The sequence below is a fragment of the Bubalus kerabau genome, chromosome 23, assembly GCF_029407905.1.
Source record: "Bubalus kerabau isolate K-KA32 ecotype Philippines breed swamp buffalo chromosome 23, PCC_UOA_SB_1v2, whole genome shotgun sequence".
NCBI classification, from domain to species: Eukaryota; Metazoa; Chordata; class Mammalia; order Artiodactyla; family Bovidae; genus Bubalus; species Bubalus kerabau.
The window spans coordinates 21,139,170-21,270,948 of NC_073646.1; the positions used below are offsets into that span (position 1 = coordinate 21,139,170).

Consider the following 131,779-nt stretch of genomic DNA (forward strand, 5'->3'; position numbering starts at 1 on the left):
ATGGAGGAGCCTGGTGGGCTGCAGTCCATGGGGTCGCAAAGAGTCGGATATGACTGAGCAACTTCACTTTCACTTTTCACTTTCATGCATTGGAGAAGGAAATGGCAACCCACTCCAGTGTTCTTGCCTGGAGAATCCCAGAGACGGGGGAGCCTGGTGGGCTGCCATCTGTGGGGTCACACAGAGTCGGACACGACGGAAGCTACTTAGCAGTAGCAGCAGGAGCCCTGTATCAGGGATGGATCAAAAACCAAGTATTAGAACAAAAGATGCTCCTTGTCCTCTTATCATTTTGGAAATTACAAGGGATTTAGCGGCCCTGTTCCATGAACTAGGGGCAGAAACCAATAAATATTTTCTATTTTCTCACAGTTTCCCTTCTCTCAGGGGTCTCAGTCTTGTTCTACCTGTTGTCCGATGATGTCTGAAAACCTTTGTTTCGTTTGTTTTCTAGTTGTTTAAGGCAAGGAAATTTGTCTACTGCCATTTACTCCATCATAGCTGGAAGCAAAAGTCCAACTCATTCCTTATTTATTGATGAGTCGTGTTCCATTGAGTGGATATACCATATTTGTTTAACCTTTCATCTATTATTGAACATTTGAGTTGTTTCTAATTTTTGGAATAGAACTCTACAAATCTTTGTATGGACGTATGTTTCAATTTCTCTTGGGTAAATACCTAGGGGTATAATTCCTAGATTGTAGAGTACTGTATATTTAACTTTATAAGACACTGCCAAACAGTTCTCCAAAGTGGCTGTATCAGCAATGTATGAATTCACACTGCTCCACATTATTGTCAACACTTAGTATTGTTAATCTTTTCAACTTTTAGCCATTCTAGTGCATATGTAATGAAATTGTTACCACACCAAATTTGGGTCCACTGGAGAAGGCAATGGCAACCCACTCCAGTACTCTTGCCTGGAAAATCCCATGGACAGAGGAGCCTGGTAGGCTGCAGTCCATGGGGTTGCGTCGAACACAACTGAGCGACTTCACTTTCACTTTTCACTTGCATGCATTGGAGAAGGCAATGGCAACCCACTCCAGTGTTCTTGCTTGGAGAATCCCAGAGACAGGGGAGCCTGGTGGGCTGCCATCTATGGGGTCGCACAGAGTCGGCCACGACTGATGCAACTTAGCAGCAGCAGCAGCAGCAGCCTGCACACGGTACAGCCAATCTACAGACACCGGGTTGTGGTGAAGGAAAGTGTTGTGTTTATTGCAGGGCACAAACCAAAGAGTCCAGGGAAACTGGTGCTTAAAAGGCTCCCCCAACTCCTCAAAGTCTTTCAGGGAAAGATTTTTAAAGACAGGGTGAAGGAAGGGGAGGGACTTGGGGTGATCAGCTCATGGACATTCTTCTGATTGGTTACTGGTGAGGTAATCAGGAGTGACCATCTGGTTCCAACTGGTCTGGGGTTTATGTGCTTGTGGGCAGCATACTGGCTTCCCCGGGGGGCTCAGCAGTAAACAAACTGCCTGTGATGCAGAAGACGCAGGAGACCTGGGTTCAGTCCCTGGGTCGGGAAGATTCCCTGGAGGAAGGCATGGCAATCCTCTCCAATATTCTTGCCTGGGAAATCCCATGGACAAAGGAGCCTGGCCGACTACAATCCATGGGGTCACAAAGAGTCGGACACGACTGAAGTGACTGAGGTGCACACACGCAGGGGAGAACACAGTTAACTTCTTCCACCTGTTGGGGGCTTTAGTGTCTACAAAACAGCTCAAAGGACGTGGCTCAGAATATTATCTTCAGTCCTTGAGGAGAAACTAAAAGGAAACTAAAGGTCCTTGACACTTTTTAATGGCTTAATGGCTGAAGTATTATTATTTTGTCCTGCTTGTCTGTTTCCCTTCCTTTCTGCATTTTCTCACCTCTCTGAATTTACTCTTTGGAACCTGGGGATGGCCTAGGAAGCTAAAGTCTTTCTTTACACAAGAGGCAGGCAGAGGACATGGTGAGGGTGGGGGGGGGGGTCCATTCTAGGAAGGCTCCACAGGGTCTGGCTCACTTACAGTATCTCATTAGTTATCGACAGCATGTTCTTGAAAACTAATATTTGCCTGGTGTGCTGCAGTCCATGGGGTTGCAAAGAGCTGGACACGACTGAGCAACTGAAATGAACTGAATGACACCGATAGTCCTTTACATGCTTATTGGCCATTTGTATTTTTTAAAAATGAAGTTCAGGTTCATATTTTTTTCCTGTTGGCTTGTTCGTCTTCTACTTACTGAATTGTAAGAGTTCTTTTTATTTTCTAGATATAAGTCCCTTGTCAGCTATAGCAGAGTCCATGCTTTTACCCAGTCCTCTTTGTTCAATTGAGGGGTATGAGAGGTGGTTGTAAGAATATAAATAGGCCATTATAACTGAGGAGAGAGATGATTGTGTTTTACACCAGTAAAGAAGTTTCGATGGAGCAAGGTGGATGGAATTAAAAAAAAATCTTTAAGGGATTCTGGGTCTATCTGTTTTTCCCGTGTCTTCTGATTATTCTTAAATATGTCTAAAATATACAACCCTGAATTATGTCTGCTTGAATTAACTGCAGGAGAATGTCTCAGGAACCTTGGAGATGCTCTCTTTGGCTGTTCCTTTTCCTGAGCCATGGAGTGGCAAGTTATAGCGTTCCAGACACCCGGCAGGGTAAGTCCTGAGGGAGGAGTCATCTGGGCAGGGTAAGTCCCGAGGGAGGAGTCATCTGTCACGGTTTCCACACATCTCAGGGGATGGAGTGGGGTTAGGTCAGTTCAGGTATATGGTGCTATAGAGTGTTCTGGGATGTGTGCGTGCCTGTTGCCCTGTATGTGTAGAATTTTCAGGGTTATTCTAAAAGGGTTTCTTAAACCAAGATTTCCTCACACTGGCACAAGTATAATAAAAATTCACTAAAAATTTCCTTCATAAGTAACCTTTTTTGGGGGCTCTTTTCTTAACACATCTGTGTTTTTGAAGGTCATCCCATTCAATTCTGTTTTTACATTCAATGGCTTTGTTGTAGATTTGCACCCGTTGTTGCAAAAGATGGCGGTGAGTATTCCATTTTCTTCTAAACAACATCCCCTCTCCTGAAACCGCCAACTCGTGGATATTATACTTGATGTTATCTCTTTGCCTTTTAGGAAGAAATAATAGATGGAAGCTACCTGAATGGTAACGTTCCCACTGTCCCTGCTTGTTGTGTCTAAGAATTTCAAACAGGAGGTGCCTGTGATCTCTCTGGAATGATTCCTTTTTAAGTTGTCTTTTCATTTTATTTCCATTGTAGCATTGCTGGATCTCATACAGTTTCAAAGGTAACTCATCCTAAAGGGGAGGGGGAGGGATGGAATAGATTTTCTTAATGGAAGTCCCTTAACTATAAAAAGTACTATATACTCGTTTATCCAGTTTATCCAAAATTTATCCAATGCACAAGTGTTTTAGAATAGATACATTTGTTTCATATAGTTTTGGCCCCCTCTGCTAGGGATGGGGGAGCCTGTTGGGCTGCCGTCTATGGGGTTGCACAGAGTCGGACACGACTGACGCGACTTAGCAGCAGCGGCTGTAACACAAGAGCTAACATTTACTGAGCGCTTACTATGTAGCAGGTACTATTCTAAGTGCTTTATGCATAGAATACACATATAATCCTCACAAACCTCAGCCTCCTCCCACCCAGGTAGGTCCTTTTGTTATCTCATTGGATAGAATAATGAAACTGAGGCCCAAGGAGGTGATTTAAGGTCACTCAGCTGGGAAGTGGTGAAGCTGGGGTGTGCATCCAGCAGCCTGGCCCCAGGGCTCACTGTCGCTTTATTTTTTTTAGAATGCTCTATCATTTTATTTTATTTGGCCACACCATGCGGCATGTGGGATCTTAGTTCCCTGACCAGGAATCGAACTGGTGCCACCTGCGATGGGAGTCTTAACCACTGGACCACCAGGAAAGTCCCTCACTGTCCCTTTATGTACTGTTAGATGCCACCCTGTGGAGCAGGGCACTACATAGTGTTGTGGCAAGATAAATATTAATAGATAATTCTAATATAACAAGTACTATGAAGGACAGATGGGAGACTTGGGGCCTCATGACAGGAGCACTCAATCATATTAAAGTGAAAGATCCCCATAAACATTCTTCTCCCTAAGGTAACTCCAGTTGACAGTATTGAATATATTCTTGCAGGCTAAAATTTTTTATCTGTCTCTAACTATCCATCTATCTAGCAGCACCTATATATCTATCTATAACAAGAATGTGGTTATAAAAAGCCTTCTAATTGTTTAAGGCAGGAGAATTTGCTGCCAGCTACTCCATAACAGCTGGAAGCAAAAGTCCCACTCATTCCCCTTTTCTGAGTGAGTGGCATTCCATTGAATGGGTATTACCACCTGTTGTTGGACACCTGCGTTGTTTTCAATTTTTGGCTGTTATGAATGAAGGTGTGCATTTTCTGTGTGTTTGGCAATGTTTTAGCACTTTCCATGTGTGGACAAATTTAATTCTCACAGTTAGCTATATTACATCAGAGTAGGCAATGGCACCCCACTCCAGTACTCTTGCCTGGAAAATCCCATGGGCAGCGGAGCCTGGTAGGCTGCAGTCCATGAGGTCGCTAGGAGTCGGACATGGCTGAGTGACTTCACTTTCACGTTTCACTTTCATGCATTGGAGAAGGAAATGGCAACCCACTCCAGTACTCTTGCCTAGAGAATCCCAGGGATGGGGGAGCCTGGTTGGCTTCCATCTATGGGATCGCATGGAGTTGGACATGACTGAAGTGACTTAGCAGCAGCTATATTACATAGAAAGGGAAACTGGGGCACAGGAAAACTCAGTAAATTGCCTGAGTCCACACAGTTGAGTGGTAGAGCCAGGATTCAATTCCACGTTTTGAGCCAACAGTCTTAACTATGCTATTCCAGCCTCCCATGGTATACACAGCATTTGTTTTGTAAATTTAATATAGTCGGGGGGCTTCCCTGTTGGCTCAGCTGGTAAAGAATCCACCTGAAGTGAGGGAGACCTGGGTTTGATCCCTGGGTTGGGAAGATCCCCTGGAGGAGGGACACCTGTCCAAATCCATCTGTTTGGATTGTTAATCTGAGTGGATTGTTCCAGGATTTAGAATATAGCACACAGCTCTGAAACTGATTATTGTCTTTGAGAGACTGGTGTTTGGGTGGGTTCCTAATACCGGAAACTCCCCCACACTGTGCCAGGGCAACACATCTCCTTCCTCCAAGCACAGAGTTCCTAGCATCCTGGCCCATTCCCACTGTCCTCTCTGAACTTCGGTGCCCTGAGCTCTCAGCTAGCAGGGGGACTACCCATCCTAGCGGAACCTGTCATCATGACCTTCTCTGTCTGTCTTTGACTGAAGCTCCCACGTGTGGACGGCAGACCTGTCCCACAGAGTCCTGGCTTATTTGAACTCACGGAATGTTGCCTTCACCATCCCCAGCCTGAAGGTGTGTATCTGAGACCCACCCCTGTGTTCCCCCCTCAGTGCACAGGGATTGAAAACTCAGGAGCCAGGTGAGTTGGAGAACTGGTGGAGAGCTAGTCTTCACTTCCACAAAGAAATGTGTTCTGTCCAGTTTTTTTTTGAAATGTGCTATAAGCTCTCTGTCTTTCGTTTTTCTACTTTTGTTGGAGACGTGGTGTCTGTATAGGGTATAGGCTGAGCTGCTGTCTCTCAGCAAAGCCCCCTCAAATTACAGCAGCTCAGCCATGAAAGTAAAAGATGCTTACTCCTTGGAAGGAAAGTTATGGCCAACCTAGACAGCATATTCAAAAGCAGAGACATTACTTTGCCAACAAAGGTCCGTCTAGTCAAGGCTATGGTTTTTCCAGTGGTCATGTATGGATGTGAGAGTTGGACTGTGAAGAAAGCTGAGTGCCGAAGAATTGATGCTTTTGAACTGTGGTGTTGGAGAAGACTCTTGAGAGTCCCTTGGACTGCAAGGAGATCCAACCAGTCCATCCTAAAGGAGATCAGTCCTGGGTGTTCATTGGAAGGAGTCATGCTGAAGCTGAAACTCCAATACTTTGGCCACCTCATGCGAAGAGTTGACTCATTGGAAAAGACCCTGATGCTGGGAGGGATTGGGGGCAGGAGGAGAAGGGGACGACAGAGGATGAGATGGCTGGATGGCATCACCGACTTGATGGACATGAGTTTGGGTGAACTTCGGGAATTGTTGATGGACAGGGAGGCCTGGCGTGCTGCAGTTCATTGGATCGCAAAGAGTCAGACACAACTGAGTGACTGAGCTGAACTGAACTGAAACAATTTAGCTTATTTCTATTATATGTGATAGTCCAGGGCCAGATAGGAAGTCCAGAGAGGAGAGGCAACTCTACCGCAAAAGGCCACCGGGGGACCCAGGTTCCTTCTGTCTTGTTGCTTTGTCATCATCTAGGGAGTTGTTGCTTGTGTGGTTGAAATAACATATCCATTCTCCAACCCAGAGAGGGCGCCGTGGGAAAGAGGAAGTGAAGGGTCAACAGCCTCTCTTTCAAGATGTGAGCTGCAGGTTGCATACTTCCTCCTGCTCACATTTCATTGGCTCACAGTCCACAGTCACATTTTACTGCAGAGGAGTAAGATGAGAGGCCATGTACCCGGATAAAACCTGTGGGCTTCTGTTGCTAAAAGGAATTACAAGAGAGTGGATCTTTGGGTATAATTATCAGTCTCTCAATCGCAGGTCCAGGAAATATTTTTCTTCCCTTTAAATTCGACCATAAGAAAAACAGTAGCGCAAGTGTGTAAATAGATGGCAATGGATATTTACATTAGGGAACAATAGGGCATGGTAGGAACTGCAGTGAGCTGGCCAGCCTGTACCTCATTAGCGTAATTAGTAGATGGGGTGCAATATTGTGCCTTTACCAATACACTGTGAAGAGCACAGAAAACCTAAAGAACATTCTTTCCGAATTCAAAGACTGTTACCTGATTCGGCAAAGAGGTCATATCACTTATGAATGAAGTTCTGACATACGTCTTTGTTGTTTCAACTTTTACTGACTTTATGGTGAAGATGAAAATTCATGTGAGAGCTACGCTGAGATTGCTGGTTGTTAACCACTTACAGCCACTAGATGGAGGTGGCTGGTGGCCTCACGGCATCTGCTTTCTTCGTCTTGTTCATCAGTCTGTGTAATCTATAAAGAAGTGGTGCTTGCCCTTTTCTCTCTACCAGTAGGGCTCCTCATGAAATGTGTATATTTTAACCTGATTTGAGCTATACTCCCTCTCTTCCTCTTTGTATATTCATTTATTCGTTCAGTACCTACTCATCCAGCCTCTAGTCTCTGCCAGGCACAGTTGTAGACTCTGGAGACTCAGAACAGGCAGTCACCTTACCACCCATGTGGGTCTTTCATTCTAGAGGGAGAGACATTGAGTAAACAGTTCTTCAACTCATTCAAGACAGAGGATAATGGCTGGCACTGATTGAGAACACTTTACGTACTCATTTACTCTTTGTGATATAGGATTAATCCTTACTTACATAGTAAGTTTGACTCTTGTCCCTACTTTTCAGCTGAGAAAACTAAGACCTGGAGATACTGTTGCCCATTTGTCAAAACCCAGGAATCTCAGTTAAATTTGACTTGCAGATTAATAACAAATACATTTTAGTATAAGTACATCCCATGCAATATTTGGGATATACTTATGCTCAAAATTATTAGTTGTTTATCTTTAATTCAAATGTAGCCGGGCATCCTGTATTTTATCTAGCAATCCTAGTTAAGGAACTTGCGTGAGGTTGCACAACTGGTAAGTGTCAAGGTGGGGATTTGCACATGGATTGTCTGGTTCTGCCATAAAGGTTTTGTCATCTGCGTATCTGAAGTTATTGATATTTCTCTCGGCAATCTTGATTCCAGCTTGTGCTTCATCCGGCCCAGTGTTTCTCATGATGTACTCTGAATATAAGTTAAATAAGCAGGGTGACAATATACAGCCTTGACGTACTCCTTTTCCTATTTGGAACCAGCCTGTTGTTCCATGTCCTGAACTGTCTGGTTCTAGAGCTTACCTTTTGTCCATGATGCTTTGCTGCCTTTCCAGAGCATTTTTATTTAAGGAAGATTTAGAAAATAGCTCCCCAGATAGCAGAGGAAATCTCCTCTAGGAGAAACTGCTGGCCTCTGCTCCTTACCCTGGAGGGGATACATAGCCAGTTCATGCTGCCTGAATGTTGCTCCTGTGCAGAGGGTTTGGAGCATGGCAGAAGGTTTGAGCAGTGACCATCTGGGCATAGTAGAATATCTGGGTAGAGGTCAGCTGCTCTGGACTTGAAACGTTTCAATTGCCTGCAGGGACCAGGCAGCTATGGGATAATCAGCTACCTGGAGGGTGGTGATCAGGAAGAGTAATTACAGTGAGCGACTGCCCCTTGGCCTGTTGATTATTACACAGAAGGGGATATGTGTCCAGAATTGCCACATCTTTGTGGATTTTTGTGAGGAATTTCCTGAATTTTTAATGTTGGCAGCTCATTAAAAATTTTGGAGCCAACTCCGCCAAACGCGTGCAGGCTGCCAGCCTGTGGTCCCTGAAGGGAATTAGGTGGCTTGGCTGGGTGGTAGCCGTGTGCTCCTGTCCTGTCCTCACTGACTCGCCCAGCATTCCATGTCCAGGCAGCCATGGAAAACCTCCTGGAGCAGCGTTTGTACCAGCCCCAGAAGCTGCTGGAGGACCTGAGGGGGACAGACGCTCAGCAGTTCCACACCGCCATGAAATGCCTCTTAGAAGACAAGAAGGACCGCCTGGTGAGGCTCTCTTGGCATCCTGGGAGTGGGGGAAGTCCAGGGCATTCAACTTGGTGCTTGTCAAGTTGAATGGAATTGAGCCTCATTCTGGCCTTTCTTCATTTCCCCCCTGAAAACTTGGGACCTAGATTTTCTGTCTTACTTCCTCCAGAGTTCAAATGAAGTGCCTTATAATTCATATCCTTATGGTAACTCAGATGGTAAAGAATCTACCTGCTATGCAGGAGACCTGGGTTCGATCCCTGGGTTGGGCAGATCCCTTGGAGAAGGAAAAGGCAACCCAATCCAGTATTCTTGTCTGGAGAAGCCTGTGGACAGAGGAGCCTGGTGGGCTACAGTCCATGGGATCATAAAGAGTTGGACATGACTGAGCAACTAACACTCTATAAGTACTAAGAAATGAAGGATGCCCAGACCACCCAGTGCAGAAACTGGAAAGACAGTTCAGTGGGTTGTGCAGCTGGAGCTCTCCCAGCTCACTGCAGCTCTGAACCCTCAGGAATGCCACCTGCACACACTCACACTCTGTCCAGGGTCCTGGCTAAGCCTTACCAAGATACTGTTCCTGGTTTGGGGGGATTCTGAAACCTCAAATGAACAGAACTTTCTTCTCTTCTAGTAGGTATAGTCCTTCCTCAATTTCAACTCTGTAAAAAAATGCTTTGTAGTTAAAACCAGTCTGAGGAAGGCTGGTATAAAAATATCAAAAAAGAAAAAAAAAAAAAAAAAAGGTATTGTAAAGGCGCAGTTGTGGCAGTCAGTTTTTTGAAAGTAACTTGTGAAGCATTTACCATATCCTAAATTTGCACTCTTTGCAGACTTGCGCACATATGCTCTGCTTTCAGAATAAATTTGCAAATTATACACAAATAGGAGGAAGCTTTTTAATATAGATATTGCATTTATAAATGATCTATATTAGAATATAAAAGTCTCCAGTTATATTCAATTACTACCCATGTTGTACAACAGGTACCTTCTATTTTAGGTGCTAACAAAAGGCTACACAACACACACACGCATGAAGAAATGAGGGGTACTGTGGAGTCCCAATAATTTGGCTTCATAAATACCCATGAATGATTACTGTGTACCAGGAGACACTGGGTTCTGAGATGAAAGACTGTCTCTGCCCTCAAGGAGCTTATGGTCCAGAGGAGACAAAAACAGAAACAGGTAATTTTCACAACATAAGGTTGGCTATGTAAGAGCAAAGCAAGGCCTCTGAGACACAGAGAATCACTGGGAATCAGAAAGGTGAGGTTTAGAGTTTTTCAGAGACAGTTGAAAGTGGAGCAGCATTTTCCTAAGGGAATTGAAGCATTTAAACATTTTAATAATCATAAATTAATTTCAATGTCTGTTATTAAAATACACATCAAAACTGTGAGTTTGATGGAGATGTAATTTTTCCTTTTGAAATGAATTTAAGTTTTAAGAAGAGTCAGTTTAAAGTAAAAAATAAACTAAATAATTGTAAAGGTGATGAAAGATACAGCAAAAATGAGGATGGTGGCCTATGAAAATGGTCTGGATTAATGTTTATTGAGGGTTTACCATGTGTCAGCTATTATCCTGAGGGAATGATCAGTGAGCTGTTTTCTGTAGAGGGCCTGATAAGAAATATTCCAGGCTTTGTAGGCCGTACAGTCTCTGTCACAACTACTAAACTCTGTGGTTGTAGTGTCAAAGTAGATGACAGGTAAATGAATGGATCTGGATGTGTGTCTATAAAACTTTATTTACCACTCCAGTATTCTTGCCTGGAGAATCCCATGGACAGAGGAACCTTGTGGGCTACAGTCCATGGAGTCACAAGAGTCGGACATGACTGAGTGACTTTGACTACTTCACTAAGCTGATCGCCTTGGCTTCAGACTGGTTTTCTGAGGCCAAGAGGATTATTCTTGCAGTCTGATCCTGGTCAGAACTTAACAGTGCATCCTGCCTTCTGTGTCAGCCTTGGTTGCTTCTGAGAAGGGGTGACTTTCTCACCCCTGCCCTCCTCCCCCTCCGCCCCATGGAGGTGGTATACCAGGGCGGATAGCCCTATACCCTCTTCTAAAGTCACTTGCAAGACTAAAAACTTTGGGTACATACGATTGATGACCCCTGTGTCAGTCCTGAGAAAGGAACTAGCCTTTTGAGAGTCAGGGAGAGAAAGCTCAGTAATGCCAGGAAGAAGGCCTGATCAGGGAGTGCCTGGAAACGTTGAAGAGAATCGGCACATTCCTGACTCTTGTCTGTTTTGGATGTTGCTTGTTTCAGAAACAGAAGTAGGTAAGCAAAACTGCCAGATATAACTGCGATGCAGCAGAATGAAGCCATATCCGCGCCTCCAACCTGTTTAAAGAACTGTTTTGTAGCAGTTTGACTGGTGTGGATTTTTTTTTTAATTTGTTTTGATGTTTGAAGTGGAGCTAATATAAGAGTATTCAGAATTGAAAAAAAAACCCCAAACTTTATTTACAGGAACAGGCGGTAGGCTGCATTGGGCCTGTGGGCCATATTTGCCAACACTCTTCTAAAGGTTTAACAAGCCAGGACCTTCTGAAATAAGGATAACTAGAATCTTACCATTTCAATATTCAGATGAGGAAACAGGCTTGGAGAGGTTGAGTAAATAACTTCAGGTCACACAGCTTGAAAGTGGCAAATCTGAGGTAAGAACCTGGGTTCCTGACTCTTAGCTGTGAGCCCATGGCAAGGCCCACAGGCTTCTTCTCAGAATAAGGTGTTAACATCTATACCATGAAATACAAAGGATGATAAAGGAAGTTGATTCTATTGAAAGACATTTATCAAAATACATAAGACTAAGTTGGGGGTCAGTAATTCTTGAATACTTTCAATAGTAAGGTTTAGTGGTTGGTCTAATAGCTTCTGTAATTTTGAGGAAATGTTGCGTGTAAGCGAGATTTCCAGTCATTTGCAACAACGGTAGTGAGTTATGAAAGTGTTTGTGATTTTTAGTAATGACACATCAAAGCTTCTTGCTGGTTCAAAGCCACCTTGCTGGCTCGCTGCCTATATTCATCCTTGAAGGAGACAGTGGGGGTCAGCTCCACAGCCATGAAAGGGAGGATGCAATTCCCTCCACTCCCCACCCCTAATACTATCCACAGACCCCTAATACTATCCACAGACCCCTGCCTCAGAACCCCCAAGTTACACTCTTCACCGTTGCACTGTTTGGCCCCACTTGGCAATGACGGAAGTTAGGAAACTTGTAGATGTGGTTAGATGAGTGGGCTTGGATTCAGTACCCTTGTTTCAGATCCCAGCTTTGTGCGCCTTTGGGCAGGTTGTCTAATCTCGCTTCTTGTCACCTGTGATAGTGAGTTAATCATAGCATGTAATGTTTGCTGAGCATTCACTAGGTACCAAGCACTCTCCATTCGTTAAATCTCATTTGGATTTTGTAAATCTAGGAGATAGGCACTGATTTTTATCTTCATTTTAGAGGAAGACACCGAGACTTAAAAAGGATAAGTGACTTACACAGGGACACACACATATAAGTCAAGGGCCTGGGTTTTGAACCTAGGAATATCTGACCCTCAGACCTGTGAGTCTCAACCTATAAGACTGTTATGAGAATAACAGGAGACTATACATGGCTGCTTCATGCTTGGCACAGTGCCTGGCGTGTAGTCCATACTCAGTAAATTGTTGTTGTTATTTTTGGAAGGTATGTTGGGTGAAGGACAGAGTTGTGAACAGTCAAATATTGCCTAAACTCTGTCAGCGTTCCTGGGGTCTGCGGTCCAAAGGATTCATTCATTCATCCTAACAGGCTATTTCTCAACATCTGCGTACCAGGAATCCCACTGGGCACATGGCATGGGCCTCAGCACTTGCCTGGCTCAGCGTCTATACGCTGAAATCAGATGCCAGGGCTCCGCCAGAGCCTGGTGAAAGCAGTCTCTATGGCGGTGCTGGGAATCACCTTCCTAGTCGTTCTTATGTACAGCCAGGGTTGAGGTCCACTGGCTTGGAGGAAAGATAGGTTTGTAAGCATTTCTAATCACAGAGTTTGGTTCAGGATGCTCTTGGAAGCCCAGAGTGGAGGGAGGTTTGATTTGACCAAAGTAGGACATCAGATAAGACTTCACTGATTCAGTGGTGACTGACCTTGACCTGAAAGAATCAGCTGGAATTCGCTGAGACAAGGAGGTGGGGATTCCAGCGAGAGCAAGGGCCTGAGGTGTGACAGTCATGATGTATCTGGAGAAGGAAAAGGTATTCTGTAGGTGACAGAAAAGTCTAGCATATTTGACATAGCAGCATAGTGCTTAATAGTGGTCCTGAATTTCACCTCTGCTGCTAAGCGTGGTCCCTCCCAGTGTTTCGAGATTGAGAGGCAACGCTGACTTCTGTCACTGCTTTAGGAGCTGGACGACATCATTATTGACCTGGGAGAGGTTCGGAAACAAGCCTTGCAGAGCCCGGGTGTGAACCGCAGCCTGTTTCTCATCACGCTGGAGAGGTGTTTCCAGGTGCTGAACCCCCTGGACTGTGTGGAGATCCTGGGCAGGGTGCTGAGGGGGTCCTCAGGCCGCTTTCTCCAGCCGGACATCACAGAGATGCTCCCGCGCGACCTGCGTGAAGACGCCTTCAAGAACCTGTGAGTGTCCTCCCCGCAACCCGCTGATTCCACTCGCTGCCCCTCAGAGTCTATCCTGAGGTCAAGGAGATAACACATGAGGGAGGGGAGAAGGCAGGTGAGGACAGGTTAATATGTGAAGTCAGTTTAGACGTGGCTTGATTAAAACAGTCTCCCACGTTTTAGTTATTCTGGTATCATCCTCATAATTTTTGCCATATTTGTATTCTGCCTGTATTATTATTCATTTCGTGTATTTAAAAAATAGTGATTCATTCTATTTGCTTAAAATATCTATATTAAAAGTAAAAAATGATACATGCTGCTGTATATAAAAGAGATAACAAACAAGGACTTATTGTATAGCACAGAGAACTAGATTCAAATTTGGTAACAATCTATAACGGGAATGAATCTGAAAAAAATAGATATATATGTATGTATAACTGAATCACTTTGCTGTACACTTGAAACTAAGGTAACATTTTAAATCAACTATACTTGAATAAAATTAAATAAATTTAAAAAAGTAAATATGGTATAGTTACTGTAAATGGGAAACCAGTATCATTTGTCTTTGTTGTTATTTAGTTGCTGTCATGTAAAGAATCATAAAAATAAATACAACAGCAATTTAAAAAGTGTCATTAAATCCTAGCTAGATGTATTGCTCTGAGCTTGGGACCTGTTCTCGGGTTAAAAAGGAGCTGAGTGTATGTTGAAGACTCCCTAGCACTGAATTGAGACTTTCTCCTTGAAAGGCAGCCGACTGACCGAACACGGTTGGATCCAGGAGCTCAAATTACACCATCAGCAACGTCTGGGTTTTATAATCTCTCAGCTCTGCCCTCCTCTGCGTTGGCCTTGCTCCCAGGCAAGCTTTCTCCACAACGGAATGTGGGCAGTTCCAGGCCCCTCCTCCGAGTGCCTGGTCCAGAGGACTTTCCCAGCAGTTCCAAGCAGAGTCCTAGACCTGATTCTCATTGGTCCAGACTAGGTCATGTGCCCATTCTTGAGCTGATGACTGTGGCCAATGGGATCTGGTGAGATGAATGGCTTGCATGTGGCTCACAGTTCCACCCAAACCACATGGATGTGAGAGAAACATCATTTTCCCAAGAAAAACTGAGGTGCTGTTATGACAAGAGAGGGGGTGGATGCTTGACAGTCAAAACTCAGATGTCCAGCACAGAAACAGAAAGCCTGAATAAGAGCCCGGGGAAAGATTTCGGGCCCTACAGACAGAAAGACAACAGAATAATACAGGTATAACACTGCATGACAGCAGGTTCTCATCATCACTGGGGAGTCCAGAATATGCCATTTCCTGTTTCCCAATGAGCATCATTTAATCCAACCTCTTCTTTCCCAGATGAAGCAACTGAGGCCCAACAAGGGGACGGTATACCTGAAGTGACCCCATAGGGCTTGACTTAATCTGAACTCAAGCCAGTTCTCCTGAACCTCAGTTTTGCCTTCTTCTTACTCTACCTTTCTGCTTGTGAGGATGATGTCATTAACCCCATTCCCATTTTTCAAATGGGAAAACTGAGGCACAGTGAGATTGAATAACTTGACCTAGGTCACGATAGAGCATTGTTACAAATGGGCAAGCTTTCCCTTAAATGACGGTTGCCATTTTTTCAGAATTACTGAATATAGCTATCTCCTGTCCCTTTCACCCCCTCTGCTGTTATGAAAATCAAAACAACAGCTGAAAGAGAAAGAGAGAAAGAAGAGGAAGAGGAAGAACCAGAATAAGAGGAGAAAGAGGAAGAAAAACAAGAAGGAGGAGGAGGAGGAAGGGTGAGGAGAAAAAGAAGAAAAGAAAGATACAGAGAGAAGACCCTATGATGGATTGAAAGTTTGCCTCTTCACATATGAAGTGACTGAGAGAGTGGCAGGGACCAACCTTAAGCTTAGGAAAGGTCGGCGAATTGCTCATTTGGTGAATTGATTTTCAGTGGTGGGTGGAATTGAGCAAAGTTTTCCAAGATGAAGAGACTCAACTGTTTTGCCAGGATGAACCAGAGGGGTGATCAGTGCCACATGCTGAAAGGTCAACTCAGATTGGACCAAATGGAACTGCTGGGTGTGGTGACAGGGAGGTCATTTGGGATTTGGGCCACAAGAAGTAGCGTGGCAGTGGGGAAACCAGATGACCATGACTTAAAAAGTGACCAAGACACTTTATACCCACAGGATGTCTGTACTTGAAATGTCAGATACTAACAAGTGTTAACAAGGAGGTGGAGAAATCAGAACCTTCAAACACTGTTGGTGAGAAAGTAAAACGGTGTAGCTACTTTGGAAAGCAGTCTGGCAGTTCCTCAAAAGACTAAGTATAAAGTTGTCATTTGACCCAGAAATTCCACTTCTAGGTCTACATCCAAGGAAGATGAAGCATGTTACACAGACACTTGTACGTGAATAATTATAGCAGCATTATTCATAATAGGCAAAAGGTGGAAATAGCCCAACTGATGAGCAGATAAAGGAAATTTGGTATATTTGTACAACAGAATACAATTTGACCATCAAACAAAGTACTGATACATGTCCCAACATGCATGAACCTTGAAAACATCATGCCATGTGAAAGAGGCCAGATACAAGTGTGACATATTGTATGACTGCATTTATCTGAAGTATCCGGAAGAGGAAAATATATAGAGACAGAAAGTAGATTAGTGGTTTCTAAGAGATGGGGTCACTGGAGGTTCAGGGGTGATAGATAAGAGTACAGGGTTCCTTTTTGAGGCACTAAGTGGGTTCTAAATTGGATTGTAGTGATGGTTGTACAAGTCCATGAATATATTGAAAATCACGGAGTTGTGTACTTTAAATGGACAAATTGTATGGTACACAAATTACAGCTTAATGAAACTGTTATTAAAAAAAAAATGACCAGGTGGTTGGGAAATGGAGATCAGTCTTTGGCAGATATTTAAATGTGATGGAAAGAGGAAAAATGGGAAAATAGCTACAGATAGCAAGGGGAGTGGGAAAGGCTTTTAACCGATGATGCTTTGTGTGCATTTGCTGTTTGGACCCTGCCTGCAGGCCTGCATCTGTTTGTTCCTTAACTGATACCCACATTTGCATCGTTTAGGTCTGCGTTGTTCAAAGATCTCTATGATCAGACCTCGGCCCACGCCCAGAAGGCTGTCTACTGCTGGATGACTGGGGTTCTGAGGACATCCTCCAATGTGACTGGTGAGCCCAGGCCTTGAGGTGGGAACACTTTTTAGGCGAAGTCCATCCTTAAACATGGTGGCGCTTCATCTCTATAAATAGGGATTTGATTTTCTTGTCACTTAAGACGTTTACCTCTCTCGGCTTCCGAAAAGGACGTGATGTGGCTTGTGGGAAAACACACATACCCCATCTCATCAAGGCGTTTTTCACATGTTGAAGTCTCTGAAGTAACAATCATCTGTATCTTAGAATCAAAGGTGTGTCCTAGGTTCTTAGGAAATAATAACAAGTTTACAAGTTCAAAATCTGTGTTAAAAATCTGTATCAACATGGGACACTATAGTTCTTTTAAAGAAAATCTAGACAGTAAAGCCCAGAAATTCAGCACTAAGCTTCCTGGCAACCAAAGCAGAAATAGGCCAGGATTTATTTGACAGATGTTTATTTTTTTTGTAAATTAATTAATTATTTTTAATTGGAGGCTAATTACTTTACAATATTGTAGTGGTTTTTGCCATACACGGACATGAATCAGCCATGGGTGTACTGACAGATGTTTATTAAAAACCTACTATTTCCTAGAATAGTCAAATTCATAGAGATGGAAAGTAGAGTGGTGGTTGCCAGGGGTTGGGAGAGGAAGGAATGGAGAGAATGGAGAGTTACTATTTATTTTATTTCATTTTGTTTATTGGCTATGTCGAGTGGCTTGTGGGATCTTAGTTCCCTGACCAGGGATTGAACCCCAGGCCCATGGCAGTGACAGGGCTGAGTCCTAGCCACTGGACCACCAGGGAATTCCCAGAGTTGCTGTTTAATGGGTACAGAGTTTCAGTTTTGCAAGATGAAAAAGTTCTGGAAATGGATGGTGGTGCTGGTTGCCCAGCAAAGTGAATGTACTTAATGCCACTCAACTGTGTACTTAAAAATGATTCAGATGGTAAATTTTATGTTATGTGTATTTTACTACAATTGAAAAAAAAAAAAAGAAGAAAAGAATAGCGATGCAGATTAGTAATGCAAACAGTTTCACAGGTAACGTCAACTTGTTGAATCTTTAATGTTAGTAATGTTAACAGAATAAACTCAACACCTAAAAAGAGCCCATTGGACTTACCTGGTGGTCCGGTGGTTGGGACTCCACCTTCCAGTGCAGGAGGCACAGGTTCATTTCTTGGTCGGGGAACGAAGATTGCACATGCCATAGGGTGTGGCCAATGGGTGCGATAGGGTGTGATTTTTTTAAAAATCACATTCATTTAAAAAATGCCTACTATGTGTCAGCCACTGGAGATACAGAGGAACAGAAGACAAATCTTTGCTTTATGGAGCTATAGTTTTATTGTGGGTGAGAAGGTGGAGAAAACTTTTAGGCAAGTAAATAAAAAAAAAGAATAGAGGGAGACAGAGAGAATATAGATACGAGTAACAGCTCTGCAGAAAATAAAATTGGTCAATGCCATGGAGAGGGTTACTGCTTTAGACTAGAACAGGACTTGGCCACGGTTTTCTGTAAAGGGCCAGAGTAAATGTTTTAGGCTTTGTGGGTGTAATAGAAAAGCAGCCTTAGACAGCAAATAAGTAGGTGTAGCTGTAACTGAAGAAAGCCTTATTTACAGATACTGATGTGTGAATTTCATGTAATTTTCAAGTGTCACAAAACTTTTGATTTTCCCAGATGGGGGAGCCTGGTGGGCTGCCGTCTATGGGGTTGCACAGAGTCGGACATGATTGAAGCAACTTAGCAGCAGCAGTAGCAGCAACAACCATTAAAAAATGTAAAAGCCAAGCTGAAGTCTGTGCAAAAAGAGATGCTGGGTGGGTTTGGCTCACAGGCTGTAGTTTCTGACCCCCAGATTAAGGAGTCAGAGGAGAGCTCTCTGGGCTGGCGGCATTTGGTTTGAAAGCAAAATGAGAAATGGAATCAGACGTGTGAGGCTCTGGAGGAAAAGTATTCCGGGCAGGGGAAGCGGCAGATAAAAGGCCCTGGGGTGGAAGTGAGCCTATGTGTGTGGGGGAGACAGAGAGAGTCAGTGGGTGGAAGTGGAGGGAATGCCAGCCAGTCCTTTTCCTGGAATTCAGCTCTGAGATTTGTGTATAAAAAAGCATTAAATAGTGGAATAATAAATGTCTTCTATGCTCAGCAGAATTCCCTCTGCCTGGTGCATAATTGTGACCTCTGGGAAACTGAGTCTCACACTACGTAACCTGGGAAATTCACTCAACTCACCCACTAGATTCTTGTTCGGTTGCTAGGTTGTGTTCAACTCTTTGCAACCCCATGGTCTGCAGCATGCCAGGCTTCCCTGTCCTTCACTATCTCCTGGAGTTTGCTCAAATTCATGTCCATCGAGTTGGTAATGCCATCCAATGGCCTTATCCTTTGTTGACTCCTTCTCCTCCTGCCCTCTATCTTTCCCAGCATCAGGGTCTTTTCCAGTGCGTCAGCTCTTCACATCAGGTGGCCATAGTATTGGAGTTTCAGCTTCAGTATCAGTCCTTCCAATGAATATTCAGGGTTGATTTCCTTTAGGATTGACTGGTTTGATCTCCTTGTTGTCCATGGGACTCTCAAGAGTCTTCTCCAGCACCACAGTTCTAGACTCTAGACTTCCCTTAAGTCCTTGTTGCCAGAATGTAATTAGGGACAGTTCAGTTAAGTTCAGTTCAGTCGCTCAGTTGTGTCCGACTCTTTGCGACCCCATGAATCGCAGCACACCAGGCCTCCCTGTCCATCACCAACTCCCAGAGTTCACTCAGACTCACGTCCATTGAGTCAGTGATGCCATCCAGCCATCTCATCCTCTGTCGTCCCCTTCTCCTCCTGTACCCAATCCCTCCCAGCATCAGAGTCTTTTCCAATGAGTCAACCCTTTGCATGAAGTGGCCAAAGTACTGGAGTTTCAGCTTCAGCATCATTCCCTCCAAAGAAATCCCAGGGCTGATCTCCTTCAGAATGGACTGGTTGGATCTCCTTACAGTCCAAGGGACTCTCAAGAGTCTTCTCCAACACCACAGTTCAAAAGCATCAATTCTTCGGTGCTCAGCTTTCTTCACAGTCCAACTCTCACATCCATACATGACCATGGGAAAAACCATAGCCTTGACTAGACAGACCTTTGTTGGCAAAGTAATATCTCTGCTTTTGAATATGCTATCTAGGTTGGTCATAACTTTTCTTCCAAGGAGTAAGCGTCTTTTAATTTCATGGCTGCAGTCACCATCTGTAGTGATTTTGGAGCCCCCCAAAATAAAGTCTGACACTGTTTCCACTGTTTCCCCATCTATTTCCCATGAAGTGATGGGACCGGATGCTATGATCTTAGTTTTCTGAATGTTGAACTTTAAGCCAACTTTTTCACTCTCCTCTTTCACTTTCATCAAGAGGCTTTTGAGTTCCTCTTCACTTTCTGCCAGAAGGGTGGTGTCATCTGCATATCTGAGGTTATTGATATTTCTCCCAGCAATCTTGATTCCAGCTTGTGCTTCTTCCAGCCCAGCATTTCTCATGATGTACTCTGCATATAAGTTAAATAAGCAGGGTGACAATATACAGCCTTGACGTACTCCTTTTCCTATTTGGAACCAGTCTGTTGTTCCATGTCCAGTTTTAACTGGGGACAGACTAATTAGGGACAGACTCTCCTAAAATTCTAATTAGGGACAGACTCCCCTAAAATCCCTATGTGGTATATTTCATTATTAAACTAAAGTGAATTAAAATGAATTCTATTTGGACTTTAAACATTTTTTTCATGAAGTTCCTTGAGGTAACTGGAAATGCTTTGGGTGTCAAAAATATCCCAAGTTTGGGGATCATTGATATGCAGAAATATAGTTCATGCTTAATAATTAATTAAAAATGGACATCTCAGCTTAGTTCTTGGTGAATTTAGTGGTTTCCCCCCAGAATTATCTAGCCTTCGGGGCCACCCTTTCTTCTAATAACCAAGTCAGGGTTCAGAGTTCCCATCTAGAGGAGGTTTACCCGTGCTCACAGCAACCCGTGTGATTCCTGGGCTGGGGAGGCACCCTCTGGATCTTGTGATGTGGTCCACAGATCAGCTGACCTCTCCATCTCCTCTGGGCATCAGCCGTTGCCCATGGCCTCTTGCAATAGCTTTTGGTGACTGATTCACAGCACCCTAAAAATGCTCCCTGCTTTTTTCATTTCCCTCAAATGCTGCCAACGCAATGTTGTACTTTGTAAATCTTTTACTGGAGGTGGAGGATTAGGCAATGGCAGCCAATTCTAGTTCACTGAAACTTAAAAAAAAATTTTTTTTGGCCACACCCCACAGTTGGGAAGATCTCTTGGAGAAGGGAATGGCTACCTACTCCAGTATTCTTGCCTGGAGAATTCCAGGGACAGAGGAGCCTGGTGGGCTACAGTCCATGGGGTCACAAAGAGTCAGACAAGACTAAATGACTTAACACTTTCACTTTTACCTTTTCACAGCCTGTGGGGGCCTTAGTTCCCCAACCAGCAATTGAACCCTTGCCCTTTGCATTGAAAAGTGAATTCTTAACCACTGGACCACCAGAGAAGTCCCAGTTCACTGAAATTTGAATATGGATCCTGGCCATGATTGTTCCTAAAATCCCACTGACATTTTGCTGATGGGGAATTTAAAATGTCTGAACAGAGTGATAAAGTTCTCTGGGAATTCAGAGAAGAGAGAAATTATACCGCTGGCAGAGGAGATGAGAGAGGGCTTCAGGGAAGAGGAAATATTTGAGCTCAGTTTTTAAGGTTGGGTTTGGAAGCAGAAGGGTTAGGGGAAAGGCAGTCTGGCTGTTGGGAAAGTCCCAAGAGAGGAAAGATTTGGAGACCATTAGGGGTGCATTCAAGAAAGGGCAAATGGTTTGGGTTGGCTCATGTACTCAGTGATAATCAATAAGGAAGATAAGATTTGTTACTGGCAGTAGTAAAATAATCAAATATATTTCAAGTTAGTAACTAAAAATGAAACTATATTTTGTGGTCTTAGTATTAAAAAATAATCTGCATTTCTAACTAGTTCGCAAGTGGTGCTGAGGCTGCTGGTCTAAGAAGCGGCACTATGAATAATGAAGTGGTGGACATCCGTCCTTGCCTATGTATAGTGTAGCATCTCGTAAGCACAAGGCTCTCAAAAATTGGCTGTTGAATGAATTAATGCATGCAAAAAGAGGTCCTGATATCAAAGATATTTTTGACAATCATTTACCAGTGCATAGGCTTTTATTTATTTACTTTTGAATCTGTGTTTTGTCTTTTTTGCAGATGACTCTGTTTCATGGGTCAGTGCAGAAAACTTATGGATTTTGGGCAGATACATGGTTCACCTATCCTTTGAAGAAATTATGAGAATTAGTCCCATGGAAGTAAGTTTGAAAAATACATTTACATGTCTCCATCACCAATACATCTGAAGTAAGGTGTGTTCTGGACTTCCCAGGTGGCGCTAGTGGTAAAGAACCTGCCTGCCAATGCAGGAGACCTAAGAGACGTGAGTTCGATCCCTGGGTTGGGACGATCCCCTGGAGGGGAGAGCAGTGAAACCCACTCCAGTATTCTTGCCTGGAGAATCCCATGGACAGATGAGCCTGGAGGGCTACAGTCCATTAAATCACAAAGAGTCGGACACGACTGAATGGACTTAGCATGTACACAAGGTGTGTTCTAAACCTCTCATGTTCAGCCAGCCAGTCGAGGTGCCCTGGAAATTGACCACTCACCTTAGCTCAATATAACCTGAGCATCTAAAGAAAACTCCTTGAATAAAGCCTCAAGCAGTCGGTTGCTGGATTGTGTTCTAGTGTAGAAGAGCTAAGAAAACAAAAAGAATTGTGGACAACTAAGACAGTTTTGATGTCAACAACATGATCTAAAGAGAAGGTTGGCTATGAACCAGAGGTCATTTAAGGATATTTTTGAACTCAAGAAATGCCAAGGATCGTAGCTATAGAATTTATTGGAAGCACAAACCCAAGTCAAAAGCAACATGGATCAATTGCTGCTTCTATTTATGGCCACTTCTATTGATAGCTACTTCAGCATGAGCGATGATTGGACTTTAAAGTTTACAGTGGAGAAACGTACATATTCATGGTGCTTAACTCACTGCTCAGGGATTACTCTCCTTTTCCTGATGTTGGTCTGATGATACTAAAATCCCTTGGGAGGCATGATTCTAGAACTCAGCCTCCAAGGAATGCTGCTGACAGGGAGGCTTTCATAAAGAGTGTGGGGGTTTTGCCACCAGTTTTTACCCTGTGTGCCCTAACTTTCTCCTGGCCAGGGAAAGAAGTGTTTGCAGCAAATGACTGGCCTGTTCAAGGACTGACTCATCCAACTGTGTCTGGTTATTATGAAACCAGAGGCAGAACTAGGTTCCTCTTTCTTTAAAAAAAATATTTCCTTATTTGGCTGTGCCAGGTCTTGGTTGCAGTATGGAGGATCCTCAGTTGTGGCACGTGGATCTAGTTCCCTGACCAGGTTTTGAACCTGAGCGCCCTGGATTGGGCTCATGGAGTCTTAGCCACTGAACCACGAGGGAAGTCCCTAGATTCCTCTTTTTACCTGACAGGCTGGGAATATTTCAGATGTCTCTCAGTCTCATAACCCTCAGTTATAAAATGGATTAGACCTCCATTTTACTTTTTCAAAGTAGAGTGAATTCCAGAAAGTCGATAGAGGTTAAATTCTCAGGAAACTGGGCCCCCTCAGGGACTTCTTGAGATCCAACATTTCTTCATCTTCTAAACATGTGGAGAAGGGAGGTGAAGCCACAGGGTACCAACACTCAGAGGGAATTTCTTATGGATGAAGAGCACAAGCCATGAGGGAGAGACAGCTTTATGAAATCTTTAAGCGAAGAGTAACAGTGCCTCAAAATATAGGAGAACTCAGTGCGACACTGTTGGAACACACAGGCAAAAAGTGAACAATAATAGAAAGAACCTGAAGAGTATATTTAATAAAGTTGAATGCATTATGTATATATTTACATAATAAATGTGTGTTAAATATTATGTAAACATGTATTTACATACATATTGTATACATATATCCAACTTTATATCTTACAGAGAGAACACACATTCTTTTTTTAAATCACCTGTGGGTCATTTACAAACTGATTTATCTATTAAAAAAATTCTGATTCCCCAAAGCAAACAATCTGTGGACCACATTCTCTGACCTCAATATAACAAATCTAGAAATAAATGTGCAAATATTAGCTTGAAAAAAGTTCAACTGCTCATATATTAAAAAAGGAAAACTTTGCTAAATAACAGTTGGATTGTAGAAGAAACTGAAGCAGCAGTTACAGACCATTAGGAAATCAATGTCGCTTACAGTTACCAAAGAGGAAATGGGATGAGGGATCGATCGATTAGGAGTTTGGGATTAGCAGATCCATGCCTCTATATATCGGAGAAGGCAATGGCACCCCACTCCAGTACTCTTGCCTGGAAAATCCCATGGATGGAGGAGCCTGGAAGGCTGCAGTCCATGGGGTCACTGAGGGTCGGACATGACTGAACGACTTCACTTTCACTTTTCACTTTCATGCATTGGAGAAGGAAATGGCAACCCACTCCAGCGTTCTTGCCTGGAGTATCCCAGGGACGGGGGAGCCTAGTGGGCTGCCATCTATGGGGTCGCACAGAGTCGGACATGACTGAAGTGACTTAGCAGCAGCCTCATATATAAAAAAGATAAACCACAAGGTCCTACTGTATAGCACAGGGAACTATATTCAATATCTTGTAATAAACTATTAGAGAAAAAAAGAAATCAATGAAAATGAGGAATGGTCATCTCCAGGTGTCTGGGGGTGGGGCGCAGCACAGGCCACCGGGGCGGGGCTTCACAGGGCTCCTGCAGCCCCTCACTGATCTTCCTGGCCTCCTCCACCAGATTGGGCTGTTTATCAGCTATGACAACGCCACCAAGCAGCTGGACACGGTTTATGACGTCACACCCGAACTGGCCCAGGTGTTTCTGGAGAGGATCAGCTCCTCCAACTTTGACATGAGGAATACCTCTACCATCCACAGGCAAGGGGTGTGGGTGCCGGGCCCCTGGAGCTGTTTCCCATCTAAGCATCAGCTTCCTCTGAGCAGCAAAAGAGCCGGGGAGGGGGAGGGAGGTGGCTGATCCATCTCTTTGAATCGTCCCACGTCTCTGTGCATATGAGGGAGGTGTTTCCCCAAAGAGATCCCTTTAAAGAGGTTATGAAGTGGAGAAGAAAACAAAATGCTTTTAAAGCATCTCCTATGTACATTTTATACAGCCTTATCTATCAAGTGCTAAGATTCCAGCTCAAGCACAGAAATGGAACTTTTTACATTCTTGGTATTCCCTCCATTCCAAGTTGTAAATGTGTCATTTATAGTTGGTTAGGTCGAGTATTGGAAATAGCTAGCTCACGGGCCTCATATTTGTGAACCTGTTGTATCCTAGACCCTCAGGCAGGGAGCCCTGGCATGAGGTCAGCTCTAGAATTTAGTGATTGTAACCTGATCCCCAGGAACTGGAACCATTTCCAGTAGGGAAGGGCCAGGAGCTGTGTACCTGGTGACCCCAGAAAGGGTTTGAATTTTGGGGGTAATTGTGCAGTGAGGAGGGGTGGTGGGCACCGTTCACCATCCTTTCTCCATCTCCCAGGGTCTTCCTGTCACAGACCTTCCTCTGACAGCATCACATGACCTTACATTTTCCAAAGTCACCTGCAGAGAATATTCTCATTTAAAACTCTTACACCCTCTTCCCCTGCCCTTAGTATTTTCACTCAATAGCATGGGCCCTATATTTTCTAATCAGTTCAGTCAGTTGCTCAGTCATGTCTGACTCTTTGTAACCCCATGGACAGCAGCATGCCAGGCCTCTTGGAGTTTACTCAAACTCACGTCCATCGAGTCGGTGATGCCATCCAACCATCTCATCCTCTTGTCCCATTCTCCTCCCGCCTTTAATCTTACACAAAAAATAGTTTAGTGATTAAGAACATGGGGCCTGGAGCCAGAAGTCCTGGGTTTGATCCTGGCTCTGCCACTTACAAGTTGTGTGATCTGAACCTCCCTGTGTCTCTCCTTCCCCATCTATGAAATGGGAGCTAATAAGCTGCCTATTTCATTAACACACTTGTAAGGATTAAGCACATTTGCACATAGAAAGTGCTCAATAAAGATTAGTTATTCTTAACATGGTTATTAATATTGGGTCTTCACTTCCACTGAGCATTTTTTTGTTTTCTCCTTAGACACACTTTAAAATCCTTTCCCTGAGCTGGTTGCTTTCCTGGGGACATGTCTGAGAGTGTCAGTGTTTGATCATGGTCAACTAGGTGCTCCAACCATGCTAAGTCAAGTAGATTCCATACTAATGCTGCTGCTGCTGCTGCTAAGTCACTTCAGTCGTGTCTGACTCTGTGCGACCCCATAGACGGCAGCCCACCAGGCTCCCCTGTCCCTGGGATTCTCCAGGCAAGAACACTGGAGTGGGTTGCCATTTCCTTCTCCAGTGCATGAAAGTGAAAAGTGAAAGTGAAGTCGCTCAGTTGTCTCTGACTCTTAGCGACCCCATGGACTGCGGCCCACCAGGCTCCTCCCTCCATGGGATTTTCCAGGCAAGAGTACTGGAGTGGGGTGCCATTGCCTTCTCCGATACTAATGCTAAGAGCATCCATTTCAGAATAAGTGCTTAGCATCTACCAGGAAGTATGCTAATCAGTTGGTATGCATCTTCTCATTTAACTCCCACAGTACTCCTCATTCCTTCATTCATCATATTTATTATGACGTGCTATGATGAGCAAAGGAAACCTCCCCATTAAATGCTTAGAGAGGCAGGGTTATAGTAGAGAGTGGGCTGCACACTGTGTGTAGAGAAGTAACTTGCTGGAGGTCAGATGTCTCGCAGAGCTGAGCTTCAAATTCCAGTTGGGGGTGAAGTTACGTTCTTAACCAATAGATGCAGTGCTTCCAGCTAGACCAGGATTCAGATCTCATCTCTGCTCCTACAGTGTTCTGACTCTTGTCTTTTTATTTTCTTTTGAAGCCTCATCATCTAGGGGTGTTGGTTGTAAAGCATCCTGGAAATAAACTGCCTCAGAGAATCCCTCAGGGTGGGCAAATCTCTTATCTCTGTGTGGATAAGGAATGCTTTCCTTGTATCCCTTAATGCCCCAGGAGGAGAGACAGCGTATTTGGATGGATCTAGATTTAAGGCCCGGCACCACTTGCCTTAATCTGTCTGAGTCTCAGTTTACCCTTCTGTGAAATGGGGCTAATGAGAGCACTCACCTTGCAGGGCTGTGATGAGATAATCCAGGTTAAAGGGCTCAACACGGTTCCTGGTGCTCAGCAGCTGCTATAATTGTGACCTCTTGGTTCTAACTGGAGTGGAGTCTTGGTTGTGGCCCCCCTCCTCTCCGCCCTCCACCAGCATCCCTTATCTTTTCACGCAGGCTGGGGCTGCTGGTTTGTTTCTACGATGACCTGGAGCTGCTGGACGCTGCTGTGGCCCAAGTCCTCCTTCACCAGATGATCAAATGCAGCCACCTGAGGGGCTTCCAGGCTGGTGTTCAGAAGGTGCAGAAGTGCTGTGAGGCCCCGCATCCTTGGCCTCAGTTTCACTAGCCAGAGAAATGGGAAGAATAGTCTTGTCTGCCTTTTGCAAGAAAGTGTGAATCAGATCTAAGTCCAGCCACAGCAGAAACACCGGGATGAGCTTAAAGTAGGGAGAAACAATAAAAAACTGTAGGACAAGCTTGAATAGATCAAAGTTCAATCAGAGTGGCCACCTCAGACTTGAATGTGCGTGAGGTTATTTGGGGATCTTAAATGCAGATTTAAGATCTGGGTGGGGCCTGAGACTCTGCATTTCTAACAAGCTTGCAGGCGATATTGAAGCTGGTGACTGTGCTTGGAATAGAGAGGAAATAAAAGAACTCACATCTGGTTCTACTAGTGTCACGTCCCTTCCCCAGGCTCTACCCTCAGAGATTCTCACTTATTGGTCTGGGGTTTGGCCTGAGTATGGTAGGTCTTCAAAGCTACTCAGATGATTCCGATGTAGCCAGGGGGGTTACTGAATTCCTAGACCAAGGTTTTGGGCAAATTGGCACATGGGGACTATCTCATTTCCCTCCTGACTCCATCTCTTTCTCTCCTTTCTTCCCTTGAAGTCTTAATTCTGCCTGGCTCCTCTCACTTCTTCCTTTTTTAAAAAAGATTTTATTTATTTGTTTATGGCCATGCTGGGTCTTTATTGCTGAATGGGCTTTCTCTCTAGTTGTGATGTACAGGCTTCTCATAGCTATGGCTCTCTTGTTGTGGAAGACGGGTTCTAGGCCTGTGGGCTCAGAAGTTGCGGCTGCCAGGCTCTAGAGCTCAGTGTTGTAGCACATGGGCTTAGTTGCTCTGCAGCATGTGGGATCTGCCTGGACTAGGGATGGAACCCTGGTCTCCTGCATTGGTAGGAGGATTCTTTACCACTGAGCCACCAGGGAAGCGCCTCTCTCACTTCTTTTTGTTTTTCTCATTTTTCAAATGGGAAAGATAACATGAGAGCAATATTCAAGAAAATCTTGGTCACATCATCAGTTATTCTACAGCAGTGTTTCACACATCACCAAATCCTCAGGAAAAGAATCCTTTCCAAGCAAGCTCAAGCAAAAATAAAATAAGTGTAGTTTAGGGCCACAGGGACAGTTGTGACCAAGAAGAAAGTTGGGTGTGATTAGATACGAGAGAACCCTTTGGCTCATTTGGGTCAGTAGTTCTTACCCGGAGGGTGCATCAGAATCAGCGGGAGGGCTTGTTGGAAACAGCCTAATAAATACCTGACTCAGGAGCCCTGGGGTGGAACCTGAGATGTTGCATTTCTAACAACTCTCCAGGTGATGCTGAAAGTACTGGTTAAGCCCCACACGTTGGGAGCCCCTGCTGTAGGCCTTTTGCAGATGTGGAAGCTGACCTCTAGGGAAGGGGAGCTGCTGAGTTTGGAGAAAACGAGCTGTGAAAGCTGTCTGTTTCACTTTACTCTGCTGCCCCCCAGTGGCCATCTGGAATACTTGCGTACACGCCTCTGACATGACTATATGGTTCATGCAAATTCAGGTGTCAAAACACAAACCGTTCTGTTGTTTGGTTTTTTTTGTATAGAGGTCACGTTACAACAGATAAATTGATCACCTTCTTTACTGAAAGCAGTTGGGAAACAACTTGACTATAACTGGACAGGCATGTTATAAAAAATAAGGGAATCACAAAAACGTGAAAACTTGTAAGACATAATTTTAAATGAAAAATTTAAAATAGAGCAGAAAGTTGCATTTCTGTTCATGTTACACCTATGTAAAGACTAGATACCATAGTTTATTTGTATAGGCATAATAAATTTTGTAAACATAAACACCCAATTACTAACCATAGTACTTTTTTTGAGGTAGAGTTTTCAGGAGATTTTACTGTTGAGAATTATTTTTACACATTTATATATTATCATAAAGCTTCCCTGGATATTTCATAAAAGAAAAGCGGCCATATAGACAGGATGTAGAGTTCAAGGTCACAAAAAAAATATAGATGCTACAGGAATGTGGTGGAGTTATGAGTGAACAAAATTTCCTTCTGCCATGCTTTAAGGTTGATTTAATAACAAGTTAATATTTAAATGAAGCATAGAATGAATTTGCAGCATAGGAAGGTCGAGGCCAGAGGAGGTGGCATTTTCAGCGGGGAGCCTCATGGTCTGGTCTCAGCAGGAGCCCCCTTCCTTTTGATGAGCAGGGAGGGGGAGGGTGCATGCTGGGGTGTAGTCTGAAGGAGCCGCCGTCCTGCTTGCTGTCGACTCTCACCCTGGCTTGCTCCCTTTCTAGCTCAAAGCTGAGCTCCTGGAAATTGCCACGGAGAATCAGACCCTCAATGAGACTCTGGGCTCTTTGTCGGATGCGGTCGTGGGCTTGACCCACAGTCAGCTGGAATCCCTCTCCCCCGAGGCTGTGCACGGCGCCATCTCGACCCTCAGCCAGGTCTCTGGCTGGGCCAGGAGCCAGGTCATCATCTTGTCTGCCAAATACCTGACCCACCAGAAGGTCAGTTGGAGTTTTGGACTCTGTTTTAATGGCCCAAGACCGAAGGGCTGGTTATAGACCTTCAGCAGGGGCAGCCAATCGGTAAGAAGACGGTGCCGAGGAAGGCTACCTGGGTGCAAATCCTTGGTCTCCCATGTGTGACAGTGTCTGCTGCGTGACAGTGGGGGAACCGACAACTTCTCCTTGACTCAGTTTCCCTCTTTGTAAGATGGGGATAACAATAGCTCCTATTCCATAGGTTTATGGGAGTCAGTACACAGGAAGAGGTTGGACAACACATGACCTAGAGTCCAGGCTCAGTGAGTGTTAGCTATCACTGAGTTAATCATTTAACCGTCCCAACAACCCTATTAGGTCAGTAATGTTATAAACTCCATTTTCTAGGCCATTCATATGAGGCACAGAGCGTATAAGGGAATTGCCAAGGCCACATGAGAGGGACAGGGCTGGGATTGAACCCAGGGCATCTGGCTTCAGAGCCCACTTGCTTCATTGCCATACTGACTGCCTCTATCATGGCGCCATGACCGCTGCCCACTCATTCTCCTTTCTGACTCAAGGTGAAGGGTAGACCATCCATCTTGTCCCTTCAAGACTTCTGGTGACTTTAGTTTGAAGGCTTTGCAGACTTTCTGTTTTGACTGGGGCCACCTAAGTCCACTCTGTGAATGTGATTTTAGAGCTGAGGGAGACAGTCTTGTTCCTCCCATCCCTGGACCGAGTGGCTTTTCTCTTTCCTGGCATCCAACTCTTCTTACAGAGGAATGAGGTGACTTTTGCTAAGAAGCCAAGTGCTCAAAAGTCTTTGCTCTCCTTAAGGACAGTAAGAGACTGTTCATTCTACATAGAATAGCTCAAGGAAACCACTCAACTGGTTTTTTTTTAAAAACCAATAAATTTTTCTGATTATATTACATTTAGCCTCTTTACTCCAAAGGAGGGGTTGGGAAACAGGCATGATTTCTGTTAAGGTGTCCAGCTACAGTCATATTTTTTTTTTTATATATAAAATATCAGATTCACATCCTAAAATGCTTCTTTAATTCACCTCAAAGCTGCCACGTGAAGATAGACGAGTGCGGGGCTTTGCTGTGTCAGTTGCCCGACGGGTGACATACGGAGGGCAGCAGGCTTCTCCTGGTCCCATGAGAGGGGTGGGCAGGGCAGACAGAGACGCCACGACCCACCCCAAGGTTCTTGCCCATTGCTGCCACTGTGGGGACTGCCTGATGTTCAGGTTTTTTTTTTTTTTTTTTTTTTAAATAAAGCAGAAACACTAATTTGGATTTTTATAGGATCCCCCCAATTTTTAAATCTCGTCTGCTAGGTCAGATTACACACAGAAGAGCCCGTTGCCTGGTCAGCGGTGGCATATGGGTCACTGTGCTGTGATTAGTCGCTCAGTCATGTCCAACTCTTTGTGACCCCATGGACTGCAGCCCACCAGGCTCCTCTGTCCATGGGGTTTCTCCAGGCAACAATACTGGAGTGGGCTGCCTTGCCCTCCTCCACTGCTTTTTATTAATTCTGCTGTAGCCTCGGATGGCATAGTGATTACCCCAGCGGCACGGTTACCTGTGGTTGTGTCTCTTTCCAGATGGAAGGAGGAGGGTCTGGGAGGGCAGCTTGTTCTTGCTCACAGTGGGGCCCCAGCGCCCCTCCCTACGCCCAGCCTGCAGTGGGGCCTGGTACACGCCCTTGAGGTACAGCCCCGAGGCTGGTCCTCACCCTCCCTTAACGGCGCCCCCAGGTGCTGTCCTTCTACAACGTCAGTCAGATGGGCGTGCTGCTGGCTGGGGTCAGCACGCAGGCCTTCCACGCCATGGACCGCAGGGACCTCATGCAGCTCCTAAGAAGCGCCACCTCCCTGCACGTGTCCGACTTGTCACCTGCCCAGCAGCACGGTGTCCTGAGCAAGGTGAGAGGAAGATGTCTGGTCCGCAGCCCCTGGGCTCTCAGGCGTGTGGTTTTGGGACTTTGTGAGGGGGCTCTGTCTTTGGGTGGGGTTGTTCTAAGCCTGGAGAATGCCTTCTTCTGATGCCCACCTCCCCTCCTTTCCAGAAAGTGCCTCTGGGGTCGAACTTGATTCTCCCCAGACCCTGGTGCTGTCCCCAGCCAGCTGAATCCGAAACACTTTTCTTCAGTTGGATTTCTTGCTGTCATAATGTTTTAGGGGTTTGGTTTTCAAATGTGGAAATGAATCCTGAATTCCCCTAGTGCTTCAGAAAGGCTCTCCTTTCCTGTTCCAAAGCCATGTCCACATTTCTTTTTCTCACTTGCAGTGGGTCTTCTGGGCATCATATCCCGTTGGACCTGCCATGTCTAATAGCACAGTCTGCTAAGAAAGCAACTCAAAGGGTTGGGCCTGAAATACCAATACCTTGCAGATAGCTGTAGCTCTTATGGTTAAAGGGTGTGGGTTTTGGAATACGACAGAGTTGGGCTTGAATCTCACGTTATCAACTTCAAGCCAATTACTCGTTAAGCTTTGGTTTTCTTACCTGTAAAATGGGGGTAAGGACTGTCCCCACCTCATTGGGTTGCTGAGCAGATCTGGTAGGACTTATTACCCGTGAAGCACCCGATTGATGCAGTGCCTGGCCCTCACCCAACACTCAGTCCATTCTCTGCAAAGTTGTTATTATGTTTCTTCTCACTTTTGACAGGTGATGGAAGCAGGAGATACTGCCTCTGGCATTGTCGAAATACAGGGCGCTTTCTTTAAGGAAGTGTCTCTCTTTGATTTATGGAGGGAACCCGGATTCAACTCCACAGTCCTGAAGGAAAAGGAGATCCGGAGGAGTCAGGTACGACTGCAATGCCCAGAGGTGGTGCCTGGACTTCTGATTGTCTTGTGGGAAAGGTCTGTTCTAAGGTTAACTTGGTACTTGGTAAAACAAACTTATTTCTGTGTTATTAAACTCATGAACTTGAGCATACTCCGGGAGATGGTGGTAAGGGACAGGGAAGCCCAGTGTGCTGTAGTCATGGGCTTGGGAAGAGTCAGACATGACTTGGTGACTGAACAATAGCAACAAACTCAGGAGGCAGAATAGTGTTCAGTTCAGTTGCTCAGTCGTGTCCGACTCTTTGCAACCCCATGAATCGCAGCACTCCAGGCCTCCCTGTCCATCACCAACCCCCGGAGTTCACCCAGACTCACATCCATCGAGTCAGTGATGCCATCCAGCCATCTCATCCTCTGTCGTCCCCTTCTCCTCCTGCCCTCAATCCCTCCCAGCATCAGAGTCTTTTCCAATGAGTCAACTCTTCGCATCAGGTGGCCAAAGTATTGGAGTTTCAGCTTTAGCATCATTCCTTCCAAAGAAATCCCAGGGCTGATCTCCTTCAGAATGGACTGGTTGGATCTCCTTGCAGTCCAAGGGACTCTCAAGAGTCTTCTCCAACACCACAGTTCAAAAGCATCAATTCTTTGGCGCTCAGCCTTCTTCACAGTCCAACTCTCACATCCATACATGACCACAGGAAAAACCATAGCCTTGACTAGACGGACTTTTGTTGGCAAAGTAATGTCTCGGCTTTTGAATATGCTATCTAGGTTGGTCATAACTTTCCTTCCAAGGAGTAAGCATCTTTTAATTTCATGGCTGCAGTCACCATCTGCAGTGATTTTGGACCCCCAAAAAATAAAGTCTGACACTGTTTCCACTGTTTACCCATCTATTTCCCATGAAATGATGGGACTGGATGCCATGATCTTCGTTTTCTGAATGTTGAGCTTTAAGCCAACTTCTTCACTCTCCACTTTCACTTTCATCAAGAGGCTTTTGAGTTCCTCTTCACTTTCTGCCAGAAGGGTGGTGTCATCTGCATATCTGAGGTTATTGATATTTCTCCCGGCAATCTTGATTCCAGCTTGTGTTTCTTCCAGTCCAGCGTTTCTCATGATGTACTCTGCATAGAAGTTAAATAAGCAGGGTGACAATATACAGCCTTGACGTACTCCTTTTCCTATTTGGAACCAGTCTGTTGTTCCATGTCCAGTTCTAACTGTTGCTTCCTGACCTGCATACAGATTTCTCAGGAGGCAGATCAGGTGGTCTGATATTCCCATCTCTTTCAGAATTTTCCAGTTTATTGTGATCCACACAGTCAAAGGCTTTGGCATAGTCAATAAAGCAGAAATAGATGTTTTTATGGAACTCTCTTGCTTTTTCCATGATCCAGCGGATGTTGGCAATTTGATCTCTGGTTCCTTTGCCTTTTCTAAAACCAGCTTGAACATCAGGAAGTTCACGGTTCACATATTGCTGAAGCCTGGCTTGGAGAATTTTAAGCATTACTTTACTAGCGTGTGAGATGAGTTCAACTGTGCGGTAGTTTGAGCATTCTTTGGCATTGCCTTTCTTTGGGATTGGAATGAAAACTGACCTTTTCCAGTCCTGTGGCCACTGCTGAGTTTTCCAAATTTGCTGGCATATTGAGTGCAGCACTTTCACAGCATCATCTTTCAGGATTTGAAATAGCTCAACTGGAATTCCATCACCTCCACTAGCTTTGTTCGTAGTGATGCTTTCTAAGGCCCACTTGACTTCACATTCCAGGATGTCTGGCTCTAGGTGAGTGATCACACCATCGTGATTATCTGGGTCGTGAAGATCTTTTGTGTGTTAAGTTAGATGAAACCCAAGTGTGAATTCCAGGGCTACTGTTGATTAACTTTGGGGTCACTTCTTCTCCTCCCAGTTTTCTCATCTGCAAAATGGGGCTCATTTCTCATGCGACTCTGCTGGGCATGCACTGCACATGAGAGCGGTTACTACTGGGGCCGCCTGGGGAGAGTTGTGCTGTGGAGGCCCTTGAACGTCCTCTCACTTGCATTCATTCATTCGTTCATAGTGTTTATGGAGCCCCTGGCCACTTCTCTCCCCTCTCAGGTGCCAGGTGCTGTTCATGGTCCTGGGGACACGGAAGTGAAGGGAGCTTCCTTCCTAATAAGGGAGACAGTACGGAAGATCGGTAGTTAAATGTATGCACTGCTACATGTTGCCTCTTCTTCTTCTTCTTCTTTTTTTTTGTCCCTCTGCAGGGCTTGTGGGATGTAAGTTCCCCAACCAGGGATTGAACCTGGGTCTTTGGCAATGACAGTGTGGCATCCTAACCACTGGTACTCCAGGGAATAAATGTGTTCCCTGCTAGATGATAGATGCTGATGAGTACTAAGGAGACAGTAAGCCAGGGGAGGAGGCAGGGGTTCTAGGGGGTGGGAAGTGAGCTGTTTAGACAGGCGACTTGCTGAGCACAGAGAGGTTGAAGGGGCCACGAACTCTTAGCTGCAGCTTGTGGGATCTAGTTCCCTGATCAGGGATCGAACCCAGGCACCCTGCACTGGGAGCGTGGAGTCTTGACCACTGGACCACCAGGGAAGACCCAGAAGATTCTTTATCTATGGAACTTTCTAGCCCATCCTGGTCTAGTCATCGTCAGTTTTATTTCCTGGAATGCTGTGTGTTTGGTAACCAGCAGGTGGGCATGAAATAGGGGCTGCAGGGGGTCCTCAACTGGGCAACGGCTTCTCTGAGCACAGGAAATAAACCTCCCGCCTCACGCTGCCTTGGCTTTGCTCCTGTTCACCTCCTGGACCACCTGGGGTGTGATAGCGTGGGGTCTGCAATCACGGGACACCAGCTCAAATCCCAGCTCAGCCGCTTATCGACTGTGTGAAAGTGAAAGTGACGCTTAGTTGTGTCTGACTCTTTGAATGTAGCCCTCCAGGCTCCTCCATTCATGGGATTTTCCAGGCGAGAATACTGGAGTGGGTTGCCATTTCCTTCTCCAGGGGGTCTTCCTGACCCAGGAATGGAACTCGGGCCTCCCGCATTGCAGGCAGACTCTGAGCCACCAGGGAATTCCCGCAATTGTGTGGTTCTAGGTAAATAACAAAGCTTTCATTTTCCCATCTGTGAAATGGGAGCATAGGACTCAGGACAATGGCCCATGAGTGCTCCATCAATGTGGCAATCATTCTTTTCCCTCAGGCCTTGTTCCTGTTTGAGCTTCTGTCAAAGACGACCAGGAGACCTGAGGAGCTCCTGAGGTGAGCCTGGGGCTGACGAGCCCTCTGCAGTCTCCCTCTCCAGGAGCCTAATTCCCCTGGAGGGAGAGTCGGACGTCCTGCCTGCAGTGGGTGTCGGATCAGATCTGCCTGCTCTTGCTCCTTCTTTCCTCTCCCTGCTGCCCCTTTCTCCTGGGTCCCTTGTCTCATTTTCTAGTGCAGGGCAGCTGCTCAAAGGTGTGACGTGCCCCCACATTGACGCTATGAGCGCCGACTCCTTTCTGGCTCATTTCCAGTATTTCGAGAACAACTTCTCTCTGCTTTCACCGTATCAGGTACCATCAAAGCCCTTCCCTGCTTCTCATTCTCTTTCCCTACCCCGGTCACCGGGTGGATTAACTGTGGTGTCTTAAGATACTCGTGCCAGGATTACTGATGCAGGTGATGATATGGGGCCAAGTATTGAGCCAGCTTTTCTCTAATTTCTGTTTTAAAAGCTCCACATACCCATGCCTCTGCAGCCAGAGTCTCAGCAGATGGGCTATTCTATACCCAGATGTGAACCTCAGATTTCAGTTGGCAAGTAGACCATTTTTGCACATTCACAATTATGCTCTCCTGGGACCCTCATCTACCTTCCTATTCTTGCCAGGGGTAGCCTGGCATGGGAACAGTCCTCCAGGAGAATTTAATTTTTCATTTAGAACTTCACTTTCCAAACAGTTAAGGAGACTCCTTAACTCTTTGGGGAGACCAGAAGCAGTGCCTGATTTTCACTGTATCTAAGTAAGTGAAAACAGGCCTGGGGAGCACCGTTTGGACTTGGAGTGTAAGCAGTGAGCTGTATAGCGTCTGAGAGGGTGAGCACATGGCCTGTGCATTTCAGATCTGAATGAAATGTTTCAAGCAATAACATTTTCTTTTTTTTCCCCCCGCTTCCATATATTTTTATTTTTTATTATTTAAAAAAATCTTTTATTTTTTCTTTTTCTTTTTTAAATAATGGAAGTATGATAACACATTTCCAAGGAGACTTGAAAAATACTGAACAAAGTCACACACAGTTCCACTATATATTACAATTATTTTTTTAAGTAGATAATTTCAGATTGGAGTTTCTATATCAAACTCTTAAATATTAATAGAATGAATAGGCAGGAAGTTTATAGTAGACCTGAAAAGCATTATGAACCAATTCAACATAATTAAGATTTATACAATTTTCACACAACAGCAGGATATAGATTCTATTCAAGTTCTTGTAGACTATAAACCAGGAGACATTGGAACATATCCAGGGCCATAAAACAAGGTGCAAACTTTTCCTGGTCTAAAGGCATTGAAGCCATACAGGGTCTGTTCTCTTATTACTGTGGAATTGTGTTAGAGATCAATATTAGAAGATATTTGAAAATAATCCACATATTTTCACGTGCAATGTAACATTTACTGAGAAAGCTCTTTGACTTAGCCATTGAAAACCTCAATAAAGTTAAAAGACTGAAAAAACAAAGAGGGTGATTGCAGAGAAGAAAGCATTTAAATGAGAAAATTAATATCAAGGATACTTAAAAACACCCATGTATCTGAAAGTTAAATGTTCCACTTTTAAATGATGGGTGTATCTAAGCGGCCATAACAAGGAAAATTTGAAAATATTTGCAACAGAACAAAAATGAAAAGAGAATTTTCTCTCCAAGAGCCAGGAAGGGTAAAGCCAACTATATAATCCTTTGAAATCATTAGAATAATGTGCAAATTTTTAATGAAGCCTGTCATTCCCTCGGATTGTTTATTCTATCAGTGGTTCTCAAAGCCGAGCTTGCATGAGCACTGCCTGGAAGGCTTGTTTGCTGTGCAGCATGTTTCAGTTTTGTTGGATGAGCGAGTTGTGATGTGCTGTTCCACACAGCGGAGAAGGCAGTGGCACCCCACTCCAGTACTCTTGCCTGGAAAATCCCATGGGCGGAGGAGCCTGGTAGGCTGCAGTCCATGGGGTCACTAAGAGTCGGACATGACTGAGCGACTTCACTTTCACTTTTCACTTTCACGCATTGGAGAAGGAAATGGCAACCCACTCCAGTGTTCTTGCCTGGAGAATCCCAGGGACGGCGGAGCCTGGTGGGCTGCCGTCTGTGGGGTTGCACAGAGTCGGACACGACTGAAGTGACTTAGCAGCAGCAGTTAGCAGTACCACACAGCACCTGCAGTTCACAATGTGGTATCTGCACTTCACAGTTTGCTAAGAGGGTTGCTCTCAAGTTAGGTGCTCTTTCTAAAGAACCAAAGCAAAGGGACAGAAGGACACTTTGGGAGATGCTGGGCATGCCTATTACCCCGACTATGGTGATGCCTGCCATCACGGGTGTTTGCCTGTGCTTGTCTCATGAAAGAGTATGCATTAAATATGTGTAATTCTCTGCATATCAATTATACCTCAGCAAAACTTGAAAAATACAGAGCCCCACTTGCAGAGTTTCCCTGGGGCTCCAGGTACGAAGGTATCAGGTATGAAGCCTGATACCTTTCATTTTGACAGTTCCCTGGTAAGAACCCCTGAAATCTACAAAAAGCCTTACTCAGGTAGGGCGGGAAGCAGGTAATTTCTGTAACCTGGACCTTGGCCTGGCTGTCTCCTTCCACTTATCCAACTGATGCAATGGATGGAGTTCAGGCCCACTTTGAGGAAGACCTGCACCTTCAAATAGGAAGAGATGTCTCCATAAGCCTCCTTACCTGACTCTGCCCAGTTCTAAGAACCTTCAGATACCAGTAATTAGAAAATTTGCCTTTATTGTTTATCTTTTTGCTGAAAACACATAATTATTATAAAACAAAACAATAGAGAGAAAGTAAAATTTCTCCTAGAGCATAGTTTTCAACAGGGGACCATTTGGACATATCTGGAAACACCTTTTTTCATCACACCTGGGGGAGATGCCACTGGCATCTAGTAGGTAGAGGCCAGGGATGCTACTTAGCCATCCCATAATGCTGAGGACAGTTCCTGCAACATGGATTTATCCTGCCTCAAATGTCAGTCATGTGGCTTCAGAGGTGTAACTACAGAGGAAGTTTGCTATTGACTTGGAGAATTTTTGGTATATCTAAAACATATCTACATGTAATTTAAAAAACACAAATAAGCTCATACCATATACAACGTTCTGTTTAAATGTATATGATACATGCACACATAAATCTACCATATGGAAACAAAATAGTTGCATAGTATTCCACCATATGACTATACCATAATTTACTTAGTCAGTCCCCTAGTGATGTATCTTAAGGTCACGTCTTGTTTATAGTTGTAAAAGAAACTGTGGTGAGCATTCTCAGACTTAAATTTTTGTGGGCATCTTGTTCTTGCCCCAGTTTCCTCATCCATAAACTTGGTGTAATAGTGTTACCTACATCTTAGGCTGTTAAAGTGAATGTATAAGTTAATAAGTGAATGTATTCAAAGCACTTAGAACAGTGTCTGACCCACAGAAAGCACAATCTGTGTTTGGTCTTATTGGACTCAATTCCTAGAACTGCTTTCATCTTTCAGGTTAACTGTTTGGCGTGGAAATACTGGGAGGTTTCCAGGTCCTCTATGCCACCCTTCCTCTTGGCTGCACTTCCGTAAGTGAACATCAAGTCCCCCTTTTTGGCAGTATGATTGGTGGGTGTCCCCAAAGCCAAAGTGATTCTCTTTTCCTGGATGTTGGTGACGAACTGGAGGCAAGTAGGGAGTGCCTTCGACTGTTAAATCCTTGAGATCCAGCAAATAAATTCTGAGCCCCATGTTGATGGAATTTCAGGCAGACTTTCTTGCTTTTTCTTGTTATTTAAAAACCAAAGCCAAGGCAACCTGAGCTTGAATGAGTGAATGCCAGTGAAGCAGGTCACATCTAAGCTGGCCTCACAGCTGGGTCTGGGCAGGGGAATCAGGACTAATGTGAACAGTGGGATTTCTAAGATGAGTGGGTGTTCAGGCCTGGGGGGCAGCCCTGCTTTTTAAATATGGTCTGGACACAGTTTCTCTCTTTTTCTCTTGATTTCCCTCTTCCTTCTCTTGCTGCCATTGTCTTCACTGAATTAAAAATATTTGTTGAGTACTTACTACATACTAAGTTCTAAGAGGTAAGTTAATTTCCGCTTTATAAAAGCCTACATTCTCATGGAGGAAAAACAGACAAGTGTTAAGCTAACTATAAAATCAAGTTGATATTTAATTGAAAGTAACAGAACCTTAACTCAAACTGGCTTAGGCAATAAAAGGTAATTTTGTGTTCAGGAAAATCCAGGGGTGGACTTCAGGCATAGCTGGATCCAGGGGCTCAAATGAGAAGGCCAGAGAGGTCAGGGAGGGCTTGTGTGACACTCTGGGATGTTTTGTATTCTGGGCACAGTTTTATGTTTCAGAGAGATCATCATCATGGTCCATAGAGAAGATGAAGTGCAGGGAGCCTGGCTGGAAGGAGAGAGACAGTGGAGGCTTATTTCTATAAACTTGACCTTGGCATGGTTGTCTTATTCCACATATCCATGTCTCAGCTCAAACAGAACCCCCTTCAGAGGGGTTCCCCTGGCTGTCCCCACATCATCGTCCATAATAGAGCCATTTAATTTTCTTCCTTCCATTCATTACTAGCTGAAATAATCTGTTTTATTAGTTGGTTTCTGTGTTTCTTCCCCCTAGAGAATCCTGAGGGTAGGGACCTGCTGCACATGTCTTATTCATGTTGGTAGCTGGTGCCCATCACAGTGCTTGGCAGCATGCCTGCATGCTAAGTCACTTCAATTGTGTCCAACTCTTTGCTACCCTATGGACTGTAGCCAACTAGGCTCCTCTGTCCATGAGATTCTCCAGGCATGAAGACTGGAGTGAGTTGCAGTGCCCTCCTCCAGGGGATCTTCCTGATCCAGGGATTGAACCCATGTCTCTTTATATCTTCTGTGTTGGCAAGCGGGTTCTTTACCACTAGTGCCACCTGGGAAGTCCTGGCATGCTGCAGATGCTCTTTATATATTTGCTGAATGAATGAAAGTAAAGTGTGAAAGTGAAAGTGTTAGTCACACAGTCATGTCTGACTCTTTGTGACGCCATGAACTGTTGCCTGCCAGGCTCCTCTGTCCATGGAATTATCCAGGCAAGAATACTGGAGTGGGTTGCCATTCCCTTCTCCAGGGTATCTTCTCAACCCAGGGATCGAATCCAGGTCTCCTGCATTGCAGGCAGATTCTTTACTGTTTGAGATACCAGGGAAGCCCTCTGATTGAATGAATGAAAAAATAAATAAGACAGTGACATTAGGAATGGAGAGACAAGAACAGATTTGAGTATTATTGAGGAGCCAGCAAAGAAAGATTTAGGGATAAAGAGGTGAAGGAGTCTTGGATGGCAGAGAGAAGGCAGAACATGTGTGAAAGGAGGAGGTTGAATTTCGTTTTGGAATAGTGAAGTGGCAGTGATGCCACATGGGTCTTTCTCAACCTTTATTTCATTATTGCCTCCCAAAGGAGAAAAATTTAATTTCTCCATAATGAGAGAAATTATAAGGAGTAAGATTGTGTTGAGTAGGGTCGAGCTTTGGCAGGTCACAAATCACTGTAATAACGAATATACCCCACCCTCATTCCCTCCCTCTCCCTGAACCAGTTTCTCCCCATTGGGGAAAATATTGCTCCTCTTGAGAATATAAGGTCAAGAGCTTGGAGGAGAGTTCTTAGCTCAAACAGTACTCCCTTCAGAGGGGCTTCCCCAGCTGGTCCCCATATCATCCTTCATGATAGAGCCATTTAATTTTCTTCCTTCCATCCATTACTAGCTGAAATAATCTGTTTTATTAACTGGTCTCTATGTTCCTTTGCCCTAGAGAATCCTAAGTTGACAGAATTAGGAGTCATTTCTCTCCCCACTCTCTCCTCATCTTTTTCCCTTTACTTTCTATTTCATTTTTTTCTCTTGTCTCTTTCTTCTTCTGGTTTTTCATTTCCTTTCTCCTCATCTCCCCTCAACCAGGCAGCTTCTGTCCATGGAGATTCTGTTCTCATATCCTGCTGTTGGGTCAGGGAAGAGGAGCATGATGGGAAACTTGTTTCCACCTGTGAGAGAAGAGCATTATGGGAAGTTTTTTTCCTGCCAGTAAAAAAGAAAAATGATGGGTGGGAGGCTTGCTCTCTGCTCAAAGGAGCCAGGACATCACTGGGGAGAACCAATACTTAAGGATCAGCTCTGTGTTAAGCTCTTGGGCAAATAGAGAGCAGCCCCTGTTTTCCTTCCCTCATTCTCCCATCTCTCTCCAGGGCTCGCTACCTGGCTTCCATCCCAGCTTCTCAGTGTGTGCCCTTCCTGATCAGCCTGGGGAAGAGTCAGTTGGACTCCTTGGTTTTGGATTCCCACAAAAAAAATTCCATCCTCAAGAAAGTGCAGCAGTGCCTGGTAAGGACACTCTTCCTGGGTGACACTTTGACTCGTGTCCCTTCCCCTCTGGGGCCTGTGGGCATCCTGGGGAGTCCTCAGAGGAGCTGGCTGGGTTCTCAGGTCTGATGTGAGGGCCAGAAGTCTGATTTGTGGGTCTCAAAGCTGGCTCTGAAACCACTGGGTGGGACACTCTTGGCCTCTGGTTCTGGGGACTTCCATTCTGGGGCCTGAATGAGGGGAGGCCGCCCTGGAGGACTGGAAAGAGCACAGTACACAGAGTCTGGGCTCTGGACAAGTCTCTGCCAGTGATTGGTTTTGTGGCTTTGGGCAGGTCACTTCCCATCCTTGAACCTCAGTCTCATCTTCTGTAAAATGGGTACAGTAGCACTTTGTTCATAGAGCTCTTGAGGACATGAAATAGGTAATATATTGTTTAATGCAAAGGCTCAAAGGGCCAAGCTGGCAGTTTCTTTATCTTGAAAAAGTGGATGATATTAGTACTTGTACAGTTACTTTGAAGATGAAGAGAGTAAGACCTGGAAACACTTACAACAGTGCCGAGCACATAGTAAGCACTGAATAAATGTTAGCTATTTTTGGCATTTTGAGAAAGAGCTTTGGAGGCTTTCAAGGGCCTACAAACTTGGAAGTGCTGTTTTTATTATTGCTGTACTCTCTTCATAATGGGTACTGAACAGTGGGGTGTCCCCAGAGCAATAACAATGGCAGTGACCACAGCCTCCGTGAGTGAGTGCGCCCGATGGACAGTCTTCCGCCCACACCCGCCCCCCACTCCGTGTGGTCGCCCAGACTTCTGAGGCCTACTCCCTTGGGGTGAAATTAGGCCTTGTGTGAGTCCACGGTAGGGTGGGTGGTTCGGATCCTGGAACCTTGGTAAGGTTTGGGGTCAGGAAGTGTTTTATGGGATCACGATCTGGAACCCACTGGGCCTTTCCACCAGCTCCACTTGTCAATTTCAGAGCCACACCATTGCTGATGAGTACACCGTGGACATCCTGGGGAACTTGCTCTGTCACCTGCCGGCCGCTGTCATCCGCCGTGGGTTGTCCCCCAGAGCCTGGGCCACCGCCCTGCGTGGCCTCAGAGACTGCCTGGACCTCAGCCCCCAGCAGAAGGCAGCGGTGAGGCTGAGGCTCCTGGAACAGCATGGGTGAGGAGGGCCCCAGGCTTGGCTCCAGGGCTGGGGTGGGGCTGCTGGCCAAGGGGCCCCTGGCCCTGGCTCTTCCACCTCAAAGCGGAGTCTCTAACTTGTGATGAGGTTAGACCCTGGGATTTATTCTGGAAACTTGAGCTTTCTTCTTTTGGACTCAGATTCCCTGTAAAGTGAGAATGATAGCTTCTCTGCAGGCCTCACGTGGTTGTCACCAATACATCTTGGCTTATGGAAAGGGAAGGAGTCTCAAAAAAGATGGCACTTTATGGGACTTCTCCGGTGGTCTAGTACCATGCTTTGAAGGCAGGGGGAGTAGGTTCAATCCCTGGTTGGGGAACTAAGATCCCACATGCTGTGAGATGCAGCCAAAAAATAAACTTTGAAAAAAAAAGCTGGCATGTTACAAATGCAAGGAGGTGTTATTATTATTGTTGTTAAAACAACAACAATAATACTAATGCAAATAACTGAGGCACTGTCAGCTCTGGGTGAGTGAGAACTCCCTGGGGGAAAACAGAGCTGTCCTTTCCCATGCAGAATTTTCTGAAGTTAGGTCAGATTTGAGTAGGGCTTAGACATCAGTTAGTGGTTAGACAACAAATGTCTTTGGAGTAGTTACTGTGGCCCAGGCACTTAATATTATATAGAGTTTAAGAGCTGGGACTTGGAGCCTGAGTCCTTGGGTTAAATTTTTCTATCACCTACAGCCTGTGTGATCTGGGAAAAGCTACTCAGTCTTTTTGCATTTTATTTTTGCATCTGCAGGATGGGGGCAGCTAGAGTCCCCACAGGGCTGTTGTGACATTAGCTGAGTTAATGCAAAGGACTTACAACGGTGCCCAGCACGTAGAACTGAGTATTTGACAACTGCTTTATCTCAAGGAATGAAGATTCAGCTGTTATTATTACATGTGTTATTACCTGTTGTCATGGAACTTATAGTCTAATGGGATAATATTGTTAATGAAAGAGATAAAGGGAGTTTTTTTGGCCAGGGATGGTTTGCCTTGGTCTTAGCAGAAGGATTATCACTGCTAATTAGGCATATCTCCTTTAGAGATATCACCAGACATCCTTTAGAGACAGTATGGGGTACGTCCCTGTAGACATTTGTGTCTCCATAAGAACAACAGTGGATCCTGGGTCAGTGCCAGGATCCTGGCAAGTTATTATTCTGCCAAGTTTGAGAGGAAATTTTATCTTGCTATAGGACGAGACTTATAATGGTAATTATAAAAGGAACAAATATAGCATTACTTTTCTGTAGAGGAAAGGGAGGAAGGAAACACTCTGATGCAAATGAAAGAAATTCAGGAGCTCAATTCACACTAAAAAATGGGAGTTGATCAAGTTTAGAAGTGAATGTGACTTCAGGCATGGCGGGATCCAGGGCCTCAAATGATGTCATCAGGAAAATGTTCCTCCCATCTCTCAGCTCTGTGTTCTTGGGTGTGGCCTTTATTTTCTCCATTTGGTGATAGTATTCGCCTGCAATATCCTTTTTATTGCTAGAGATACCAGAATAAAGAGAGCTTCTCTCATAGCTCAATCAAAAGTCCTCAGGATGATTCTCATTGGTCAGCCTGCATCACATGTCTGTTTTCTTGGTTAGGGATGTGGACCACATGATTGACAGCTTCTCCAGGTATATAGATAACCTTTTCCTAACAGAAAAAGATGCTGCGGGACAAGGGCAACAGCACGATCTTTCCATTTACTGCTTATTCTCTCTCCTAGACTCCCCCAGAACTGGACAGCTGAGACAGTGAAGGATTTGGAATCCTTTCTAGTGCTTTTCTCAGGGGATGAATTAAGCTCTGTTGCCACAAAGGTACCTAAATGTTCTATCTTAGAGAAGGCTAAAGGAGTTTGAAGAAGAGAAAAATGTGATTAGTTATATTCCCTTGGGTTTGCTGTCAGTTTGTCTTTCTGGAAAGCTCCTCCCTGCCTCAAAGAGCTCAGATGTTTCCAGCTCCACTTCAGGATGCCCAAGGTTCAGGGAAAGGCAGTGAGGCAGCAGCTAAAGGGACTCTGAGCCTTTCACGTGGCTTCTAGGCAGATGTGCGTGACCTGGGAGCTATCATTTGCCACTCTGCTATCCATGCGCTTCCCACATGCATGCCCGTTGGAGGGCTTACATGCATCAGCACCATATGTACACAACACGTGTGTCCAGTGTGTGCAGTCACATGGGCAAACATATTCGATCCAAAACCAAATCTTAATTGAGCATTGCCTTTGGGTGTAACATTATCCTTGCAGCAACTCCCCAAGAGTTCGACAAGGCCAAGAGGTGTGCCAAATGGTCATGTACTAGTCATCTCCTGCTGTGTAACAAAGCTGCACACTCTCAATGGCATGCAACAGAAAACATTTATTTTTTGCTGACTACTCTGTGGGTCTGGGACTATGAGTCTGCCTCTGGGGCTAGGCTCCCTGGAACCTGTTTTTCTTGCTGTGGAAATTTGAAACTCTACAAAAGGGAGGGCAAAGTGGCTGGGAAACTACTAGCCATTACATTTCACTAGCCAAAGTAACTTATATAATCAAGCCCACCTTAGTGGGGAAGGAAATTTCCTCCATGCAGGTGGAGGGTGGGGTAGGAGGGGATGTGCTGAACAAGAGTCAGATAGACTGCAAAGCACCTCCACACACTTTCATTCTCTGTACTCATACATGTAAGATGTACATTGTCATACTCACTCAGGGTACCTGAATACCTGGCATGTCACCCAGATTCACATAAGAACAGCAACATTCTGGTGTCCAGTCATGGTAAAATCTTCTCTTGGGATGTTCAAACCTAGAGTCATAAGCAGCAGATGCATGTGTCTTAGAGGCTTATCTAACTTTTTAAAAAATCAATTTTTAAAATTGAAAAAGTTTTGTATCAACATAGTTAAAATCACAGAAACACAATGTGTGATTTAAAAAAAAGTTTCAAAAAATACATACAGTAGGATACTAAGTAAATAAATACTAGTTAGATTAATTTTAAGCACATTCAAAACAATTCCATATATAAGAGAAGTTTAAAAGTGCATGAGAATGGTTAATTATCAAATACTGAATTTGCGGTGAGAGTTACTTCTGGGGAAGGAGGGAGGCCTAGGATGAGCTATCGATTATATTTGTGATGTTGTACTTTGTAATCTGGGTTGTGGGCATGTGGATGTTTTGTGGTATTATTATTTTTTGTTTTTGTTCTGTCACTCAGTCGTGTCTGACTCTTTGTGACCCTGTGACCTGCAGCATGCCAGGCTTCCCTGTCCTTTACTGTCTCCCCAAGTTTGCTCAAACTCATGCCCATTGAGTCGATGATGCCATCCGACCATCTCATCCTCTATCGTCCCCTTCTCCTCCTGCCTTCAGTCTTTCCCAGCATCAGGGTCTTTTCCAGTGAGTTGGCTCTTCACATCAGATGATCAAGTTATTGGAGCTTCAGCTTCAGCATCAGTCCTTCCAGTGAATATTCAGGGTTTATTTCTTTTAGGATTGACTGGTTTGATCTCCTTGCTGTCCAAAGGACTCGCAAGTCTTTTCCAACACCATAGTTCAAAAGCATCAAATTTTTGGTGTTTGGCCTTCTTAGTGGTCCAACTCTCACATCCATACATGACTACTGAAAAAACCATAGCTTTGACTAGATGGACCTTTGTCAGCAAAATAATGTCTCTGCTTTTTAATATGCTGTCTAGGTTTGTCATAGCTTTTCTTCCAAGCAGCAAATGTCTTTTAATTTCATGGCTGCAGTCACTGTCTGCAGTGATTTTGAAGCCCAAGAAAATAAAGTCTGTCGCTGTTTCCATTTTTTTCCCCATGTATTTGCCATGAAGTGATGGGACTGGATGTCATGATCTTCAGTTTGTGAATGTTGAGTTTTAAGGCAGCTTTTTCACTCTCTTTCACCTTCATCAAGAAGCTCTTTAGTTCCTCTTTGCTTTCTGCTATTAGGGTGGTATAATCTGCATATCTGAGGTTGTTGATATTTCTTCCAGCAGTCTTATTCTAGTTTTAGTTTTAATGACTGAAGTGTTAATAGAACAAGAAAGACATACTTGGGTTAGAAAAATCCCAAATACATCAAAGGCTACAGAATGTGAAGTTTCTGGCTCTGTGTTTCTGGGTCCCCAGCCTCTCTCATCAATGGTAGTTGCTCTTCCTAGATTCTTCTGCATCCTTTATGAAATATCCTCCTCCTCCCTTTAAAAATACAAAATGGAAAATACTCTGCTGTGTAATCTCCTCTTAAAAGTTAACTGTTTATCTTAGAGCAGCCGCTCGTGACCTTAGCTGCATATGGGAAGCTGCTGCTGCATCACTTCAGTCGTGTCCAACTCTGTGTGACCCCAGAGACGGCAGCCCATCAGGCTCCCCCATCCCTGGGATTCTCCAGGCAAGAACACTGGAGTGGGTTGCCGTTTCCTTCTCCAATATGGGAAGCACCAGGGAACTAAAACGGACAGATACATAGACCAATGGTCTCGAATCTCTAGGGTAGGGCCTGAGTGTGAATTTCCCAGGTGCTTCTAACCTACAACCTGGACTGGGAACTACTGGCTTAGACTGTAACTCTGATTCTGAGAATTAGAATAGAAGGAGGAACTACATATAACCTGGTGACTTTCGGGACACACGCAACTGCAGGGGAGAGTTTGATGAATTCTCTGGACTCTTGGACAGATTTACCAATAATATCCCAAGTCTTGAAAAAGTGTATCAGCTCTGGATAAGAAATGGCACCTTTCTTAGGGCAACTAGAAGCCCCTCATTGCTAGTCTTTACCTTGAACTCAGAGATAACTCTTTTCTCCTCCTTTTATACAAGTATATTTTAATGAAAATTGAAAAACAGTACAACCCCAAAAGAGACAGGCATGCATACATTTTTATAGATATTTTCAGGTGGTAATGATGCACCGTCTAATAGTCCCATAGAGAAATAAGTACGCATAATTCCTACATCTTGGCTAGCATTAGGTATTATCACTTTATTTTATTTCTTACAATCTGATGGGTGAAAGCAATATATACGAACATGTATTGGATTAGCACTGAGGTTGGATATCATTTTATATGACTCTTTGTAGACACTAGGTTAGTTGGGCTAGGAATTAAATTTATATGAGAAGCTGCTACAAGCACACCTCAGAGATATTGTGGGTTGGGTTACTGACCACCACAATAAAGTGAGTATTGCAATAAATTGAGTCACATGAATTTTTTTATTTTTTGGTTTCCAAGTGCATAGGAAAGTTATGTTTAATGATGCTAAAGCTGAAACTCCAGTATTTTGGCCACCTCATGCGAAGAATTGATTCATTGGAAAAGACCCTGATGCTGGGAGGGATTGGGGGCAGGAGGAGAAGGGGACGACAGAGGATGAGATGGCTGGATGGCATCACCGACTCGATGGACGTGAGTCTGAGTGAACTCCAGGAGTTGGTGATGGACAGGGAGGCCTGGCGTGCTGTGATTCATGGGGTCGCAAAGAGTCGGACACGACTGAGTGACTGATCTGATCTGATAGTCTATTAGTGTGCAATAGTATTATGCCTAAAAAACAATGTAAATACATTAAATAAAAAATACTTTGTTGCTAAAAATGCTAACTATCATCTAAGCCTTCAGTGAGTTGTTAATGTTTTGCAGATAGAGACTCTTGTTTCAGTCACATCTTTAGGCTTCACTTCTATTTCTAGTTCTCTTGCTATTTTCACCACATCTTCAGTTACTTCCTCCACTGATGTCTTGAATGCCTCAAAGTCATCCACAAGGGCTGGAATCAAGTTCTTCCAAATCCCTGTTAGTATTGATATTTTGACCACTTTGCTTGAATCACAAGTGTTTAATGGCATCTAGAATAGCCATCCTTTCCAGGAGGTGTTTAATTTATTTTCCCTAGATCCATCAGAGGAGTTATCTGTGGCAATCATAGTCTTAGGAAATGTATTTTTAAATAATAAGGCTTTTAAAATAATAATAATTTAATTGAATAATTAAACATTTAAATAATAAGCCAAAAGTATTTCTTGATCTATGGGCTACAGAGTGGATGTTTTGTTAAGTATGAAAACAACATCAATCTCATTGCACCTCTCCATCAGAACTCTTGAGTGCATTGTCAATGAACAGTAATATTTTGAAAGGAATCTCTTTTTCTGGGTAGTGGGTCTCAACAGTGGGCTTGAAATATTTAGTAAACCATACTGCACTCAGATGTGCTGTCATCTAGGCTTTATTGTCCCATTTATAGAGTGCAGAGGGAGTATATTTAGCATAATGCTGAAGGACCCTAGGATTTTTGAAATGGTAAATGAGAACTGGCTTCAACTTAAAGTCACCAGCTGAATTAGCCGCTAAAGAGAGAATCAGCTGGTCCTTTCAAGCTTTGAAGTCAGGCATTGACTTCTCTTCTCTAGCTGTGTGCATCCTAGATGGTATATTTCTTCATATAAGGCTGTTTAGTGTAACCATCTTTGTTAATTAGCTTAGCTAGATCTTCTGGATAACTTAATGTAGCTTCTACATCAGCACTTGCTGCTTCATCTTGAAATTTTATGTTATAGATGAGAGAGTCATTTCCTAGGCAGGTTGATAAGAAGTCTAGGGGACCCCAAGGAGAGAGGGGTCTGGAATTCTCAAGAAGGAAGAAAGGACAAACTTTTTTTTTCCTTCTACATTCCTTAGGATTATATAACAATAAGGTATCCTGCTTGAGGACAGTCCCTGGAAAAAACCTTCTGGCTAATCCTGTTATCTTAAAATGTAAATTATGGGAGTAGGTCTAGTGAGGTCTTTACAACCTCCAGATATTCTTTTGATTCACTGTAATAACTAATTATGAGTTTGAGTGAACTCCAGGAGTTGGTGATGGACAGGGAGGCCTGGCATGCTGCAATTCATGGGGTTGCAAAGAGTTGGACACGACTGAGCGACTGAACTGAACTGAACTGAATAACTAATTAGAGAGTCTATAACTCCATTGCTAACACTAGCAAGGGGGTACTCTTCCTGCCCCCTTCTTATCCCTATGTCAGAAGCTTTCTGTATCTCCTTTATACTTTAATAAAACTTTATTGCACAAAAGCTCTGAGCGATCAAGCCTCGTCTCTGGCCCCGGATTGAATTCTTCTCCTCCGGAGGCCAAGAATCCTGACGTTTTTGCATGGTTCAGCAACAACCTTTCATAGAGAAGACTTCTTTTCTTAAACCTCATGGACCAATTTCTGCTAGCTTCAATCTTTTCCCCCGCAGCTTCCTCACTTCTCTCAGCCTCTCAGTTCTTCATAGAATTGAAGGTTGGACTTTGCTCTGGATTAGGCTTGGCTTAAAAGAATGTTGTGGTTGGTTTGATCTTCTATCCGGACCACTGAAGGGCTTTCCAGGTGGCGCTAGTGGTAAAGAACCCACCTTCCACTGCAGGAGACATAAGAGAAGCAGGTTTGATCCCTGGGTCAGGAGGATTCCCGGAAGGATGGCATGGTGATCCACTCCAGCATTCTTGCCTGGAGAATTCCCGTGGACAGAGGAGTCTGGTGGACTATAGTCCATAGGGTTGCAAAGAGTAGGACATGACTGAAGTGACTTCATGCACACACCAGACCACTAAAACTTTCCACATCAGCAATAAGACTGTTGTGGTTTCTTATCATCTGTGTGTTCACTAAGTAGGACTTTTTATTTGCTTCAAGAACTTTTCATTTGCATGCATGATTTCATTTAACTGTTTGGTGCAAGAGGCCTAGCGTTCAGCCTGTTTCAGCTTTTGACATGCTTTCCTCACTAAGCTTAATCACTTCTAGGTTTTAAAGTGAGACTTATGACTCTTCTGTTAACTCTGACACTTAAAGGCCATCGTCAGGTTACTAACTGACCTGATTTCAATATTGTTGTGTCTCAGAGAATAGGGAGGTGTGAGGAGAGGGAGAGAGATGGGAACAGCTCATTGGTAGAGCAGTCAGAACACACACTACATTTATCAGTCAAGGTCACTGTCTGATAAGGGTGTGGTTTGTGATGCCCCAATTATAATAGTAACATCAAGGGTCATGGATCACAGATCACCATAACAAATATAGTAATGATGAAAAAGTGCAAAATATTGTGAAAATTACCAAAATGTGACACAGAGACTTGAAATGAACAAATGCTGTTGGCAAAATGGTGGTGATTGATTTGCTCATCACAGAGTTACCACAAACCTTCAACATGTAAAAATGCAGTACTGCAATGCAATAAAAAGTGCAATGATACGATGCATGCCTGTATAAAGAAAAAACAAAACAATGGAGGCAACGCAGCAGTGTTCCACTTTACACTCTGACTTAAGTCTCTGTTTAATGTGCTTTAATTATTATTCGTTCCTCGTCCGTCATCTTTTCTGCCTACATAGTTTCCTGACCTCCTTCAACAAACAGCTTCCAAGATGGCCGGGACTTTGCCCCCTAAAGAATTCCTCCAAGCTGTGTTTGAATCTGTTCGGAACAGCAGTGCGGAGAAGCCCAGCTCTGACCCCAGTCCTGGTGAGTGTTTCTGGAGTATCTGAGTCTGTGTCTGGCAGCGGTGTTTTGGCTGAGTTCCTGGCATCAGGCAGACTCCTTGTCCCAGGGACTGGATGTAGTGTTTGCCAAACAATGAGTAGCAAAAATCCACAGAGCAAAAATTACATCTTTGTAAAGTGATTTGAAATCATATCTTGTTCTCCTCAGTTAGGCCAGTAGGTTTAATGGGTGAACATGTGCAACAAACATTTCAGAACAATTGATTTAAGGGCCAGAATGTCTGTGTGACTGTGAATTGCTGTGCTGGGACCAGGCTGACTGGATTTGAACCCTGGGGCTGCTACTTGTGGGCTGTGTGACTTTGGGTAAACTCCCCAACCTCTCTGTGCCTCAGGTTTCATCCTCTGTAAAATGAGGGTAATGAAAGTCCTTACCTTCACTAGATTATTGTGAAGACTGGTGGGTTTAAACCTATGAAAGTGAAAGTTGCTCAGTCGTGTCTGACTCTTTGCAACCCCATGGACTATGGACAACTCTTTACAACCCCATGGACAGTCCATAGAATTCTCCAGGCCAGAATACTGGAGTGGGTATCTGTTCCCTTCTTCAGGGGATCTTCCCAATCTAGGGATCAAACCCAGATCTCCTGCATTGCAGGTGGATTCTTTACCAGCTGAGCTACCAGGGAAGCCCCTTAAACATCCTATAAACCTATAAACATGTCCACAACAGTGCCTGGCACGTAGGAAATGCTCAGTAAGTTTTAGATATTAATACATGTTATTGTACACCTATTAAGTGTAGGCTTGTGCCCAGCAGGAGGAGACAAAGTTAACCAGACCCAAGAATAATTGTAATAATGATAGTTGACAATCCGTGCTTACTTTGTTTCCTGCAAATAAAATAATTTTTGAGCACCGACTATGTGAACAGAATAGAAATCCCTGCCGTCATAGAGCTTATTTTCAAATGGTGGCTTGGGCAGGGTGGGGTGGGGTCATCAGACAATAAATTGCAGACATAAGTGAAATATGAAGTGTGTTGTGTGATAAGTATCAAGAAGGAAAATTTGTTTGTTCTCTATGTCTATCTATGTCTGAATTCCTGCTTGCAAATAGGTTCTTCTGTACCATTTTTCTAGATCCTACACATGTGTGTTAACACATGATATTTGTTTTTCTCTTTTTCACTCTATATGACAGTCTCTGGGTGCATCTGGGTCTCTGCAAATGGCTCAATTTCATTCTTTTTTTATGGCTAATATTCCATTGTATATATGTGCCACATCTTCTTTATCCGTTCCTCTGTTGATGGACATTTAGGTTGCTTCCAAGGGGAGAGAGGGGCTAGGAAGAATTGGGAGATTGGGCTTGACATATATACACTACTATGTGTAAAATAGATAACTAATAAGAACCTACTATGTAGCTCAGGGAACTCTGCTTGGTGCTCTGGGGTGACCTGAATGGGAAGGAAATCAAAAAAGAGGGGAGATAAATATATATCAGATCAGATCAGATCAGTCACTCAGTCGTATCTGACTCTTTGCGACCCCATGAATCGCAGCACGCCAGGCCTCCCTGTCCATCCCGGAGTTCACTCAGACTCACGTCCATTGAGTCAGTGATGCCATCCAGCCATCTCATCCTCTGTCGTCCCCTTCTCCTCCTGCCCACAATCCCTCCCAGCATCAGAGTCTTTTCCAGTGAGTCAACTCTTCGCATGAGGTGGCCAAAGTACTGGAGTTTCAGCTTTAGCATCATTCCTTCCAAAGAAATCCCAGGGCTGATCTCCTTCAGAATGGACTGGTTGGATCTCCTTGCAGTCCAAGGGACTCTCAAGAGTCTTCTCCAACACCACCGTTCAAAAGCATCAATTCTTTGGCGCTCAGCCTTCTTCACAGTCCAACTCACATCCATACATGACCATAGGAAAAACCATAGCCTTGACTAGGTGGACCTTGGTTGGCAAAGTAATGTCTCGGCTTTTGAATATGCTATCTAGGTTGGTCATAACTTTCCTTCCAAGGAGTAAGCGTCTTTTAATTTCATGGCTGCAGTCACCATCTGCAGTGATTTTGGAGTCCAGAAAAATAAAGTCTGACACTGTTTCCACTGTTTCCCCATCTCTTTCCCATGAAGTGGTGGGACCGGATGCCGTGATCTTCGTTTTCTAAATGTTGAGCTTTAAGCCAACTTTTTCACTCTCCACTTTCACTTTCATCAAGAGGCTTTTGAGTTCCTCTTCACTTTCTGCCATAAGGGTGGTGTCATCTGCATATCTGAGGTTATTGATATTTCTCCCGGCAATCTTGATTCCAGCTTGTGTTTCTTCCAGTCCAGTGTTTCTCATGATGTACTCTGCATATAAGTTAAATAAGCAGGGTGACAATATACAGCCTTGACATACTCCTTTTCCTATTTGGAACCAGTCTGTTGTTCCATGTCCAGTTCTAACTGTTGCTTCCTGACCTGCATACAGATTTCTCAAGAGGCAGGTCAGGTGGTCTGGTATTCCCATCTCTTTCAGAATTTTCCACAGTTTATTATATAGCAGATATATATCTCGGATTCATTTTGCTGTATAGCTGAAACCAACACAACATTGTAAAGCAACTATCCGCCAATAAAATTTTTTTAAGAAGAAGGAAATTAAAGCAAGGACAGGAGTCAGAGAGTGTGGGGTGTGGGGTTGTAATTTGAAAGGAGATTGGTTAAGGAAGGTTTCACTAAGGTGACATTTGAGGAAAGACTCAAGGGTGGACGTGTGAAGTTAGCATCTGCAGACAGAGGAATGGACAGGACTGGGGGTGGGGGGGAAGGAGACATGAAGGGCGGTGTGGCTGGAGTGGAGCCTTGTCTCCCTGTAAAGGAGATCTTAAGGTGAGGGTTTCATGGGGCAGCAAGCACGGCAGCGTCACAGTCGGATTGATGCTCACCTTGGGTCCTCACCTCTATCCTATGGGGTGGGTGGCATGGTTCTTCCCACTTTCTTGAAAAAGGAAATGGAGTTTCAAGAGACACAGAGATTTGGCCAAAGTCTCAGAGCTAGTAAATGGCAGCTCTTGGAACTGAACCCAAAGCAGGTGAAGATTACCGGCCCTCAGGGCCCAACCATCCAGTTGTCACAAGCTCCTCCTGTGCCCGTGGCTATGAGAAAGTAAGACTTTTCTCACCCGGGGAGGAGGCCCTTACCTCCAGTGCTTAGTTGGCATTTTCTTTGGTTGGTTCTGGGTATTAATTGCTGCTGTGATTGTAGTAACTAATGGATTGGCTGAACTGCTACTCGGTTTCACTTCAGTAAATTTTGTGTGTGTGTGTTGATTCATTCAACAAATATTTGCTGAATACCTACTATGTGCCAGGCCCTATTCTAAGCCCTGGAAACATAGCAGTGATAAGCCCAAATCCCTGCTGTACTTTAAAACCATTCTTTTCTCCTCAATTCTGTACTTTTACTGGATCCTGCCTTCATTGGAAAGTGGGGCCAAGGGGGTCTGGGAGAGACGAGTCTTTTATCTTCTACAAGTGGGCTGTGATAAAGATGTTTGAGCACCAGACGTGTACCTTTGACATGTACCTTTGGTCCAGTTTTGCCTCTTGATTGACGTCCAATGAATTTCCATTGAAGATGCAGTGAGAGGGGTGTGGCCACAGGGCTCAAGAAATGTCCAGCCCTGGGTGGTGCTGGTGAGTCTGTGAACATCAGGGATTGTCAGCTACTAAGATGGGAAATCCAGGACTCCTCTTAAGACAAGGGGCCTGGTTTTCTCTTAGGCTGTGCACATCTGGGCCAGCTGAGACAGTATCTCATTTGTGGATTGGAGAGTAAATGGTTTGACTAGGTAAGGTTAAGCTTATTCAAAGACTGACGCGGGTGGGTTTCTCCTGTTGCCAAGGAAAATGTAACAGACCCATTTCTCGTCTCTCCTGGGATGAGAAGGCCAAAGCCTCCACCAAGACTTTTATGGCAGGTGGGTCATCTTCCCTTTCCACACTTAGATAGGAGCACATCTTCCTCATAATTCTGGAAGCCCTAACTCTAACTCTGGATTGCAAACTCAAATGCATGGGGTGGCTATGACAGGTAGTGTAAGTAATAAAAATGGCTAACATGTATTGAGTGCTTACTGTATACTCGGCTTTATATGTAATGATATGTTTAGTCCTCACAAAAATTCTGTAAGGTATTCAAAATTTTAATCCTCATTTTATAGACTAGGAGTACGAGGCACAGAGGGGTTAAATAGCTTTGGATTTGAATCTAAAGCCAGAACTGTTCACCAGAGTGAACAGCTCCTACTGCCCAATCAGAGGGATGCAAAGCTTCTAGTGTGTGCGTGGGGCTTTGTACAGAGTTAGCAAGACACGGCAGAAGTTTAATTCACACAGGTCCCTGGGTACCTGAGCTCAGCTTCTACCCTACACCGCTTCTATTGGGTAAATCTGCTTGGAGAAAAACATAAAGAAGTAGACTCAGGGAATTCCCTGGCAGTCCAGTTTGGGACTCTGCGCTTTCATTGCAGGAGGCCCGGGTTTGATCCCTAGTCGGGGAATGAAGATCCCACAGGCCTCACAGCCAAAAATAAATAAAAATAAAGTTACTGCAACCAGTGATCATGGGGGGCGGGGGAGGAGGGAAGACTCACATTTCCTGAAATTCCCTTTCGTCTGTTCCTTCTCCATGTCACCCATTCCTCAGGTTGCCATGGCATCGTGGCTCCCTCTTTTGATGACATCATCAAGCTGGCCGAAGCCAATGCCTGCTGGGCCCCTGAGGACCTGCTCTGCCTGGAGGAGAACACGTTCCTCAGGAGCGTGGAGCTGCTGGGGGCCGTCAGGAGCTTCAGTCTGGCTCAGCTGAGGAAGCTGAAGGAGAAGGCAGTACAGGTGAAGCCTGCGTCAGGGAGGAAGCCCTCACAGAGGGAAACCCAGCCCAGGGTCTCAGCCCTGCTGTGCACAGACCCATCTCATGGGGTTTGCACTTGGGTCATCTTGTTGGAATCCCACTGCGTCCGCTCCGAGCCAGAGCTGTGATCTGTGAGCCTGAGAGGGTTCCAGCTCCTCCCTCTAGGGCTCTGTCGAGGATGGGATGAGATGTCTTGGCATCTAAAGGATGCTCCGTAAATCAAATTTTGGGGATACCCTGGTGCCTCTGACTGAGGTGGTTTCCAGGAATCAAGCCTTTTCTTCCTCCACTTGGAGAACCCCGCTGCTGCTTTCAGGAGGTTTTCTTAGAATCTGTTGCAAAGTCACCTGAGAACAGAGCAGAAAGGAATAAAAAGAGAACTGGAAGTAATTTGCCATCTTTATAAAGATTCCCTTGAGTGGCTTGTTTCAGCTGTTAAGATTGTCGTGGACTATGTAGTTATGGTTGTGGGGTTAAGATATTAAATTCCTTAAAATGATGTCTGTTTTTCATATGAGTAATCCAAGTTTATTGTAGGCAAGTCAGAAAATAATAAAGAAGAAAATCAGTCAATCTTTTACCTGGAGATAACCGGGTAGCTCAAACGGTAAAGAATCCACCTGCAAAGCGGGAGACCTGGGTTCGATGCCTGGGTTGGGAAGATCCCCTGGAGGAGGGCATGGCAACCCACTCCAGTATTCTTGCCTGGAGAATCTCTGTGGACAGAGGAGCCTGGTAGGCTCCAGTCCACGGGGTTGTAAAGAGTCGGACACAACTGAGAGACTACTGCTTTCACTTTCAAGCACTATTAATATTTTGGTATGTTCACCCGAAGCTTCCCAGACTTCTGTGTATGCATGTAAAATATATTTATATATTTCATACATGTATTTCATATATCTAACATATATATGTTACAAAAAATAGGATCATACTCCAACTCTTCAATAGCTTCCTCTCCACACGAACAGTGTACAGCACATATTATTATATATCAGAAATATAAATCTATATCAGCCTTTAAAAGAGCTACGTAATATCCTACTTTATGGTTGGTCTTTATTTAACTAGTTGGTAGACTTTTAGACTTTATTTTTTTAATGCCTCCATGTATATATTTATACATATTTCTTTGGGCACTTGTCTTAATATTTACTTAGGCTAAATTCTCAGAGGTGGAATTTCTGAATCAAAGAGTATAAATGTTTTAAAAGCTTTTGATGCATGTAGCCAAATTTCCCTCTAAAAATCATGTACCAATTTACATTCTTAACATCAACAAATGACAGCATCCTTTATCCCATATCTTTCCGATACCATAAGTGATCATTCTTTTTACTCTTTGTCAATTCGATCAGCCTACTTACTATTCTTTGATTGTTGTTAACGTACATTTCTTTAATATGACTGAGACAACTTTTCTCATAGGTTTGTTTCTTTTCTTGTGAATTTCCTATTCATGTTTTTTGTCTGTTTAAAAAAAATAGTCATTATTTTCTTATTGATTTGTTTGAGAACTTTATATATTAAAGAAATTTGCCCCATGTCAGTTTCAAATACAGTCAGTAAAAGTGAAAGTTGCTCAGTCATGTCAAACTCTTTGCGACCCCATGGACTATACAGTCCACGGAATTCTCCAGGCCAGAATACTAGAGCAGGCAGCCTTTCCCTTCTCCCGGGGATCTTCCCCACGCAGGAATTGAACCGGGGTCTCCTGCATTGCAGGTGGATTCTTTACCAACTGAGCTATCAGGGAAACCACAGTCAGTAGGGGTCAGTCTAATCTGGCTTTTTTTTTCACCTGAAGGTTTGGGACATGCCTTCTTCCTGGAGAGAGTACCATATTGTTTCCCTGGGGCGCATTGCTCTGGCTCTTAATGAGAGTGAGCTGGAGCAGCTGGATCTCAGCTCCATCGATACCGTGGCTTCCCTCAGCCAGCAGACAGAGTGGACCCCAGGGCAGGTAAGTAGATATGCTGGATCTCTTAAATATTCTATTTCAGTCTTAATAGTGTGTATATTTTCCTTTACATCCTAGAGCATACTTACAGTAGTCATTATAGCAACTTTAAAAGCCTTTGCTGCTGGGGACTTCCCTGGTGGTCCAGTGGTTAAGACTTCACTTTCAGTGCATGAAATGTGGGTTCAATCCCTGGCCAGGGAGCCAAGATCCTGTACGCCTAACAGCAAAAAACAAAACAAAGCATGAAACAGAAATAATATTGTAACAAATTCAATAAAGACTTAAAAGATAACTGTAAAAAAATAAAAGTCTTTGCTGCTAATTTCATCATCATTGTTGTTTCTATTTATTTATTTTTGGCTGCATGGATCTTCACTGCTGCTCATGGGCTTTCTCTAGTTGCGGTGAGTGGGGGATACTCTTTCCCGTGGCTTCTCTTGTTGCGGAACATGGGCTCTAAGCTCTTGGACTTAAGTAATTGGGGTGCACGGGCTTAGTTGCTTCTAGGCATATGGGGATCCTGCCAAACCAGGGCTCAAACCCATGTCCCCTGCATTGGCAGGTAGATTCTTAACCATTGGACAACCAGGGAAGTTCATCATTGTCTTTTTGTTAGGTAATTTTCCCCATAATTATGGTCATATTTTCTTATTTGTAGGTCTAAAAATTTTAATGGGCTAATGGGCATTGTGAATTTTACATCTTTGAGCACTCAGTTCAGTTGTTCTCCTTTGAAGAGTACTAGGCTTTGTTCTGGCACACACTTCAATTACTTTTAGATCAGTTTGATGATTTTGAGGCTTCCCTTTGAGCATTATAAGGGTGAATCTAGAGTGAGCTTCCAGCCCAGCGTTTCTCATATAAGAGAAACTCTGCATATAAGTTAAATAAGCAGAGTGACAATATACAGCCTTGATGTACTCCTTTTCCTATTTGGAACCAGTCTGTTGTTCCATGTCCAGTTCTAAATGTTGCTTTCTGACCTGCATACAGGTTTCTCAAGAGACAGGTCAGGTGGTCTGGTATTCCCATCTCTTTCAGAATTTTCCACAGTTTATTGTGATCCACACAGTCAAAGGCTTTGGCATAGTCAATAAAGCAGAAAAAGATGTTTTTCTGGAACTCTCTTGCTTTTTCCATGATCCAGCGGATGTTGGCAATTTGATCTCTGGTCCCTCTGCCTTTTCTAAAACCAGCTTGAACATCTGGAAGTTCATGGTTCACGTATTGCTGAAGCCTGGCTTGGAGAATTTTGAGCATTACTTTACTAGCATGTGAGATGAGTGCAATTGTGCAGTAGTTTGAGCATTCTTTGGCATTGCCTTTCTTTGGAATTGGAATGAAAACTGACCTTTTCCAGTCCTGTGACCACCTCTGAGTTTTCCAAATTTGCTGGCATATTGAGTGCAGCACTTTCACAGCATCATCTTTCAGGATTTGGAATAGCTCAACTGGAATTCCATCACCTCCACTAGCTTTGTTCATAGTGATGCTTTCTAAGGCCCACTTGACTTCACAGAAATACAAACTGGAATCAAGATTGCTAGGAGAAATATCAATATCTCAGATATGCAGACGACACCAACCTTATGGCAGAAAGTGAAGAGGAACTAAAAAGCCTCTTGATGAAAGTGAAGGAGGAGAGTGAAAAAATTGGCTTAAAGCTCATCATTCAGAAAACGAAGATCATGGCATCTGGTCCCATCACTTTATGGGAAATAGATGGGGAAACAGGGGAAACAGTGTCAAACTTTATTTTTGGGGGCTCCAAAATCACTTCAGATGGTGATTGCAGTCGTGAAATTAAAAGATGCTTACTCTTTGGAAGGAAAGTTATGACCAACCTAGATAGTATATTGAAAAGCAGAGACATTACTTTGCCAACAAAGGTCCGTCTAATCGAGCCTATGGTTTTTCCAGTAGTCACGTATGGATATGAGAGTTGGATGGTGAAGAAAGCTGAGCACCGAAGAATTGATGCTTTTGAACTGTGGTGTTGGAGAAGACTCTTTTTTTTTTTTTTAAAGTTCTTTATTTTTTTTTTTAATTTTATTTTATTTTTAAACTTTACATAACTGTATTAGTTTTGCCAGGACTGCAAGGAGATCCAACCACTCCATTCTAAAGGAGATCAGCCCTGGGTGTTCTTTGGAAGGATTGATGTTGAAGCCAAAACTCCAATACTTTGGCCACCTCATGCAAAGAGTTGACTCATTAGAAAAGACCCTGATGCTGGGAGGGACTGGGGGCAGGAGGAGAAGGGGACGACAGAGGATGAGATGGCTGGATGTCATCACTGACTCAAAGGACATGGGTTTGGTGAACTCCGGGAGTTGGTGATGGACAGGGAGGCCTGGGGTGCTGCGATTCATGGGGTTGCAAAGAGTCGGACACGACTGAGCGACTGAACTGAACTGAAAGTGAGCTTTATTCAGTGGTTAATTTATCCCCATCACTGAGATGTGATTCTTCTGAGGACTCCATCCAATGCTCCGTATAGTTCAAGATCTCTTCTCTAGGGCTGGTGGGAATGTGAACTCTTCCCAGCTCCGTGTGAGCTCTGAGAATTGTTTGGCCTCCTGCTTTCTGATGCCTTTTTGATATTTATGTGGACTTCCATTCCTTGCATGTGATCAGTGCTCAGCCAGGCTTGATAAAACCTCTCTGTAGACTTATGGACCCTGTTCCCTCTCTGTGCAGTTTCTTCCTCTCCAGTACTTTGCTTGACAAATTATAGGATCTCTGGCCTCTCTGGACTTGAATCTCTGTATCCTCAACTCAGCCTGACCACTGGGCTTTTTTGGGTTCCCTTTCCTGCTCGATAGCCTGGAAACTGCCTCAGGGCAGACAGTAAGGGCAATTGTGGGGTTCACCTGATTTGTTTTCCTTCTTTCAGCATTATAGGCTTGTGCTTCCTGTTGTCCAGTGTCTAAATAGAGTCATTTCATTTACTTTTTTCAGTTTATGGTGAGAGGGTGATTCCTGTGTCAGTGACTCCTTCATGGGCAAAAGAAGAACTTCTGCCCAGAATATGTTTCTGTTGGGTAGGAAGTTAATCCACTGTATTTCTGGAAGGGGGTGTCTTAGCTGCTCTGTGTTCACTTGGTTCTCAGGCGGCCCTCCCCTCAGCTGTCATTTTCAGCACTAGGCTTACATATCATGTAATTAGAAACCTCAGAAAAAAGCGCTTCTTTCTCATTAATTTTTGAAACAGCCCCAGCACTGCCTCCAATCATGCAATTGCCCAGTCCTAAACAATCTGGTCAGAAGTAGAATATGTGGGTTGGCCTGACACACATCAGAGAGTAGAATCCATCTCATCAAGACCATCTGAACTGAGAATGGGGAACGCATGTATGATAGGCTATGTAATGACCCCCAAAGATGTCCACTTCCTCATCGCTGGAACCCATGAATAAGTTCCCTTATGCGGCAAAAGGAACTTTGCTGATGTGATTAGGTTAAGAATCTTGCAGTAGGAGATTATCCTGGTGGGCCCAACATAATCACAAGGTCCTTAGTGATGGAGGTGGGGGCAGGAGGACCCCAGATACAGAGGGCAATGTGACAGTGGAGGCAGGGGGACACATTGAGAGATTTGAAGGTACAGTGCTGCTGGGTTTGAAGATCGAAGATGGGGCTCTGAGTCAAGGACTTTAGGAAACCTCCAGAAGCTAAAACAGACAAGGAAATGAATGCGGTCTAGAGTCTCAAAAGGAACACATCCTGATGACCCATTTTAGGACTTAAGATCCCCAGAACTATAATAGAATGTATCTGTGTCATTTCAGGCCATGGAGTTTGTGGTAATCTGTTACAGCAGCAAAAGGAAATGAATACAGGTGGTTCACAAAAGAGAAAAGCATGGTGTTATCAGGGGAGCGTGGATACTAGGCAGGCAAAACCAAGGCATATCCCCTACTCTCATGAGCTTCTTGCAATCAGGATTGCCGTGTCTCATGACTGAGTGGCAACATTCAAATAGAACACGGGGTGAATTGCCCAACCCCGCTGGAGTTGGGCAACATGGAGGTCCTGGCCCTAAGGGTGAAGTAAGTTAATACATGTTAAATATGTGAACAATGGGCTTGCCTGCTGGCTCAGACATTAAGAATCCACCTGCAATGCGGGAGACCTGGGTTCGATCCCTGGGTTGGGAAGATTCCCTGGAGAAGGGAATGGCTACCCACTCCAGTATTCTGGCCTGGAGAATTCCATGGACAGAGGAGCCTGGTGGGCTACAGTCCATGGGGTCACAAAGAGTCAGACACGACCGAGCGCCTTTCACTTTCACTGTGAACAATGCCTGGCACCTAGTAGTCAAAAAAATTCGTTGTTTTCATTGTTGTCATTAGTATATTGTCATCATCACACCCCGTCTTTCTGGCAGTTTAACACTTGCCTCCCTTGCAAGATGAGAGGGTCGGACCTCCCCCTGGCCCACCAGTCTGCAGTTCCTTCCACTCCGACATTCTATAATCCTGGGGTTCTGCGACTCTAAAACTGGTTTTGACTGGCTTAAGAAGTGCCACATCACACTTCCAGTATTAAAATCATTCTATTTGCAGTCTGGGAGAACACAGGAAAATATCTCCAGCTTAGAAACTACAGTATCTCTTTCCCTTTGTACCAATTTTCAATTCCCATGGATGGCAGTGAGATTTATCAATATGTTTGAAGGGGATATGAAAACCTAACATTTGCATATATCATTTGCAGTCAGTTCCTCAACTTTAGCTCCCAATCAAACCCTTAAATGCATGTTTCTAGATTAATAGTCAGACCTGGCAGAACTGCATTAACAGATAGTTCAGCTTAAAAACCAATATAAAGGAAAAAAACTATTATAGAAGCCAGAGGGATGAACAGAGAGATTGAAATCTTACAGCTATTCACTTTCAGCGGTTAATATTGCCTAAAAGTGTTGATATTAATTGTCATGGAATCATTACAGATACACTGGCCCAGTCATTCAAGGAAATATATTTTGGCTTATCATCTTGCAGGCTGAGCTTGCATTTTCCAGGTTCCAGTGGCAAAACAATTTAATATCACATCTTCAAAGTAATTTTATTTGAATTGTATTTTTGCACTTTCATTTTAAAATGGGCATGCCTGATAGTTGGGGAGCACGGATTGCTATGAGTCAACAAGTGAAACCTGCTTATGAAGACTTAATAAGAAAAGTTCAAAAGCTAACTTGAATCTCTACCTCTCCTTCATCCCCAAACATCTTCACTGGCTTAGAGTAGAGGCTTTGGAGTCAGACTGCCTGGGTTGTAATCCTAGAACCAGTCATTCAAGTCATCTTGGCATACTTGGCATTACCTTGGCATCTTGGCATAACCTTGGCATAGTTACTTAACCTCTCTGTGCCTCAGTTTCTGCATCTATGAAATAGAGATAATATTAATATTTACTTCCTAGGGTTGTGGGGATTAGAAAAGATAGTATGTGTAAATGGTCAAAAGAGTGTTGGCATACAGTAAGCATTCAGTAAATATTACCTGTTATTATTTGGGATGCACATTTCCATTCAGTCAAGGACATTTAAATCTAAGCACAGTATTAACTGAAATTCCCTTATAGCACCTGTGAGCTTTGTAATCATTGAGGGAAACTTCATGAAGACATTGACCAATCTGATTTGCAGAAATGTAGGAAATCTCTCTGAAGCCAATCCATCATCTGATTGGATTAGAGAAGCAGTAATTCGATGTCATTTCAAAGGAACATATATTGCCTGTGGCTTCTGTAAATCACTCACTTAGATGTTCATCCATTCATTCATTCAAAAAGTACTTATTATTCAGAATGTACCCTACTGTGGGCTAGGCATTGTGCCAGGTACTGGGAATATGGTAGTGAATTAGCTGGATAGGGTCTTCATCTTTGGAGATTCTGCTTGGTGATACAGACAAAAAGTTGAGCAATCAAGAGGAAACATTTAACAAATTTTGATTAGGGATAAGCAGAAGATGGACAAAGTTCTCATGGAAATAGTAGGGAGGGAAGCTACTTGGGATGGGAGAATCCGGGAAGTCTTCTCTGAGCAGGTAACATTTAAACAGACCTGAGAGATAGAAAGGCAACAGCCACGTTAAAAAGTGGAATCCCATTGCAATGTTTCACAAAACACTTTCTCTTAACACTAGAGTGATCCATATTGTGTGATAGGATGGACTGACATTAAAGGGAGATGGGAAGATTCACTGTGACTTCCGCTTCCACTCAGGAGATGTTCATCCTTGGATATCCCCTCCCTACCTTTGCCTTGTGAGCTCTGGTCCTTTTGTAATCTTTATAATCTGTCTCCATGATCCCTGACAATCCACACTATTATGCAGCTCATCTTTAGGGGATTGACTTGGGTCCTTCCTCAAGTCCAACATGGGCAGATGAAATTAATCAGGATTCACCCAGTTACAAGTGACAGAAAACCCAACTCAAGGAGACTTGAGCAAGAATGGAGTTTGTTAGCCCAATCAAAAATGAATGGAAGATCTAAATAGACAGTTCTTCAAAGAAGACATACACCAGGCCAAAAAGCACGTGGAAAAATGCTCAGCATCACTAATTCTTAGAGAAATGCAAATCAAAGCTACAATGAGGTGTCACCTGACATTGGTCAAAAAATCTACAAACAATAAATGCTGGAGAGGGTGTGGAGAAAAGGGGACTCTCCTACCTTGTTGGTGGAAATGTAAATTGGTGCATTATAGAGAACAGTATGGAGGTTCCTTAAAAAACTAAATATTAATTTCCATATGATCCAGCAATCCCACTCCTGGGCATATGTCCATAGAAAACCATAATTCAAAAAGATACACACACTCCAGTGTTCATTGCAGCCCTATTTACAATAACCAAGAAAAGGAAGCAACCTAAATGTCCATCCACAGAGGAAAGGATAAAGAAGATGTGGTACATATATACAATGGAATACTACTCAGCCATAAAAAGAGTGAAGTAATGCCATTTGCAGCACCATGGATGGACCTAGAGATTGTTATACTGAGTGAAATAAGTCAGACAGAGGAGGAAAAATATATCGCTTATATGTGGAATCTAAAAAAATGGTGTAAATGAAAGCAGATTTACAAAACAGAAATAGAGTCACAGATGTAGAAAACAAACTATGGTTACCAGGCAGAAAGGGGAGGAGGGATAAAGTGGGAAACTGAGGTTGACATATACACACTACCATATATAAAATTGGTAACTGAAAGGAATTACTATCGGGCTTCCTTCATGGCTCAGATGGTAGAGAATCTGTCTGCAATGCGGGAGACCTGTGTTTGATCCTTGGGTGGGGAGTCCCATGGACAGAGGAGCCTGGTGGGTTATAGTCCATGGGGTCACAAAGAATCTGACATGACAGAGCGACTAATACTCACTTTTCACTAAGGACTTACTGTGTAGCACAGGGAACTCTGCTCAGTGCTCTGTAAAGACCTATATGGGAAAAGAATCTAAATAAGAGTGGAGATATGTATATATGTGTGTATATATGTGTATATGTGTGTGTGTGTGTATATATATACATATATGTATAACTGATTCACTTTGCTATGAACCTGAAACTAACACAGTTTTGTAAATCTACTTTACTCCAATAAAAATGTTTAAAAAGAATGGAGTTTATTGACTCCTATCACAGAGGATGTCAAGAGTGGAATTAAAGTATGGCTGGATCCAGGGGCTTCAGCACTGTTGTCAGGACTGTCTCACCATTTTGACCCTGCTTTCTTCTGTGTTGGCTTTGTTCAGAGGCAGTTTCTTTTCATGTGGTGAGTTCTAGAAGATTCAGGTGTTTGTCTTCCAAGGTCCAGTCCAGAGTAAAGAAAGCTCAGCTCTTCTAATTGCTCCAGCCAAAGTCCCGGTTGGTTTTGACTGGATCACATGCCCAATCTAGAAACAATCACTATAGTCAGGCTAAGAGGCATTCTGACTGGCCAGGAACACTCCTGGAACTCAGAATGCAGTGAGCTCCAGTTGGACCACATGAAGTAAGAGTGTGGGAGGGCTGGCTCACCAGGGAAAGTCATGAACAATTAATAGCCACTATGTTAAATTAAGGGGACTCTACACTACACATCAACCCCTAAAATCGAAGCTAATTGGAAAGATTTCCGTGTGGTTTTAAATGCCAGAGCATTTAATGTACTACCCTCTGGAGCTGAAGAGTGAGAGGCAAACGTATTTCAGGGTAGATTTCACGGAGGTAACATCTGACTTGAACTCCTAAATAAAAGGATGGATTTTAACTGTTGGGAATGTAGGAAGGGCATTTCAGATTGAGGCACTGACTTGAGTAAAGGTGTAAAGGCAGAAAGTTACAAGGTTTTATCAGAAAATTGTGAAAACATACACTGGAAAAGTTTGGATCCTAATGCAGAAGAACTTAAATGACCAAACTATCTGAAAGTCATGAATGATGAGGGGAATAAGCCAGCAGACCAGACCCAAGGTACTGATGTCTTTAATGTTGAAGGATATAAGAACTTCGTGGCTTTTATAGATCAGGGGACATACTCAGTAGAAGCGGCACCATCGGGAGGATAACCTGGATGAGTGGCTAGGATGGTTTGGAATGGGTAATATGTCCAGAGGAGAAGCGTGAGCAATTGTCAGGAAGCTGGCTCCGTTATCCCCTTGGATCTTGGGGTCTTGATCATCCCTGGATGGTTCATTTCTTGTCCTTCCACATTTTATAGGCTAAATCCATTCTGCAAGGGTTTCTGGAGGATTCAGGCTATAGGGTCCAGGATCTGAAGAGCTTCCACTTGGTAGGACTTGGTGCAGCCCTGTGTGCCATGAACATCACTGAAATCTCACTTATAAAGATCTTGGAATTCAGGTAACCAAAATACTAGTGCACAGAGTGGCAAATGATTGATTGTTGGTTGATTCATTCATTAATTTATTCATCAAGGTGTTCTCTGCTTCCTGCTGCTTTGCAACCTTTCTGGGATAAAATAGGGAGTGAGATTAGCTGGATCCTTTCTGGTGCTGAGCCTACCTACCTTTTGCATATCTATTTTGGCTGGAGAGTCTCCTAGGCTCACACTATATCCCTCCCTTGTAACCAGGGTGGTGGTGGCCAGAATCGGGACCCTGCTCTGCAGTACCCAGGTCTTGGCAGAGTTTAAGAGGAAGGCAGAAGTTGTGTTTGGGGAGCCCACTGAGTGGTCCAGCTTTGTCTTGCAGGAGCTTGGGACCATTGCAGGTAAGAGGCAGCTTGAGCATGCCTTTCTCCCCCTTTCCAACCTTAAATCTGGGGACAAAAACAAACAAACAAAATCCTTGGCCACGTATAGTGAACATCCATAGAGTTATGATAGAACCTAGATTTCATGACTTCAAGTTGCAGAAGGTGGGGATCTGCAAGTCTGCTTTTTAAACAAGCTCTCTTGGTAATTCTGTGTAGCTAAAGTGGTTTAGAATGTTATTTAATTGGCTCCAAAATAGATTTATACACAATTTAAAATTTGTGTAAAGTGAAGCTCCTTCTGGGCATAAATTTCCTTGTAGGAGACCAATCAGGGCTAATGTGACCCACATATTTTCTTCCTGAGTTGATTAAGGAACCTAATTCCCCAGAGTGACTTTCAGGGCCTTTTGTAAGGAATGATGTTTGCCTAGAACATGCAGATCTGTACATTACGCAGTGCCATTAATAAAACAAACGGAGTTCTGATGGCTTGAATTAAACCCTCTGATTCCTTTTTCTCCCCAGCTGGATTAACTAAGGAAGAGCTCCGAATGCTTGATAAGGATTTGATGCCATATTTCCAGCCATCAGCAATCAAATGCCTTCCTGATGAGATATTCAAAGTAAGTACTCAGTTCTTCAAGGAGAATGGGAGCTGACCCCATTTCAAATCACACAGGGAAGCAGATGGTGGGTGTTGGATTCTAGGGACCTACAACCTGCTTCTGCTAATAGGGCCAGAGGAGAGCTATGTGCCAACAATGGATGGATCACAACATAATTTTAGCTATTTTTGTTTTTAAAGTTTTTTATTCAATTTTTAATTTATCTTTTATTTGTGTCTATTTTTATGGTTTCCTTCTCTTCACAGCCACTGGCACTAATTTTCTATTTATGATGGAATGACAGGTGTATATTCCCTTATCCCAAACCCTTGGGATATTTCAGAATTTGGAATTTTCCAGAGTTTAGAAAGATCACTCTGTGAATCTACAGTATTGTAACTGAACACCCTCAGCAGTGTCTGGGGGAAGCACCTTGTAAGCAAGTACATTAATATTTCTGTGAAGAAATCTGTGACAAATCACACTAATTGGAATAAATAGAGACTATAAATGGTTTCATATCAATTCATGTCAGATTTTGCTGGCAAATGAGTTTGTCTTAAACTTTGGGAAAAACTTACAGGTTTCAGACTTTTTTTGGACTTCAGAATTGTAGATGAGGGATGACATTTCCATTAACATTTTCTTTTAAAATAAATTTAAGTGAAACATTTAAATTGATTTAAAGAAAAGTATTAAGAAAGCCACAATAAGATAGGTGGTAAACAGCTATGGAAAAAATTGAGAGGGTTGGAGTGGATCTACCGAGGATAGGGAAGCAGATGTATAAGATTATGAGAGGGTTTGGTAGGGAAGTCTGCTCTGATGAAAAGTGACTCTGGTGTTCTTGTTTGCTGGGTAACTTGGAAACATATTTTGTCCACCAAAACTGGATAAGGCACACCAGGCTAGACAAGCTCGCATGATGCCACGTCATTGGTTCTTTTTAAGACAAGAGAACAGATCTTGAACCACTTCAGGACCAAGAACAGTTCCCAGCACAGACCAGGTTTGAGCGCTGTTTGAAAAGTGAAAGTCACTCAGTCCTGACTCTTTGCGACTCCATGGACTATACACTTCATGGAATTCTCCAGGCCAGAACACTGGAGTGGGTAGCCATTCCTTTCTCCAGGGGATCTTCCCAAACCAGGGATTGAACCCAGGTCTCACATTGCAGGCGGATTCTTTTCTGTCTGAGCCTCCAGGGAAGCCCAAGAATACTGGAGTGGGTAGCCTATATCCCATCTCCAGAAGATCTTCCTGACCCAGTAATCAAACTGGGGTCTCCTGCACTGCAGGTGGATTCTTTACCAGCTGAGCTACCAGGAAAGCTGTTTAGGGGAAATAAACAAGTAGCTGTCCTTAAAGCCCATTCAGCTTTTCTTCTGGGGGCTCTGCATGGGGTAGGCAGCTTGGTCCTTGAAGTTGGCATGTTGCTGAGCACGCTCTCCTGGTCTTGTTTGGAATGTACTTTGCAGCTTACCTTTTCTGAAAATTCCTAGCGGCCACTTACATTGTGGTAGGCTTCAGCCTAGGTGCTAGGGTGTAGGTACCAGACTAGGTTCCCATGGCATGCACTGGTGAAGGCATATAATGCAGTGCCTTCAGGGGCTTGAAAAAGTAACATAAGAATGTAGTGGCCTGGGTAGGGATTAAGGTGAACTGGAGAGCCAGTCTAAAGCTGGGAAAGCTGCTTCTCATCTCTGGCACAGGATGCAATGCAGTGTGACTGTGTGGGTCTAGCATTGCTGCCAGATCGTCCTTTTTTTTTTTTTTTAAGAATCCTGAAGTCTCGTTTTCATGTAACATCTCCTGATAATTAAATGTTGGAACCGCTTTGAATTTATTTTTTTAAAACAGTTTAATAGACCTAGGGTTGCAAGCAGCAACATTGGAAGAATACATAATTTTTATAATGCAGACTCTGTGTTAATGGTAGATGTAAGGTATAAGCCAGAAGTGCATGTCTGCTGTGTGTGTGTGTTTGGTGAGAGGGAGGAGGTGATGCTGAATTTTGCAGGACAGGTTAGCTAGGTGAGAGGGAGGGACAGTGTTCCAGGCAGAAGGATGTATTGCCTCCTGGGGGTTACACATATGGCTGTCCATTCTCCAGGAGTGAAGTGTGCCAGGAAGGAGTGAGGGATAGGGTGCTGGAGAGGGGGGCAGGACTCAGAGCTTGAAGGCCTTATTGTGTAAAGAGCTTGAATTGCATCCTGGACAGGGGGCAGAAAGGGTTCTAAGCAGGGGAATGACATGATTCCAGGGAAGCACCAACCTGGACAAGAAAGAATAATGTGAAGGAGTAAAGACAGGGTGAGAAAGCAGAACCCCCTTCCTCAGAATCTTTGGGACCCTTAGAAAACGAGCAGGATGACTTTAGAGGCACCTGACATCCCATCTCATTTCACACCCACGGGAACTAATCACCGAGTCCTCTAAGGCAGAAGTGATTGCAGAAAGCATCTTGTTCAGGGCCCTTGAGCAGAATTCCCACTGCTGTGTGTCTATAGCACACATCACTAATAGATCACTGCACTTACCCTTTGTAGAACCCTTACCGGACTCACCTGTGATGAATTGAGAATCCACATTGGAGATAAGTTCTCTGTGCAATCCCACATCTAGTCCAAAAGCACAGAGAGGCTGTGGAACTTACCCAAGTCACACAGCTAGTGTGTGGCAGAGCTGGGACACAGATTAAAAGCTTTGCCCTTAGGTGTGTGTTTTATCCACCACATCAGTGTTCCTCCTGTGGGGGACTTGAAGCATTGTGGGCAGGGTAACTTGCACTGCATTAAACAACATTAAGTTGCCTTATAAACTCTCTTTTACTGTTGATTACTTCAAGGAGGAAATCTCAATTTGGAGCTAAAAAATATATATATATTACATATATATTTAAAAGAGGCCCCAGGATCAAACATTGTTGGCCAACAGATCTAGCTAGAGTTGTTTTGCTTCTTCTGGCATATTTTAAACGAGTACTTATTGCAAGTCATCCTAAGTTTCCGTTTTTGGAAATTGCCATTAATTTTTTTTTTCATTTTATAATACATCTATATTAGTAGTGAAAGAGTGGTCTGATTTTAAGGAAAAATCCTGAAGAGTAGCACAGATGAGAGATACATGGGTACCGCAAAGTTGTGCGGGCCCAGGGCGGATGCCCGAGCTTTGGGAAAGTTTCGGAGGGGCGCCTCTGAGGGCGCTGTCCCCTTTCCCCCTGCAGGAGCTGTCGGCCGAGCAGATCGCCTCCCTGGGCCCTGAAAACGCGGCGGCGGTGACCCCAGCCCAGCGCCGGCAGCTCAGCATGTTGCAGCTGCAGAGCCTTCAGCGGGCGATAGATGGCGCCAAGGCTCGCTCCTGGCTGGATGCGCCTCCGAGCGCCAGCCCCGCCCGGACCCCCTCCTCTCTTTCTCCTCCAGGTGAGCGGGACGGACCCAGCCCCACCTCCCACTCCCAATCCCCCTTCCTCGTCTCTCGGTCCGCCCCGCCTGAGATGGGAAGGCGAGAAGGCTCCCAAAAGTCAGGGTGGGGTCTCTGACGGTCTTTGAAGAGCCTGCATTCAGAGAAAAACCCACAGTCCGTACCAAGCATATGTAAAGAATGGTCAACTCCGGAGCACTTGCAAGTCTTGGGATGGGGGGAGCTCTTAAAAATTGCCAGCCCCACGGACCCCACCCAGAACCCACTGAATCAGAATTTCTCAGGACTTAAGCCCTTTCAGTGGTTCCTTTGCTCCTCCATCCTTCTCACCGTCCAGGATTAATAAATTCAGTCGATATATTTCGGGCACCTACTATGTGCTAAGCCTGCTGTAGGAGCTGGTGAGTAAGGCAGGTGAGGTTCTCTCGTAATAAACAAGGAGATTTCAAATCTGATTAAGACCAGGGAAGGAAAGCAGCAGAAGGAAGTGGTGGTGACGAAGAAATGAGCTGAGCGGAGGTGTCGGGGGTGGGGGTGGCGGTGGCTTTCTTTCCCGGTTTTTTTTTTCTCCCTGCCTGTCTCCCCTCCCCTCCCCTCGCCCTCACACTTCTTTATGACTCCTGTCTTTAGTGAGCACCGTCTTTGAACAAAGCATGGTGCTCGGCTCTGGGGAGGCAGCTGTGAACAAGCCAGATGTGTCCTCTGTCCTTGTGGAGCTCCCAGTCCAGGGTGGGGGTGACGGAAGCCCCAGCACCCAGGCGACCATGAGGCAGTAGGAGGGGTGCTGTGATCCCAGGGATCGCAGGACACAGGGATCACTGGGGAGAGGCAGCTTCCTGGGCTTCGGGGAGGGGAAGCTGCGGTGGAAACCTCCTGAAGACTGATTTCTAAGCTGCAAACCCAGCTGGAGAGATACCCCGGCCACGTGGGGAGTGTCCCAGGTAGAGGCAAGAGCGGATGCAAATACCCAGAGTTCAAAGAGGGCTGGGGCCTCACCATCTCCAGGTATCCCCCCTCCACCTCCCCCCTTGGGGATGGGAGGATGCCCAATTTCTGCAGATGGGAGCCATGCCCTTTGATTTATTACTATCTTTAAACTTTTTCATTGAAATATAATCTGCATACATGTAAAAGTTATTTGAAAATGCTGCAGTGTTTTGGGTCTTATATAATGCACACAGTAGACCATGCACATGGTTTAAAATACGAAAAGTCGGAAAAGCTGTGAAGTGAAACATCCACCCTCCACCCGCTGTTCCACAGTCACCCAGTTCCCCTCCTCAGAGCAACCAGTGTTACCAGCTTGTGTATCTGTCCAGAGATATGCCATGCATATCCATAGATTATTCCTGCACTTTTACAAAAGCTTATTATATACTTTGTTCTGTGACTTGCATTTTTCACCTGAAAATTTACCTTAGAGACAGTTCCATGTCCGTATCTAAGAGCCGTGCAGTTCTTGGTTTTCTGGCTATGCTGTAACTGTCTTTAACTAGATCTCTATAGACGATAATTCAGTTGTTTCTATTTTTATACTGCTACAATCAATGCTGCAGCAAATGACTTTATATACTTTGCATCTGTTCAAGTATATCTGCAGGGTAAACTCTTCCAAGTGAGACTGGGGGCGTCAGAGGGTCGGTGCATCTGGAAATTCTGATGCAGGAGAAGCCTAGATCCTCTTTCCTTCCATTCACCCCACTGGCCTGAGCTGGTCCTGGCAGCTGGGTGGACCATTCCTGGGGGCCAGGCACTTAATCTTGTTTCCTAATCTTGCTTTGTTATCTGAACCACCTGGGTGTGATACTTAAAATCCAGATCCCCTGGCCTGGTACCTGACTTGCTGAATTAGAATTTTCAGGGGAAGATCCCCAAATTTGCATTTTTGGCCATCTCCCCAGATGACTCCTATGAGTCAGTTCTGGTACTTGCTAATTCACGCAGTCTCATATACTTTGCCCTCCCACCCTTTGCTATTTGGGATCATTATTCTTGTTTAGGGTTGAGCAAGCCAAGACCTAGAGAGGGGGGAGGTGCAGGGAGCTGGTGCGATGTGCCCACCCTCTGTGGGCTGCTGAGACCTCCTGTGAACTCTTGTCTTGTTTCCTTGTAGGAGCCTGGGTCTCCAGGGGTCTTGGGCTGGGCTACCTTCTCCTGGTCCTGATGCCCAAGCTCGTGTGGTGAGTGGTGTTTGCGCATCGCCCTGGGGCCCAGGCAGCTGGCCAAGGCACTTGCAGACCCCGAGGACGCTACAGAGGGTGGGAGTCCCCCACCCCGACTCAGAGCCTCAACGAGGGCAAGGAGACCCTGGGACTTTGGAACTGAAGAGGCACTGAAGGAAGAATAATTATTAAAATATGGTCTTGCACCTTCTTAAACTGGCTTGCATCCTCAGCAGGGAGACCTCATCTCAGTCTCCCTAGTTTTCCAGCCTGGAGACAGGGACGCTGGGGAGGGGAGACCATTTCCTGTCAACACCATGAAGACATTAGTACAAGTTAACACCCTCCCTCTAGAGGGAGATGCCAGCCAGCGATGGGTGCAGGCCAAGGCCCCTGGTTTCACCAAGGCCTGCTCTGGCTTCTCTTCTGGTTTTAATTTCCCTTCCTCGGAGATATAGGCCATATTGGATTTCTCCTTCTTAGATATTTAGCAGAGCTGAAATAAATGAATCCCATAATAGACGCCGATATTCCTGCCTGATTGTTGGGACTAATTGATGTTTTTGGTGGGCATTGCATTGCTTGGAAATTAAAACATTTAACATGGCTCAACGTTAAATCAATTTAAAAATGCATTTTCCAGATACCTTCCACTTCCTTGGGAGTCAGCTGAATGAATGGCTGTTAAACTTTCAAAAATATACCTTTCTTGGTGGAGGTGGTGGCTCTTCCAGGTTTTAAGTGCTCTGGGCTTTGGGGATGGGTTGAAATAAAAGAAAAATACACTGTGTAAGTCAGTCACTCCTGCGATTATGGTGGAGCAAAGCAAATGTACCCAGTGGCCCAGTCCTTTTGGAAATTTGCAAGATGCTCGTGACCTTTGGCTCAGGAAGGCAGAGCTTAGGAAGGGGTGCTTTGCTACCTCCTGGATGTTATGCCTTCTCAAATTCAGCCATCGAAGTTGTTTCTCACGACATAGCTTAAGGTGGCAATTTTTTTTGGGGGGGAGGGGGAGTTCCCAGCCTCCACCGTCTGCAACTCCCCCAGCTGTTTGCAGAGATCACGGTCACTGGCGTGTGAGTCAGTGTGCTGGCTATGGTTCTGATCAGTCAGGACCTGTGCTGTACCGGTTATTAATACAGGTAGATATTGTGGAGGCTCGCGGGTCTTCAGAAGTCTTGTGTGGTTATTACAGAAAATTAAAAGACTGGGGTGTGGAGGGTGTGGCCCTGTGGGTATTACTTGGGGTCTGATCTGATTTTCTTTCATCCTGGTGGGGAAGTGGTTGCTAGTGCTGCTTCTGGAGCCCAGATCATTTATCTCGTTACAAACTCCAGCCCCAGTTTAGCTGGGCAGGACCGGCTGCTTCAAGCAGGATGCTGGGTGAGAATGTGTCTGCCCAGATTCCCATCAGAGAGGCCTTGGACCTTGCTCAGTAGTCCCACTTTCTTCCAGCCTTGAATTATCCTGGGCAGCCACAACTTCCTATGAGTCAGACTTCATGCTGCCAACGCCAAGTAGCTTTGCATCTCACTTTCACTTCTGATCATTTGTTTTGGGTTAGTTTCTGGGTTGTTCCTCCCGTTGTGGATGACAGCAGGTCCCCCCGTTCTGCAGGTCCAGTCTGCATCAGGCGCTGCTCTGAGGTCTTTACCTGTGTCATTAGCTCACGTCATCATCATCATGACCCCGCCAGGTGGATGCTCTTGGTTCCCATTTTCCAGATGAGGTGACTGAACCCGAGAAAGATGAAGGAACTCTTGTCTAAGGCCTCTCAGATAGCGAGGATTTGGATTCTGACTTTTCGTCTCGCCCTCTGCTGCCTCCTGGATGGATATTCTTGAACTTCTCTAATGAGTTAGATCAGAGAGAGGTTCTGTAGATCCCTTCCCCTCCTCCTCTGGCGGGAGGCCAGCTTGCCTCATAGCTCATATAATTGGTGATTGCCTCAGGCAGGAAGACAAATCCAGCTTATGCCCTGCAGGACCCCCGGGGTCTCGGGTTGAAGTGTGCAGCCTTCTGCACGCAGAAAAGCAGAAGTCACACCGCAGGTACAGCTCCCTGTTCACCTTTTCAACATCAGCGGTGCTGTTGGGTTCCCAGCCTCCACCTTCTGCAACTTCCCCCAGCTGTTTGCAGAGATCACGGTCCCTGGCGTGCGGGTCACGGTGTGCTGGTTATGGCTCTGATCGGTCAGGGCCTTGCCATACGGTTATTCAAATTTTTGAACATTGCTCAGCTAGATCCTTTTACAGATCCCCTACCATCAAGCTTGATGGGGGCTGGGAGTCTTTCTGCACCTTCAGTCTGTCATCCAATGGGACTTAGATTTAAGCTATTCCCTCCAGTCCTGGTACCCAGGGGTTCAGCCACAGCGGCTGGGATGGGCCCCACTGCTAATGAAAGGTGGCTGTGAGTTGGTGCATGTGTGAACATGTGTGAGTGTGTGTTTACCTGGCTTTACTGAAGAAATGCTGTCATGGAAGAGGCAGTAAACAACTTAATATTAAATATTAGGTATTTTCTTTGTCCTTAAAAGTTCTTCGTCCATCTTTGCCTCCCTATAAAGCATATATGTAATGAACAGGGAGGCCTGGCAGGACTCCAGCCCACATGGTGTCTAAGTGGCATGTCTTCAAAGTGAAAATCTTGAAATCTTCTTGAAGTGAGTGTCCTTTCTACAAATCCATCCAGGATGTCCAGCGATTCCTGGGATTCTCAACCACTGCAGGAGGGTCGTTGTCCACTTCTCTGCCTTTCCTGCCCCAGGAACTGATTGCTTCAGAAAGGGACATAGCTTGTCTGATCCTTGAAATGTTGGCATCTCACCGGCAGGTGAAGATCTTATTTGCCTTCACCTTCATCCTGATCTTTTACGAGCCCAACAAAATGCCTGCCGATGAAATGTGGGGGAAGGGGCTGTCCTTGCCCAGGAGAACTCTGGCCCTGAGAAGTTCCTTCTAGTCTCTGAGACCCTCTGGAACACTCCTGTGTTGGGGGCAGCTAGACAGTGGTTCCCAACTCTTCTGCTCACTCCCTTTATTAGGATGCAACAGCCAGGCTCTTGCCATGTGGCTTCCATGTGCACCTCAGTGGGTAGAGTCTGCTTCCCCACCTGCTAACTCTGGCTTTGGCCGTTGAGCAGACAGGACACCATCCCTCCAGCAGAAGTCTTACACGTGCTCGTGTGATTTGACCTCTTGGCAGTTGCTTCTGCGTGTGAGGAGACCTGTGGGTGAGGAGACATGGAGCAGACCTGAGCCCAGTGCACAGCTAGGAGCTAAGTTGAGACCAGCAGGACCCAGCTGAGCTCAGCCAAGCCCAGGAGAGCCACAGCCAATCTGAATACTCATACGTGAGAAGTATGTATCTGTTAAGGGAAACCATTGAGATTTAGGGTTGATGGTTGCTGTAGCCAAAGCTGACTTGTACTCCATGACTTCCACATGCCTCCCTGGCACGGGCTGGTCACATGCTGGGGATAGGAAGGTGGTGCACTCTGACCCTTTCATCACATTCCCATCATTTGCCCTGGAGATTGTGCCCATTAGGGAAGCTTTTTGTCAAATGCTGTGCTTCTTGATACAACACCATGGCCCCTAACTGCCGCTTACTTCCCGTTTCCAAGACCAGGGGCCGTAGAAATCAGGTAACTGCTCCTCTGGGGTCAGAGCTTCTGCCCATAACATGGTTGTTCCATCTGCTCTGCCATGGCAGCTTTCATATCTAATGGCCCATCAAACTATTTCACCTGGAGCACTCACCGATCCAACATCATTGCCTCCAGCTCTGCAGCTTAGCTCTACCCCCTGGTACCATCAAGGCTCTGTTAGCTGGAGTTGCCCAGAGGGATGGATTTTCAGGTCAGGTAATAGCACATGGAATAGGTGCACCGGCCCATCCTCAGGGGAGAGCATCCCAGCTGGAGAAGCCATCGGGCTCTCCTCCAGGTGTGTGTCATCTCCACTCACACTGGAAGCTGGAAGCCCCACTGAAGTGGCTGAGGTCCACAAGTCTGACCTTGAGCTACTCTCCTTTGGGGATATGCTGCATCCGTCTTCTTCTGTTCTTCCTTGCCATGTCAGGCCCACTGAGCTCCCACTCTCTGACATCTTGGGTCAGGGATCCTGAGACTGATGGGCAGGCTGGTGGTTTTCCACTAGTGTCCAGTCAGCTTCAGGACCTCTCACACCAGGAAGGATTTGGAATTGGAGGAATGGACATGACCAGCATGTAGCCCCACTGGAATGTAAGTTCCCATGGGCAGAAACCCTGACCATCTTGTTCAATGACTCATTCTTCCTGCTCAGCAGTCCCCAGTGGGCTGGGTCATGGTTGGTGTTCACTGCATATTTGTTGAATATGTAGGTGAAACTACTTTCCCCCTCACATCAGACTGAACTCAGTAGGACCTCTGGTCAGGCAAGTATTGGTAAACTTCAGCTCCAAGGGAGCTGGGGAGATGTGATAAGAATCTACTCATTTAACAAAAAAGCATATTGAGAACTCACTTTTTGCCAGCCCCTGTGCTGGAGGCAGAACACACACAGTCCTGTCCTCATGCAGGCCACGTTGTGCTGGGAGCTAGAGGAGGCACACAATAGACACACACAGACACTGATCAGATAGTGATCAATACAATGGAGAGAAGTCAATCTGGTGGTGGTGGGGGTGAGGGCAGAGAACAAGCTTTAGGTAAAAATCAAGTGGGCATGGAAAAGATAGTGACTGAGCAGAGACTGGAAGGTGGTATGGGGCGGCATGCGTATACCTAAACTTATACCTATATTTCCATCTACATTCACATTGGCATCCATATCTACATCGACGTCATCATCTCTGTCTGTATCTGGTCCTGGTAGCAAAGAGGAGCAAGTGTGAAGTCCCAGAGGCAGGACTGAAGCGCCAGGTGTCTGAGGACCAGCAGGTGGCATGGTGGGTGGGGAGAGGCAGGAGATGAGGCTGGAGAGATGACGGGCCAGATCAGGCAAGGCCTCGGGGGCATCACTGGGCTTAGTCTCCTGGTTCTGAATGAACGGAAAGTGGAAGGAGGTTGAACCCCATGGGGTCTTTGCCCTTTTGCCGTGACACAAGGGGAACTCAGAAAAAGTGGCTGTGGCTCCAGAACTCCTGTGGGTTCTGTCTTGCCTCCTTTACATATTGTCCGCTCCCTGTAGTTCTCATCCTGTTGCTTCCTTGTAAAGAAGTCTTTGCATCAATTCAGTTTGGTGAGTGTTACCTTAATCTTAGAAGATTTAACTCAGGATTTTGTTTCCAGGCCCCTTGCTGTGTCCTCGGTGTGGGGAGAGACCTGACCCTTCCCTCCCGCCCCATGCTGATGACCCCTGAGAGCACATCTCCTTCTCCCCACACAGCCAGGCGAGCAGTCAGCCGCAGGAGTCTCTCTGCATCACTGTAGGTGATGTATCAGGACCCTCTTGACTTATATGCCTTCTGAGAGCTGGAAAATGTTCTGGATTCAGGCCTGGCTGGATCCAGGAACTGTGACAACATCCCCGGGAGTGGGCTTCCCTCTTGCTGTCTTCTGACTCTGCCTTTAAGCCTGGCTTCTTTCCTAGGCAGGCTCCCCTTTCACAGTGGCCACCATCTGCATTTAGACTCATAGCCTAACATGTTAGCATTATTGAGAGAGACTTTGGTCTTTCCTGGTCACGCCAGTGGAAGTCCCTGGATTCACTTTGATCAAACCTGCCTGAGGCAGGTGGCATCGCTGAGCTGACCCCTGTGGCCGAGATGGTGAAGTACACCAATTGGCCAAGGCTAGGTCAGGAGGTGACCCCAAATCCTACCCCAGATCACAGTGACCAAACAGCAAAGGGCTGATTCCAGGAGAGTTCAGTTACCAAACCGTGGCAGGCAGAATGCTAAGCTGGCCCCAAACTCCCTGGAGTGCATGCCCCACGTAACCTCCTCCCCATAAGTGCAGGCAGAACCTGTGCGTGTGGGTAGATGTCACTCCCATGACTGGGATGCTGATCGACTGACTTTGAGTTCCTCAAAAGGGAGGTCAACTGGGTGGAACTGACTTGATCAGGTGCGCCCTTGAAAGGAACCAGGCCCTTCCTGATGACAGAGCTGTTCAGAATGTGAGAACCTGTGGGGAGACCACAAGGCAAGGACTCAGGGTGCACTTAAGAAGGTGAGAGAGGGCCTTGGCTGATGACCAGCAGGAAAACAGAGACCTCGGTCGTACGATCAGAAGGAATGAAGTCTGGAAAACCAGCCATTCTGGAGGAGGACCTCAGCCCCAGACAAGACCCCGGCCCCAGCTGCACCATGATTTCAGCCCAGTGAGATTCTGAGCAGAGAATTCAGCTGCACCTTTTGACCTATAGAACTGCGAGATAATAAATGTGTGTCATTTAAGCCACTCTGTTTCTGTCAATTTCTTCTGTAGCAATGGAACACCAAGACACAGAATAAGGGGAAATGAACACAGGGGAGACAAAGTGACTGAGGTGTCTGAGGAGCTGAAAGCCGAGTGGTCAGCTCTGGTTGAAATAGACCAGCTCTGGAATTTAAGCTTAGCCTGGAAACATATCCTTGAGCATGAACAACCCCTACCGCCCTCCCCCCACCATTCTACCTCTTTTGCTTCTTGGCAGGAGGGAGGCCAGGTGTGTTTATTTATTTTCTGCATTTGTCATTGATAGTGACTGAGTATCATTTGGGCTTCCTTGGTGGCTCAGCTGGTAAAGAATCCTGCTGCAATGTGGGAGACCTGGGTTTGATCCCTGGGCTGGCAAGATCCCCTGGAGAAGGGAAAGACTACCCACTCCAGTATCCTGGCCTGGAGAATTCCATGGCCTATATAGTCCATGAGGTTGCAAAGGGTCAGACATGACTGAGCGACTTTCACTTAGCCTCATTTGCTCCTTTTCCACAATACTATGAATTTCCTTTGAGAACATTCCTTTAGGACTTTCACTCACGTGGATTAGGTGGGATCAATACTGCCTTCATTTCCAGTGCTGGGCTCTGATGCACTGAAATCAATCAGCATATCCCATTCCCCAGGTCACAGTAATTGATTCAGGGATCGGCCAATGAGAGCCAGGTCTGGGATTTTTATTCAACTCTTAGAAGAGAGAGGGAGAAGGAGAGGGAGAAAGCAAGGGGGATGTTCTTTTGTTCTGGACTCAAGCTGTTCAGCCATCTTGAAATTGTGAGAAGAGAGGTTGTATGAAGGAATGGAATTGAGAAATGGAAAAAGAATAGAGTTGAGAGAGGATGTGAGAAACAACAAACAAAAACTTTTTTTAAAAAAGAGTGATGATGTTAGAAAACCCAGGTTCTGGTAGAATTTTCTGGAGCCTGGATCAAACCATACTTGCACATCTGTCTTTGGACCATTTAGTTACAAGAACAAAATTGGGTTGGATTTTTTGATGCTTCCAATTGGTTTGAATAGCTTCTCTGTTCTTTCTTTTTCTTGATTTCCAAATGTCTGCAAATTGTTTTTTTATTATGGGCGTAGCAGATCACAAGGTGTCATTTCCTCTATAACAAATTGTTTATGCGTATCTTGGCTTCACAGGGCCCCTAACAGCTTTGTTTTACTCTGAAATTTGGCTCAGATGCACCTGAGTGTCTGTTGGGTTTATAGGGGCCCTGTTTTTGAAAACTATTCTTTACATAGATGACAAAGTAATGATTTAATGTTCAAGGTTTTTGCCTTGAGCCCTGGTCTTGTTCTGGAGGTGACACTCATCTGAGGTGGGAGATTTTCTCCTCTCACCCTCCAGGGACCATCCTTGTTGGGAATTTGGCCTCAGGTGGCTGAGTCATATCCAGCTGACTCCAAATACCAGTCTGGATCTGCTTGTCCAATGGGGTAGTGCCTCCTGTCCCCCGAAGACAGCCAGTACCACCTCCTGCTTTTCTTCCTCCTGATTTAGCATCATGCACGGCACGAATTCTGGGTACAGAAGAGGGGCTTTTAGTTCTCCCATGCAGCCTGCTCTTGGCAAGTCTGATTTTCTAACTGGCATCCAGCTGCATCTCGTATGATTTCCTATAAAGGCCTCCCTGGTCTTTACACAGGGGGGCTTTTCTCTTTGTTTGCATAGTCCACGATTGTCTCCATAGTCAAACACCCACGCCAGTCTTGTCAAGTACTGGGCTGTAGCAATGAAAGAACGGAGCTTAAGAGGCAAGGCTGCTCATTGGATCCCTGGGAACATGATATTATGGTTCTTCACTCCCCGCCGCTCCCCAAGGACTGACACTCTTACAGCATCCAGAAGCATGCTCAAAGCCCTGCTCTTGCCTGTACTACACTTACCAACAAGGCCTCCAGTTCAGTCTGGCTTTATTTTAAAAGCTACTTTGTGTTTCTCCATGTTGGTTGGAATACCAGCTGTGGAGAGCCTTCTGATGTCTGCTCCTTCCCAGGAGAATTGCTTTGACTTCTGCACTTTTTAGAAGCTCAGAACAAGCTGCCTGGTGTTTTGTTTGGATATTTTTCTGCTCATACCTCCAGATCCACCTTCCACTCTTATCAGTTCCCCTCTGTCCCAGATCCTGGGTAGGCTCCACTGTCTCTGGTTTCCAGCTGGGTTGGGCAGTGGGGCGTGGCAGACGATTGGAGGGTCCTGACTCCCATTCTGTCAGCCTGAGGGTCCCATCCTCCTTGAAGGCCATGGTTCTTTTGGGGGACTCTTTCATACAGCTGCAGCTCTCTCTGGATTCCAGAAGCCTCTCTCTCCATTTCCCCTTTAGCCTGGTGGTAAGGGCTTGCATTGGAATTGTTGACAATTCCAGGGTAATTTACATCCCGTAGTTTCTCTTAACCCTGCCTGCAACTCTGCAATCTTCCCTTCATTGAACTCTCTTCAAGTACCCCATTTGAGTGTGCCATGCCTTTCCTTCCAGGACCAGACTGATCCGTTTAGAACATCCAGTGTCAAAAAAATGCACTCTCCAAAGGCTGCAAAGGGAGTCCCAAAGAAGTTTCTCCAATCTCCCTTTGATTGGGGTGGCTGTCCACCTCCAGTAGGGATGAATCAGGTCAATTAATGCTGCCCTACTTTATCTGATCAAATTTGTTACTGATGTCATGAAGATGCATCCTTCTTACATTTGACTCAGGAATAGCTAGCTGGACACTGTATCTGTTGTTAATGACCCTGGATACAATTTTCAAATTAATCTGGGGTCAGCTGAATCTATCCAGCCTGTGAGGAGCCCCCCAGTTTCATGACCAGGGAAAAACCAAAGCCCTATCTGGGTTTCTGTGAATTCCTGGTGAAGCAATGCCTTTGGGGTCCTCCTAAAAAGATTAAAATGTGCTCAGTGGTGTCCGACTCTTTGTGACCACACGGACTGTAGCCCACCTGGCTCCTCTGTCCATGGGATTTCCCAGCAAGAATACCAGAGTGGGTTGCCATTTCCTCCTCCAAGGGATCTTTCTGACCCAGGGGTTGAACCTGTGTGTCTCCCTCATGGGCAAGCGGATTCTTTACGACTGCACCACCTGGGAAGCCCAGGATCCTCCTACATGTATACTATTGATGCATTCATTGCCTCGGGTGTGAAATACCTCAGATAACCCATTCACATAAGGCGCTAGTGGGTAATTGTGGTGGGCGGCTTCTAAGATAGCCCCCAATGACCCTGCCTCTTGGTATTCACGTCTCTGTGTAATCCCCTTCCCTGAGTGTGGGTTGGGTCCATTGATTTGTTTTAATCAGTAGAATGTAGCTATATGTTGCCCTTGAGATAAAGTCACAAAAAACTGGGACTTCCTTCTTTCTGATTTGCTCACTCTGATAAATCAAGCCACCACGTTGTAAGTTCCCCTAGGGAGAGGACCGCATGGCAGGGATCTGAGGGCAGCCTCTGCCAACAGCTCACGAGGAATTGAATTCTGCCAACAACCATGTGAGTGAGTTCCCTGCTGCTGCTGCTGCTGCTAAGTTGCTTCAGTCGTGTCCGACTCTGTGCGACCCCATAGATGGCAGCCCACCAGGCTCCCTCGTCCCTGGGATTCTCCAGGCAAGAACACTGGAGTGGGTTGCCATTGCCTTCTCCAATGCATGAAAGTGAAAGTGAAAGTGAAGTCGCTCAGTCGTGTCTGACTCTTAGCCACCCCATGGACTGCAGCCCACCAGGCTCCTCCATCCATGGGATTCTCCAGGCAAGAGTACTGGAGTGGGGTGCCATTGCCTTCTCCTTCCCTAGTCTAGCCTTAGGATAAAACCTGGCTGAGACCTTGAGTGCAATATGTGAGAGACCCTGAAGCAGAGGGCCCCATTAATCCAGGTTCAAATTCCTGACCCACATAAACCGTGAGATAGTAAATATGTGTTGTCTTAAGCTGCTAAGATTTGGGATGATTTGTTACACAGTGATATACATCTAGCATAGTTGCTGTTCAGTTGCTCTGTTGTGTCTGACTCTTTGAGACACCACGAACTGTAGCACGCCAGGCTTTCCTGTCCTTTGCTATCTCCTGGAGTTTGCAGAAACCATGTTTATTGAGTCAGTGATACTATCTAATCATCTCATCCTCTGCCACCCTCTTCTCCTTTTGCCTTTAATCTTTGCCAGTATCAGGGTCGTTTCTAATGAGTCAGCTTATCGCATCAGGTGGCCGAAGTATTGAAGCCTCAGCTTCAGCATCAGTCCTTCCAATGAATATTCAGGGTTGATTTCCTTTAGGATTGATTGGTTTGATCTCTTTGCAGTCCAAGGGTCTCTCAAAAGTCTTCTCCAGCATCTAACACAGTAATCTAATCTAAACATCTAGCACAGTGAACTTTACTGATGATTTCAGTGGGGAGGCCAAAGCGGGACTTGCATTGCACAGCAAATAATGGAGGAGTCCAGCAGGCATTTTCCTGCATCCTCAGCCCCCTCAGTGCTGAGGGATCCTCTGTCTTGCTCTCCCTTGATATCACTCTTCAGCTTGGCAATGCCTAGCTTCATTGGAGAAGGCAATGGCACCCCACTCCAGTACTCTTGCCTGGAGAATCCCATGGATGGAGGAGCCTGGTGGGCTGCAGTCCATAGGGTGGCTAAGAGTCAGACACGACTAAGCGACTTCACTTTCACTTTTCACTTTCATGCATTGGAGAAGGCAATGGCAACCCACTCCAGTGTTCTTGCCTGGAGAATCCCAGGGACGAGGGAGCCTGGTGGGCTGCCGTCTATGGGGTCGCGCAGAGTCAGACACGACTGAAGCGACTTAGCAGCAGCAGCTTCATTGACTTCAGATTTTCAATTCTTTCTCTATTTTTCAGAGAATTTTACTGCTTACTAACTTCTACTCCCTAACTTGTTGACAAATTCCCCCGAGTTTCCAGCAGAACAATGTCCTCTCTGTCAACACAGCCCACCTTTCTCGGGGAGCAGTGTGGGTTATAGATCTAAAAGATATCTGTTACATAAGTCTCTTAGCTTTTTTTTTTTTTTTTTGCATATATTGCTATTCAAGAGCTTAAAGCTATTGAAAAATGCACAAACAATATTTCCATTTAACAGAGAAAATGCCCGTATGACATTGTTTGAGTCAAGTTCTCATGTGGCATGTGAAGGAGAAGTACATGCTGCTGGAGAAAAGCCTTTTAAATCCTATGCTTTTTAACATTTCACCTTGTATGTTAGACACGAATGTTGCAACAGAAAAATAGTTGGTACCATTGTTGGAAAAATATGGGCTAGAAAAGAATTCCAGAACACACACTCTTTGAACTTGAGATGGTTTTAGAGACTGTGTGCTAAGTCGCTTCAGTCGTGTCTGACTCTTTGTGATCCCATAGACTCCTCTGTCCATGGGATTCTCCAGGCAGGAATATTGGAGTGGATTGCCATGCCCTCCTCCAGGGGATCTTCCGGACCCAGGAATCGAACCTGCGTCTCTTACGTGCTGCATTGGCAGGAGGGTTCTTTACTGCTAAGGCTGTGAAATTGTAGTAGTGAAACTGTAGACTTCCTGTTTTGCACTTTTTGATTTGGTTGGTTCATGTAGGCAAACCCTGGGTGAGCTAAATACCTAACATATACTCAAGCCAGAAAGATAAATGTAGGTGTTTACATCAATGTTTTAAACATGTGACCCAATATGTTGGCAAAAATGCAGTGAAGGAATAGTAGTAATGATTAAAAAAAGAAAAAGATACAGGGAAAACTTCAGGAGCAAACTATAAAAAAATACATCAGCACATGGCCATTTCTGACTTTTTAAAGTGTGAGGCACTGACAGCCCTCACCTGGATCCCTGTGAGAACTTCCCGGCTTTTCTTCTTGTCTCAGACTTGCCCCTTTGGGGTTTATTTTCAACACAACAATCAGAATGATCCTCTGGAAAAGTAAGTCAGAGCATTGTTCATACTGGAGAAACATACTGGAGAAACAACCAAATGTCCATCCACTGATAAGTGGATAAACGAAGCATCATATACCCATCCAGAGGAATGGAGCACGGATACGTTTGGCAGTATGGATAAACCTTGAAAACATTAGGTAAAGTGAAAACCATCATCACAAATGGCCACCTATTGTATAAGCCCATTTACAGCCAGCAACACACCATAGTGTTTCCAAAGGTGGAGAGCCTGATGGGGCCAAAGAAGGATGTTGTTTCAGGGATGTAGGAAAAAAAAAAGTAAGTCAGATCACGACCTTTCTCTGCTCAAAACCTTCCAATGTCTTTCCACATAAGTAAAAACCAAGTTTCTTAACTTTGCCTACAAGGCACATGCTCTCTCCCACTCCCGATTTCTTAACTCTGTCTACAAGGCGCATGCTGTCTCCCACTCCGACTTGTCTGAGCTCCCCATCCTTTCTCCTGCCACTTCAGTTCCCTCCTGGTCCCTGCAGTCCCCAGACCTGCGCTGGCTGTTCTGCCTGGAAGGAGCTTATACCACTGCCTCCATGCTTGTTTACTTGCTTCTTTTAGGTCTTTGCTCAAATGTCACCACTTGGCCACCTCCCTGACCAGCTCATATAAAAGCATACTGTTGGATTTCCTTGGTGGTATAATGGATAAGAATCTGCCTGACAATGCATGGGACATGGCTTTGATCCCTGGTCAGGGAAGATTTCACCTGCCTCGGGGCAACTAAGCTTGTGTACCACAACTACTGAAGCCTGCATGTCCTAGAGCCCATGCTCCACAACAAGAGTGTGTGTGTGTGCACTCTTAGTCATGTCCGACTCTTTGCAACTGCATGGACTGTAGCCCCCCAGGCTCCTCTGTGAATTTTCCAGGCAAGAATACTGGAGTGAGTTGCCATTTCCTTCTCCAGGAGATCTTCCCACCCAGGGATTGAACCTGCATCCCTTGCGTCTTCTGCATTGGCAGGGAGATTCTTTACCAGTTGAGCTGCAGGGGAAACCCAACAAGAGAAGCCGCCACAATGAGAAGTTTACTCACTGCAGCTACTGAAGCCTGTGTGCTTAGAACCTGTGCTCTGCAACAAGAGAAGCTACCACAATGAGAAGGTTAAGCACTGCAACTAGAGAGTAGCCCCACTCACTGCAACTAGAGAAAGCCCATGCACAGCAGCAAAGACCCAGAGCAGCCAAAAATAAAATAAAAAGCACACTGCTGTACACATTTCATTTCATTCATCAGGGTCTTTTCTAATGAGTCAGATCTTTGCATCAGTGGGCCAAAGTACTGGAGCTTCAGCTTCAGCATCAGACCTTCCGATGAATATTCAGGACTGATTTCCTTTAGGATTGACTGATCTCCTTGGAGTCCAAGGGACTCTCAAGAGTCTTCTCCAACACCACAGTTCAAAAGCATCAGTTCTTTGGTGCTCAAATTACTTTATGGTCCAACTCTCACATCTATACATGACTTTTGGAAAAACCATAGCTTTTACTATACTTTTTGCTTTGTCTGCAAAGTAATATCTATGCTCTTTAATATGCTGTCTAGATTGATCATAGCTTTTCTTCCAAGGAGAAAGTGTCTTTTAATTTCATGATGCAGTCACCATCTGCAGTGATTTTGGAGCCCGAGAAAATAGTCTGTCACTGTTTCAACTGTTTCCCCATCTATTTGCCATGAAGTGATGGGAATGGATACCATGCTCTTCGGTTTTTGAATGTTGAATTTTAAGCCAGCTTTTTCACGCTCTTCTTTCACCTTCATCAAGAGGCTCTTTAGTTCCTGTTTGCTTTCTGCCATAAGGGTGGTGTCATCTGCATATCTGAGGTTATTGATATTTCTCCTGGCAATCTTGATTCCAACTTGTGCTTCATCCAGCCTGGCATTTCTCATGATGTACTCTGCCTATAAGTTAAATAAGCAGAGTGACAATATACAGCCTTGACGCACTCTTTTCCCAATATGGAACCAGTCTATTGTTCCATATCTGGTTCTAACTGTTGTTTCTTGACTTGCATACAAGTTTCTCAGGAGACAGGTAAGGTGGTCTGGTATTTCCATCTCTTTAAGAATTTTCCATAGTTTTTTTGTGATCCACACAGTCAAAGGCTTTAGCGTAGTCAATGAAACAGAAGTAGATGTTTATCTGGAATTCTCTTGTTTTTTCTATAATCCAGTGGATGCTGGCAGTTTGATCTTTGGTTCCTCTGCCTTTTCTAAATCCAGCTCGAACATCTGGGAGTTCTCTGTTCACGTACTGCTGAAGCCTAGCTTGGAGAATTTTGCACACCTTAAAGACATATGACTTTTTTATTTGTCACTTATTTGTATACCCTAATAAAATTGGAAAAAATATTTTGCAAAAAAGGAACAGAAAAAGAGAGGCTGACCAGGTGACATCTGAGGAGTTCTATTTGCAAGCCTGCTGGTTTTCTGTATAGACAGCATTTTAAACTTTTATTTCATATTGGAGTCTAGCTGCTTAATAATGTTGGGGGTAGTTTCAGGGGGACAGCAAAGGGACTCAGCCATAAATACACATATATCCATTCTGCCCAAACTCCCTTCCCATCCAGGCTGACACATAACATTGAGCAGAATTCCCTGTGCTGTATAGTAGGTCCTTATTAATTATCCATTTTAAGTATGGCAGTGTGTATTGACAGCATCTTGATGTATATGGGCCATGCCTCCTGATCAGAAAGGCTCTCACAAAACTCTAGAACATAATGATCTATTTATTTGAGATCCTCCAGCAACCCCTGAGGTGTATTCCCAATGTGCCCTGTCTCCTACATTTTAAATGAAAGTTATCACAAACATCCTCCCTAACTTTGTTGGCAATCTGTCCAGCCATTTTCACATGATCCTATAAGACAGAAACTTAATCTTAAATTTCCATATACAGAGGTTCTTTGGTTTATCCATCTGGGCACCAGACTACTTTGTGCATTCATCTGTAATGTGATTTTCTTCATCTCTGAAATTGTATTGTGCGCTTTATTCTATATGTCTGTACATGACAAAGGCCGAGCATTCCAGGAAACATCTGTACTTGAACTTCTAGGTTAAATAAGAATCAGAAAGAATGGGTCTTGGAATATATGAAACTGTAAGCTAAAAGTTTAAAATAAAGGCGAAGGGGGATTTCCCTGGGGGGTCCAGTGGTTAGAATTCTGTGCTTCCACTGCAGGGGGTGTGAGTTCGAGCCCTGGTTGGGGAACTAAAATCCCACACACTGCACAGCCTAAAGAAATTAAGTGAACTGTTAAAAAGAAAAATGAAGGTGAAGTCTGAGAGACAATAGCAGGGAAGGGTTGGATCTGGGAAGGGCTGTGGACAAAAGCCTGGTTCTCCCCACAAGTGTGCATGCATCACCTGGGGCAGTGCGTGGAGTCCAGGGCCACAGCTGGCATCGGCATTTCCTTTAGATGAGTTATAAGGAGGTACCACTTCTATACAGGTAGATTAAACGAAGTTCCTCCACTGGGTAGAGTGGACCACTTACCGCAAGGCATCCCTTCCTTTGGCTGAAGCCCTCTGGACCCAGTCAGATGGCTTACCTAGTGATCCGAGGGAGGGCTTGATTTCTGACCTCATTCATTACCTCGGTCAGATGCTTTGTGAAGTGCACGCACAGTCCAATTGTGCTTGAAGGCCCTGAGGGTGCTTGCTATTCTTCCTTATTACAAAACTCAGCCACTCGGACAGCTCAGAGAAGCATTTTAAAATCTAAATGAAGTTTAGGTAAATTTGTGTATAAGTTATAAAGAATGCCATCCGGGCAAACGAGGTTAGATGGAACCCTGTACAATCTACCTGAATCAGGGTCCAGAAGCTTTACTTGAATTTTCTTTTCTTAGAGAAAGAATTAAATTGTTTATCTGATTGAACCAGGGCTTGTGTGATATTTCAGCAGAATTTGAATGTATATGTGCATATTCTAAGGCCGATTTGGAAATTAACACTTGAATACTGTGTATGTAAGAGGGGCCCACTTGGTTTTAAATAGTCTCTTTCATTCTTTTTGGTTTATTGGTAACGATGAGTTGATTTATCCCTAAATACTTCAAAGCTTTTTCTGTTTTAGCTCTGGGAATAATGTTTTTCTTCTTTTCAAAGATGTAATATTTCCGCTAACAGTACAGAAAGATAGCAAAGATAAGAACCTTCAGGGTTCTTTGAAGACAAAATGTTATTCTGAATTGGACATTCATTAGAGTGAAGGGATAAGTCTCTAAATCTTTATGATTTGGGGTTTGTTTGTTTAATGCATTTCTTTGCTTAAACTTCAGGTGCATGCATGATAATTTTAGAGAGCAGAGAGAGAAGCAAATGCTATTTGATTTATGAATCTTTTCAAAAGCATTCAAAATTTATCTCGAGTTTGGTTAAGTTTATTTTTCATAATCTTGGTTGAAAGCAAGAGTGATTGCTCTCCTCACTCCACATCTCAAAAGGTGGGGTGTTTTTTACTTATAAGTTCTTTGACATTAGAGGAGGGGCCAGAAGGGTTAGAAATGAAGGTGGGGGTGGGGAGACACATCCTAATTACCATGGGAGCAGGAAACTGCATGGAAAAGACACTGGTTTAGGACAAGGATTGTTGGTTTCAGTTCAGTTCAGTCGCTCAGTCATGTCCGACTCTGCTCACCAGGCTTCCCTGTCCATCACCAACTTCCAGAGCTTGCTCAAACTCATGTCCATTGAGTCAGTGATGCCATCCAACCATCTCATCCTCTGACTTCCCCTTCTCCTACTGCCTTCAATCTTTCCCAGCATCAGGGTCTTTTCCAATGACTCAGTTCTTCACATCAGGAAGATATGAAGTATTGCAGCTTTAGCTTCAGATCAGTCCTTCCAATGAATATTCAGGACTGATTTCCTTTAGGATAGACTGGTTTGTTCTCCTTGCAGTCCAAGGGACTCTCAAGAGTCTTCTCCAACACCACAGTTCAAAAGCATCAATTCTTTGGTTCTCAGGTTTGTTTATGGTCCAACTCTCACATCCATACACGACTACTGGAAAAATCATAGCTTTGACTAGACAGACCTTTGTCGGCAAAGTAATGTCTCTGCTTTTTAATATGCTGTCTAGATTGTTCATAGCTTTTCTTCCAAGGAGCAAGCGTCTTTTAACTTCATGGCTTCAGTCACCATCTTCAGTGATTTTGGAGCCCAAGGAAATAAAGTCTGTCACTATTTCTGTTGTTTCCCCATCTATTTGCCATGAAGTGATGGGAATGGATGCCATGATCTTCATTTTTTGAATGTTGAATTTTAAGCCAGCTTTTTCGCAGTCTTCTTTCACCTTCATCAAGAGGGTCTTTAGTTCCTCTTTGCTTTCTGCCATAAGGGTGGTGTCATCTGCATATCTGAGGTTATTGATATTTCTCCTGGCAATCTTGATTCCAACTTGTGCTTCATCCAGCCTGGCATTTCTCATGATGTACTCTGCCTATAAATTAAATAAGCAGGGTGACAATATAAAGCCTTGATGTACTCCTTTCCCAATTTGGAACCAGTCTGTTGTGCAATGTCCAGTTCTAACTGTTGCTTCTTGACCTACATACAGATTTATGAGGAGGCAGGTAAGATGGTATTCCCTTTTCTAATCCAGTTTGAACATCTGGAAGTTCTTGGTTCACATACTGTTGAAGCCTAACTTGGAGAATTTTAAGCATTACTTGGCTAGTGTGTGAGATGAGTGCAACTGTGCAGGAGTCTGAAGATTCTTTGGCATTGCCTTTCTCTGGGACTGAAATGGAAACTGGCCTTTTCCAGTCCTGTGGCCACTGCTGAGTTTTCCAAATTTGCTGGTGTATTGAGTGCAGCACTTTCATAGCACCATCTTTTAGGATTTGAAATAGCTCAGCTGGAATTCCATCACCTCCATAGCTTTGTTTGTAGTGATGCTTCCTAAGACCCACTTGACTTTGCACTCCAGGATGTCTGGCTCTAGGTGAGTGATCACACCATCATGGTTATCCGGGTCATTAAGATCTTTTTTGTATTGTTCTTTTGTGTATTCTTGGCACCTCTTCTTCATACCGTTTCTGTCCTTTATTGTGCCCATTGACTGTGGGCTATTTGATCTCACTCTTGATTGTGTTACGGGAATTAGGATACTGGGTGTGCCCAGTGTTAGCTGCTGTTATTCTCAGCACCTCAAGTGAGCTTACCAGACACACTTGAGGGCGTTTGTACCAAGGGTTATGGAAGAATAAATTCGTGGTTGATCTTTCTACTTAGTGAACTTTTCAGGATTTAGGCTGAAGAAGATGGGGAGGGCCCTGGGGCTGGCTGGCTTGTGGAGGGCTCTTGTGTTGGGGTCCTGAAAGCCCCAGGATACAAGATAACCTTTGCCAGCAGACCTGGGGACAACTGCTACCACTCAGGATTTGGGATAAACTTGAAACTCAGACTCTGCCAATGAGGTATTTTTGTTGCCTTGTGTCTGTCTGACTTTTCACGTGACTTGCATCTGCTTTTGCAGTTCTGATGGTCTGTGAAGCATTTTATTCCTCCTCAGAGTGTGTGGAAGTACAATGGCAGAGTGTTTCAAGACTGGATTGCTGTATAATTTTTTAAGCTGCATTTGACCTTTAAAATTATAACCTCTTATTTTAAAACAATGTAAGATGTACAAGGGCTTCCCTGGTGGCTCGGGGGTAAAGAACCCGCCTGCCAACGCAGGAGACACAGATTCAGTCCCTGGGGAAGCAAATGGCACCCACTCCAGTGCTCTTGCCTGGGAAATCCCATGGACAGAGGAGCCTGGCAGGCTAGAGTCCTTGGAGTCACATAGAGTTGGACATAACTGAGCGACTAAAACAACAAAGATGTACAAGAGTTATAGATGTCCTGAATATTCATCACTCAGCTTCTCCCAGGGATATTTATATAATCCTATTACATTGTCAAAAACAAGAAACTGACATTGGCTTAATACTATTCCAATTGATTTTTAAGCTTTATTGATTAATTACTTAATTGGGGTATTGTCCAGAAGCAGCTACCACAAACTTTGTAATTCTGGGCCTGAGAAGTTGCAACTATGCTCTATGAGAACAGTAAACAGATTATATGTTAGAAATTTCCATGATGACATCCCCTTGTTGTGAGGGGCCTGATGTGATTTTCCTCATCAAAAGGAAGAGAGGACTCTTCCTTGAATACTTTGTCTGGGCCAGGAGCATATCCAGAATACCTTGTTGGAGGATATTTTATTCTTCATTTGGTTGCGTCAATGCCCTAGCAACCATGATGGGACGAGTCTAGCTAACCTACTTGCCATCAAAAATAATAAAAGATGCATGCATGCATGCTCAGTCACGTCCAACTCTTTAGGACTGTAGCCAGCCAGGCTCCTCCATCCACGGAAATTCTGAGGCAAGAATACTGGAGTGGGTTGCCATTTCCTCCTCCAGGGATATTCCTGACCCAGGAATCAAACCGGTGTCACCTGTCTTCTGCATTGGCAGGTGGATTCTTTACAATTTGAGCCCCTTGGGAAGCCCCTGTTAAATAGATCATAGAACCTCAAGGATGTGCTGATAATAAAGGAGAGCCCAACTCTTTGCTCAGCATCCCAGAAAAATATCACCTTGCCCCTGATAACGGGGGCACTTATGGATTGACATAAATCTGAGCAAACTCCGGAAGGTAATGAAGGACAGAAAAGCCTGGTGTGCTGCAATTCATAGGGTTGCAAAGAGTTGGACATGACTTAGCGACTGAACAACAACAATGGATTGAGAAGGGGTAACCTCAGTATTGCACAAAAGGAATAGAGAGAGGAATTTTTCTGGTTGTGCCAAGTGGGATCTTAGTTCCCCAACCAGGGATTGAACCTGTGCCCCCTGCAGTAGAAGTACGAAGTCCTAACCACTGGACTGCCAGGGAATCCCGAGAGGAAATTTGGGTGGAGGTGAGGGGATGGGCAAAGAGAAGACTGAATCTAGCCCACCTGAAGAATAGCAATATTATAGAGAGCAAAGTTGAAGTTATAGGGCAAAAAGGGGATAATCATAAGAAAGCCATTTTTTGAGCATGGTGCTCTCCATGCGTTATCCCCTTCGATCAGCACAACCACCTGAAGAGGTAAATAGTGGTATCCTCTTTCATAGAGGAGGAAATTGAGACGTGGATATGATGTTGGAGACAGTCAGGAAGACCAATTTCTACAAAGGGGATGTGTCGGCTGCCCTACTGACCTTCTCAACACTCTGTCTTTCATACTCCTCCGCCTCTGAACAGTCACTGTCTTTCCAAGTATTGTCTATTCCACTTTCAAAACATACCTTTAGTTCCCCCACTTCTTTCCACCTCCTCCAACAGCCTGTACAGTACCTGATCCCCTCACTTCCTCTTTTGCCTCCTGCATAAGACTATGTTTTCTTTCAACAAAAGCCAGAGACACCTCAAACAAATACATATCTCTAATGTGAGTCCCTTCATTTTAACCTTCAGAGGCTCCCTTAAAGTTACTGTAAACATCCTAGATTCTTATTGTGGCCTGCAAAGCCCAGCCAGGTCCCTCCATCATCACCTCCATCGTTGTACCCCAGCCATGCTGACCTTCCTTCATTTCCTTGACTACATCCTCTCTTTCTTTCCCCTTCTTGTTGTTCCTTCTGCTTAAGCACTGTTCCTTCCACTTTGTACCAGTGAAATGACTTATCTTTCAGGTCTGTTATGGACTAAATGTCCATGTCCAGCACTCATCCCCCCAGATTCATATGTATTAGGAGGTAGGGCCTTTGGGAGGTAACTAGAAATAGATGAAGGCAGGAGGGTGGAGCCCTCATGAATGGCATTAATGCCCTTATGAGGGTCACAAGAAAGCTTGCACTCTATCCCTGCTCTCTGCCGTGTGAAGACACAAGAGAAGTCAGCCATCTACAACATGGAAGAGGACCTTTATCAGAACTCAATCATGCTGGCACCGTGATCTTGGATTTCCAGCCTCCAGAACTATGAGAAACAAATTTCTATTGTTTATAAGTCGTTGTCTGGTATTTTTTTAACCCAAACAGACCAAGACATGATCTCACTTAAAATATCACTTCTCTAACGTTCCAAATTAAAACAGGCCTCCTATACTCATTTAAAAGTGGTTTGTTTTTCTCTGGACACTTTCCACAATATGTAATTATTTGTTTGTGTGATGATTTATTTAACATTTGTGTCTTCCTATTAGATCATAAGCTCCAGGATCAGGGCCTTGTTCTTATTGCTCACTGTTGATTGCATTTCCCATACAGTGCCTGGAATGTAAAGAGGCACTTGATAAATACTTCTTGAATAAATGAATGAAGAAAGATACGTAGGATTGCTGACTATTCTAGCTTTTGGTTTTCAGTGTTATTTTCCACTTACTTTCTTAAACAGCAAAATGTTTAAAGCTATATTTTCACCTAGAAGGTATAAGAGTTTGAAGCAAAAACTCGAAATCAATGACTTGTGTTATAGATTGATGGATGTCCCTACAACCCAAAGTCTCTGATCTGGGATATGACATTGCCTCTGAGTTTGCCAGTGAACTTGACCACAAAGACGCTGAGTGCACTGCCAACCACAACCAGCAATCGAGTAGCGAGTGGTGGTGTCAATCTTAAAAGCATAAGATATTCTTAGATGCTTATTTTTATAATTGGTTCTATTATGGAAATGCTAAAATGGGCCTGAACCATATGTCTCCATCGAGAAAAGTCTGAGCACTGATTGCGTGAAACAAAGGGCTTGCAGAGACATTGGAAAACCACTTGTGTGACTTGGGAGGCAAAGAGCTTGTGTTTTTTGCAACTCAAAAAAAAAAAAGTCTTGGCTTGGAGCAGTACAATCAAACAAACAGATAAAAATTGCTTGTCTCTTCATTCAAGGTCAGTTTAGAATCACTGTACAGGGTACATGTAATAATAGAAAACCTGGTGGAGCCTGGAGCTGTAGAAATGGTTGAAATAATTTTGGGTCAAAAAGAGGCAGCCAGGTTGAAAAAGGTGCCCTTATTGAGTGATGCCATCAAATGGGTTCAAAAGATGCACTTGGGCAATTGGTGGAGAGACCCAGGGGCAGCCAGCTCTTTATGTGTGATGAAAGGGGAAATGTCAGTGGCTTGGCCATTTTACCGTATTACGTTTTAAAATAATGAAGGCCATGCCGGTGTGCTCATTTGCTCAGTGCTGAATGGGATAGCAGCTGGTGAACAATTTTCAGCAAGATATAATTTTTCTCCTTTTCTAGCAGTATTGATATTTGCCATGCGGTTCAGAAATGTACTGTGTCTCTGTTCCTGGAGTTCTCTGACCCTGAGAGAAAGGACAACCCTGAAGCTGTGATGTCCCTGCACCTGGACAGAGGCTGCATTTTCTGAAATGGAAAGATCAATATGACGGGGTCTTGCTAATCAAAATCTCATGGGGAATTTTTCATTGGTGTTTCCTGATGGCAAGTCATTTATTCATTCATGAGAACAATTAAACGCCCTCTTTAATGCTGTTCTTTTTAGAAGGGGTGTAATTACACGCACATGGTAAAAAATTTAAGCGGTACCAAGGGTATTCAGTGAAAATGAAGTCTCTCTCCTCAGCACCAGTATTTTTCAGCTCCTTCTGGAGATTGTCCATGCCTATCTGTGCACATAAATGCATTCCCTTTATTATTAGCACAATAGTAGCACCCTGCGTTCTCTCTCTTTCTAAGGAAAACATTGAGGTGAAATTTACATAACAAAATTCAGTGGCATTTAGTACATTCATGTTGATGTGCAACCAAGACCTCTGTCTAGTTCCAAAACATTGTGTTTTCTTTCATTTTTTATTGTTATTATTTCTCATTCAAGGGTACATCCTGGAGCTTGTTCCATACTAGGAAGAACAAGTTTCTCTCTTTCTTCTTTATTCTATCGGCGACTCTTGCGCCAGACCTAGAGATGAGCAGCTCAGATCAGCTTTTGAGAAAGGGCTAGCTGCCTATCTGTGAGGAGGAGTGGAGCTGACAGCCTTAAGCTGGGGCTTTTTCAGGGTCCTCCTCAGTGTCGAGTTGGGGTCACACTCTTCTTGGGGCAGCCTCCAACCCAGAACTGAGTAAGGTGGTGGTACAAGGGCCTGGCTATTTTTCTGTCAGTCAGTCTTGGCTTTCCTCTGGGCTGGTGCAGAACTTCTTAGCTCTAAATTGGGCTCTAATGGCACCCCACCCTCTCAATCCTATTTCCTTTCCTTTATAACTGTTACTCCCTCATGAACCCTTTATACTCCCTCTGGTTATCTGCTTCTCAGAGAACCCATCTAGAACCCACTGCCACACACCCACCCACACACCACATCTTATGTATCCAGTCTTCTACTGATTGACATGGAGGCTGCTTGCGGTTATTTGCTCTTACAGGTAGTGCTGAATGAAATCCTTGCACACGTATCTTTGTACGCATATGCAGGAATATCTGGAGAATGAGTTCCCAGGGGTTGAATTTAAATTTTGCATTTAAAATTTTGATACATAATGTCTAAACACCCCCTCCTCCCACCCAGCTGTGCCAGCCTACAGTCCCACCAGGCAGGGAGGAGAGAATTGTTTTCTCACATTCTTGTCAACAGAGTGTATGATCACATTTAACAATGTACCCAATTTTATAGGTAAAAAATATTGTCATCGTAATTTTAATTTGTTTTTCTTCTTGTGAGTGAGGTCGAATGTATTTTCAACAGCTTTAAAATGATGGCAAGCAAAAGAAAACATTATTTCATATTAAAACAAGCAGACTATGTAAGTAATTTGCATTGTAATTTTTAAAGATAAAATATAACACTTCAAAGAAATCTCCTGCTTGTGGAGGGCTACTTTGTGCTAAATCCCTAAACATTTTTGGGTTCAAATTCTCTTCCTGGTGCAGTTTGAGGAGACTGGGATAGAAAAGTGTGGGAAATCCTGACACTGGTGTGACGAGATTTTCTGAAAGTTCAGGAGACCAGTCCTCCACTTGGGTAAGGAATTTCCTGGGTACAGAATCTGTTTAGGTTAAGCATTAAGGATGTTTTCATTTAAAATGTATAATGAATTAAATTTTTTTATTTGGTGTGAGTCATCATGAGTCGATGATTAGAATGCCCTAATTCCTACCCCTGTTAAACTCCACCAGCCTCGGCAAAATAAAGTGTTGTTTGTACCAGAAATTTTTATGTTTCCTCCTTTTCTGAGTGAGTCTTAGGAGGTCCCAGGCAGTGGAGGCTAAGCTCTTATTCTAAAGGAAAATCTGTGATGGAAAAAGACAGTGGGGATTTGTCCTGTCTAATGACAGGAACTAGGTGGGGAGATGTGGAGAAGGAACACTCTGAGATTCTGAGCTCTGGTCACCCACTAGAGGCTGGTGGAGTTGATGTTTTATATCTATTTCCCTTTCCTGAGTCCCCCAGGAACAGGAGGCTTGGTGAGGTGTATTGGTTAAACCACCAGTGAAGCTGCTATAACAAAGAAACCCTAAAATACAATGCCTCAAGAATATGATTAAAGCCTACAATTCTTTTCCATATTCTGGTCCAGTTTGGTCCAGGGTTGGGTAGGCAGGCTGATTCCATGAACTCAAGCTTCTTCTGTCTTATTGCTCTGTCACCCCCTGGGGTGTCACCTTTATTCATGTGATTAAAGTTGACGCACCAGCACCACATCGTTGGTCCAGCTCATAGGAAGGGTGAGAGGAAAATGAGGACCCATAATTTTCTTTTAAGTAAAATGGTAAAGCTGCTGATATATCACTTATACTCACATGTCCTTGGTGAGAATTTACTCATGTGGTCATACCTACTTGCTGAGAAATGAGATTCCATTAGAACCCTAATACATTGAAGGGGCATCTGGAGACCCTTCCTCCTGTGGGCTTCTGTTCTTAGTAAGGACACAAAGAAGAATCTAAGGTCATACCTGTTGCAAGAAAGTTTATTAACAATAAGGAAAGAAAGAACAGGTGGAAAAGAGTTGGACACTCCTGAGAACACATGAGGAAAGAACAGAGAAAACACCTCGAGAGAGAGGTGGGTCACACCCAGGGACCTGAAGGGCTGGATTACAGAGCTTTTAAGGCAGGTCGTTTGCACATTGAGGGGGTGTCACTGATTGATAGCCTTTATTGACTGCTGCAGGTTATATACCAAGACGTTCTACTGTGCATGTCTTTCCTAAAATTCAGTCTGTTATAATTAGATGTATACATTCACGAATCTTTATGAGCAGTTAATGAGTCCAATGGCTGCCAAAGGTTACCTCAATACAGGATGGTGGGAAATGTGCACATGTGCTAAAGTAGGGAAAGTCCCAGGTTGTTCTGGGCCCGCTGACTATTTTTGGAATACTGGGGCAGAACTGATAAATTGCTTGCTGGAGTTAGGCGGCTATCCCATGGCTAACTGAAGGGTCTGTGTCTACTTGCTCTCAGCTAACTCCCTGCCTATCAGTTAAAATAGGGTGGCCATGCACCCTGTTAAAACCCCATAGGGGAGTATAAAAGGAAGGAGGGACAGTTGGGTTTGTGGACAGTTGGGTTCAGAGTCTGGCAGAATCATGGTCCAGTAATGGCAATAATTCTGCACCTGTCATCAGTCACGTCCATTCCAAGCAGCCTGACTTGGTGACACGAATGGGAAAAACAGTGAGGAAGAAGAGATGCCACTTTCTGTTTTAATCCTTCAAATAGGCTTCTTTTCTTTCCTTAAGAATGTGGTATGAAGGGTTCTCAGCTGTTTAACTTGGAAGACATCAATGATTCATTACTGAATTAATGGAGCATCTCCTGTGTGTGCCAGGCGTTGCCTAGGTGCTGAGTGCAGAGAGGTCCTCATGAAGCTTCCAGGAGCCTGGAGGATGTAGACATTAAACAAAGAATCCCACAGGTAGATGTATAATTACAAATCATGATGCATCCCCTGCAGGAAAAAGTAGAATATTCTGTGCAAGAGTATAAGACATGGATCTAATTTATATTAGAGGTTGAGGGAGGTCTTGGAGGGAGGAATATTTAAACTGAGATCTAAATGTGTTGGTGTTGGGTGGTGGATGAGGGAGAGGAAAGGGTGGTCTAGGTAGAGGGATTAGAATAGTGAATGAGGGGGAGAGAAATGAAATATGTGGCTGGAGAGAGTGGCAGGAGAGGTTCTTCTACTGCATTGTCGGCCATGTTTCGCAGTTAGCTATTGCTGCCTTTCAAACTACTCTAAAATGTAGCAAGTTGACGTGGCAGTCATTTACTGGTTCATGATTCAGCAGATTGACAGTTTAGGTTGGACTCAGCTGGTGGTTTCTGAGATCTAGGCTGAGGTCCCTTTTGCATCTGCAGTCAGCTAAGGACCCGCAGGCGCCGGGGCCTCTGGGGGTCGGTGGGCTGTTGGCTGGGCCACCTGGCCTTTCCTCCATCTGGTCTCTCATCTTTCTCCTAGGCTAGCTCAGGCAGGCTTGCTCACCTGGTGGCGGGGTTCTAAGAGGAATGTGGAAGCATGCAAGACCTCTGTTCAGAACGGGCACTCTACCATTTCTGCCACATTCTATTGGCCAAAGCAAGTCACACAGCCAGCCCAAACAAGGGCTGAGGAAATATGTTCCAGTTCCTGATGGGAGGAGCTGCAAAGTCACATGACGGTGGGATGTAGGGAGGGGTGCACAATTAAGGGCGGTTTCACAACCGAGTGAGGAATTTGTGTGACTGGAAGGCACAGGAGATTTTAAAGCGGGAACTGGCAATAACTGGGCACGTGCCAAGGTGAGCTGTGCTGCACTATGGTGGAAACTTCTGAGAATTTGTCTTGTCTCACCACATGGGTGGTGGGCCAGGGCTGGACACAGCATCCATCTGCCAGCTCAACCCCTGTGGCTGGAAACAGGAACAGAAGCTTCACATTTTCAGCACCTCCAGGCTTTCCAGTGAGGTGCTGCTGAGGGGCTTTCACACAGACAGCTTAGCTTGTTTGGAGTTGCGAAGCTAATATCCTCACCGCAAGCTGAGCTGCGAAGAATCCCAGACTTGTCTAAATTATAATTTGTTTGTTGGGCCTCGAGGGGGTCTGGAAAGCCTGTTCCAACTTGTCTCTCTCTCACAACACACAAGCATGTTTACCCAAACAGGCATTTCTCTTCTGAGCACTTCTTTTTCTATGGAAGTATTTTGCCAAGTGTGGCGTGCTGGTTGTTAAGCTATTGTCTCTCAATTAACCCATCCTTCTAGACTCCACTCTGTGATGCTGGGGCTGGGGACCTGGGAACCACATTTCTTCTTTGCCCGCCGGATGCTCTGTGAACAGGGAGACTGGAAGGAAGGAGGAAGGAGAAAGGGTGCCTTCCTTCTTATTTGCTTTCTTTTCTGGCCAGTATCACTCCAGTAATGATTCTACACCTTAGCAATGGCAGTTGATCACACTGGCAGGTGTTCCAGTTTCTGATTTCGTCGCCCACGTTCCCAGAACCAGAATTGGGAGCCCCTTCACGGACACCAACACTGTCTGGGCATGAGCTCCTTCTCAAAGGTCTGAGTTCCAGCTTTCAGGGGCTCTGCTTCAAGCCTCTAAGTGCTAATAACCCCATACGCTCCCCTCTGTTCCTTCAGGATGGTAGTTGCTTCCAGCATTTATTATTTCTGTGTTAACTCAAGTGTTCCCTTTTTGCATTGTTAGTTCTCTGTTTAAATAATTCTGATAAAATAAACGTGTGCAGTTTCTGTCATCCTGCCTGAATCTTGACTGTGATATATGGTAAATGAGTATGTGTTTAGTCACTAAGTCGTGTCAGACTCCTTTGTGGCCCCATGGATAATAACCCGCCAGGCTCCTCTGTCCATGGGATTTCCCAGGCAAGAATACTGGAGTGGGTTGTCATTTCCTTCCTCAGAAGATCTTCCCGACCCAAGGATTGAACCCACATATCCTGCATTGGCAGGTGGGTTATTTGCCACTGAGCCACCTGGGAAGCCCTACCTATAGTATATAAGATTATTTTAAATGGTACTATGTTGAACATTAAAAAAAAAATTCACATGGGCATACAATACTTTGGTCACCTCATGCGAAGAGTTGACTCATTGGAAAAGACCCTGATGCTGGGAGGGACTGGGGGCATGAGGAGAAGGGGATGACAGAGGATGAGATGGTTGGATGGCATCACCAACTCAATGGACATGAGTTTGAGTGAACTCCAGGAGTTGGTGATGGACAGGGAGGCCTGGCGTGCTGCGATTCATGGGGTTGCAAAGAGTCGGACACGACTGAGCGACTGAACTGAACTGAACTGTGTATGAGGAATAGAAATATATAACACATCAAATTCATTATCCCTTAGATATTATTGCTTAAGATTAAAAAATAAGTTACAAGTGACTTAAGGAACAAAGCTAAGCAAATAATGAAACAAACAGTTGTTGTTCAGTCGCTCAATCATGTTGCTCAGACTCTTTGTGACCCAATGGACTGCAGCACGCCAGGCTTCCCTGTCTTTCACTGTCTCCCAGAGTTTGCTCAGACTCATGTCCATTGAGTTAATGATGTCATACAACCATCTCATCCTCTATCATCCCCTTCTCCTCCCACCTTCAATCTTTCCCAGCATCAGATACTTTTTCAATGAGTCAGTTCTTTGCATCAGGTGGCCAAAGTATTGGAGCTTCAGCTTCAGCATCAGTCCTTCCAATAAATATTCAGGGTTGATTTCCTTTAGGATTGACTGTTGGATCTCCTTGTAGTCCAAGGGACGCTCAAGAGTCTTCTCCAACACCACAGTTGAAAAGCATCAATTCTTTAGCTCTCAGCCCTCTTTATGGTCCAACTCTCATATCTGTACATGACTACTGGAAAAACCATAACTTTGACTATACAGACCTTTGTCAGCAAAGTGATGTCTCTGCTTTTTAATATGTTGTCTAGGTTTGTCATAGCTTTTCTTCCAAGGAGCAAGCTTCTTTTAATTTCATCACTGTAGTTACTGCCCGCAGTGATTTTGGAGTCCAAGACAGTAAAGTTTGTCCCTGTTTCCTTTTTCTCCCATCTATTTACACAGCCACAATAGTGAAGGTGGTATGTAATGGAAGTTTGAAAACAGAGTTAAGCATGTGCATCTTGCCCATTGCCCTAAGAAAATAGCTCTTTAGGCAGGAAAATTACCTTGGTTCCAATGAAGAATTAAGATAGAGAGAAGATTAGAAAAGCCTTTAAGTCAGATTTCTTGCATCTCTTATAGTCCCATGTGTGCTGGGTTCCAAAGGTAGCTGCCAAACCTGAGCTTGCCCGTGAAGGACAGTCAATAGCTGACTTTTTGTTGGATCTGGAGATGAGGTTTACATATGCAGGTCAACCAACGACTGAGAAAGGTGGCCGCCATTAAAAACATTGTTCATATATTATTTCAGCTGGTCTTGGTTGCATCACGTGGACCTTTTGTTGTGGCGCACAGCTACTCTTGTTGCAGAGCACAGGCTGTGGCGTGTGTGGGCTCAGCAGTTGTGGCCTCTGGGCTTAGTTGCCCTGCGGCATGTGGGATCTTAGTTCCCTGACCAGGGATTGAACCCTTATCCTCCTGCATTGCAAGGTGGATTCTTAACCGCTGGACCAACAGGCAAGTCCCTTTGGCCGCCATTTTGCAAGGCCCTCTTTCGGTTATGTGGAAGCAGAGCTGCATAAAAGAAACCAATGGAATCACTTAAGTTGGGGCCTCAGATTCCTGTGTTCTAGCCTCATGAAGTTGCTGGACTCAAAGGTGGCATTCTGGAGGTCAAACGCCAGATGTGGGTAGACTGTGTGGCAAGGTCAGTGGAGGGAGGGCCACTCCAATGTCCTACCTTAGCTCAGAGGGGAATGATATCCTGTTCGGAGAAGCCGGATGCCACTTCCTCTCACTTTAGTGCCGAGGTGTTGAGATAGTTATTTTTGTTCCAAGCAACCCAGATGGGGGAAATCTCAACCCACACAGGCTGGAGAGGGGGAAACAAACCTTTAAATAAGAGACTTCTCAAAGAATTACAGAAGTGGCCAGGCCTAATGAGGTGACTCCAGTGGAAACTGTGAGTCTGAAACGTGACTTTTGGATTATGTGAAAATGAGTAGGAAAGAAGTGTGGTGGAGGCTTGCTGTGAGACAGGTGTCTCTGGAAACACTTCAGCAAAGGTAGACTTGGGCACATGTTCCTTCATGACTGACACTCAGTGTCATGGGCTTTAATTTTATTTCACTTCTGTGAGGAAAGTTGTCATAGGTGAACTACAGACAGAAAAGGAAAGGGATATGAAGAACTATTTCACTTCTACCTGAATGTGACAGCAAAAACTTTTCAATTTAGACATTCAGTCTTTCACAGAGAATTCTTCATCTTTAGAGAGACTCTGATGTGCTGAAATTTTCTGGTTGAATGTTTTCCTTTAGGAAACAATCCTTTAGGAACAGAGGTTCAGAGGAAGAGGCAAAAGCAATTCAGAACCACAATTTTTCTAAGATAACTAACAGTTCCACTTGGAATGATCAATATGATATAGAAAAAATGGTTCCTTGGTTTCTGCACTGATTTTAATCTTTTTGGAATTATTTCTACACAGTGTCTTAAAAAGGACCAGGCTTGCTATTTATTGATAGGTTTTTGTGAATGTCTCACCATCCAAACATTTTTTTTTTTTTGGAAACCATTGTTCTCTTAATCACTAAAGTGTGCCAAGTGCAGGGATGAGCACCTCAGGGCAGTTTTCTCATTCTTGATTTCTGAAATATTTTGACTTGTTCCTGTTCTCTGCCTTGTATCTAATCAGTTCTCAAATCCCACACACTGGGCTCATCTATTCATTCAACAAATGTTTATTGAACACCCAAATGTGCAGCTTTCCCCTTCAATCTGGAGATGTTTATCCTTTAAGTTTTCATTCAGTGTGTTGAATTTTGGGTTCTCAGCATCCCAGGGCATGAAGCATCTGCCATTGGCACAGACGGTCTCTGACATCTTTGGCATCAAGGGTAACAGATTCATACACTGACTCTCTTGTATCCAAGCATAAATATGGTAATGATCAGGTTTCCATATATCCATCCATTTAAATGGGAAAATGAAAATAACACTAATTTCCAGTTTTGTTTTTGCTGTTTTTCAGTCATGTCCGATTCTGTGACCCCAAGGACTGCAGCATGCCAGGCTCCTCTGTCCTTCACTATGACCTGGAGTTTGCTCAGATTCATGTCCATTGATTTGGTGATACTATCTAACCATCTCATCCTCTGCTGTCCCCTTCTTCTTTGGCCTTTAATCTTTCCCAGCCTCAGGGTCTTTTCCAATGAGTCAGCTCTTTGTATCAAGTGGCCAAAGTATTGGAGCTTCAGCTTCAGCATCAGTCCTTCCAACGAATATTCAGATTTCCAATTACTAAACATATAAAGTGGTAGGTATTATTGTGGTCATCCCACAAAGAAGACAGGGACTCCCATTACCCAGTTTAGTTCAAATATCAAGAGTGAAGAGTTGACTCATTGGAAAAGACTCTGATGCTGGGAGGGATTGGGGGCAGGAGGAGAAGGGGACGTCAGAGGATGAAATGGCTGGATGGAATCACTGACTTGATGGAAGTGAGTTTGAGTGATCTCTGGGAGATGGTGATGGACAGGGAGGCCTGGCGTGCTGTGATTCATGGGGTCGCAAAGAGTCGGACACGACTAAGCGACTGAACTGAACTGAACTGATGCCAAAGGTTTATTGCTCACACATAATGAAACTTTCTAGGGAGAGCAGGGCAGTTTCCCAAGCAGGTTCAAAAATGGCTTGAGGACAGGGAAAGGTGACTGCCAGTGTTTAAAATGGTTTGGGGGTGGCACTGGAGTGAGGGATCTGTGTGAGGGTTAAGGCTGTGAATTACATGTTGGCTCCAAAGAGACAACATCAAGTCTTTCTTATCAGCCTGCTCAGATGTGGGGCAGAAGTGGAAGAGGGAGGGGTGGGTTTGGAATATGTCAGAAATCAAACCTCAAAAACAGAGACAGACTCTTTATTACAGTTCATCCTTGATGTTTGACTAATGACTGAAATGTGTTATATTTCATTTAATTGAGTTTGAACTTGTTAAATTAAACCATTGTGGTTGTCTGTGAGCCTGTATCTTGAGATCAGTAAGGGAGATGAAATTTCCACTGAATGACTCATTAAGGAGCCCAGCATTGTGTGTGTTAAGAAGTGAAATGAGAGTTTGGTCGAAACTCCGAAGGAGATAAGACGTGTCTTGTGGAGGCCTTGTACTCTGGCTTTAGTTTATAAGGAGATGTGGGACACGGGCTTCCCAGGTGGCACTAGTGGGAAAGAACCCACCTGCCAATGCAGGAGATGTAAGAGACATGGATTTGATCCCTGGGTTGGGAAGCTCTCCTGGAGGAGGGCATGACAACCCACTCCGGTATTCTTGCCTGGAGAATCCCATGGACAGAGGAGCCTGGTGGGCTACAATTCAGAGGGTCACAAAGAGTCAGACATGCCTGAAATGACTTAGCCCACATGCATGTAAGACTTACATTCATGTATTTTGGGATCTGTGAGGCAAGAGATTCAGGGCAAACATACCAAGGAATCGTTTCTGCCATCAGTAAGACCAGATGGTCAGAGTGTTGGCAGTGGTCTGTGAGGGTAAAATTGTGCAGATGCTGCTTGCAGTGCTGGGATAAGTTCCTAAACTTGGGTTCTGATCCTTGGGTACCATCCTTTTTCAGGGATATCCTGGAGTGAAGTGGAGACCAGCAGCTTTCTAGCACATTCCATCACAACGTGACTGTGATCTTTCTTGCAAAGACTGTGCACAAAGGCAGGGCTTTGAGATACCCATGGGTAGCCAGGTAAAGCTGTATCACATTCCTTTGAAGGGGATGACAAACTGCAACTGAGAAGCTGTTAAAATAGGCCCTGAATAGAAGAGATTTAGCCAAATCTATGACTGCAAAGTGTTTATGAGCTGCTGATCGGACAAAGTCAGCAATTTAAATAATACCTGCTGTGGGGGGCCTCAGTGTGTGGGATCACAGAATTAAGATTGCAGTATCCATGGTGAGGTGCCATTCATTCCTTCCTGGGTTAAGAAAAGGCCAAATTGGCCTATTCAACAGAGCAATAGTGGGGATAATCACCCCCTTCTCTAAATAGGTCTTGCATGATGGGTTTCAATCTCAAATGCCCTGTTTTGATTTATATTGGGTCTTATTAAATATTTTATCCAGCAGTGGAGAGGTCTATGGGTTCCTATTTTTGTTACAATGATTGTATATACTGAAGACTTAACTTTATCACAAATTGAGTCAGAACCTCCATGTCCATTACGGGATATTTTTGGGCAATGGCCTTTTGACTATTGGGAACTTAGGAAAAGCAGTATTTCTGAGGGCTAAGAAGAGGCACACTTTTTTTGTCTTCTATTTTAGGTTCAGTAGCTACCCTTAGATTATAGGGAGTACCTTCTTTAAGTTAAGTGGGATCCCCAGGCATAACTATAATTTGGGTCTCAGTATTGATTAAGGCTGTGAAGGCTGGCCAACTAGTGCATCTCAGTAGATGTCGCAGTAAATTCAGAGCCTATGCTATATGGCTGCAAACCCCAAACTGCACGTGTTTATCTTCTTATTGTGAAAGGGTTTTTTTTTTTTTTTAGTGAATTTTAGGTTTCCAGTTGAGCCAGATTGTGGATTTCTGTTTCAGTTGTCTGTTCCTCCCCAGGAGTTGTTTTTATTATTATTTGGTGGTGGTTACTAGCTCTACTTTGGGGGAGGGGGTCCTCTCTATCCTGCTCATATTTAGAAATTTCTTCCTCCAGAGAATCTCAAAATAATATCATCAGGTTTAGGGGCTTCCCCCCAAGAAAGTGGTGGCTTTATTGAGTTTTAGGGTTCACTGATTAAGTCAGGTTTGAATAAACCCTTTGGCTGTGCCATGTGGGGCCACGGGTATTTTTTCCTATAATCATGAGGATAAAAAATTTTTGTTATGATGAAGGCACAGATGGCAGCAAAGGCATTTTGAGGGTCCTAGTGGGCCATCTGCTTTTAGGAGTGTGACCATAGTCTGTTCCATGTGAGTGATCACCCAAAGGGCATGCACATTGCATAGGGTCTCAGTCTTTCCCCTGAGCCCTCCATTAAATGGGGACTAAAGCCTAGTGGAGACACATACAGTGGTCACAAGATGAGGGTCACTCCTTGCAACCTAGTGAAAGTCATGGCTTAAGCCGGAATTGAGATGAGCAATTCAATCGGAGACGTGCAGATGGGTCCAGGCCAAGACACATATCCCAGTGTCATACTCTGGTTCCCACATGCCAGTTATTGAAATTTCTGACTTTAAGTTGGTTAAATATAACAGAGGCTTGAGAGAACTCAGCAATTGCAGCACAGCTCAATGTGAGCTAGCCAGCAGGCAGCAGCACGGCTCAGGGGCAGGCTGGCCAGGAGCGGTTCATGAAGCAGCCTCTCCAGCAGGCAGTTGAGCTGGTGAGCAGGTCAGCGTGGGTGAAGGCAGACCCTGAGTGGTGGTCATTGTCTAGAGATCCTGTGTCACCCTGAAGACTTGGGATGAGCTCCGTCACCCCAAATTTGGTTCATACACCACACACACCCTAAGAGGGTCTGATAAGGTTTATTACCCACATGATGAGGCTTTCTGGGGAGCTGGGCAACCTTCACAAAGAGATCTTCGAGACTAAAGAAAGGAGGCTAGTTTGGCTTTTATGGTAGTTTGAGGGTAGGGCTGGGGTGAAGGTTCTTGCCCACATGTCAGGGCTGATGTAGTTTGAATTTCTTTTTTTATTATTATTTTTGGCCACACTGGGTTTCTGTTGCAGCACATGGGCTTCTCTAGTTGTGGGGCATGGCCTTAGTTGCCCTGTGGCAGGTGGGATCTTAGTTCCCCAACTGGGGCTCAAACCCATGTTCCCGCACAATGGAAGGTAGATTCTCAACCACTGGTCCACCAGGGAAGTCCCAGTTTGAACTTCCTGCCATCACCAAAGGAAGGAACAGTCAGCCATTCTTATCAATTTATTCAGATGTGAGGCAGAAGGGGACTGAAAGAATGGAGCTTGAAAGCTATTGGCACTCAAAGTAAAAAAAAAATGGAGTCAAACTCTTTATTACAGATACATCGTCTCCTTCAATCTCATTTTACAGATGATGTAAATAGCCTTAGAAGGATTAAATAGGACACATAGCTGTTAAAGAAATAAAATAAATAGCAGAAATGGGAGTCAAACTCAAGCCCACGTGACTTCCAAATCCGTCCGCTTGACCACGAGGCTACACTGACTCGGGAGGAAAGGGAGAACTCGCAGCTCTAACAATCTGGGCTTCTCAAATGTCACAAAGGGAATCTCAGTTATGAGCGGAGGGCCCTACCTATAAACAGGGAGCTGGACAATATTAAAGCATAAAAATGGTGGGAAGGGTGGGAAGTATGGGCCAATTAGGGTTGGAAATATATGTCAACTGTAGCTCTTGGTCCCTCAGTCTGGTTGCTCAGAACAGTTCACTGCAATTCTGTTTGACTATCCCTCCTTGAAATGCATGTCCCCTTACACTGTATAAGCATCAGTGATTAGTCAATATGAATCGCAGAGTTTCTTAACCTGCGGCGGGGGGAGGGGAGGCAGATGTGAGGCCAGTGGATGAGTGTCATGGGCATACACACATACACACACACACGCAATCACAAAGCTTTTCTTCCAGCTTTGTTTCTGTTACTTCGAAGTAATAGAAGACATCTCTGAAAAAAAAATTTTTTGTTGTCAAATTCAGGTGTTTCATTCCAAACAATTGTGCTGTGGAATGGGATGCTTGTTCCTTAAGGCAATATACAAAGTTTGTGTTTATCACATGTCAATGCCTATATTAATTTCTCACTGATTTAAATTGAAGAAGGAATATTTTGTCATAATTTTTACAGAAATCTTAAGCTTAGCTAATTTGGGAAGTTTCAAGAATTAAAAGCATGGAGACATTTATGTAAAATTTATGTATCCCTCGCTTTCACTTTCATTACTGAACATACTGGGTCACTAAGGCAGCAAAAGGACTTGGACTATGGATGACTTGTCAAAGGGCCCATGAAACAAACATGCTGAAGGAGCACCTTCCAGCCCAGCATCCCCGTGGAGCAGCCTGCAGTGCATCCTGCAGTGAATGTATTTCCTGAGAAGAAGGTGAGATTTGGAAAGGCTGAAACTTCACCTGGACTTAGTTCCCTTTGCCTCTGCCCAAAATCATATCTTGGAAGACCCCACAACTTCATCTCTCACATCCCCAAACAGCAGAGAATCTGCACAATAGGGGATGTCTTGGAGAAGACCCATGCCCTAGCAATAATCAGGCTGTATTAAGACTTGGAGAAGAGATGTCAATCCAATGCCTTTATCAAATAACCTTACCTACTGTAAGAGATGAACATTACTTCCTGATGTTTTATAGCAAGAGGTACAATTATTCCTCTTCCCTTAGGCCTGCAATTGCATTGAAACTGCCTATAATTTTCAGCGTGGAGCTGTGACTCTTTGTTATGTGTATTCTGGTGCCATCAGAAGAGAGGCTTTCTTTTAATGGGTTCTTTTGGAAACATTAATGACTGCAAGTTTATTTTTTTTAAGGCACGACTTTAACTGGCACAACCATCTGGGCATGGAAGGGAGCATCTGGCATGCTTGACAACCCATGGCTTCCTTGCTTGGGTGGAGATGCTGCACGCTTCATTGCTGTCTATGCTGGCATCAAAGACTCTGCCAAAATCTTGAAAGAAGTCTTGTCTAGTGCCATAAAAGCTGGTCGTTGGAGGAGTTTTTGTCACAAAATGGATGCATAATATTATGTTCTTATTTCAACACAAACATGTGGCCCTTTCAGAAAACAAATCTGCAAGCTCTTGATTGAACACTGGACAGATTTTTTACCTCTATAAGGGAAGGAAAAGCCGTCTTGTGAAATAATTTGGCAGCAGTCTTCACCACTGGTCTTACTTAGGGGACCTTATTAACCATCTGAATGAAGCACATGTTTCCATTTAGGGTGCTTCGGTTACCATGATGGATGTTGCAGAGAAACCCTGAACTCTTTGGCCAGTTACCCTGCGGGAGGACAACTCTCCAAACTTGACAAAGTTAAAAGAAAGAGCTTCTGAAGACTGGAGTTGAGAATGATAGAGCCTTATTGATTTCTTGGTGTGTTAAAATCTAAAGACATTGAAGAATTAGACTCTGGTACCAATTCCAATGAGGAGGGGGGTGTTCCTCACACCAGTTCTCCAGACACCTGTTGGGTGTCCTACAATTAATTTAGTTCCAACACTCTGTACCTATAGACAGCATCCGATTCCAGAGGTTAAGTGTTTGGTCCTACAGGACTCCTGTCCACCCATTCACTTCACACGCCAGTGGCAAGTCCAGGGTGTTATCTGGCTTCTAACTAACTGGCTATATATCAGAGGTTCTTATGACCCTCTCCTTGGTTCCATTTATTTGCTAGAGTGGCTCACAGAACTCAGAGAAACATTTGGGAATGTTAATCTTTTATTTTCCAATGCATTTTTGGGGTCTAGGATTTTTGATCATTCAGGTTCCATTTAAATTCAAATTTAAAATTGATTTGGTATTGATATCAAAGACCACGCCACAATTCCAACTTTTTATTCAAGCCAAGAAATCACAGCAATCTCATTAACATGTGATTTGAAGAAGAATTGAAAATTTTTGTTTTATGTGCAGTTTTAGATCTATTCCCTCTACCACTCAAATAGACCTTGAATCTTAAAATAAGATAAAAATGAGACCAAGGCTTTTTTTTTTTTTTTTAAAGATTACTTTTAACTTTTCTTCATGTGCAGGAAATACATTTCCAACATAGAAAAATCTAAATGCAAAAGTTTTGGTATATGTATTTCTGTGCATTTTTTCCTGGGAAGATGGGACACAGCTTTCTCCAGCTTTTCGAAGAAGTCTGTGATGCTCATAGAGGAAAGGACTGTAAGCACAGGCCAGGTTGGGTGAGCTGGCCTCAGCTCCACCTGCTTCCAATTATTCCTAATTATTGGTCAGGCTGTTGAGTTCTCAGCACTCCTTTGCATCCCAGCCAAGATACCTGTTAAAACAAACCAGGAAGGTTAATCAGTCCCAGTCCCTGGTCCTTAAATCAATCAGTACATCATTGAAGTTATGCATAAATTTCCCAAAGGTAAACAGATTTCTATTTAAATGTTATTGCTCTCATTAGCATCAGCTGTTTTCATTATAAATGTGCTGAGATGTTCTTTTCTAATCTAGTTTATAAATTATGCTTATTACTTTGAGGTGTGGAAAAGAATTATTTTGGTTCCCAGTGTCCTTTTTCCTTTATGCCTTCATTTTCTCTGTCATCTGAGGAGCCTTCCCTGCCTTTCTCAGTGGCCCCTTTGCCTGTGTCCCCTCTGATGCTCTGCTTTTTTAAATCCTGGTTCTCCTTCTGCCCAGAGCATTTCTGCTTTGACTCATTTACTGGTGTATTCTTCTTCCTTCCACACGATGACATGGGTGACTTACAAGATTCAGTACTGACCCTTCTGCCTTAATCTTTCTATATTTGTTCCTGTAGAGAACTCAGCCACCAAGTTTCCACCATCCATCAGCTCCACCAAGACCTATTTTTCTGCTTGCTCCACTATAACTTAGTTTCCTGAGGTGTGGTAGATACTTTTAGCTCATATGTGGTTTAATATTTACTTATTTATGTGATACTGTTCATGATCAGGGGAAAAAGTAGAAGCACTGACAGATTTTATTTTCTTGGTCTCTAAAATCACTGCAAATGGTGACTACAGCCATGAAATTAAAAGACACTTGCTCCTTGGAAGGAAGGCCATGACAAACCTAGACAGCGTATTAGAAACCAGAGACATCACTTTGCCGACAGAGGTCTATATAGTCAAAGCTATGGTTTTTCCAGTAGTCATGTACAGATGTGAGAGTTGGACCATAAGGAAGGCTGAGCACTGAAGAATTGATGCTTTCAAACTGTGGTGCTGGAGAAGACTCTCGAGAGCCTCTTGGACTGTAAGGAGATCCAACCAGTTAATCCTAAAGGAAATCAACCCTGAATATTCATTGGAAGGACTGATGCTGAAGCTAAAGCTCCAATATTTTGGCCACCTATGCGAAGAGCTGACTCTTTGTAAAAGAGCCTGATGTTGGGAAAGATTAAAGGCAAAAAGAGATGAGGGTGGCAGAGGATGAGATGGTTAGATAGCATCACCGACTCAAAGGACATGAATTTGAGCAAACTCTGGGAGATAGTGAAGGACAGGGAAGCCTGGCATACTGCAGTCCATGGGGTCACGAGGAGTCGGGCACTACTTAGCGACTGAACATGTGCACAGAATACACACACACTCTGTGATTATGGAAATCCATCTATGGCAGGGAATACTATTTTCCAGTTTTATTCGTTATATGAGGTTTCCTATTTAAAAACGCATTTTAAGTAAAAATGACTTGATTGAAAGCAGAGGTCAACACACTTTCTCTGTAAAGGGTTAGATAGTAAATATGTTTCAGTTTTTTGGGCAAATATCTCCATTGCAGTCACTCATTTCTGCTCTTGTAGCTTGAAAGCAGCCACTGACAACGTGTACACAGTTGTGTGGCCAGATCTGGCCTGTAGGCCTTGTTTGCTGATCCCTGATCGAAAAAAGTTTTTATGATAACTAGAACTCAGGGAGTAAGTGGATATAGTAGAAACCATAAAGCTGAAATAGAAATGCCTCAAGAGACACTTTGGTTTAAGCTGTCACTTTGTTGAATATGTGAACAACTACTTTGTCCATTCAGAATGCTGGAAACAAGCATCCCTTTTTTTGAAGAGCTTAGTCTACACAGACAGACCAAAGGACAGAAAGTTACAGTTGGCTGTTGACCTCAGAAGCACTAACGGAGATGTGTGTGTGTGTGTGTGACTGTGTATGTGTGTGTAGGAGGAGGAAGAAGAGGGGCTATGTTGGTCCTGGAAAAACTGCCCTTTCTCACCTTCCCTAGACTATTCACTTGTACATGATTATATAATTTATGTCAGCCTTTGCCCATTTTATAGATGAGGAAACTGAGGTTCAGAGAGGTTAAAGAGTTACTGAAGGTCACAGAGCTGGTAAGTGGAGGAAGCGGGATTTGAACCAGCCAAGACCCGTGTGTGTAACCGCAGCGCTACCCGGGCCCCAATTACTTAGGCTAAGGAATTGGTCCCTCCCTTTAGGATGATTTCGTGCCACAGAAACCAGATTAGTCTTTGGAAAATCATCAACTTACACAAATGCCCTTGGTGTCCTGCTCACATTGTCACTCTGCTAAAGTGACCCTTGCAATGTGGACGGGGAACTGGGTCTCTTCACCTGCGCTAGAGGTGGACATAGGACTTGCTGCTGCTGCTGCTAAGTCGCTTCAGTCGTGTCCAACTCTGTGTGACCCCATAGACGGCAGCCCACGAGGCTCCCATCCCTGGGATTCTCTAGGCAAGAACACTGGAGTGGGTTGTCATTTCCTTCTCCAATGCATGAAAGTGAAAAGTGAAAGTGAAGTCTCTCAGTCGTGCCCGACTCTTAGCGACCCCATGGACTGCAGCCTACCAGGCTCCTCCATCCATGGGATTTTCTAGGCAAGAGTACTGGAGTGGGTCACTAGTGCCTTCTCCGGACATAGGACTTACCAACCAGAAACTCCAGGTTTCTGTGAGGACGGGAGACACCTAGTCTGTCTATTTGTCAGCTGTTACTCAATGTGCTGGGGATTCCCAGGTGGTAAAGAATTTGCCTGCCAATTCAGGAGACACAAGAGACGCGGGTTCAATCCCTGGGTTGGGAAGATCCCCTGGAGGAGGAAATGGCAACCCACTCCAGTATTCTTGTCTGAAAAATTCCATGGACAGAGGAGCCTGGCTGGTTATAGTCCATGAGATAGCAGAGTCGGACACAACTGAGCGACTGAGCGTACATGCATCCACTCAACGTGCTGAGGGATGCTTGCTTGCTTACAGGACAAAGCAACCACAGTGATAATAATAGTAATAATTAGTAACGAGAATGATGCTACACCTCTATGTGAGTTGCTAGACTTTAGACACTCTTATAAGTACTTTGCATGGCTTGCATGTATAATTAATTAATCCTCATAACAAGGCTTTGAGGGTGTGTGTTAGTTTCCTGGGGCTGCCATAACAAATTGCTGCAAACTGGGGGCTTGCAACGACAGAAATTTACTCTCTCGTGGCTCTGGACTCTACAAGTCTGAGATCAAGGTGTCAGCGGGGCCACGTTCCCTCCAAAGGCTCCAGGGGAGGATCTGTCCTTGCCTCTTTCATCTTCTTGGCTTTTAGTTTCATCACGCCAGTTTCTGCCTCTGTCCTCACATGGCGCTCTTCCCTGTGAGTCTGTCTCCATGGCTCCAAATCTCTTCCTCTCTTCATAAGGACAGAAGTCATTGCGTTCAGGGTCATCCTAATCCAGGAGGACCTCATATTTTTAAACAATTTTTTATTGGAGTATAGTTGCTTTTCAATATTGTATTAGGTTCTACTGTACAGTAAAGTGAATCAGCTAGATGTATACATATATCCCCTTTTTTTTGGATTTCCTTGGTATTTAGGTCACCACAGAGCATTGAATAGAGTTCCCTGAGCTACACAGTAGGTTCTCATTAATTATCTATTTTCTACATAGTATCAATAGTGTATAAAAGTCAATCTCAGTCTCCCAATTCATCTTCCCCCATCCCTCCTTGGTGTTCATATGTTTTTTCTCTACATCTGTGTCTCTATTTCTGCTTGTAAATAAGATTACCCATACTATTTTCTTCAGATTCCACATATATGCATTAATAGGCAATACTTGTTTTTCTCTTTCTGACTTACTGCACTCTGGGTGACAGTCTCTAGGTCCATCCATATCTCTGCAAAGGAGGATCTTATCTTAATCACATTTCCAAAAAAAAGGTCACATACACAGGCCCTGTGGCAGGGGGGCAGATAGGACTTCAACTTTGAGGGGATAAAATTCAACCCACAACAGGGAGGTACGATTATTATTTCCATTTCACAGCATGAGGATTCAAGGTACTGAGAGGTTAAGAATCTATCTGAGGTCACACAGCTTTATTAGCAGAGCCAGGATTTGAACTCAGATATTATGGGAGGCTGTAACCTGAACCACTGTGTCAACAACTGCTTTACCCGCAGAGCTGCCGTGCCTGGCACTTCAGACACGCCACGGCCCTGCTGCAGCTTCTGGTGAGAACAAACACGTACTGAGTTAGCTGAGTGCGTGGAAAGCCTTGGGGCTGTGTCGGGTGACTCCCGAGGAGCCCAAGGACAGGTGAGGGGCTGGGCTGCTGGTGGGGATTCTTGTTTATCTCAACAGGGAATCAGGCTCTCAGTGTGGCAGACTGGGCACATGACCAGCTCCTGCCGTCACCTGGGTAATTGGTTTTCTGTGTTCATTTCAATAATGAACAATATTAAAGGAGGCTAGAGATGCAGTGGAGATACAGCATTGTGGGAGGAACAAAGAAATTTTAATGTGCTGGGTCTCAGTTGTGGGGAAGATGAGGGATATGATAATAGGGTATGAAGGCAGCAGCGATTATGCAGCAGCCTTCGTGTCATCCATCATGGCTCACGTCCGGGGTTGGTGGCAGAACAGGAGTCTTCTCAGATCTGGGCATTATCTCTGCTGTTTATTTACATCTCAAATCAGGTTGTACTGACAAGGAGTGAAAGGGCTTCCAGGGAAGAAATGTAACTACATGATATATTTCCTACAGAAAGTGCAAACACAATACAGACTATCTGGTTAAATATATCATCCCAGAAAGGATCCAACTGCTGAAAGATTAAGTCTGCACTTTATATTTCTTGGCGTGAGATGATTACAACAGTTCCCGCTTAGCCATGGGGGATATGCCCCAGACCTCCTGTAGATGCCTGAAGCTGTGGATAGTACTCAACCCTCTATACCGTGTTTTCCCCTTTACCTACATCCATAGCTATTATAAACTTTAATTTATAAATTAGGCACTGGAAGGGGTTAACAATAATAGCTAATAATAAAAAATGATAGTAATGTACCATAATAAGAGTTTCATGAATGTGGTTTCTCTCTGTCAAAATAGTGTACAAATTTAATGCCTTTTCCATCTTAATTAAACATGTATCCTTCATTGTTGGAGAAGGCAATGGCACCCCACTCCAGTACTCTTGCCTGGAAAATCCCATGGATGGAGGAGCCTGGTAGGCTGCAGTCCATGGGGTCGCTAAGAGTCGGGTACGACTGAGAGACTTCACTTTCACTTTTCACTTTCATGCATTGGAGAAGGAAATGGCAACCCACTCCAGTATTCTTGCCTGGAGAATCCCAGGGACAGAGGAGCCTAATTGGCTGCCGTCTATGGGGTTGCACAGAGTTGGACATGACTGAAGTGACTTAGCAGCAGCAGCAGCCTTCATTGTGGTTGTAATTTTTGCAGTTTGAGGTGCAACAGCAAAAGCAGCCTGGGTTTCTTTTTCTTTCTCACAGTCTCATGGATAGAAAATCTGTTCTTACCATAGGCAAACTTAGCATATGGGTTTTTCTTTTTCCCTTATTAAGTCAAGCACTTTAACCTCTTCACTTAAAGGGAGCACTTTAAGGGTTCTCTTAGGCACATCTGTATTGCCAGCATCACCACTATTGTGTGTTGGGGCCAGTGTTGGGTAAAATCAGGGTTCCTGGAACACAAGGGCTGAGGTACCAAGACAGGCAACCCGATAAAATAAAGGACTACCAATTGACTAACAGGGCAGCGAGTGGCATGTGCTGGACAAAAGGATGTCACTCAGGATGGAGTTGGAAGGTGTGAGATTTCATCACACTGCTCAGAACAGCCCACTGTTTAAAATATATAGACTCTTGTTTAAAATATATAGACTCTTTATTTCTGAAATTTCCCTTTTAGTATCTTTGGACTGTGGTTGACCACAGGTAACTGAACCTGCAGACAGGGCAGAGAAACTCTGGATAAGCAAGGATGACTGTATATGCCCTCTGAGATGACTGGCCTCCCCTGTTCTCTTTCTGACTGCTCTACATGACCTCCCCCGGCCCACCCTGTGTCCCGAGTCTGTTTTCCACACCATTTCCTTCTTTTCTGGAAGGAGAGCCTGCCTGGACTACCTCATCTTCTCTGCGGCTTTGACTCACGACTAGCTATGTGCTGATGCTTCCAAACTGTATCTTCCCACTTGTTCTTCCCTTCTCAGCTCTTTACAAACTTTATGAACAGATCCTACATTTTCATAGTTAAAACCAAGACAGTATAAACAATCAGTATAAATTCCTCCTTCCTTCTTGGTCTTGCATCTGCCTAGTTTGGTTTTTCCTAGAAGGTTATTCCTGGTCTCTTATGATTCCTTCTAGAGGTGCTCCTGTACCAGAAAATAGAAATGGCAGTTTTTCCTCCTTTTTCCTTCAAATGTGCCATATTATACACATTCTGAATTTTTTTCACTTTTGATCTTTCCATGACAAGATTGAGAGAACTTCATTTTTTCTTTTCTTTTTTTTTAACTTACAATTGCCGTGTTCCATTGTCTGGCTGTCCCATTATGATTTAACCAGCCTTCTACCAAAGGACATTTGAGTTGTCCCCAGTCATTTGCTATGATGGTTAATTTTATGTGCAATTGGTTTGGCCATAAGATGCCAAATATTTGGTTAAATATTATTTCTGGGTGTGTTTTTGAGGGTGTTTTGTATGAGATTAACATCTGATCCAGTGGACTGAATAGGCACATCACCTTTCCCAATGTGGGTGGGTCTCAGCCAATCCACTGAATGTCTGAAGAGAATAAACGGCTGAATAAGAAAGAATTCTCTCTCTGCCTGATTGTCTCTGAGCTGGGAATTGGTCTTCTCCTGCATTTGGTCTCAGACTCAGATTGGAACCATGCCATTGGCTCTCCTGGATTGGGAGTTCTCAGCCTCCATAATTGTAAGGACCAATTCCTCAAAGCCAATCTCTCTCTCAATAAATATGGAAAGATACAGAAATATATAGATTTAAGTTCCAAAGGGGATCTGGATCTCTTGTCATAATTTTCTCTCAATACATGCATTTCTAGCACCTCTGACAGGTAAGGAGAAATCCAGTCAGAGAGAGCATGAGGGGAAGAGGGCGGAAAACTTTCTACCCAAGCAGGGCAACAGAACCTTCTTAGGGAGAGAAATGATCCTGCCAGAGAGAAGGAGGAGAGAATGCTAGGGGAGGAAGGTAAAACCTCTGGCTGGGCCTCCTGATCTCAAAACCATCATGGTTGTGACCTTTCTCCTGGATTTTAGGAAGAGGAGCCTATGAATATAATTATTAAAGGGTACATGTCTTGACCCACTGTTACAGACTGACTTGTGTTTCCTTAAGATTCATATGTTGAAGGCCTAACTCCCCAGTGTGACTGTCTGTGGAGGTAGGGTCTTTATGGAAGTAAATAAGGTTAAATGAATCATTGTTGTTCCTGTTCAATCCCTTAATAATGTCCAACTCTTTGTGACCCCATGGACTGCAGCAAGCCAGGCTTCCTGTCCTTAACCATCTCCCTGAGCGTGGTCAAACTCATGTCCATTGAGTCAGTGATGCCTTCCAACCATCTGGTTCTCTGTCATCCCTTTCTCCTCCTGCCTTCAGTCCTTCCCAGCATCAGGGTCTTTTCCAATGAGTTGACTCTTGGCATTAGGTGGCCAAAGTATTGGAGCTTCAGTATCAGTCTTTCCAATGAATATTTAGGACTAATTTCCTTTAGGATTGGCTGGTTTGATCTCCTTGGAGTCCAAAGGACTCTCAAGAGTCTTCTCCAACACCACAGTTCAAAAGGATCAATTCTTTGGCGCTCAGCTGTCTTTATAGTCCAACTCTCACATCCATACATGACTATGGGAAAAACCATAGCTTTGAGTATACGGACCTTTGTCGGCAAAGTGATGTTTCTGCTTTTTAAAATGCTGTCTAGATTTGTCGTAGCTTTTCTTCCAAGGGGCAAGCGTCTTTTAATTTCATGGCTGCAATCACCATCTGCAGTGATTTTGAAGCCCAAGAAAATAGAGTCTGTCACTGTTTCCAGTGTTTCCCCATCTATTTGTCATGAAGAGATGGGACTGGATGCCATGATCATAGTTTTTTGAATGTTGAGATTTAAACCAGCTTTTTCACTCTCCTATTTCACTTTCATCAAGAGGCTCTTTAGTTTCTCTTTGCGTTCTGCCATTAGGGTGGTGTCATTTGCGTATCTGAGGTTATTAATATTTCTCCCGGCAATCTTGATTCCAGCTTGTGCTTCATCCAGCCCAGCATTTCTCATGATGTACTCTGCATTGAAGATAGATAAATTAAGTGACAATATGCAGCCTTGACATACTCCTTTCCCAGTTTGCAACCAGTCCGTTGTTCCACGTCTGGCTCTAACTGTGGCTTCTTGACTTGCATACAGGTTTCTCAGGAGGCAGGTAAGGTAGTCTGGTATTCCCATCTCTTTAAGAATTTTCCACAGTTGTGATCCACACAGTCAAAGGCTTTAGCATAGTCAATGAAGCAGAAGTGGATGCTTTTTATAATTCTCTTGCTTTTTCTATCATCCAACAGATGTTGGCAATTTGATCTCTGGTTCCTCTGCCTTTTCTAAATACAGCTTGAACATCTGGAAGTTCTCAGTTTTCACATACTGTTGAAGCCTAGCTTGGAGAATTTTGAGCATTACTTTGCTAGTGTGTGAGATGAGTGCAATTGTGTGGTAGTTTGAACATTCTTTGGCATTTTCCTTCTTTGGGATTGGAATGAAAACTGGCCTTTTCCAGTCCTGTGGCCACTGCTGAGTTTTCCAAATTTGCTGGCATATTGAGTGCAGTACTTTCACAGCATCATCTTTTAGGATTTGAAATAGCTCAGCCAGAATTCCATCACCTCCTCTAGCTTTGTTCGTAGTGATGCTTCTTAAGGTCTACTTGATTTACAGCTCTGGATATCTGGCTCTAGATGAGTTATCATGCCATCATAGTTATTTGGGTCATTAAGATCTTTTTTGTATAGCTCTTCTGTGTATTCTTGCCACCTCTTCTTTATATCTTCTGCTTCTATTAGGCCCACACTGTTTCTGTCCTTTATTGTGCCCATCTTTGCATGAAATGTTCCCTTGGTATTTGTAATTTTCTTGAGGATATCTCTAGACTTCCCCATTCTATTGTTTTCCTCTATTTCTTTGCATTGATCACTGAGGAAGTCTTTCTTATCTCTCCTTGCTATTCTTTGGAACTCTGCATTCAGATGGGGATATCTTTCCTTTTCCCCTTTTGCTTTAGCTTCTCTTCTTTTCCCAGCTATTTATAAGGCCTCCTCAGGCAACCATTTGGCCCTTTTGCATTTCTTTTTCTTGGGAATGGTTTTGATCACCACCTCCTGTACAGTGTTACTAACTTCCATCCATAATTCTTCAGGCACTGTGTCTATCAGTTCTAATTCCTTGAATCTGTTTGTCACTTCCACTGTATAATTGTTAGGGATTTGATTTAGGTCATACCTGAATGGTCTAGTGGTTTTCCCTACTTTCTTAAACTGAAGTCTGAATTTGGAAATAAGGAGTTCATGATCTGAGCCACAGTCAGCTCCCAGTCTTGGTTTTGCTGACTGCATAGAGCTTCTCCATCTTTGACTGCAAAGGATATAATCAATCTGATTTCGGTGTTGACCATCTGGTGATGTCCATGTGTAGAGTCATCTCTTGTATTGTTGGAAGAGGGTGTTTGCTATGACCAGTGTGTTCTCTTGGCAAAATTCTGTTAGCCTTTGCCCTGCTTCATTTTGTACTCCAAGGCCAAACTTGACTGTTACTCTAGGTATCTCTTGACTTCCTACTTTTGCATTCCAGTCCACTATGATGAAAAGGACATTTTTTTTTTGGTGTTAGTTCTGTAAAGTCTTGTGGATCTTCATAGAAAATTCAGCTTCAGCTTCTTTGGCATTGATGGTTGGAGCATAGACTTGGATTACTGTGATACTGAATGGTTTGCCTTGGAGATGAACTGAGATCATTCTGTCATTTCAGATTGAACCCAAGTACTGCATTTCAAAGTTTTTCATTGACTATGAGGGCTACTTCATTTTTTTCTAAGGGCTTCTTGCCCACAGTAGTAGATATAATGGTCATCTTAATTAAATTCACCCATTCTGGTCCATTTTAGTTCTTCTTCTTCTTCTAAGTCGCTTCAGTCGTGTCCGACTCTGTGTGACCCCATAGACGGCAGCCCACCAGGCTTCCCCGTCCCTGGGATTCTCCAGGCAAGAACACTGGAGTGGGTTGCCATTTCCTTCTCCAGTGCATGAAAGTGAAAAGTGAAAGTGAAGTCATTCAGTCATGTCCGACTCAGCGACCCCATGGACTGCAGCCTACCAGGCTCCTCTGTTCATGGGATTTTCCAGGCAAGAGTACTGGAATGGGGTGCCATTGCCTTCTCCCCATTTTAGTTCACTGATTTCTAAAATGTCAGTGTTCACTCTTGCCGTCTCCTGTTTGATCACTTCCAATTTATTTTGATTCATGGACCTAACATTCCAGGTTCCTATGCAATATTGTTCTTTATAGCATCAGACTTAACTTTCACCACTAGTCACATCCACAACTGGTTTCTGCTTTGCCTCAGCCTCATTCCTTCTGAAGCTATTTCCCTGCTCTTCTCCAGTAGCGTATTGGGCACCTACTGATGTGGGGAGTTCATCTTTCAGTGTCATATCTTTCTGCCTTTTCATACTGTTCATGGGAGTTCTCAGGGTAAGAATGCTGAAGTGGTTTGCCATTCCCTTCCCTGGTGGACCACATTTTGCCAGAAATCTCCACCATGACCATCTTGGGTGGCCGTGCATGGATTGGCTCATTGTTTCATTGAGTTAGACAAGGCTGTAATCCATGTGATCAGTCTGGTTAGCTTTCTGTGATTGTGGTTTTCGTTAAGCCTGCCCTCTGATGGATGAGGATAAGAGGCTTGTGGAAGCATCCCATCTGATGGGAGGGAATATAATCATAAGGATGATCTAATAGACTGATGTCCTTACAAGAAGAGGAAGAGACACCAGTGAGCTCTCTCTCTCCATGCTCACAGAGGAAGGACCACGGGAGAACACAGCAAGTTTGCAAGCCAAGAAGAGAGTTCCCACCCCAAGCCAACCCTGGCAACTTGATCTTGGACTTCTAACTTTCAGAACCATGCAAAAATAAATATTTGTTAAGCTGCTCAGTCATGGTATTTTATTATGAACCCTCAGCAGACTAATGTCCCCATACATAGTTTTTAATCGATTTTAGTTATATGAGTAAGGGATACTTCCATTCTCCTTGTAAACAAAAGTAAACATGAAAGAGTCTTTAACCAACACCTCCCATCTTGATTCTCTAGTGCAGAGGTTGGTAAACTATGGCCCACAGGCCCAATCTGACTCTCTCTATATTTTTGAAATAGTTCTATTGGAGCACACCTCTTTCATTTATATGCTGTCTGTGACTGCATCTAACTCCATTAGAAGAGTGGATTAGTCACAACAGAGACAGGAAGACCTGATAAGCCTAAGATATTAACTCTGTGGCCCTTTACAAAAGGATATTGCTGACCCCTGCTCTAGACCATGCCCACAAACAAGCACTGTTACAGTTTGTGTGAATTATTCCTGCTTATGTAGTTCTGTATTATACAGCACTGTATGTGTTACAGCGATGGTGGGATCTTTTTCTGTATCTCTTTTTCAGACAACAATAAGCCTTGGAGATTTGTCCATGTTGGTAGACAGAGGTCTGTCTACTTCATTGTTTTAACTGCTGCATAATAGTCCAGAGTTTTAACATACCACAGTTTATTCCATGATTTTACTAATGGAGGCTTCCCCGGTATCTCAGTTGGTAAAGAATCTGCTTGCAATGCAGGAGACCCCAGTTCTAGTCCTGGGTCAGGAAGATCCGCTGGAGAAGGGATAGGCTACCAACTCCCATATTCTTGGGCTTCCCTGGTGGCTTAGCTGGTAAAGAATCCACCTGCAATGTGGGAGACCTGGGTTTGATCCTTGGGTTGGGAAGATCCCCTGGAGAAGGGAACGGCAACCCACTCCAGTATTCTGGCCTGGAGAATTCCATGGACAATACAGTCCATGGGATTGCAAGGAATTGGACACAACTGAGTGACTTTCACTTTCACTGGTTATTTCCAGTTTTTTCCACTACAAAAAACACACCAACAGCAGAACAAATACCTTGTATGATATCTCCTTATACGTATGTTTGAGTGACTCTCTGTGACTAAACCAAGACGGAGATTGCTAGGCCCTGAGGCAAACACATTTTAAAATTTAGTCCTATTTTTCAAGTAGGTGATATATTTATGTGATTCAAAAAATTTTTTAAAATGATATATAAGGTACACATTGCAAAGCCTCACCTCTCCCTGTTTTCTGCCATCTCCCATCCCTGCTGCTGCTGCTGCTAAGTCGCTTCAGTTGTGTCCGACTCTGTGTGACCCCAGAGACGGCAGCCCACCAGGCTCCCCCGTCCCTGGGATTCTCCAGGCAAGAACACTGGAGTGGGTTGCCATTTCCTTCTCCAATGGATGAAAGTGAAAAGTGAAAGTGAAGTCGCCCATCCCTAATAAGGTATTAGTTTCTTATTCATCCTTTTAGGGTTTCCTGATGAAAACAGAGCAAAGGAGACTATGTACTCCTAGCATACTGTATATATATTTCTTTATTTCACTATCTTTTCACTTGACAGTATATTGTGGAGTTTACTGTTATCTTCCCATAACTGTAAATCTTCTTATATAAGTATATAGAATGTGTGCTCATGCCTTTTAAACATTGCATTTGGTCTGTGTAGTATTCTTTCCATTGACGTACCCTCCTTTACTTAACTAGTTCCTTATAGGGGATCACTTTTTTTTCATCTTTCTTTCATGATGACAACAAGAAATGCACATTTTAAAATGTTAATAGATATAGCCCCATTGCCAGTTTAAGGGGCTGTGTTGTTTGCATGCCCACCCGGGTGCCTTTTTAAGAAGCCAAAACAGAGCAGACACTTGCTTGCAACTTAAGCTCCAGCAGTTCCAGAACACAGCATGTTTTGCCATGCATCCTTACTATTCTCTTTGTTGGACCCTCCCTTTCTACACCTTGTCTGTCTAGCTGACTCTAAAATCTTCCTCTAAGTTTTGCCTGGAAAATCTGTGAAGCTACCAACCCCTGTGGTAGAGTTGATTATTCCCTCTCTTGGGCACTTGCCTACATCTCTATTTTTGCACATCTCACGGTTCATTTTCTTTCTTTCCCAGTCTTTTCTCCTTTCCTTCATGATGGACTTCTTAAAGGATGAGACCACTTCTTCATTCAGGCTTCATTCCTAAAACCTAAGACAGTGCCTGTTGTGCAATAGGTGCTCAATAAAAGTTGGCTGAATGAATACATTAGCGAATAAGTGATCAGTAAAAACACAGATGAACCAACGAAATTGAATTTGGACAATGAATTCATGGGTGTGTTTATCCACTAGTCTGCCAATCATGCAGATGAGCTTATCTGCATCTGCCGATGGAATTTCGATGGAATTTGCATGCTGGAGGGGGAGGCTGCCAGTTCACAGAGGATTCTTCTACGCATTTGTCATTCATTATAAAACATAAGCTTGCATTGGAGTTTATGCAGCACAGTGTCAGCCAATTAGAGGAGATTGTAGCTTTGGAAACAAACATCTGCTTGGTGCTGCGTAAATAATAGTTAGAGTCTGGTGTTTTACGACTATGTGATTAATTTGAATCTCATATAATTTAGTATTTGACCATGTGGGACTCACAGAGATCATGCCCATAATCCAAGTTACAGCTGCAAAAACGATATCTGGGATTTCCTGCTATTGACTGTAGGTACTTAGAGATGATTTCTGGTTGGTGTGACAACTGGGACTACAGGAAAGGGTATGGGTCAGTGGTAGCCACCTCACATGAAGGATCATAGAGAGGGACATCTGTCTTCATATTCTATCCTGGATGTGTGGATGTGCTTAGTCGCTATAGTCGTGTCAAACTCTTGCGACCCCATGGACTGTAGCCCACCAGACTCCTCTGTCTATGGGATTTTCCAGGCAAGAATACTGGAGTGGGTTGCTATGTCCTCCTCCAGGGGATCTTCCCAACTCAGGGATCAAACCCACATCTCCTGCATTGCAGGTAGATTCTTTACCATGGAGCCACCTGGGAAACCCTCTACCCTGGATGCTGGAGTGCTCAGTCACCTCAGTCATGTCCAACTCTTTGTGACCCCATGGACTGTAGCCCACCAGGTTACTCTGTCCATGGACTTCTCTAGGCAAGAATACTGGAGTGGGTTGCCATTTCCTTCTTCAGGGGATCTTCCCAACCCAGGGATCAAACCCGGTCTCCTGTACTGCAGGCAGATTCTTTACTGACTGAGCTACAAGGAAAGCCCTCTGTAATTCCATCTTGGATAACCCTCCCATAGACAATACATGGAGTACTGGGAAAATATTAATGCATTCTGTTGGCCTTTGATCATTGTTTCTCCTTTTCCCAGGGGAAGAAATCTAAAAGAAACATGGTAAGGAAAGTACCATCAATCAAGTTCCTTCTATGGTAGGTCCTTTTCCAGATGCTTTTCTCCTCTTTTCCCCATTTGCATCTCATAACAGCATGAGGCCAGGATTATTAATTACTATTTTACAAATAAACAAAATGAGTTGGGGGGACTTATTCTGGGCTCTAACTGGCAGGTGGTCATCCTGGGAGTTAAAGCTGATCTGCTCAAGCCTGTGTTTCTCCCAGGATACCACCCTGCATTCCCAGAGGATGTGGCCAATGGTGTTCGACAGAGCAGTGGCTGTGCCATGGTTCTGATTCTCTGCAGGTAGTGCTGGGTGGATTGGCTGTGAACTCTGCCTGCCTTGCTTCCAAATAAGATAATCAGACACACTGGCATCTTTGCCTGTGGGGTTCTCAAGTACATCATTCAAATGCTTTGTGTGAAAAGATGAGGGGCCTGGTGAAAAGCTGGCTGTTGGCAGACTTGAGTGTGTAAAAAATGATAGCCAAGTGACCGAGAATACAGAATATTTGCCAAGCTAATAAGACTGCCTGGCTCTATAACCACCACAGAAATGAGAAAACAACTAGGCCATTGGATTTCCACAGAATCATCAATGGAGCTTTGAAAAATAAGCGTGTCTGGTCACCACCCACAGATATTCTGATTCCATGGATATTTTAAACAAGCTTCCCTTGCTATTCTGATGCTTAGCCAGGTTTTGAAATCTGTGATCTAGTCAAATGGATCATTTGAGTCATCAGACCTTGAATAAGGATTGCTTTCTTTGGCTACATCTTTCCTTTATCACATTAAGTCACACACACTCTCTCTCTCTCTCTGTGTCTCTCGTATATATATTTTTTCCTAGCAGTTAGAAATTCTTCAAAGCTTTTTGCCACTAAACCATCTGCTGGTGAAATCTCCCACTAGGTTTCAAATGCCAAACTGTTCCCAGTAACAATTTTCTGCATTATTTTGGGGAAAAGAATGAATTACATTTCTTCCCTCAGAACGAAAATACTTTAAAAATAAAAACACTCATTATGGACCAATAGCAGTTGCTTATATTTTTAAAAGAATAGCTTTATTAGAGACATGTTTTGTGAGTTTTCTTCAGGCTTCCCTCACAGGCTTGATTCTCGCATTGAGAACAGGAAGCGTGGAGGATTCTAGTGCCAGGGTGCTCTGGCGGGTAGTGGTAATACAGAGAGAATGGAGACCAATTTGGCTCAAAGAATTACAGGATGTTTTATTGAGTTCCTGATGCCCACAAGCTTTATGGAAGTAGCCAGACGATGCTATAAGCCTCATTTGAGGGTTTATGTGGATTATACCCTTGTCACACTGTGTAATCCCCTCCCAATTCAAAACTTTTCCCCATTACTGTAGAAGCCCACATCCTGTGATAAGTAACAGGAGTGTTGTTGAAAGTCTTGGGAAAGATAAACCTGAAATTGTTGTATTTGCCTCCATTTGGAGATGGTTTTCTTTAAGAGTCTTGTTGGTTAATCTTCTAAACCTTTGATATTCATTTATAATGGCAGATGGCCAGCTATCCACCCAGACCTCATGATCCCCTTTCTATAGCATAACATTCTACTGGGAGAGAGCATCCCATCCGGGGACCACGTGACCCATTTCCCTGTGCATCAGCGTGTGGTTGTCCGATGAGTCCTGACCAATGGGATATGAGTAGAAGTGATGTGTGTCACTTTAAAAAAAAAGAAGTGGGTGCGTTTTCCATTTCTCTTTATCTATCAACTGTGCACAGATAATTTCAAAGACTTGGGGGGCAGTGGAATCATCATGTGGAAAGAGGCTGGGTCCCTGAATCCACGTATGTAAGGAAGTTGCCTGCTGACCAGAAATACCATCACTGAGCTTTCATGTGAATGAGAAGTAAGTTCTCACTATGTTGAACTTCTGGAGTTTGAGAGTTGCTCATTAATTGTACTTATCAGCTGAAAACTTGCATCTGGTTTAAGGCACTTTGACTTCCTGACCCAGAATTGCTGATAAGAGCAGTGACTCCTTCTCATGTCCAGCATGGGACATCTGGGATCAGTAAAGAATTTTCATCTTGTGACAACCATTCTGGGTTTCCCCGGTGGCTCAGAGGTAAAGAATCTGCCTGCAATGCAGGAGCTGTGGGAAAGACAGGTTCGATCCCTGGGTTGAGAAGATCCCCTGAATAAGAAAATGGCAACCCACTCCAGTATTCTTGCCTGGAGAACCCCATGGATAGAGGAAATTGGTGGGCTACAGTCCATGGGGTCGCAAAGAGTTGGACACGACTTAAGAGACTTAGCATGCATGTACAGCAACCATTCTGGAGAAGGCAATGGCAACCCACTCCAGTACTTTGCCTGGAAAATCCCATGGACGGAGGAGCCTGGTAGGCTGCAGTCCATGGGGTCGCTAAGAGTCGGACACGACTGAGCGACTTCACTTTCACTTTTCACTTTTATGCATTGGAGAAGGAAATGGCAACCCACTCCAGTATTCTTGCCTGGAGAATCCCAGGGACGGGGGAGCCTGGTGGGCTGCCATCTCTGGGGTCGCACAGAGTCAGACACGACTGAAGTGACTTAGCAGCAACTTAGCAGCACGGCAACCATTCTAAGAGAAAAGAGAATATTTGTTACCAGAGAGTGGTATGAATAGTAGAAAGATATCAAGGATGAAAGAAGACTGTGAAAGTGATGCGCATTGGGACAGGCAGGTATATGAATGATTTCTGCCCTATAAGATGGGGGAATATTTTCTACTCTTGTCCTGTTTAAGCCTCTGATAACAGACTTTGTATCTTTCCCTGCACTAACCCTACAGAGACAGTTCTGGCAGTCACCAGGGAAGAGGATCACTTTGCAAATAACATGTTTCAGTACCAGTAGCAATAAATATCCTTGAAAGTCTCCACAAACTAGGCAGTCGTCTAGGTAGAGCGAGGACAAAAAAAAAAAAAAAAACCCTGCCAAATTATATGTCTTCAGAGTGCTTACAAAGCAGTCAGGCTGACAGAACATAATAATAAGAAATATTAAGGCAAAAAGGCCAAGTGTAAAATTAGTGGTAAGAAGGGAGCTGACACAGGCCTTCAGGAGGAAGCAACCACACTTGGGCTTGTGACATAACAGAGAGTCCTGGGCAAGAATCTCATTTTAGCAGCTTACATCAGGGCAAAATGCAAATAAAAATAAAATCTCTGCAGCACCGCTTGCTTTAAAATTTTTTAAATAAGTTTTAGAATTTGGGTAAGCCTATAAAATGAGTCCTTATTTATTAAATGTCATTTGACATGTAAGTAGTGACCACAATAAAAACTGCAAACCAGCGTCCTAAAATTCTTCCTGCAGGATAGTCATTATGCAATTCTGTTGGAGACAAAGCCATGCTTAAAAAAAAATGGAATATAAATTTTGGGGCAAAATAGGTATTTTAAAAATTAAGAATTTTCTCAGCTTACAAGCTGACCAATCAGAATAGATTAGGGCCTTAGAGGGGACCTGGAAGCTCCCAACTGTAGGTGGTATTAACTCTTCACCTGCTGGATCATCATTAACAATCCTCACAGCTGCACCTGGGGATACTGGCCAAACATCAACCCAATACAGAATCATTATAAAAAGTGAAAAAAATTCTGCTGACAAGGAATCTCACTCTGTTCCCACCTCTCAGAGATGATTATCACTAAAAATTTAGGATATATCCTTCCAGACTTAAAAAGTTTTCTGTGCAAACATAAATAATAACATCATATTATGCATTCTGCTCTTTTCATCCCTCTTAAAAAAAGAGTATATTATGAACACTATGTTATGTGCACACATAATTACCTATGTTCTTGCTTTTTCTTTTATCTCTTAATGAGCAGTTGTGGACCTAAATCAATACCATTATTGAAGTGTTTTAGGCACTCCCAAACTGCAGTCTCAAACTCATGCAGCATTTTAAGTGTACATTGTTCTTTGGAGGTTGTTGGGGGAAGGCACAGCAAAGGTCCCCTCCTGCAGCTACTGTCCCCTCATTATCCTCCTTGGTTGCTTTTCTAGTCTCGCTCTTTCCATACCCTGGAGGGCTCACTCTTGTCTTGACCTCCTAAGGGAACTTTAGTATTTGGAAGGATCCACTGTGTGTTGTTAATTCCTCAGTGCCTTTAAAAAATATATATATTTTAAAAATTTATATGTTTATTTAGGTTGCAGCACCAGGTCTTCACTATGGCATGCAAATTCTTAGTTGCAGCATGTGTGGTCTGGTTCCCGAACCAGGGATCAAACTTGGGCCCCTTACATTGGAAGTATGGAGTCTTAGCCACTAGACCACCAGGGAAGTCCCTCTCAGTCAGTTTCTTTTTTTAAAATTTAATTAATTAATTTATTTTGGCTGTGCTGGGTTTTTGTTGCTGCTCGGGCTTTTCTCTAGTTGTGGCCAGAGGGGGCTACTTTTCGTTGCAATGCACAGGTTTCTCATTGCAGTGGCTTCTCTTGTTGCGGAGCATGGGCTCTAGGGCACACGGGCTTCAGCAGTTGAGTTCCCAGGCTCTAGAGCACAGGCTCGATAGTTGTGGCGAATGGGTTTTGTGGCTCTGTGGTACCTGGGATCTTCCCAGACCAGAGATCAAATCCATGTCTCCTGCATCGGCAGGTGGACTCTTAACCACTGAGCCACCAGGAAGCCCCTAGTCAGTTTCTTGTACTTTTCTCTCCCTTCATAATTTCCTGGTCCTAGTGTTC

General features: G+C 44.2%; 1 protein-coding gene across 1 annotated transcript; it reads left to right on the forward strand.

Annotated features, from left to right (window-relative positions):
* The first annotated feature begins 2,568 nt into the window (after positions 1–2,568).
* Positions 2,569–75,094, forward strand: OTOA (otoancorin). Its single transcript, XM_055561459.1, has 28 exons — positions 2,569–2,659; positions 3,015–3,043; positions 3,136–3,166; positions 3,282–3,309; positions 5,383–5,470; positions 8,661–8,792; positions 13,184–13,419; positions 16,511–16,614; positions 21,863–21,963; positions 24,506–24,645; positions 27,057–27,180; positions 29,472–29,687; positions 31,438–31,605; positions 32,354–32,494; positions 35,687–35,745; positions 35,921–36,038; positions 39,260–39,333; positions 42,001–42,136; positions 43,099–43,289; positions 45,030–45,123; positions 51,687–51,816; positions 56,497–56,684; positions 58,511–58,666; positions 67,384–67,526; positions 67,759–67,895; positions 68,406–68,503; positions 71,712–71,907; positions 74,022–75,094. The coding sequence occupies exons 1-28, from the start codon at positions 2,569–2,571 to the stop codon at positions 74,090–74,092; spliced, it is 3,420 nt and encodes a 1,139-aa protein (XP_055417434.1). The 3' UTR covers positions 74,093–75,094.
* The last annotated feature ends 56,685 nt before the right edge of the window (positions 75,095–131,779 follow it).

Bases quoted from the DNA above. Each gene is read 5' to 3' on its own strand.
- OTOA (XM_055561459.1), top strand. From the start codon at position 2,569: ATGTCTCAGGAACCTTGGAGATGCTCTCTTTGGCTGTTCCTTTTCCTG. The intron at 35,746-35,920 runs GTGAGCCTGGGG...CTCATTTTCTAG, and splicing joins AGACCTGAGGAGCTCCTGAG to TGCAGGGCAGCTGCTCAAAG. The intron at 39,334-42,000 runs GTAAGTGAACAT...ATCTCTCTCCAG, and splicing joins TTCCTCTTGGCTGCACTTCC to GGCTCGCTACCTGGCTTCCA.